This window comes from Zophobas morio, unplaced genomic scaffold (genome assembly GCF_036711695.1).
Source record: "Zophobas morio isolate AGI-343-1 ecotype UQ-CSIRO unplaced genomic scaffold, CSIRO_AGI_Zmor_V1 ptg000007l, whole genome shotgun sequence".
Taxonomy (NCBI): Eukaryota; Metazoa; Arthropoda; class Insecta; order Coleoptera; family Tenebrionidae; genus Zophobas; species Zophobas morio.
In genome coordinates, this window is record NW_026972112.1 from 2,477,397 (window position 1) to 2,621,575 (window position 144,179).

Consider the following 144,179-nt stretch of genomic DNA (forward strand, 5'->3'; position numbering starts at 1 on the left):
TCCAATAATCTCCCCTTTTCTAATATTGACTGCATTGGGAAACACGTTTGCCACACGTATGGGTATGTCACGGTCGGTTTTGACTAGGGTGCTCGCGATCAGGAGCTTGTGGGTCGAGTCACTTGCCGGCTGCACCATCCCCAAACTGTATCCGGGGTTTGTCTCTACTCTGGCGGGAACGATGACTTCTGCATTACCATCTACCTTCGTTGTCTGACAGACCACTAGTCTGACCGTTGCAGCTTCCACATTCGGACGTCCCAGCACAAATTCTTCGGCTCCAAAACGCAGAATTTTCTGTTCTGGATCGATCATTAAACCATACCGGCTGATTAGGTCCATTCCCAGAATGAAATCGTCAGCGATTTCCGCCACCAGAACTTCATGCCTTATTCGGAGTCGACCGAGCTCTACATTCACCACCGCTGTACCCAGAACCGGTGTTGTTTCTCCCGTGACCGTCTTCACATTCGTGGCGGTACATACTGATTTAATCTGACAATTTTGTAACCTGGATCTGCGTGTAAGGGACACTTCGGCTCCTGTGTCGATGATGATCTTCGATTCCCGTCCATTGATTTTTCCGCTGATTGTCGGACTATCGACGCTCCCCGCGATACTTCTAACCATTACAGTTGTTGGGGCTTCTCTTTTAGCAGCCAGTACGCGCCCCGAGGTACCGACTGCCTTTAGTTTTCCTGCTCCTGATGTAGACGAGGTCGCGGCTGCGATCTCCTCATCGGCCCTGGCGATCTAACACGGCAATCCCTCCTAACATGCCCTTGACGCCCACACCTGTAACATTCTAGGCGCCCTCCATGTTGTCTAGAACTGTCCGTCTTGATTTCGGCAATTATTTCGCGGGTGAATTTCTCAAAGTTCTCGCTCATTTTGTCGAGACTCTCTTGAATAGGGTTTACTTCGCCCTCAACCCCAATGCCTCGTATCTTAACATTGGAACGAGGTGAACTGTTGTATGCGGCGTCCACTTCTAACGCTCGAATCAGCGCCTCGGATGGTTTCTTGAACCCGGAGATTTGCAGGACTCTTCTTACCTCACTATCTCTTACGCCGTTTACGAAGGTTTCCGCTGCCAGTCTGTCTTGAAAGTCTTGCGGAGCTTCAGGATAGGCGAGGTGTACCAAACGTTTAACATCAGCCGCAAACTCCTGAAGAGATTCACTACTCTTCTGAATCCTAGATTTAAGCTGCGCTACGAAAACTTGCCGGAGGTGTTCATCTCCAAATCTCAATTCGAGGGCGGTCGTCAAGGCGGTATAGTCCCTCTGGTTCTCTTCTGATAATGTCTGTAGAATCTCCAGGGCCGCACCTCGTAGTGCTACTACCAAAGCGGTCGCTTTGTGTTGGTCATTCCAGCCATTCGACAAGGCCGCAACTTCAAATTGCTTCTTATAAGTAGTCCACGACGTCTGCCCATCGAAAATAGGGGGTTGAACTCTCACCGGACTGAATTCTGCAGGGGTCGCAATTGTAGGTCGTGGTGTTTGCAACCTTTCTTCGAGCTCCTTGATCTTGTTTTCCATTTCATTTCTCACCTCGTCCACTTCATTTCGCACGACTTGGAGGATTTCGCTTCGGCTGTTCAAAAGTGTAGTTTGCATAGCTTTTAAATTTTCTTCCATTATTCTTTGATTTTCTTCCATTATTCTGCGATCTTCTTTTCTATTTTCTTCCATTATTCTTCGATCTTCTTTTCTACTTTCTTCCATTATTCTTCGATTTTCGCTCAACATTTTCATCATTTTTGTCAGTTGTTCCTCCATGTTGGCTGTTTGCGCTCTTGTGGTAGTCGGCATAAAATTTTCTTCTAGAAACTTCTAGAGCCTTGACAGATATCAATTCTCGAAGCCAATGTCAGGTGATGAAAGTCTAATTCCGTTATTCCACTCTTACCGCGGGAGAGAATTTTCTCGAAAGTTCACTTTGTTCCGGTCTCCCCTAGTAGCACCAACCAAATTCGAATCCCGATTTATTTCACAATTAATCCCACTTCTGACACCAGTGTTACGATTGACGGACGAATAATAAATCGGGTGTTGGTAAAACTCAAAAAATTTATTTCTTCAGGTCGAATTACAACACTATCTATTGCGACGAATATGTACAGAAATTATTCCGGCGCTCTCGACTGTCTTCACTGGATGAATGCCTCCATTACCTACGGTCGCCTCTATTTAAACCCATAGTCTCTGATCGAGATCCTTCACGAACATCCATCGCGACTCCGCTTCGAGACTCCCCTGGACGCCGCTTCGAGACGCTCCAGACCTGTCTTTATGCGCCCGCCTCTCGGCCGTCGACAACAGCGATGATTCACCCACGTACGTCCAGAAGGCTCTCGACCGCCATAGGCGTCGTACTGGGGCGGCGTAAGGGTGTATTTCGTAACAATATGCTACTTCTGATTTACACAAAATTCACTAAATAAACAAACTTTATTAAAATATCTATTGTTTATTTATAAATTACAAGTATTTTGATACAATGCAGTAAAACTTAACTGTTACAATTTAAATTAGTTAATAAACGCATAATTGTTTAAAAGGGTCCATACAGCTGTAAACAAATACATAAAAATAAAGAAACTATCTGGTAAGGAATATGTATATGTTCATGTAATTTGAAAAAACTAAACACCACAAAACTTATTCACTTAACATTTTTTTTATAGCCGAAATATAGGGATTGTCAAGATGGGGCACACAGTCTAATGGTTTCTTGCCATTAGCATCTACAATATCTCTGTCACTTTTTTTACTTAACAGTAATTCTACAATATACCTATGCCCTTTCTGACACGCAATGTGTAATGGTGTTTTGCCTTCATTATCCCGAACATTGACATCCGGACCTTGGTTTACTAAAAATTCAGCAATTTTAAAATTTCCTGTATTACAAGTATAATGTAGAGGCGTACGACCTAGAGAGTCTTGAACATTTAATTTAACTTTTTTTTCAACCAGCAGCTTAATAATATTATAATTATCAATTTGACAAGCATAGTGGATAGGTCTCTTTTTTTCATTATCTGAAGCATTTAGATCTGCACTTTTAGAAACCAACGCCCTAAGTCTTCTAATATCTCCCACTTCGCACGCGTAATGCACTGGCATTCGACCAAGAGCATCTTTACCGTCTACTTTGATAACGTCAAGCAAATTCTGAATCTCCTCGGGTGTTTTGTCTTTAAATATCGCATGTACAGACCCAACAGATTCCGCAGCATTATTTAGACGCGAAAACAAATAGTAATGGGCTTTTAAGTCTTCCTTGTTCGTTTTTTTTTTATGTGAAATCACGTTACTTAATAGTGCATCTGCGTATTTCTTCTTTTTCACAAGTTGTTCCAAACAATTAAACGAACGGTATTTTATTATTAAGGATACGAGAGCTTTTGAATCGATACTTTTATGAATATTTTTTAACCAATCGATATTTTCATTGCAAGCAAAGATGAACGCGTAATCGAATTTTATTACATAAAACAGAATTGTAACCAAGTGTTCTTTGTAAAAAGAATGCCCGCTACTATTATACATTGGTATCAGAAAGGGTAATAGAAGCATTAAGTTTTTTACACAAATGTGCAATGAACCTTGGATAGTTTTGAAACGGTTTAGAATCTTTTGGTAATTTAAGGTATCTCCGGTATCTGTTGATTCGGTAATGTTGTCTTGTGAAATACTCAATGACTTTAAAAGTGGATATTTTTTGCTCCAAGCACACGACAACCGTAATTCTTCAGAAAGATTTTGAGCGGTCGTAGAACCACACTGTGGCAAAAGTTTATAACTTTTATAAAGTATTGCTAAACAACTACCTTTTTTCTCGAATAACAACAAATCTAGGAAAAGCCTGATATTATTGTATTTCTCTTTGCAAATAAAATTCTGATCACGACTTCTTCTAGGGTCATTCTTATAGAGATAGACGGCTGCAAAATATTCACCGTATGAGTTGTGAATAAATTCCGGTTCAAGATCACTGTTCACCTTATTTATCAGACCTACAGGATCCCTATCGTTCTTAATCTGCTCTAAAAATTGAGTATCTTTACTGCGAGAAGAGCAGAAAATTATACTACAAACGTTTTCAGGTTTTTGATCGATGTAGAAATCAAATGCTGCTTTTGCGTAACTATCAATTCTAGACTGCTTTTCAGTGCCGTATATTTTCCTATTTTCGTCTATGTCTAAATCTATATTACGTTTTTCAGTATAATAGATTTTATACTTTTGGTCAACAAAAGTATCGTATAACTTTACGATCGTGATTATTTCATTGTTTTGATTAAGAAACGACTTTACGTCTGGTTTCGAAAGCAGGAACTCCGTCAGAAGGAATATCTGCAAGGGAACTCCTAACAGGTTGTTGTCTAAAAAAGGTACACAAAGTTTAACTTGTTCGAATGCTATTGCCGCTTCTTCGTCCGAAAAACTCAACCTCTCCTGTATATATTCCCGCTGTTGTTCTTCGTTGAACGCTTCTATTTCGATGGAGAACGTTTTCAGTTTTTCTTCTAGTTCATCTTTCAGGTTTTTCCTGGACGTAAGCCACTGTTTGAACCCACTCTTAGCGATTTTTTCTATAACTTTCAAAATTGCTGCGAAATTTGCATCCGATACTTCGTCTAGGCCATCCCAAATGATGCGCATCTTCTTCTTCTGGATAAATTTTCGGAAAATCTTTTCTTCCGACGAATCCTTGTACGAACCGGACACCGTGGCCATTAGAAACTGTTCGATATTTTCTTCCATTTTTGAATAGCGGGGAGCATGTTGTCTGGCATTTATTATAAGGGTCAATACTGACGAACAACTGCCGATTTTTAAGCTTGTTGCCAGTGTGCTTTTACCCATTCCTGCGTTAGCACACACCACGTTTATATCGTTTTCGATTTTACCAAATAATTTTGATTCATGTTTAGAATATTCATACAGATGATCTACTCTGAAACTGGAGAGTTCACTCACATGTTTTTGACTTCTTATCCACTCCAAACATGATTCATTTTGATCAATTTCGAGATATCTAAACTGATGACAGTTCGCTTTGGTTGTGGTACGAGCATATTTCTCAAACTCCTCGTAGTCCGGTTCTGAGTCCACGATATCCATTACATTAGTCTTGGAAGTATTGTTACCAAAAGTTATTTCTCCATTGTCGCCTTTGTTAACATTTTTCAGTTTTTTGATAAATTTTTCCTTGTCCTTTACGTCGTGAATTATAATTAAATTGTCTTCAACGTTTTGTAGAAAGGCAGTGCTGACGGTAACTTTCGCTAAAGTCCTGGAAATGTGGCAAGATGGTAATTCATCTGCTTCTTTCCCAATTTGTGTCGGACCATTGATCATTTCGACGAGTCTGTCTGTAGTAATCAAGTCGGTTATCTCGCTATCGACATTTACCAATTTCCTTAAAGTAGTCTCTGCTTGACCTTCTAGTGAGTACGTAAACGTGTCCAAAATTCTATTATATAGTGTTGTTTTCTCTGCTAAGTCAGACAGTTTTTCAAGCAGGACACCCTTCGGCATAGCCCTTTTTGAATCTTCTGTTCTTGCAGAACGCAAAACCACAATATTCTTGATTTCCAATAAACTTGCCACTTTATAAACTTCTGCGCATTCGTCTACAAGTAAAGGAGATTTACCCATAAGCCAGAAGATTTTGTTTTTGTGTGCATCATTGATTTCTGCTGTGTCATCTAAAGGGCTCACAAGAGTACTCAGATATTTAAATCCTTTGTCGTTAAGTTTATCTTTTGCAGGTTTAGTCCAGAGATCTGCAACTTTTTTACCACAATCTTGGCTTACTATTGTTATTTTAAACCCGGAAACGGCCTCTTTAAATGCTTGTCCATTATTGTTAACTGAATTATTGTCGGACAATGGCATTGTCTTCATATAAGGCGACAAAACAGTAAGGGCAATATGTTTCACAAATGTCTTGTCTAACGTGTTTTTGGGCCCCTCAATCATACTCCATCTAATTATCACGTTCTTAAACTCGTTAAACGCAGATTCTTGGGCGTCAAAACTGTCTTGAAACAATTTTAGTGTTATCGCTTCAAGAGCACTAACGTTGGCTTGGTTAGTGTATAAATGAAAGTTTTTGAAGAAGTCGGAGGATGGATTTGTCGGTGTACAGACGTACGAATAATTGTTTGATTGAGCTGAAGTATTTAGCAATTTATTTATAAAGTCGTCTTGCTTCATTTCAGCTTGAACAGTTACTGTTTCTTTGTCGATGTCCAGCTGTTTTACGTTTACATTTAAAGAACGGGTAGTCAATAAAATCGCCTTAAAATGACCGATTTTTTTAGCGGTCTCGATGTAGTTTTCACGATATTTATACATGTTAAAGTCTTTCCGGTTAGGACTAGACAAATCTGCAACGTTTATGGCGTTTTTTTTATTTTTTTTCTCGTTCGAATGTTTCAGTTGCACTGCCAACGTTTGAGCTTCTTTGCCGACGTATTTTACGTGAATCACTACGTCATCAAAAACTCCATAATTTTCGTCATTGGATGATACGTAAAAATATTCTACACTTTCATCCATAACTAAATTCAAAAGTACATATGCTACGTAAAGATGTTCGTAGTCTTTACCTTTGTCGGTCGTGCCTTCTCGTTTGCTAAATTCCTGAAAATAAAAAGAGAAATATCAGAGAGTGCTGCTTCCTTGGGTAATTACTGCAACGTAACACTTTGAAATTTAGATGTGTAGGAAAAAAACTCAAAGCAGATTCGTACACCACGAGTATAGGAATATATTATTGTAAAAATTTAAATCATTTTAAAATAGAATTCTTTGAGATGACGTCATCAAATTTTGGTTCATGATATTCTTAATATAAATACAAAATTTGACAACAATCGGTCGAGTAGTTTCGGGGATTATCTCTATAATATAAATCAATATAGACGGACAGACGGACAGACAGACGACAAACCGACGGAAACGGGAGACCATTTTTATCGTACTCTAGGGGTCATGAACGTCGAGAAAACATGAAACTGGCAAGTCGTGCGATGGATTCGATAGCTAACGCTCGGACGTTTGTATTATCTTTTGGTTTCATCTTTTAAATCTTACACATTTACAAATTTTATTATTAAATTATTTTAATTATAAATATAATCTGTAGCTTCAGTACCGATATAAAGATATTTCCTGCAATAGAAAGTACTAAAAGCAATCTTCTTACTCACTACTTCAACTATACGTGAAAAGTACTTGATTTTTGAAGTACTTTTGTTGAAAACCATAAATTAAAAAAAAAAAGTATAAATGTAAATGCGCCAATTTTACCGTCTACATGTTGTACTGATGCTACTGATTTAAAATAGATGAACAAAATTTTCTTTATTTTAAAAATAAACGACAATAAAAAATAAAAAAAAACGTACCGCAAAAGGGTTATTGATGTGTGAGCTCATGTTGGATCCAGTTTTTTTTGTTCGTCTGCAAAAAATAAACAAGTGTGTTAACATAAATAGAAAATATAATAAAAACATAACTTGAATAAAACATAAAGAAGCATAAATTTAACTTAAGTAATTCCTAGCACTTACAGTACTAAGTAGCACTTCACGTTGCTAACGATAGTTAATTTTAATTATATTTAATTATGCCTTCAGCTACTTTTAATCAACTTAGTTAATTTATTTTGTATCAATGCTTACCACAAAGATGTTGTTTTCAAATCTACAGATTATTTCACTGTGGTTTACTTCTTGGATGTTCTACAATTTATAACGCATACTTGAACAAGTGCTCGTACTAATTATTGTACTAGATGTTGATATCGATTTGGTGGGTCGTTGCAACCTCCCGCGTCTTATATACACGTAACGTGACTGATAAGCCCATTCTTGTAATTAAAGATAAGTCCACATAATACATACTTATTTTTCAATGATATCTTAATATCGCAGTTTTTTATTTAAAGTGTTTTGATTATTTAACAGTATATTAAAAAAGATATTTAATCGGGTCCATTATTATTATCGATGAGTTCAAGTTTTTTTTTCTGTTGAGAAGATAGTGGTGACCGAATTTGAATCAAATTTTTGCGCTGAATTTAATTAACCCCGGCGCGAAATCGCATTTGAATAACTCGAATTTGAGAAAAAAATTCAATCAAAAAAATCGGTAAAAATAGGCGTTGGGCATGTCACAGTTGTCCCCAATACGCTCAGCAAATTCTTGCGGCCTTTTAATCGGAAACATTTTTTAATCGACGCCAACACATGCTGCAAATTTGTTTTATTGTTTGTAAATTCACCGATAAGGTTAGGATTTTTAATCGTTAACTGGTGCGAACATAATTTAACAGACATTTGCTATGAGTTTTCATGAAATTCACTTAGTCAGGACTAGTTTTTTTTTGTCTAATTATAAATAAGTTTCTGGGTGCATATACTTAAGTGTTACATTATAACTCATTTTAATTCTTGACGCAAGATTGCTAATAGTTCATTTACGGTAGTGAAATTAACAAAATTCATACCGTGAACTGGCGGGCGGTTAAAATAATTTCTTCCTTTAGGCAGTTATCATCGGTATTATTTCCTTGCAACGTTAAAGAGTGATTACATCACCGATACATTTTAATTTCAGTAATTTTCTTTGTTGTTTAATTTAAATTGAACGTAAACTTTCATGCTCTGCAGTTTCTAACCTCGCGTAATATTTTATTTTCATAAGTTTATTTCACACCAGATCTTTTGCTTTTATAAATCTTTGCTAAGTTTTTTGTAAATATTTTGTTGATTAAAAGTTCATAAGATTGTATGGCGAATTTAATTGTTCTTTATTGCTCTTTTGAAACTTTAACACTTATTCAGTCGTCGTTAATATCAGAGTCATAGAAATTGAACATGTAAAATGGAATTGAGGTTAAATAACACCGAAACACGTAGCAGAAGCGGAGGGCGCGGTTCCTAGTGAAGCTAGCGGGATTTATCGCGCCATCTGTACAAGGGATGCAGGCTCTGTATAGATGTCAGGGCAACGGTTTGGACGGTGTGACGCTGTCAGCTTATTTATAGCCGTGAGTTCCAACCACTAGTTTTCAACCGTAACGGCCTGGATAGCACGGCATGTTCGTCATGGAGGTGTGCTGTGCGGTAGGGCGATAGATAGAATCACCGTCGCGGGGGAGAACAGCTCCAACCGGGAGCCCCAAACTCCGCTTGTGCTAGAACGCCCCTATAGATATTTTTGTTGTGCTGTTGTTGACTGCCATAATTTTAAATTTGCCGCCACACACCTGTAATAATTTGTGTATTTGCATCCAGTTACAGTTTTTTTTTGAGCTGAAAAACGATTCCGATTCCAGGCAGCCCGAGGGGCACGTCACAAGTTACCCTCGCACGCAGCTTTTTTTTGTCAGTGGAGGAATAAATAATTTTGTGTCCTCCATAAATTTTGTGTTTTATTTAGCGGTACTTTTCCAACTTTGGAGTCCACCACTTGCATCTGAACGCATCCCACCATTTTTCAAAAACAGAACGTATGCTATGAAAGATGCTGTCGAATGATGGCACACCGAGCTCTGATAAATGTCAGGTCAGGTCAGGATATAAATTAAAAAGAATAAGATTTCTGTTCTCATTCTTCCCACTTCGTTCTGGAATTGAGGCGAAATATAAATTTACATTACAGATTTTCTCATCATAGGTAAAAAATACGGTGACAAATGTCAATTATCTGTCAAATTTGAATTATACCACATTGTGACGTCAGGAATACCAACCCACTAAATAATACCTTAATGTGATTGTGAAAAATACCTGTTTTAAAAATTGTAATGTTGAAATAACAACTTAATAATTTACTTAACAGAATCTAAAAGAGAAAAAAATGATGCAGGAAAAACCTTCGGAATTTTGAAAAACTAATTAAAAAAATAAATAGAAACAAATTTGTATAAACGTACTAAAAAAGTGGGTTTATATGACTTCTGACATGTTGCTGAAAGTATACAGCTTGTGTTACCGTTTAAATTATTGACTGAGATATATATTGCACACAACGCACGATTGAATATTACGTTGCATATCTACTTTCCCTGGCAAGCAAAAAATCAATACTTATACTTTATTATTATCAACGTGATTACTAAATAAGGAAACAACAGAAAAAAATAATTTTGTATTTATTGTTCATATTTATGCTCACCAATAAATCATATTAATATTAGAATTTTTTAAAACAGATTTTGATTTTTCATTTGCAGAAAATTTTACACTGAACTCGAGCAGAATTAAATCAATATGATAAATTCGTTATATTTAAGAAACAAATTTGTTTAAGATTTGTCCCAACCCTTTCCAATAAATATCTCCTTCACCGGCTCTTCGAACTGATGTACACACATTTCCAAAATTATCTTATCTTGTCTAACCATGAAACTGATAAAAACTAGTTACCAAAACTTTAATCTTCTCCGCTTTCCTAATTCCACAACTGACGACGCAAGATGATATTACAACTATTGCTAGTGTTCTACATCTTCACCACATGTACAACACCACAAGCAGTGACACCAGTAAGTCTCCCATTTCACCTAACTATAAATCTAAATGCCTCTCAGAATTGTGACCTTGCCCGCAGCTCATTCTCCTGCTCCGACGAACAAAAAAAGCATCTGTACGAAAAATGCTTCACCACGAAATTTTGCACAAAGAAAGACAACTTCAATCCACAAACTCTGCCACAATGTCCACGGGGCTTCGTAGACGCGAGCGATTTCTGTTACGCAATCACCAAAAAGTCGCCATTTCCGCCAAAATGTCCGTTCACAAACGTGCGGTCGATGAATTTCACGCACGTCGAGGATATCATCAAACGGGACAAAATCGGTGCTGTGTGGATGCCGGTTCAGAGAAACATCACCAACGGTCTTGGGTTTCTGCAATGGGTGGAACATACCCGAAGCTACAAAACAGAATTTAGAGGTCGCATTCGTTACGAAGGCGAACTTCAAGGAAAAGATTGTCTTGTGTACAATGCCTCCAGGGTGTTTGCTGTTTCCTGTAAGGAAGAACATGTGGGTTTATGCTTGTACGAAAAAGTACACAATGCCGGGAGTATTTTGTGCGGTGGTGAGACAAACTGTGTCGAAGTTACTCAACGAACTAACCCGAAATGTGTCTGCGCGCGAGAGTCGTTCTCCCTCGGGGAATATGAAGAGGCCGAGTTTCTGGATCCACAGGAAAATAATATCTATTCATTAATGGCACGAGATAGAAGTTGTGGTATCGGGATTAGAAAAACTGTCAATGGTACTTTTGCCTGGAACAACTCCATGAGAGACCTTGATTATAGTTTTTGGTCTCCTGAAGCTACTTTTGACGATGACAGTAACTACGTGGTGTCAACTGAAAATGGTTGGATTTTGTCAAAGGGATCAGTATCGTGCACTTTGACACAGAAAAACATAGAGAGATTGTCATCAAGTTTATACCTTAGTGTTTTTAAAGACAATATTTTACATTTGACAGTCGAGTTGCCAAGTGGCTTACAGACAGACGACAAACGTCAGGATCCTCTAGTTTTTTGTTTTACTGATACTGATCCTATAAGTTTGCCCTATCGATATCCACAGGTAAACATCATGTATAGAGGTGACACTTCTATCATATACCAGTTCGAGTCTTTTGGAAATGTACCTGGTCACCACTGGTGCGAAGTCTTTACGTATCCAGATTCAGAAACTCTCACCAGTAATGTAATTTTTGTGAACCCAAAGAGTACCAACTTTCCGGATCACTTTGTCGCCACATATTTACTAAACTATACCACAGAGATAAATCCTTTAAGTTCTGATATCACTAACTTGATGAAGTCATACGTACTTAGTAGCAATTGCTTATACCAGATAATCAAAATTGTAAACTTGGATGAAACCAATAAAGTCGTTTCGATCAAGCTCCGTTACAGCTGCCCAAGTGATAGCTTACCCGATAGCATAAATATCCAGAGAATTAGTTTACAAAAGGTAGATTTCTGTCCAAGAGTGGTTGAAAACGACGTGATCTGGAATGAAACCAGAGCAGGAACTGTAGCCAGTCCTTCAGAACCTTGTTTCACTCAGGAAGGTTATGATTTACAACGACCGTGTGTTGACGATAGTTTCAATGGAGCCTATTGGGCTAAGGCAAAGTGCAACCTTCCCAAAAAGTCTTCAGTAACAAAGCAGTTGCTAGAAAAGGCCAGCGATCCAGATCAAGGTATATCAGAATTGCAAATTATATCACGAAGCTATGCACATTTCAAGGCTTACGATGTGCTCATTGTTGGAAAAACATTGCAAGAGTACAGTTTTAGTGAAACGTCAAATTGTGTTGATAAAATGTTCAAAATTATTGATATAGGAGACAACATATTGAATATTGAAAGTGATATTATAGTGGAGTCACAACAGAAAATGCATGCTGTGGATGTTTGGCTATACGTGATGAGTCATATTCAAAACATTTGTCGCACTGAAGATGTTTTTATGCAAATTACCAAAAATATTTTCTTCATTATTTGGAGAACTACAGCATGGTGTAGAACAAATAGTGGTGGTGAAGAAACGGTATTTTTGCAAAATATCACAGCTTTGAGTGACATATTAAACAGAAAAGAGATAGAAAGTGCCATTTGGATAAACACATCTTCCGATCCTACTCTTACGACTGAAAGAGCGTTGAAGTACTATCCAACGCAAGGTTTTTTTTTTGATAAGTCTGAGTTAGGAAATGTTAGTTACGTGTATGAATTAAATATTCTTGACACCTACATAGACGTGTCATCACTTGTCTACCAAACTCCAGTGTGGCTCATTCAACGGTTTGATAATGTTTACACGCGTAACAGAAAAGTGAAATGCGCCCTTTGGAACTATGGAAATGTGACCGCCAGAGTTGAAGGTTCGTGGTTGGTGGATGGTGACTTAAGTATAACCAAGACCCACTTTATCTGCAAATTTAGAACCGTGGGAAGCTACGCCATGATACTAGCACCTGAGGGTAACCCAGGAGACGATTTGAAGGAACTACCAGAGTCAAATAGCACATCTTCCGATATTCTTTCAAAACTTGCTCAAGTCACATCTACACCAAAGGGTAACCCAGGAGACGATTTGAAGGAACTACTAGAGTCAAATAGCTCATCTTCCGATATTCTTTCAAGACTTGCTCAAGTCACATCTACACCAAAGGGTAACCCAGGAGACGATTTGAAGGAACTACTAGAGTCAAATAGCACATCTTCCGATATTCTTTCAAGACTTGTTCAAGTCACATCTACACCAAAGGGTAACCCAGGAGACGATTTGAAGGAACTACTAGAGTCAAATAGCACATCTTCCGATATTCTTTCAAGACTTGCTCAAGTCACATCTACACCAAAGGGTAACCCAGGAGACGATTTGAAGGAACTACTAGAGTCAAATAGCACATCTTCCGATATTCTTTCAAGACTTACTCAAGTCACATCTACACCAAAGGGTAACCCAGGAGACGATTTGAAGGAACTACTAGAGTCAAATAGCACATCTTCCGATATTCTTTCAAGACTTGCTCAAGTCACATCTACACCAAAGGGATTTGTGTCTTCTGACGTGGTCCTCATTGGCCTAATCCTTCAGAAAATCCGCACCCACAAAGACATCAATTTGAACCTCCTCGGCGACACCATCAACAACTTGCAAAATTTCGACAAAACTGTTCTAGAAACGAGTCAAAAAGAACGTAGTGCAACTGATAGCATTTTATACAACATTGACACAATTCTACAGAATTATGAGTGTCAAAATGTGTGTCGAGTGACGAAAGACAAGTTCGTGACCGTGATCTACAACACACAGGATGCTGATTTTGGGGCCTTGGTGCTTCTGGATAACGGCGAAGTGGAAATTTTAACTGGTAAAGTAACACCTTCGGATCTAACCCGCTACAAAAATTTCGACAGTGCTGTTTTGCTAAGCCCCGAACTCAACTCTCAGTTGGAGGGCGACGCCAAAGTGATAGTTAGCATCTTCTACAACGACAGTTTGTTTATCGAAACGAAAAAGAGTTCCCATTATCGCGTTACGGGGAAGATCTACAGCGTCATTCTCCACGAAATCCTCGCCAACTATTCCGGACCTTTGTCAGTCATCCATAGAATGAAACCTACAACTCGGGAGAAGCAGTGCTCGTACTGGTTTTACAACCCACCTCGACACGTAGCAGGGTTTTGGAAAAAATACGCTACTGATGCACGGAATTCCCCTTGGGTCCAGTGCGACTTCTGGCACACTACGCATTTCGGGGTTTTGTTGCTGGTGGATTCGTATGAAGAAACGCCAGCGTTGGACTTCATCACCACAGCGTGCTGCCTTTTGTCTCTATTTGGTTACTTTTCCCTACTTTTGACCGCGTTTCTGTACAGAAGTTGGAGGACCAAAGGTGCGAACAAATTTTTGCTTAATTTTGCGGTCTCCGGCTTGGTTCAAATTTTGGTCTTCTATGTTTCCACACACGCGAATAAAAAGTACTTAAATAATCATACCTTCTGTGTGGCTAGTGGCGTAATTCTTCACTACTCCGTTCTAGTCCAGTTTTGCTGGATGTTTATTATTGCACATCTCCAGTATAAAAAACTAATTCTGAATAGTCATGAGCAAACGACACATTTTTTGTTAAAGATGAACTTAATGGCTTGGGGGCTTCCACTTATCGTGATCTTGAGTGTCTTGGCATCTGGTGACTTCTATGGTAACAATAAATTAGGGATTTGCTACCCTACTGGAACCGCTTTATATTTAGGGGTTTGGTGGCCCATTTCTATAGTTGTCGCTAATAATTTCGTCATCTACGTGTTCATTATCGATGCGATTCTTAACACAAAAGATAGTTTGAAGCGTCACGGACCTGACGATTCGTCTCGTCATCTAGTACGTATTGGGTCTCTTTTTTTCTTTCTGGGATTGACTTGGATTTTTGGCTTTTTGGGAGAATTGTCACACAGTAAGGTTTTTATTTATCTTTTTGATACTTTTGCAACGTTACAGGGATTTGTGTTATTTTTAATATATATCGCCTTTAGTAAGAGTGTCAAACAGTTGTATCTAAACAAAGTCAAAAAGACGAGAAAACGTCATGAGACCGACATTCGAATGTCGAATTAGATCTAATGGGTAGTTATTAGTTGTGATACTAATTTCTGAACTAATAAATTCATGTGCAGTTGTAATACTATGGCGTGTTTAATTTATTGACACACAGACACGCTTTCTACTTGTTGATTAATTTTATCGGGTATTGATTTTCCTAAACTACTCTAAACTTGGAAGCTTGACTCCAATAACAATCTTATCCACGCTGATAAGCGATAACCAAACATTTACAAACAAATTAGTGTCGTCGATATGTGTTCAGTAAGCGTAAAACTTACACTCTGTCTACAATTGTTTCACTTTGTATTAATATGTTTCTGTACTCAAGACAAGTGGGTACTATCTCAACCACCTTCGGTAAGTGTATTTCATGATCTAGGAATCGGGACCACCTCCTTAGAGAACTGTGTTTTTGTCAACAGCACAAGGTACTCGTGTTTTGACGAAAACCACAGTCACTTGTACCAATAATGTTTCGACACGCAATTCTATACTAAAGACAACAGTTTCGAACTGTCAACGCTGCCGCACTGTCCACAAGATTTTTCAGACGAAGGAAACTTCTGCCAGCTAGAAGAAGTAATTTGATACTTAACATTGATGTCGATGATTTCCGCTAAATCTTGTTCTTTCAAAGAATCTGACCAAAGATTTTGTACCTTGTTTAGGCTGTCTTGAGTTATGATTGTTACATGGAACTTTAAAACCGACTCTCTTCATCGAAGGTGACAAAACGAGAAGAGTTATTAAAGTTTTTATAAAACTTTTGTCCAACAAACCCTTCTTACCCTCAGTCAAACTCCATCTAATGATAAATACAAACTTCTCGGAAACAAATTCTTGGTTAGTGAAGCTTTTAGTAAATGTTTCTAGAACGTCATTTTCAATATCGTCAACTGCGGCTTGACTCGTATAGAATTGAAAATTGTCAAAAAAGTTGTCACAGTTACTGGTGGTAGTTGGCTTGAATCTGTAAGATATTCCATTACGTGAAGTGTTCAAGAGATAATTTGGGTTCGCTGTTGTAGCGTTCATTTCGAACTTGTTGTCGTCAATGCTTAATTGATGCTTCTTTTCCGTCTTAAACTGATTATTGGTGAGTAGAATCATCGTATCCGGGCAGTTTAGATTTTTTAAATTGTTATAGTAGTCTTTAAGGTACTAAACAATGCTGAAATTCCCTTTAGCAGCATTTAGATGCTGAGCACTTATTTTTTTTTACCGTCGCGTCGTTGTTGACATGTTTATGTTGAATGGTGTAGATTTCGGTTTCTTCTTTATCAGAATATTTGATTTCGATGACAACGTCGTCGAAAGCTCCATATTGACTATCGTTGGAAGACAGGTGAAAGTCGATGACATTGTCATCTTGAATCAGTTTTAGAAGCAGATTTACTAAGTAAAGATGTTCGTAATCTTTACCCTTATCGGTAGTACCGCTACGTTTTATGAATGTCTAAAATCAATATCTGTAGACAGATAACTTTCGAGTTATTTGATTCACTGTAGAATAAAGAGGAGAACTTGGCACAGAACTTGGAGTAGAATCTGTGTCGCTTTGGTACGTCATCTGGAGAACATATGAGAACATTATAGTGTTAGGTAAAATCTACTTACTGTTGTTGTGTTCTTGCTAGACTAACTATCATTTTAACACCACTTCACTGTGTTTGTTCTGAGCTAAAAGGTACGAATATAGGTGTACTGCATATATATTGTTAAGTTGAAACAAGATAAACGACATCAGTAAAGGATAGATAACGCTAACAGATTGTCGGTTCCTGATAAGAGATAACTTTAAGTAAATATGTAATTATAACGTAAATATAAAAACAATAATAAGGAACTACTTAAAAATGTTCTTCTCGAAAGAATGTCGATTGTTTGATTGATTTAATCTAAAGTATCGAGTCTATTTCAAGTTGTTTCTGGAATATAAAAACTTCCTTATTTTTGTTTATTTTTTATTATTAAAAGATTATAGACCATGTTACAATTACAAGCAATTGCTATATTGTGTTTTTTTTTTTGGTTTTCTAAGATTGACTCTCGTTAAGTTGTATAGTGATGTAGTATGTAGTAACATTTGCCAATATACAGAAAATGATGCCCTTATTAATATTAAAACACCCTGCGGCAGTAAATTCCCTATAAAAATGTTTTGAAGAGTTTAGCCCAGAAGACGATATATCTCTAGCACTTGTCTAAACTCTCGGTCAGTAAAATTTTTACATTGTTTTAGTAATTTCGCATTCAAGGATTCATATCGTTCCTTGAAACACTTAACCAAAGTATTCATGAACACAACCATCAAAAATCCCCGATAATAATCATCACCAAACCAAAAGGTTTCCAAAATTGACATTTCCAAAAACACTGAATCAGCATATAATTGAAATACGGTCCAAACTGCGACCACCACGTTTTTTATCCCGAAACGAAAGTCAGTTTTGGAAAATCGATTTTTGTTGGTCATGGATTTGCAGTTTCCTGTCAATAAGTCCAAAATTGGTGATCAACGTTGTCCATTTATTGATATCCCAAAAAGAGGATTTGAAAATCGCCACAACAGGACGAACTACTTGATTCAAAGTCCAAAATATGAACAGAATTTTGGAAATGTTTTCGAATATTTTTCTTTGAATGTGTTCATTAGTAGTCAGACTGAAAAGCCAAACGATTTTAACATGAATAAAGACAGATCTATATAACCTGAATAAATTTAGAAAGAAGGGTTTGATGAATTTGATATTTTTAATGGACAACTTATCGCGTCAGAGTGAAATTATTATTGAAGAACAACGTTTCCAGTTTTTCGATCAGCTAATGAAAGGTCAAATAGAAAGGTAAATATGAAGATTAATTTGTTGATTGGTTATAATTTGAAAAGTGGTGTAATTCGGAAAATGGGCTCCATAAAACACACGTGTATTTCTTTTAATTGGGGATACAACAAATTCGAAAACTCAGCAAAATCATAATTCTTCTAAATGCGTGTAGTTACAAATCGTATTTGTTATTTATTTTAGTAGCGAATCAAATTTGATAAAAGTGTATATATTTGCACTTCTGATATTAGATTTAGTTTACTTCTGCAAATATTATTATTGACGTTTATAGATCAAATAAAAAATCGTTATTTTATCTGTTTGACTAAGTTTCTGTTTCACGAAAATGTTGAGTTACCCCAAGCTTACAATAAATTGTCATTGTAAAGTAGAATTCCAGTGTAATAAATTTTCTAACCGCACTTCTGGTACTGATTTTCGTTTATTTGTATCATGGTAATGTAATACGTAGCCACATTTCCAACCAAAGAAAAAATAATCCCTTTATTGATATTGATAAAAAGAAATCCGGTTTGCGTGTGGTATCCGGCGCGCATATTGAGTTGCCTACCCGGAGGCGAGAGGAGGTAGTACGTGCGTGTTGTGTTGCCTATATCAACATCACAACCACAGCATAGATATCAATCAGTAGAGACGGCTCGCCGTTTTTCGTGACCCGTTTTCGTTGGTGGTCGTTCGCATTATGACCGAATGAGGGCGCCCAACTGACGTCTAAAATAAAGTCCCTAGATTACTAAAGTAACGCGAATAGGCGCCATTTTGGCTCAAATAAACAACCGCCAACTTTGAAAATAAGGACAATAATTGCTGGTATAATCAGTTATGACTACGAGAAATTACGAGTGTCTAACAATATGAATGTATTCTACGTGTTTTGGGTGCCTAAACTTTTATCTGAAAATAAAGTCAAGATTTCAAATTTTAATCATTCTATTTATACACTAACTAAAAACAATATTAAAAATTAATTGACCATGTCAACAAGGTTTCACCAGTGATGAGTTTCACATTGCAAGACTACGACTACTTTTATTGCTTTTATTTTTTGTCTCCAGAGACTTATTTTTTAAAGAAAAATGAAGCCTACACTTCAAAAAAAACGTTGTCATCTTGTGTATAATATTGTGACATAGTAATCTAGGGACTTTAGTCTAAAATATTTGAAATTTGGCAGTTTTGTTACAATATTTTTGCCAGTTTTGCTTGTTTAAGACTGCTTTTCCGGTAGAATTGTACAAATAGTATAAAAATGTAATTTTCACAATAAAAGGTAAAATCTTTGTCCGATGAATTTTCATACCGGATCCCTGTTGTGCGTCTTATTCTCTCCCTCGTGTTTGGAATTCTTGGAAAAGATAGTAAACATAACACATTTTTTAAACAAAGTAAAAATGTAATTTTCACAATAAAAGGTAAAATCTTTGTCCGATGAATTTTCATACCGGATCCCTGTTGTGCGTCTTATTCTCTCCCTCGTGTTTGGAATTCTTGGAAAAGATAGTAAACATAACACATTTTTTGTTTAAAAAGTCGTCGCAAACGAACAACAACGGTGGTTATGAATAACATAAAAACTGTAACAAATCATCGTGTTTATAAATTAAATATGGACTTTTCTTTTTTCTTATTGCGATTCACGATTATACGATTTGAGCAAACTAGACAGTTTGCAATAAATTGCGTACACGAATCAATTTTTGAAATTGTAAATGAAGTGATACTTTTTAAATTGGGTGGCGACATCTAGGAATAGTTTAGGCAACGACCATCCATGACGGCTTAAAATTCGGGTCAGAAAGAACAAAGGCGCCGACACGAGCTGTCTCTACTGATTGTTATCTATGCTGTGTCACAACCACAGTCACAACAACACCACAAGATCATTATCATTAATCATTATACGTACATAACATATATCACCTAGTGAAATATATATTTCCCCATATGTTTTTTCCAAAATGGCAAAATGACTTTTTCAAGTCAACAAAAATTTGCCACATGTTTGGAGTACAGAGAAAGCTTAAGCCATAAATTCTCTATCCTATCTTTGGGTGAAAATATGAATGTATGTGCTTGCAGTTATTGTTACAAAACCCCCATGCCATTTTAGTCGGATTGTATTGACAATGGTATGGGGGTAATCTAAGAATTTCATAACCACTATCCTTCAACGTCTCGCCTACCAAATAACGCTTGTGTGAATGTCCTAAAAGGTTTAATTAAAGCCCCCAATTATTTTTTCGAAAATTTTTGTTCAAATTAAATACTAACCAGCCAATTTTGAAAAAGTGTCTCGTCCATTTTTTTGTGATAATATATATCATTGTTTTTCGAATTTAATAAAAAGTTACAACCATCTACTTAAAACCCAAACTGACTTCCTGCTTGTAGAATTGTAAAATCTTGATTCTTCACTGTTAATTATGGTGGGATTACTTTTTAAATCTGATTCGTGCACCCAACGACGACGTGACACTGAACCGTTTTGGTAAATCCAAATTTCGTCGAGGTACACGAATGTTAAATGCTCCCAAAAATTTTGAAATTGGAGAATTTTGTCGGAAAAGTAATTTTTGCTGCAACAACATGTTTTTGTTCACATAAAATGGTGCGACCGATTACTTCCCTATATTTGTAACCCATCGACTTGAGAATTTTGTACAAGGTTGTTCGACCGTTTTTAAATTCCAAATGTTTTTGCGAATGAACGAATAGTTTGTCTGTTATAAAGTACTCATTTTTTTCGTTGTATGGCGAAATTAGCCGCTTTAGGTCTTTTCTAAATACATGATTTAAAAAAGGGTCAGTAGGTTTTCGCTTACCAAAAAATTAAGTTTTCAAATTTTCGTCTTTAGTGACGACAATTTTCTCTGCTGTTGCGCAACTGACCTACAAAAATTTTTTAACTAACAAATATTTAAAAACTTTAAAAGTCAGAGAAAATAATGGTCACTGTTCTCATCATTGACTCTTCACGTTTGCGTTGGGGACTATTTTTTTCATTTGCAGATAGCACTTTTTTATTGATTTTTTTTTTGTTGTAAGTTCAATTCTACGATCAAAATCATCTGCGTTTACTTAGTTCTTAAATGTATTTTGTATGGGTGAAACGTGCTAAATCGTCTCAGATTAACGAAAGGTGACAATTCGTTGCAGCTTGCAGCTTTGATGTTTTCAACAATTTCAACCATAAAAAATGTTAGTTTTAGTAGCTGGCATGACGATTTCAGGTGATTTGTGAACACAATGAAACGTTTAACCTCGCACTCAAATATTTTCTTTTGAAAAATTTTGGTAAAAAATAGAAGATTTTCATACCCAACACACTACTTTTTTATCGCCTAAAATTAGAGAAAAAGGGACTAATTGTGTCAGTTTTCAAATTTTAGCGTTTGCAATTTTGGTGCTGTGAAACAGAGTAGGTTGTTTTGGAGTTTTGGACACGTTCTGTCAAGTTTCGGATACACAATATGTAACGAAAACATTCCACTTCAAATTGGAAATAATGAAATTTCGCAGTAAAAGTTTGCGAACGTAAACTGTGGGTTTACTAATAACATCAAATGTCTTCTAATTATGTGGGGCAGTTTAAATTTTTCACATATTAGTTTTGTTTCTAAGTTTTTTTAGCAGATTCTATTCTACACATTAATTTACTTGTATGTTTTCCTTTTCCCGATGCGTTAAAACATCAAAGGCCTTCAAATGTCAAATGTTGATTATACTTAATAACCTCGTTATCAGGATTTAAAATGTTATCCGATTAAACCAAACAGCTAAAGTTAAGTTGTTAGCTGTTTTTCTATCGAGTGCTAAAATTTGGAGATTTATATTTAATTTATTGTACATCTTCAGTACTTATAACCCACATAATCCATTTTAAATTAATCACGTACAAAGTTGATAAGTGATGGATTTTATATATCTATTATTTCATAACGATTATGTCAGTTACTTCATTTTCTAGCGATAAATGAATTTTGAAAAATTTGTTATAAACTGTTTTCCATTCCACATTTATTCCTGTTAAAAGTATATATTTTTTTGAATAAAATTCGGTTGTAAAATGCAATTTTTCTTGTATTTTCATATTTTTCTATCGTTTGCTACATATTACAGATCTGTTCAAACTTTTCTCCTACCTTTTTCTGATTCTAACAATGTAATTTTTATTGCATTGATGTGCTAAGTTTCATCAAAATGTCTCTCTTTGTTTCTTCTCCGACAGTGGTATTAAAATTTTCAAACAGCGGGTAATTTTTACTACGTATTACACATTTCAAAGAAAATAAACAGCTATGGGTTTTGTAGTTTTAAAATTAAATTGCAAAATGTTGTTATAAAATTTCGATTTTGTTTCCAAAAATCTAGACATCTAGGGTAAAAACTCAACATGAATTCATGAACAACAAGTGTAGGAGTTTTGTAAATTTTGAAGATGTTGAATGAATGATCCCGTTGTTGCATGTTGGTAAGAATGGTCACCCATGATAGTCCTAACTACACACAAAATTTGACAACAATGAGGATTTATAGTTTCGGAGATTATCTGTCTAATAAAAATCGACAAAGACAGACGACAGACAGAACAAAGACACACCACAGACGACAGAGAGACGACAGGCAGACAACAGATAGACGACAAACAGGCGACGGAGAGATGACAGCCAGATGGAAACTACTTTTGCGTACTTTCGGGGGGAAAATATTAAAGTGTTACAATATTTCCTTAACTTGCGCCCAGAAAGTAAAAACTCTTAAAATATACAAACATGACGAAATGTGTCTAACATCAAAAAGACCCTTTCGTCATTTGAAAATGTTCATTTAGCTTATTTTAATAAAATCTTGTAGGAGTTACAGACGTTTATTTTTATACGCACATTATTCGAAGCGTTGTTTATCCGTTTAAAAGAATATAGAAATTGCAAAACCACCTGTTAATTCTTACAAAATCCTAAATACACAAACACTTAATAAATCATGTCATTAATTTAATCGATTATGTGATAAAATTCAAATTGGATTCTAACGCTCACAGCTTAACCGCACGTTACACTTGACTTCGAATTAAATATTTAATCCGCTTTGACTTATTTATTTAATCTAAATAACACCTAATCTGATGATCTCAAGGTTATTTTGAAATATTGTGAAGTTTTCTACTTCTTTACAATGTTCGATGAGGCATGTCACTATTTTTCGGTGTGTTTGTCTTTTCAAATCCATAGTTTTCTTATTTTGGTTGTTTTCATGTTTTAAAAAGTCTTTCTCAAGGCTACGAGATATTTTGAGTGTTGAGAGAGTCATTTAATAATGATTATTGACTGCAGTTTAATCAATTCAAACTGTTTTCAGCAAACAACACTTAAATCAACAAAATTTGAGCACGATAAGAAAATAATATTAATAATAACAATTCTAAACTTAATACAAGATACGACATCCTATTCTATTACACTCCGGAATGTCGATTATTTCTGGATCAGTAGGTAATATTTCATTCCCAACAGGTATTATTGTACCATTTCACAGGGAAAAATTAACAATACTGGTAATTATCAACCGGTGTAGTAATTACAAAAATAAATAAATAAATAAATAAATAAATAAATAAATAAATAAATAAATAAATGAATAAATAAATAAATAAATAAATAAATAAATATGTAATAAAATAATAATGTTCACGCTTGCTTTCGACCCAAAGCACATCGTATTTAATTTTTTTTTTTGTTTTCTAGATTGTCGTAACAATAACACAGTTTTTCCATAACTAACTTGATATCGTTCTTTTATAATCACTATGTATAATAAAATATTTATATAATAATGTTCATTGTACTTGTTCATATTTGGTAATTAATAAACATAAAGTAAGGGTACATAAATCAAACTAGCAAATTTTAGACACTTTTATTTTCACTTTTATTTTAAACTAAATCATAAAATTACTACAAACTTTATTAATTAACTAGTCATCTACTTATGATTAACTAATAAAATAAAATTGTATTGAAACAAAACACATTCTAACTCTCAACATTTTTGACTCACTCTAACCGCTAAGATTATTCAAATGTTACACTGCGATGAATACAAAAAGTCGCAGAAGAAACTTCATGACAAGAAGTGGTTTAAGGTGCACTAATGCGTAAATGACGTTTCTTTGTCGTTAAGTTTTGTCCGCGACTTTAAGTATTGGTGATTTTTATCAAGAAATTCGTCACCATATGCGAACGTATTTTTGTTATTAGAAAAAAAAAATACTCATATTTTTAAATATTAAACTACATGTTATTAAGATAAAATAGTAACTAGTAAAAAATATGATAAATATAACGCAAAATTACAAATCTATTAAAGCATTAGTAATAACTAGTAAGTATATGTAATAATATACTAGTTATTATGACCTTTCGAAAATTTGATATTAAAGCATACAACAACGTACTTCATTACCGAATTTTTCAAAGATCGTGTTAGGTCTCGACTAGCAAAATTTAAAAATAAAATAACACCTTGGAAAGTTACTAGGAAATCAAATAAATATACAAAAACCACGCTAAGCGATATTTCTGCAATAAAACCAAAAATCCAAGTAAGGCCAAGTAAGAAAAATAGCAGCGCAGTGCGCTTAACTCGATGCTCTGTGCGAATTGCATTATATACAAAGAAACAAGTTGTCAAATTAAATGTTAGAATGACAGAAATCGGCCACCAAACCCCATAGTAAAGAGCAGAATCGGCTGGATAACAAATTCCCGTTTTACTTTTAGCGTAGGAATCAAAGTTTATCACCAACACAATTACAACAATGAGCAAAGGAAGCGTCATTACAAATATAGTTGATTTTTTCATAAGTTGTTCGAAGTTGTATCGTTTTTTAAGTACACTGGCTCTGAATTGGAAAAAGGCTAATAAGAACGTCCAACAAAACTGAACCAAAACAGAATAGTGGACTAAAACCCCTGAAATAACACAAAGAGCATAGTTTTCGAAATATTTGTCAGTATTGTCTGCAATCAAAAATGCTACCATTTGAAACATACCGGACAAACTAAAATATAACAAAACCTTATTTTTTATTTGTTGTCGCCAATTTTCACAGACTAAAGCTGTGAGAATTATACCCATGAAACCAATTAAAGATAATGTGCAATTGACGTTCGTAATCCATTGAAGAGAAATCATTTCAGTTTCAGTATATCTATCTTTATCTGCTCCGAGTAAAACGGACCCAAAGTGCGTAGCATGCCAGAAATCACACTGAATTAAAGACGACGATGCCTTGGTTTCATTGTCTTTTTTCCAAAAACCCGGAATATTTTCGGGCACATTGTACTGCCAGTACACACATGCATTTTGATACATTGTTTGTGAATCCATTTTGTGAAATGTCGATATAGGCCCCGAAAAATTTCCCTCAATTTCAGGAAGAACAACGTCGAAAATAGTGCTGACTGTTTCGTAAATCACATTTTTATTTTCGTTGAAAAGAACGTCTTTCAAGTATATGTTAACTATAATTTTTGAGTTTTGACTCAGTTGATCTTTTAATTTTGGACTCAAAACTAGCGCACTGACTAAATTTTTGTATGTTAGCAACACAGATATGTCAACAGAACCGTTCAAAATTACGACTTCGTTATTGTCAAGAAGTACCAACCCGCTAAAATCGTCGCATTTATAAATCAACGATATAAAGTTGTCTTCAACGATTAAAACATCGCCCGTGTATTCTTGGTTTTCTATTATCACATCAGTGTAGTATAAGATTTCGTCAGTTGCCATTTGAAGTTTCTGACTTTCTACAAGGTTATCTCTTTCAATGTTTTGAATATAGTTAACAATTTGTGTTAACAATTCTAAATTAACTTTTTGATCACTCAATTTTTTAATAATTGCTGCGGTAAGAAAAACGTCTGTAGAGCTAAATTCGTTGTATCTAAAGACTACTTGGACAAGTCTTGAAATAATTTCAACAGAAGCGGCATCAGAGGTTAGTATGTCTATTAAACTTTGTGTTACAGTATCTGGAGATGTTAAAAGCAAAGCTAAACCTCCCCACCGCACAAATGAGCACGTAAAAGAAGATTTGTAGATTTCAAATTGACCTTCTACAGTCCACGCGCTAGACGAATCCCAAACTACACATTTTACATTTTGAGTAAATTGATCTTCCTTAAATTTGTAAAAAACCGTGTATTCACCCTCTGAAAATTCGGTTCCTTCAAACTGGTATATAGCATACGCGTATTCACTCAGCTCATGAGGAAAAAATCCTGCATTAAAAAAATTTGCAATTACCCTAGTTTCTTCTCCCATAGAATTCTCAGGTCCAACATAAATACCACTTTCAAAATTTTCAGTAGTTAATATTTCGTACAAGGATGTGCCTTCAGGAATTTCAATTACTTGCAGTTTATTTTCGATGTTTTGAACAACTACAGCATTTATATCATGATAATATTGGAACACGGCGAACATAATATTTGTTTCTAACACTATTCCATATACGTAAGACGAAAAAAGATATTTGAAAATTGTTTCCAACCAAATATCGGTGGCATGAAATTTTAACTGCGATTCCATTAAAATTTTGCTGTCAATCATTAAAATATTATCTACTACATTACCAAATACTTCAATACTAAATAAAATATGTTGTGGATTGTTAAAATATTCTGAGGTTAAATATACATCAAAGGGAACAAACTCCGTATAAGCATTTAAAATTTCAGGCAGCTGAGAAACAATTTCTTCTCCTGATAGACTTATTAATGATAATAACTTATCCGTTACTGAAGATTTTTCCGGTATCTCACATGTTTCTGTAAGCTCTGCCCAATAAGCACCCTTGATGGGGTCTTCAACACACAGTCTGCCTAAACGAAATCCGTCAATTTTAAAACAGTACTCTTCCGAATATGTTTCAAATCCAGCTGCTGTTTCTGGCCAAGTCAAACCGTTGTCCACAATTTCAGGACAATATTCAACAGCCAGTACACTAACGATTTTAAAATTTACATTATTCATATCGATAAGTGACCTCTGAATTTTTGATGGAGAACACTCAAAACCAACATTTATAGACAGATATTTTTTGTCTTCGTCGAAATCATTTATTTTTATCAGGCGGTAAGGGCAATGGGTGTCTAATAAGTGTTCTTTTAAGAGACCGATAATCTCAGGGTTAAGAGGATTTATACTTTCGTTATATTTCAGGCGGATAGTTCCTATAAATACATCGTTTTGGAAAGAGAGTACGTTGCTGCTTATTGCATTTGCTTCAAAATATGTGAAACCCTCACACCAGTAATTGCCAGACCCAGTATTGAGTCGTTGAAACTCATATACCGCCTGAGTATTATTTTGAGAAATCAGAGTTAAATTTATATAACGGTATAACAGGGTTGAAGAATCTGCATCCGTAAAGCAATAAATAGTGAAATTCGAATTTACTTTACTCGAAAAATAAATGTTTAAGACGAAGTTGAAATCCGTCTTGTAGGTCAGTGTCAAAATTACGGTTGGAAATTCTTCTGGTAAATTTCTTGCTACAAATGAACAGGAAAGTGGTTGTTCGCTCAAAAGCCATCCAGTGGGACTGGAAGCTATGTAAAACTTTGTATCTACAAATACTACTTCTGGGGACCAAAAACTATAATCTATTTCTTGTCCTGACCTAGTCCAAACTAATGTTCCATTTGAAAATTTCTCAAGACCAATCTCACAGGTCTCATTTGTTAAGATTTTATAGATGTTATTTTGATATGGCTCTAAAAATTCAGCTTTGTGACGTGTTGTGTTTGTAGATGTTTCAAGACATATACATCTGGACTTTGCATTTAATGTACTGGAAACACAGTTGTCAAAAGTTTCACATAACGTACCTTGCTTCCGGTGCAGTTTCGTGTAAGCACATACTCCTTGATAACTTTCAAGGCACGATACACCGATTATGTACGAACTATTGTGGTACACGAGACAATTTTTGTTCTTTATTCCACCTTCAAAGAAAAAGGGGTCTTCAAAAGCTGTCTTATACAACCGGCTGTGTTCCGTCCATTGTAAGAATCCAAGACCATTGGTCAAGTTTCGGTGAACTGGCATCCATACAGGTCCAAGATTTTTTTCAGCAATTACGTGCTTGTAAGAATCGAACGGTAAGGTGTTGTTGAATGGACAATTTGGAGGAAAAACTGATGTCTTGCTTAATGTGTAGCAAAATTGTTCAGCATCACTGAAACCTTTCGGACATTCTGGTAGTGATTTAAGTTCAAAATTGTTATTTTTTGCACAGAACTTTGTTTCAAAGCATTCATTGTATACGTTTTTCTTCCTATCGTCGATACACGAAAATGCACTGTAGTCGGTTCTGTTAACAACGTTACACATCTATGAACTTTTTAGTTGTGTTCTTAGCTTCTTTATAACTTACCGGTGATATCTGTAGCAGCGTGCTTTGATTCACGACAATGGCACATATTAAGACGTATTTGAGAACCATTTCAACAATGTGTGTTGCAAGAATACAAAAATAATTTTCTAAATACATTTGAGGACAATTTTATATATTGTAGAAGCTGTAAATAAATATTATTTTTATAGATTAGATTAGATTAATCATAATTAGAGAGCGGATTTATAAGCACAAAAAAATTAAGAATAAGCGCTTAAACAAGCACAACATTTTCAATAAAAAAGTTTTATTTTAAGCAAAAAAGCATTAAATAAGCATAACACTTTCATAAAAAAATTTTTTTAAGTAAAAAAGCATTAAAAACATAATATTACAAATTAAAGAACACTTCTTAGAACTTTGGATAAAATATTATTACAATAATCCTAGACTTTATATTTACACACGTACTTCAGTTTTCTTTAAAACAATTTATGATTGTAATAGGTTCCAAGTTGTCCACTGTAAAATTTTTTCGCCGATCATTTAAAATGTGTTTAAAATTGGAGAATGTGCGTTCAACATCCACACTCGTTGTTGGCGCAAATTTGAATTTTGCAACTAACGTTGAATCTAACTCCAAATTTTCCACCTTCTGGCCTTGTAAAACACGAGCAACGTCGGAAAGAACACCGAAACCTGCATTTTTATTTAACACTTCGTCAAGTTTTTGAGATACTCTAGTACCAATATCACCCCTTATTGCGTTTCCTTGTTGCTTAAGTTCTTTCACTAAGTTTATGGTATGTACCAACAACATGTTGGGTTTTTCTAACTTTTCTGTTACCTCACATACGAATTGATAATTGCTTCTTAGAAAAGCTAGATCTTGTCGCAAATCTTTGTTTTCCAAAATATTTATGCAATCTTTAATCGATTAAGAAGAATCTTCGCTAAACTCCGTAACTACTTCCTCAAATTCTTTGATATATTTGTCATAATAAAATGTGGCCTGTAACCATGTTCCCCACCTCGTTATAATCGGCTCTGGGGGCAATGGTATGTTTGGAAATTTTTCCTTAAAATGTTGCACTCTTAGTGGGGCTTTAACAAAAATCTTTTCACCATTTGCCACTAATTTATTAACAGTAGGAAACTGCAAACGTATTCCTTCAGCCACTCTGTTTAAACCGTGGGCAATGCAAGTAGAGTGAATTAAATTGGGGTACAATATTTTTAGATTATTCCCTGCTTTCAACATATAATGAGCTGCATCCGAGATCATCAATAAAATTTTATTCGCCGATACGGCATTTGCCAAAAATAGTGACGTAAGACTGTCATTTACAAATCTGGTAATCGTATTGCCATTTGTTTTATCTAACATTTTCAAACTTACTACATACCCTCGACTAGCGAAATTTTCATTTAAGATTCCAACAATTAAACTTGCCACGTATCTTCCACAACTATCGGTTGTTTCATCGACAGCGAACCATAAATAATTATCTCCAATGCGATGTTTAATTTCGTTGTAAACTTGCCGAAACACTGGGCCTACATAATTTTTTCGGAGAGTACTTTCAACCGGAATATGTCGATTGCATTATTTTTCAAGGAACTCTTGAAGAGGGCCTTTCTCCAATTTTTTTAAAGGTATATTGGACTGGATCATCATTTTACATAAATCGAAATTAAACTGAAACTACTCATCTTTTGTGGAAGTAGATGCAACAGATTCATGTGTGGTCTGCTGTTTAATTTTAGAAACTTCAAACATTTTCTTCCTTTCTACATGAAGAGTCGTTCTGACATGTTGCGTCACGTTATATTTTTTATCACTTTAAATCTAAAACAACGTACATATACAGGATTAACAAAGGAAAATATATAAAAATAAAAATTAGTGGGCTTACGGTTTTCACACAAGCTCTGCAGAATATTTTGTTGTTTTCTAAATTTAATTCTGGAAAATCCCTTATCCACTCATCCGGCGTCACATTTACTTTCGGCAATCTTTTAAAATATTAGTAACATTACCAAAAAAACTCAACATATAACAAGGGAGAACCACGTATAACACTGTACTACGACAGATGCGATAAACGGATGGTTGTGAAATAAACTGTTCATTTACTTAAAAGTTTCCATTAGAAAAATTTTAAGCTAGGTAGTTGGGTACAATAATCCTTTTTTCTAGAAAATCTTCAACGGTCTTGCCGCAAAATGCCGAAAAAGAACATCTGGTTAAAAGCTTTAATTCATTATCAACGGAAGTAAGGATTTAAAGTCATAAAATCTATGGAGTATTTTTCCAATCCTATAATAAAATTTTATTACCCAAACGACCGGAACCTATTCACAGAAAGGGTCTTGAGTAAGTGTACTTCAATGGTCAAGTCCAGGTAAAGTGCATACGATACGATACGGCTAACTAACAAGTATTTGTCATCCCGACAAGGCCGGCATTTCAACAAAATATGCATTAAAACTCATATTCGTCGAAAACAGTATTAAATAAGCATATAAGTTTTAATATGCATAAAATTGAAAAAAAAAAGCAAATAAGCATAAAAAAAATGTGTCAAATGACTCCAAATTGTATCATAGTTACAGATATAAAAAAGTTTTGAAGTGCTTACATTTTTCACAAAAAGCATTAAACCTAGAAATCCGCTCTCTAATCATAATCAACCAATTTGTTAGTGCGAAAAAAAAAATTGGTTTAAAGAGTTTAGACAGTACTTCCCTCGCTGTCGGAAACTTGACGACTGCATGCCTATTGTGTTTTTTTTTCTCATTACATTTTTGTAGTGGGAATTTAAAAAAAAATTGTGATGACGTCATCAACATTTTTGCAAGGACACGTATATCAGTTGGGATAGATGTAGTGTAATACTAAGAATAAAATTATTGTATTCCCAAATTTTCGGGAAAATGAATTGGGTCGTTTTGAATATTGATTTCTTATAATCAATAAAATAACGAAACAATTTACTCACGTATACGGCGCCGGTGTGTAATATCTAGAGAGCGGATTTCTGTCGGGCTAGGCAAGGCCAAACTCGGTACGGCTCGTACGGGATGCGAATTCATTGCGGTTGCGGACTGCACTTCGTTTATTTGAGATTAGAATCACGCTGTTTCGTTGCACTCTGCTGTTAATTCCCGTTCTCATTTACTTAGCCGTTTGATTAATAAATCGTTAATTATATTTACGGAATTAGTACCGATTAAATTCGGTGATTATCTATCACCCGGCGATCCAGCACGTCCCCCCCTATAATCGTGACGTAGCCCGACAGAAATCCGCTGTCTAGTAATATGAGGGGCAACTGAAAATCGTTTATGTATAAACATTCTTAATTTAAGATGACAAGCGTAACAGCATACGTGAGAGTCAAACAGAGAAACTGTAAACAAAACGACCATCGGTTTTATTGCTTCGACTTCCGCTTATTATATAAAACATTGGGTTTTATTTTAATTCTTGACGGTGAAATTCACAATTGGTTGATTATAAACATGTCTATTCCACATTCGCGGAACCAAGTGAGCGCATAAAACAAATGCAGGTCTGTAATGTTAAAGTCGATGTAAATAAGCGTGCTACCCTTATGTTTCAACCGAGTTTTTCCTTTAACAAATTTTGTGTCCACCAAATTGGGTTGGTTGGGGTGTAATACTAATAATAAGTGTTGCCTTTAATTTAATCAATAAAATAAATTGACTTCATTAACTTTTTTGAACCACCTCTTAAGAAAATCTAAAAAATATGAATGGAATGATAAATCACAAGTACAAACTCATCATATTTTTTGCATTTTAGATAGGATTTATTCAGCAAAATTTAAGGGTGACGTCATCAATTTTTTTAGGAGGGATGAACAAATACATTTTGAACAAAAGTTTACCATGCTTATAATAACTTTAAAATATTCCCAAGATTTCAAGGCATTCGGTTTTGTAATTCCTGATTAAGTCGATAAAATAAATTCACGCATTCATTAATTTTTTTGAGTCACCCTGCATATGCAAATCCAAAAATATGAATGGAATGATAAATCACAAGTACAGACTCATCATATTTTGTACATTTTAGATACGATTTATTCGGCAAACTTTTGAGCTGACGTCATCAGTTTTTTGTAGAAGATAACCAAATATATTTTGACTAAAAATTTATTATGCTCTTTATAACCTTAAAACATCTGCAAGATTTCAAAGCATTCGGTTTTGTAGTTCCTGATTAAACCAACAAAATAAATTTACGCATTCATTAATTTTTTTGAGTCACCCTGTATATGCAAATCGAAAAAATTTGAATGGAATGATAAATCACAAGAAGATACTCACCATATTTTGTACATTTTAGATAGGATTTATTCAGCAAAATTTTGTGGTGACGTCATAAATTTTTTAGGGGGGACGACCAAATACATTTTGATCAAAAATTTACCATGCTTATGATAATTTTAAAATATCTTCATGACTTCGAAGCGTTCGGTTTTGTAGTTCCTGAGTAAATCAGTAAAATAAATTTACGCTTTCATTTGTTTTTTTGAATCACCGTGTATATGCAAATCCAAAAAATATGAATGGAGTGATAGATCACAAGTACAGACTGATCATATTTTGTACATTTTAGATATGATTTATTCGGCAAATTTTCGAGCTGACGTCATCAAGTTTTTGGAGGGGATAAGCAAATATATTTTGACTAAACATTTATTATGCTCTTTATAACCTTAAAACATCTGCAAGATGTCAGAGCATTCCGTTTTGTAGTTCCTGATTAAATCAATAAAATATATTTACGCATTCATTAATTTTTTTGAGTCACTCTGTATATGCAAATCCAAAAAATATGAATGGAGTGATAAATGACAAGTACAGGCTCATCATATTTTGTACATTTTAGATATGATTTATTCGGCAAACTTTCGAGCTGACGTCATCAAGTTTTTGGAGGGGATAAGCAAATATATTTTGACTAAACATTTATTATGCCCTTTATGACCTTAAAACATCTGCAAGATTTCAAAGCATTCGGTTTTGTAGTTTCTGAGTAAATCAGTAAAATAAATTTACGCATTCATTAATTTTTTTGAGTCACCCTGTATATGCAAATCCAAAAAATATGAATGGAGTGATAGATCACAAGTACAAACTCATCATATTTTGTACCTTTTAGATATGATTTATTCCACAAACTTTTGAGCTGACGTCATCAAGTTTTTGGAGGGGATAAGCAAATATTTTTTGACTAAAGATTTATGATGCTCTTTATAGCCTTAAAACATCTGCAACATTTCAAAGCATTCTGGTTAGCAGATTAAAAATTAAATTTCAAAATGTTGTTTTATAATTTTGATTTTTTTTCCAAAAATCTGGACGTTTCGGGTGAAAAGTCGATTCGGAGTTGTAAACTACATGTGTAGGACTATGTTATTTTATACAATTGAAAACCCATTTACTATGTAGAATTTTGAAGTGACGTCATCGCATTAGTGGTGGGGATGATTAGACAAATTTTGGTTAGCGTTTCACCATCTACATGATATTCTTAATATAAGTACAAAATTTCACAACAATCGGTCGAGTACTTTCGGAGATTATCTGTCTAATAAAAATCCGGGACGGCAGACGGACAGACGGACAGACGGATAGACAGACGGAAATGGGAGACCTATTTCTTCGTCTTCTAGGGGTCATGAAAGATCGAGAAAACGTAAAAGTAGAGAGTCGGCCGACGGACTCGATTACAATACTTCCTTTGCTTACGCTCGGGAAGTAAAAATTCAATTTTTGTCTCCAAATTATGTATCAGTCAGAAACCAAAATAATTAAAAGGGATGCAGTAATTCGCTTTTCTATTTCAACTTGGAAAATCAAAATAAAATGTAGTGTTTTATTCATTAAGCGCAAGAGAATAAAAAAGTCTGGGCCGTCGGTATTGTGATTCGGTTATTGCAATTCGTAGAAAACAGATTTTAGTTCTATTTCACTCTCAAGTCTACAGCCTCGACTAGCGTTATAGGTATTTGTCTTAAATTACGAGTACCATGATAAATGATTTTTACTTGCTGCTTTGAAATGTTGCAGGTGTTTTAAGGCTATAAAGAGCATCATAAATCTTTAGTCAAAAAATATTTGCTTATCCCCTCCAAAAACTTGATGACGTCAGCTCAAAAGTTTGTGGAATAAATCATATCTAAAATGTACAAAATATGATGAGTCTGTACTTGTGATCTATCATTCCATTCATATTTTTTGGATTTGCATATACAGGGTGACTCAAAAAAATTAATGAATGCGTAAATATATTTTATTGATTTAATCAGGAACTACAAAACCGAATGCTCTGAAATCTTGCAGATGTTTTAAGGTCATAAAGGGCATAATAAATGTTTAATCAAATATATTTGCTTATCCCCTCCAAAAACTTGATGACGTCAGCTCGAAAGTTTGCCGAATAAATCATATCTAAAATGTACAAAATATGATGAGCCTGTACTTGTCATTTATCACTCCATTCATATTTTTTGGATTTGCGTATACAGAGTGACTCAAAAAAATTAATGAATGCGTAAATATATTTTATTGATTTAATCAGGAACTACAAAACGGAATGCTCTGACATCTTGCAGATGTTTTAAGGCTATAAAGAGCATAATAAATGTTTAGTCAAAATATATTTGCTTATCCCCTCCAAAAACTTGATGACGTCAGCTCGAAAATTTGCCGAATAAATCATATCTAAAATGTACAAAATATGATCAGTCTGTACTTGTGATCTATCACTCCATTCATATTTTTTGGATTTGCATATACAGGGTGATTCAAGAAAATAAATGAAAGCGTAAATTTATTTTACTGATTTACTCAGGAACTACAAAACCGAATGCTTCGAAATCTTGAAGATATTTTAAAATTATCATAAGCATGGTAAATTTTTGATCAAAACGTATTTGGTCGTCCCCCCTAAAAAATTTATGACGTCACCACAAAATTGTGCTGAATAAATCCTATCTAAAATGTACAAAATATGGTGAGTCTCCTCTTGTGATTTATCATTCCATTCAAATTTTTTCGATTTGCATATACAGGGTGACTCAAAAACATTAATGAATGCGTAAATTTATTTTATTGATTTAATCAGGAACTACAAAACCGAATGCTTTGAAATCTTGCAGATGTTTAAGGTTATAAAGAGCATAATAAATTTTTAGTCAAAATATATTTGGTTATCCTCTACAAAAAACTGATGACGTCAGCTCAAAAGTTTGCCGAATAAATCGTATCTAAAATGTACAAAATATGATGAGTCTGTACTTGTGATTTATCATTCCATTCATATTTTTGGAGTTGCATATGCAGGGTGACTCAAAAAAATTAATGAAGGCGTGAATTTATTTTATCGATTTAATCAGGAATTACAAAACCGAATGCTTTGAAATCTTGGGAATATTTTAAAGTTATTATAAGCATGGTAAACTTTTGTTCAAAATGTATTTGTTCATCCCTCCTAAAAAAATTGATGACGTCACCCTTAAATTTTGCTGAATAAATCCTATCTAAAATGCAAAGAATATGATGAGTTTGTACTTGTGATTTATCATTCCATTCATATTTTTACTTCCCGAGCGTAAGCAAAGGAAGTATTGTAATCGAGTCCGTCGGCCGACTCTCTACTTTTACGTTTTCTCGATCTTTCATGACCCCTAGAAGACGAAGAAATAGGTCTCCCATTTCCGTCTGACTGTCCGTCTGTCCGTCTGTCCGTCCGTCCGTCTGTCCGTCTGCCCCCGGATTTTTATTAGACAGATAATCTCCGAAAGTACTCGACCGATTGTTGTGAAATTTTGTACTTATATTAAGAATATCATGTAGATGGTAAAACGCTAACCAAAATTTGTCTAATCATCCCCACCACTAATGCGATGACGTCACTTCAAAATTGTACATAGTAAATGGGTTTTCAATTGTATAAAATAACATAGTCCTACACATGTAGTTTACAACTCCGAATCGACTTTTCACCCGAAACGTCCAGATTTTTGGAAAAAAAATCAAAATTATAAAACAACATTTTGAAATTTAATTTTTAATCTGCTAACCAGAATGCTTTGAAATGTTGCAGATGTTTTAAGGCTATAAAGAGCATCATAAATCTTTAGTCAAAAAATATTTGCTTACCCTCTCCAAAAACTTGATGACGTCAGCTCAAAATTTTGCTGAATAAATCCTATCTAAAATGTACAAAATATGGTGAGTTTCTTCTTGTAATTTGTCATTCCATTCAAATTTTTTCGATTTGCATATACAGGGTGACTCAAAAAAATTAATGAATGCGTAAATATATTTTATTGATTTAATCAGGAACTACAAAACCGAATGCTCTGAAATCTTGCAGATGTTTTAAGGTCATAAAGAGCATAATAAATGTTTAGTCAAAATATATTTGCTTATCCCCTCCAAAAACTTGATGACGTCAGCTCGAAAGTTTGCCGAATAAATCTTATCTAAACTGTACAAAATATGATGAGTCTGTACTTGTAATTTATCACTCCATTCATATTTTTTGGATTTGCATATACAGGGTGACTCAAAAAAATTAATGAATGCGTAAATTTATTTTTTTGATTTAATCATGAACTGCAAAACCGAATGCTTTGAAATCTTGCAGATGTTTTAAGGTTATAAAGAGCATAATAAATGTTTAGTCAAAATACATTTGCTTATCCCCTCCAAAAAATTGATGACGTCAGCTCGAAAGTTTGCCGAATAAATCATATCTAAAATGTACAAAATATGATGAGTCTGTACTTGTGATCTATCACTCCATTCATATTTTTTGGATTTGCATATACAGGGTGACTCAAAAAAATTAATGAATGCGTAAATTTATTTTACTGATTTACTCAGAAACAACAAAACCGAATTCTTTGAAATCCACTGCGAAAAAAAAAAACATAATAGGCATGCAGTCGTCACGTTTCCGACAGCGAGGGAAGTACTGTCGAAACTCTTTAGACCAATTTTTTAGATTTTCTTAAGAGGTGGTTCAAAAAAATTAATGAAGTCAATTTATTTTATTGATTAAATTAAAGGCAACACTTATTATTAGTATTACACCCCAACCAACCCAGTTTGGTAGACACAAAATTTGTTAAAGGAAAAACTCGGTTGAAACATAAGGGTAGCACGCTTATTTACATCGACTTTAACATTACAGACCTGCATTTGTTTTATGCGCTCACTTGGTTCCGCGAATGTGATATAGACATGTTTATAATCAACCAATTGTGAATTTCACCGTCAAGAATTAAAATAAAACCCAATGTTTTATATAATAAGCGGAAGTCGAAGCAATAAAACCGATGGTCGTTTTGTTTACAGTTTCTCTGTTTGACTCTCACGTATGCTGTTACGCCTGTCATCTTAAATTAAGAATGTTTATACATACACGATTTTCAGTTGCCTCTGATACGTATACGTGAGTAAATTGTTTCGTTATTTTATTGATTATTACAAATCAATATTCAAAACGACCCAATTCATTTTCCCGAAAATTTGAGAATATAATAATTTTATTCTTAGTATTACACTACATCTATCCCAACTGATATACGTGTGCTTGCAAAAATGTTGATGACGTCATCGCATTTTTTTTTTAAATTCCCACTACAAAAATGTAATGAGAAAAAAAACACAATAGGCATGCAGTCGTCAAGTTTCCGACAGCGAGGGAAGTACTGTCTAAACTCTTTAGACCAATTTTTTACTTCAGTTTTTAGTCGCACCTCCGTTATTACTTGCAGCAGACGCGATTAAATTTCGTTATTTTATTGATTATAAATCACTATTCAAGGCGACTCACTCCATTTTCCCGAAAATTTGAAAATTCAATACTTTTATTATTAGTATTACAACGCATCTATATCCAAAGTGATATATGCGTCCTTGCCAAAATGTGGATGGTATCAACACAAAATTTTGTAATAGAAAAACTCACTTATAACAGTTGTAACAAACGGTTAGCACGTTTCTTTATCTTTACTCGGACATTAGATATGTACATATTTTTATTTTATGTTGTAATGGTTGCCATAAAAAACAATAAAATTCGCAAAATCAAATGTTTAAATAAAAGAGCTAAATTTGACAAGCTGTACTTTATGGGCGAGGCAAGTTCTGTTGAAGTAAACTTCGACTAACTTTTTCTGTATGTGGTAGTGTTTGTCATCGTGTTGACAACTATCATTTCCATGTTAAGCTTAGTTTAAAGCTCATTATGTCGCAACACTCGATGTGATAAGCCGGTAGCAGCTTTCAAAATTCACTTGGGAAAGGATATACCGAAAAAAACAAATAATATTAAATATATGGATTATACAGATTATGTGAAGGCTACTTAGGGATTTTAAAGATAGTGTTCAAGTAGCTTATTATCAGTATCACTCGTGTTATGTAATGTTTGTCTTAATATATATTTCGGAGGTTATCTCAACAGTGTAAATCAATACCTATATAACACTTTGTGCGATTGTTATATTATTAAATATGTACAAAAATCTATTAATATGTTGCGTTTTGTTAAAAGAAATATTAGTACAGGGGACACCGGTAAGTTGTTTGTCTTTGAAGCTTAAACGACCTTTCGTAGGTTTGTGATTTTTTTGCTAGTACAACTGCCAATAATTGTCAAGGAAAAATTTCACCATCTGCACGAAAAATAGAAGATGTGAGTTTCTATCACACTGTAAGAGAAAAATCAAATTCTCCAACAATTTATCCCAAGAATTTCAAAAATTTTCTACTATCTTGCGAAAACAATGTTTTAAAGAAAAATATTGGATATGTATTGATGTTTAAGCCAGGTAAGGTAGTTGGCGGTTTTTTTTTTAATACCGGAATGTTATTGTCCTCCAAGGTCAAAATTCTTTTCTTCACGACAACTATGCACTCGTAGCAACTGTCCTTTGCGACGAGGGATTTTTGAAGATTTGTACTGACAGTCAATCACTTCACGGTGAAAATTTTAGTTATGGTTGGCAGAACATTTTACCAAATAATTTTACTGAATGTGTAATGTTGCACACAAAAAGGGAGTTTTTAATTTCTGATCAAAATAATGTCTACAAAACAAGTGAAATATATATGAATTTTCAGAAACAGTTTAAATATCCGTATTATGGCTTGATTTCTGAAGTTATGATAAAATCTACTCATTACTCGTCAGAAAGGAATTTTGAAGACACAATTTCTTGTTTAATGTTGATTCAAAACGGTCCCGATTTGACTAAACAACTGATTTGGTGTACAATTATCGAAAACGAAGAAGAATTAGATCCTAAGTTTGGTGAAGAGTACTGTCCTCGTGAGTATAAAAATAATTTAACGTGGCCAGAGACTCGAGGAGGTGAAGAAACTTATTCCGAGGAATACTGTTTTAAATCAGATGGTTCCCGTTTAAGAAGACGTTGCATTCAATGCTACCTCGACGCATGTTGGTCGAATATTACCGACAGTTGTGAAATACCAAAATATTCTGACAAAACTTGTTGTTTACTAACTTTGGAACAAAAAGTAGACGATGCTACATCTAATCCAACGCTACTGAAGAATATCCTTTCTGAATTATGGAATATGTCAGAAAACTATAGCGAGCTCAACGCGTTTGATATTTACTTAGTTGCAGACTTGATTTCTAAGCTTTGGAATGAAGACGTGGATAAATCGGCTGACATAATTAACAACATTTTAAATATAGACAACGATGTGTTGATGGAATCACAATCAAAAATGCGTGCAACAGATAAATGGTTAAATATTCTGTCTTCGGAATCGGGAAAATGCGAATTAGATGAAGAAAAGACAAATTTTGTTTTAATAGAATCCGCACGTGCACTAATTGTGGAAAAAATGGAAAATAAGTCAAAAATACGCAAAGTGGATGAGCCACTTTCGCTTAAGGAGATGCTAGAAGTAGAAAATTTGGAAAGCGCTGTTTGGATAAATTCGTCGTTAAGTACCGTATGTAACACAACTCGTTTTATATTTTATTGGAAACTAGGGTTGTTTTCTGATGAAGCAACGTTTTCATCAGAAAATAATATAATATTTGGGGTACAAATACAAAACGACACTGAAATTAATAGATCAGTGTGGCTTATTTACAGATTTAACAATGACACATATAACAAAAACGTGCAGTGTGCATCTTGGGATATGGATGAATCGACACGGGGTTCGTGGACTGTCAGTGGTGAATTTCAAATATCGAAGTTTAACTTTATTTGTAAATTCTGGGGATCTGGAAATTTTGTTATCAGGTTGAAGACAGAGAGTCCTTTATCAGTTGCTTTAGCAAATGTTCTTGCATCTGCTAGTAATTATTCTGAGCAACTAACAAGAGTTTTTCAATTATCTGCTAAGCCACAAGAATTTAGATCTCTCGATGTTTTTCTTACAAGTCAGATTTTCAAAAAAGTAAGTAATACAAATGACACTAATTTAGAAGTTACGAATGAAATAATAAATAATTTGCACAAAATTGACCAAGACGTATTACAACAAAGTGACTTGCAGGAGAATTCGACAAGTAGATTATTATATTATGTTGATGTTATTCTCCATAATCATGTGTCTAAAACCGACATTATTATTATATCTGAACACTTTATTACTTTAATGTTTAAAGTAAGAGAGAACTTCAGTGGTTTCGCGCTGTTGAATAATTACACAATAGAAACGCTAACAGACATCGTAAACGCAACAGAATTACTTAAACGTGAAAATCTACACAGTGCATTATTATTCTCTCCACAATTAAAAAATGAGTTAGCTGATAACGGAACTGTTATAGTGAAAATATTTTTTAATAATAAATTATTCATTGAGCAAACACCTACATCCTACACTCTTGTCAAAAACATTTACGACGTATTTCTTCCTACAACTTCCGACAAGTTCACCAGTCCTGTTTCAGTTTTTTATAAACTAAACTCTAGCAATTACAATCACGAGTGTTTGCAATGGTTCCAAAATACTTCACAAAATATAACAGGGAGCTGGAGAAGCAACGACAACAAAACAGTTTTTGCCTCTTTGCTTCAATGTGATTTCTGGTATAATTCATATTTTGGTTTTTATGAAGACAAGATGAGTGAAGTAGTTGTTGGCTTAGATTGGATTGTCAATGTCATTGGTTCAATATCTTTAGTAGCATCTCTTTGTATGTTTTTACCTGCAGCAATAGTTAAAGACTGGCCATCAGAAATTAATAATGTAGCATTTGTAACTTTTAATTGTTTTAGTATATTGCAGCTTGTGATGCTTTATATTTCGGTTAATGTCAGAACCTACGTCGCAGCATATCCCCTTTGTGTTTTTTCCGGAGCCGTTCTGCATTGCTGCGTTTTAATTCAATTCTTTTGGATTTTAGTAAATTTATTTTTATATTACAAAAAGACTGTAGGTAAAACGGACGTACCTGAATACTTTGCAAAAGCAACTAATTTATTCATTTTGATTGTCCCCGTAATTATAGTTGGATGCACTTTAGCCGCGAATGGTGATAATTATATTAACAACAAAGCCGGTATTTGTTTCCCCAAAGGTAATGTTGAATACTACACTTTATGGTGGCCCCTTTCGGTGTTTGCAATCTTTATTTTAATAATTGGCTTCTGTATTAAAGTGGAACTCGATGAAAAACGGGTGCAATTCGAAAACGAAAATAGGAATCATGTCGCTAGTGTAATGACAGAAGACCAACGGACAAATTTGAGCAATGAAATAAACGCCTATGAATATTTTATGATAAGGATGACAATATTATTTACTGCATTAAGTTTTACTTGGATCTTTGGGTTTTTAGTAAAAGTACAAAATAATGTAATTTTTGTGTATTTGTTTGTCGTTTTCTTAAATGTTGAAGGTATAATTTTATTTTTATTATATCTAGTGTTTTATAAAAGGGCCCTAGATGCTGTTTCTGATTATATACTTTGGTTGTGGAAAAATATACGATTAGGTAACTCTTCAAGTGGATAAAAAATTCTACAATTTTTACTAATTATGTGCTAGTATATTTTTTAGAGAAGAAAAACATGTTTAGAATGCGTTACAAGTTTTATTCGATTTGTTGTACAGGCAGTTTTCTATTTGTACATTGCACACTATTTTATAAAAAATATGTTTATAAATAAACACTTCTGTAACATTATTTATTATTATTTATCCTATTAAGAGTTAGATTGAGGAATGAAATAATCATTCAACCTTTTAAAAACTGTTCTGCGGAACTTCAGCGCCTCTGTTACACTAATTTTCGGACTTAAACATGTTCCAAGCAAAAATATTGGCTGTTTTCAAATAGCCAATCTTTTTTGTTCAGAGTGTTTGACAACTTATCGAGCCCTAACAAGGTACCTCACAGTCTTTTGGCAATAAACCAAAATTAAAATTTCTGGGCTTATAAAAATACTGTCAAGCATATGTTAGCTTTTATTTTCCAAAAATATTGCCAACTTTTGCAAAATACTGCGTTACCATATGGGAACACTAGGTCAATAGAAGAGTGTAGAAGTTTTTGATAGCTATTATAATAAAAATAATATTTATATAAATATAACATCAAACATGATACTAAATTGACTTCTTATGGCGTGTGAAACACTACATTGCAATCGATGCAAAGTCCCAAGTCATATTTTTGACACATTGTTCTAACACTTGCTGAACATCCTCCTCCAGCGCATCTTTTTCTTTTATTATTTATAGTTTTTGTGAGAAGATGGTTTCTCCCGTCGTACCTGACTGTATCAGACACCATATTGTAGGTCTTTCTGGTCCTTTTGGAGGTACCCCAAACATTTTTGTATAAGATAGGACAACTTCGCGCCTAAACTCCAAGCTCAAGTTGCGATATCTCTCGTATTTACATTGCGTTTCAATATCTCCAGTTATCCACGAATATACTTGTCTTTTACTTTTTGAGCTCTCAGATATTTTTGATTGGCTATTGTCAGATAAGGGAGAATTCAAATCATTTAAGGTTGGAATTCCACAATCTGCTGCGGCGAATATATTAAATTCTGATTTGTGGCCATGTGGAGCTGTGATAAGGAGATTCTACTCTTCTCAACGTAAGGTTAATAATATAACATCCAAGACTAACAATGTTACATCTGGTAATTCAAATTTTTCAATGGACAAGGAAAAATCAGCAGTAGTATGAGACTCGAAAAACTTAAGGTCTACTTCCAAAATGAACGTGGATTGAGGACTAAAATTAAAGATTGTTTCTTATCATGTGCTAATGGATAATTATGACGTCATTGTTTTTGTTGAAACTTGGCTTCATCCTGAAATTTGTGATGCGGAGATATTTGATGATAGATATGTGGTGTTTAGAAATGATTGTAGTGCACTTAACAGTAAAAAATGACATGGTGGTGGTGTCCTTATTGCTGTGAAAAAGTATATAACAGCCAGAATCCTTCCATTCCTTCCATTGAAGAATTGTGGGTCTTTCTTGAATGTGACCAGAAATCATTTATTTTCTGTGCAGTGTATCTTCCTCCGGATGCGTTGATTGATATGTATAATATTCATGTATATAGTTTTAATTATCTTTGTAGGAATTATTTGTCTGCAACGTTTTATCTCCTTGGTGATTATAACCTACCTTGTATCTCTTGGATTAAAGATGATGAAATTGTAGGTCTCACACCTATTAATGTTAGCACTGACAAGGAGACTATTATTTGTGACACCTTTTTTGCATGTGATTTGAGTCAATTTAATTATATTGTTAACAGTTCGGGTAATGTTTTGGATTTATGTTTTTCTAATTGTGAGCATTTAGATATTAGTGAATGTTTTGCTCTTGTAAAAGTGGATCCTTTTCATCACCCCTATTCGTTTGCTATTCATTTAGTTGATTATTACTGTACTGCTGAATTTTGTGACATTTCTTACAATTTTAAGAATTGCAATTATGAATTACTTAATAATTTTTTAATTTCTATTAGCTGGGATTTTATTAGTTTTAGTACTGATATTAATGATGTTGTGAATATCTTTTATAATTACATTTATTTAGCATGTGATATTTTTGTACCTACTAGGGTTAAGCGTTATGATAATTTTCCACATTGGTTTAATTCAGAATCGCGCAAGCTTGTCAAACGTAAAAAGGAGCTCCATCGTCGATATAAAATGAGTGGCAAATTAGAGGGTTATATTAATTTTTCCATTGTTAGGGACGAATGTAAGCATGCTATTAACTGTTCCTATAATAGTTATATTGATCGTACTGAATCCTTGATTTATACTGATTCCAAACAATTTTGGAAATTTATTAGTGATCATAATAGAAGTAATGAGATTCCTAATACTATGTATTTCAATAATGATGTATTTCAATAATGATGTATTTCAAGGTTGCAGTGATATTGTTAAGGTCTTTGCTTGTTATTTTTCTTCTGTGTATGATAATCCTAAGTTGCTCCCTACTTATAATTCTGATGGTCAGGTAATGTGTGAACTATTACAATTAAATTTGAATAAGGGAGCTGGTCCTGAAGGTATTCCTCCTTTATTTTTTAAGATGGGTGCTTTATCATTGGCTGAACCATTATGTCGCATTTTCTCTGTATCTATGAGTAGTGGAGTTTTTCCTGACATCTGGAAATTTGCTCATGTGGTGACTATTTTTAAATCTGGTTCTAAGCATTTTGTTCATAATTATAGACCTGTAAGTATATTGTCGGTTCCTGCCAAATTATTTGAAACTATTGTTTCTCAGCAATTACGTCATTCCTTTAAGAATATTATCATTGAGTCTCAACATGGCTTTTATGCTGGCAGATCTACGCAGACTAATCTTATTACATTTATTAGTGATATAATTGATGCTTTTGAAGATGGTTGTGATGTACATTGTGTGTACACAGACTTTCATAAGGCGTTTGACAAAGTTCACCATCAATTGCTTTTAGATAAATTGTATTTGTATGGCATTCGTGACCGTCTTTTGTCCTGGTTTAATAGCTATCTCACGAATCGTAGTCAAAGTGTATGTTTAAAGGGTGTAAAATCTTACAAGTATTCTGTTAAATCTGGGGTACCGCAGGGATCCATTCTTGGTCCTTTTCTTTTTAATATTTTCGTCAATGACATTACAATGAATTTTCTTTCTGAAAGTCTTTTTTATGCTGATGATTTAAAAATTTATCATTTTATTAAAACAACTGATGACATGAAGACTTTAGAACATGATCTTAAACTAGTTGAAAACTGGTGCTTCATGAATGACTTAAATCTGAATGTTTCGAAATGTGTAGCCATTTGTTTTAGTAAGAAAAGTTCCTCTATTAATGCTTCTTGTGTTAAATAATGAATTACTAAAAGATGAAAGTATAGTTAAAGATTTAGGTATTTATTTTGATTCGAAATTAACGTTTCATTGTCATTACGATTCACTTATAGCTAAAGCTAGAAAACTTATAGGTTGTATAAAAAGATGGTCTGTTGATTTTAAGTACATTAATGTTATAGTTGTTTTATATTTTTCGCTTGTAAGATCTGTCTTAGAGTATAATTGTATTATTTGGTCTCCTTTTTATATTACGCTAATTAATCGCATAGAATCTATTCAGATTCATTTTTTAAAATATTTAAAATTTAGATTAAGTATGTTATATAATTTACAGTTTGCTAGTGTTGAAATGGTTGCTGACTATCTTAATATTCCGTGTTTGAGTAATCGAAGGAAGTATTTAAAGCTCTGTTTTTTATTTAAATTGTTGAATAATATGGTTAGCTGCCCTACATTGTTAAGTAGAATAGGTTTTAATGTACATGTGTTTCATACACGTAAACCTGAAATGTTTTATATTCCTTTTCATTGTCGCAACTATTCGCTCCATTCTCCAATGAATAGTATTTTATCGTTGGCTAATAATGTAGGTTCTGAACTTAATTTTACAGGGTCCAAATTTATGAGTTTCAAACGTTACTGTAAGGCCCTTTGTATGGGTGTCTAATTATCATGTAATTATCATGTAATGCTTTTTTGGCGTGAATAAACATTAATATTATTATTATTATTATTATGGCACATTAGACCTTGTTGCGTCAACTTCGCCTTGAATTTTTTCAACATGAATTTCTTCCAGAGTAAGTACCCAGCCTTTGATTGTTCGACAAAACAATCTCTGCAGGTGTAGCTAGCTGACGTCCAGGTAAAATGATTTATATCGCCTTCGTCATCTTCGTCCCCAGAGTGTTCATCAGTGAAGATGTTACTCTCATCAATAAAAATGCTATCTACATCCAGATTAACTCCATAAGCAATACTCAGCGCTTCTTACAATGAAAAACCACGTCTAACAATGCAAAAATAGATTTACAGTAAAATGACTATAAAATAAAACTGAGAAGTCTAATGGCCTAGTGTTAGCAAACGGTAACATAAAAAACAAAGAGCAATGGCTGTAATGACCAAAAAAATATTTGTGGTAAATTAGGTCAGACGGACTTGTTTGAATCTCCTGTTTACGGAGACAATTATTATAGGCCATGATTTTGTTGATTATTACGGTTGATTCTACTTATTTCAAACGGATGTCCATTTTGTATGCTCACAAACTGATGAACAAATTTTGAACAAACGTAAGTCCAAACCGGCAAAATTTAGTGCAATTGCACTGTACCCAATCATTACAGTAAACTTTTTAGAATATCTGTGAGCGACATTTAGCGTGTATTCACGAGAATCAAGCCAATAACAATTTTTAAAGAACTCGCTGTTTGCGTTACCATATGATAACACAGGGATGAAATGGGTTAAGTTTTCTTTATCTCCAATCTCCAAAGTTTATCAGGAGAATAACTTTGAATAAATGTTTTTAGAAAGTGAACCATATAGGAAAAATTATACAGTCAGTTTTACAGTACTTGATTTCCAATGTGATAGTGGAGGTTGAATTTGCAATAAGTTTGATTAAAATTGCTCCAGTTGATACACAGAAACCACTTTCCGTAACAGGCTGTGAGTGCGTGCAATTTATATAATTAACTGTTTTCAAGATTTGTTTCTTCGCTTAAAATAATGTACGAAAAAAACCCATACGCCGCCCCGGTACGATGCCTATGGGTTTCTAGTACGTGCGGCGATGAAGAGTGACTCATCATCGGTGACGGCGGCCAGGCGATGTTCGCATAAAAACAAGTCTGGAGCGGGTTACCGGAAGTCTCGATTGCGGGGTTCAGAAAAACCTCGGAACGGCGTTCGCGATCCATCCATAGGAACGTATGGGTTTAAATAGAGGCCACCGGCGCGGACGATTATTATTTAGTCGAGTCGAGTCCAGCGAATGTTGAGAAATAAATTGTTGAGTTTACCCACGCCAGAATGGGAAGTCAGAACCCGAGCTGATTTCTTCATGTTGTCTGCATCTTTGTTGTTCAGAGTCTTTATCTGCAGACCGGATTGTAACAAACAACTGGAAAGTTATTAACAAGTGGTTCGCCGCGTCTGACATACTCAAAAGGTCATACCATGTTAAAGGGATTCTTAAATTATTTTACGCTAACTTTGAATAAATATATATTTGTCTTTTACAACATCTGATGTAATGATAGTGATTAAGTGCTCTTATTGTTTACATATAATTGTTTAAAAGCATAGGTTGTACATACAGCTGTAAAATGATATTTACAAACAAGAAATAAATATAAATTCACTGTACAATTAATAATAAAACTAAACGATAACAAAAAGCTAGTTTGTCTGACACAACAGTCAATGAGTAACTTATTCACTTAACATTTCTTTTATAGCCGAAATATATGAATCATTTTCAATATCAGGCACACAGTCTATTGGTTTTTTGTTATTATTGTCTGCTATATTTCTGTCACTTCCTTTACTTAACAGTAATTCTACAATATACCTATGCCCTTTCTGACACGCAAAATGTAATGGTGTTTTGCCTTCTTGATCTTTAACATCTACATTTGGACATGCATTTACTAACAATTCTGCAATTTTAAAATTTCCTTTATTGCATATATAGTGTAAAGGGGTACGACCTAGAGAATCCCAAACATCTAATGCAACTTCTTGTTCCACCAACAGCTTTACCATATTATAATTTTCAATTTCACAAGCATAGTGTATAGGTCTTTTATCTTGATTATCTGATGCATTTAGGTCGGCACTTTTAGAAACTAATGCTTTGAGTCTCCTAATGTCTCCCACTTCGCACGCGTAATGTACTTGCATTCGACCAAGATTGTCTTTGCCGTCAACTTTAATAACACTGAGTAATTTATGAAACTCTACCGAGCTTTTTCCTGAAAATATCGCATGTACGGACTGAACGGATTGGGCTTCACTGTGTAAACGCGAAAATAAATAATAAGATGCCCTTAAATCTGAAACTGTCGACTCTGACATTACATTATGGAGTAGTGTGTCTCCATATTTCTTCTGTTTAATAAGTACTTCCAAACAGTTAAATGAGCGGTATTTTGTTATTAAGGACACGAGGACTTTTGAATCGATACTTTGATGAATATTTTTTAACCAGTCGATATCTTTGTTGCAAGCAAAGACAAACGCGAAATCAAATTTTATTACATAAAACAGAATTGTAAGCAAGTGTTCTTTGTAAAAACAATGCGCGTTGCTATTATACATTGGTATCAGAAAGGGCAATAGAAGCATTAGGTTTTTAACACAGATGTGCAATGAATCTTTAATGTTTTCGAAACGCTTTAGAATCTTTTGGCAATTTAACGTATCTCCAGTATTTGTTAATCTAGCAATGTTGTCTTGCGAAATACTTGACGAAGTTATCAGCGGATATTTTTTGCTCCAAGCACACGATAACCGTAATTCTTCAGCGAGGTTCTGTGCTGTCATAGAACCACACCGTGGCAAAAGTTTATAATTTTTATAAAGAATTGCTACACAACTTCTTTTTTCTTCCTTTATAAATCCCGCCAATAACAACAAATCGAGAAAAAGTCTTATATTATTGTATTTGTCATTGCAAATAAAATTCTGATCACGACTTCTTTTAGGGTCATTCTTATGGAGATAAATGGCGGCAAAGTATTCACCGTATGAATTGTGAATAAATTCTGGTTCAAGATTACTGTCGACCTTATTTATAAGCCCTACAGGGTCTCCATCATTTCTAATTTTCTCTAAAAATTCAGTTTCATTACTTCGAGAAGAACAGAAAAAGATACTACACGTGTTTTTAGAATTTTTACCGATATAGAAATCAAATGCTGTCACTGCATAATTGTCGATTATAGACTGCTTTTCCGTGATGTATCTTTCTCTATTTTGGTCTATATTTAAATTTATGTTGCGCTTTTCGGTATAATAGATTCTACACTTTTCATCAACAAAATTTTCATATAAATCTACCACCGTAATTATTTCATTGTTCTGATTAAGAAACAACTTTACATCTGATTTCGAAAGTAGAAACTCCGTCAGAAGATATATTTGCAGTGGAACTCCCAAAAGGTTGTTGTCTAAAAACGGTACACAAAGTTTCACTTGTTCAAAAGCCACCGACGCGTCTGCCTCCGAAAGATTTAACCTCGTCTGAATGTATTCCCGCTGTTGTTCTTCGTTAAACTCTTGTATTTCGATGGAGAACGTTTTCAGAATTTCTTCTAGTTTGTCCTTCAAGTTTTTTCGAGACGTAACCCATTGTTTAATCCCACTCTTAGCAATTTCTTGCACAACTTCCAAGATTGCTGTAAGATTTTTATCCGATACTTCGTCTAGGCCATCCCAAATGATGCGTACCTTCTTCTTCTCGATAAATTTTTGGAATATCTTTTTTTCTGGTGAATCTTTATACAAGACGGACACCATGATTGTTAGAAATTCTTTGATATTTTGTCTCATTTCTGAATAATGGGCAGCATGTTCTCTGGCATTTATTATAAGTGTCCATACTGACGAACAACTGCCGATTTTTAAGCTCTTTGCTAGTGTGCTTTTTCCCATTCCTGCGTTAGCACACACTACGTTTATATCGTTTTCGACTTTACCACATAATGTTGATTCATGTTTGGAATAATCATACTGATGATCAACCCTGAAACTTGAGAGTTCATCCACGTGATTCTTACTTCTTATCCACTCTAAACATGAATCATTTTGACCATTTTCGAGATATCTAAACTGATGACAGTTTGCTTTGGTTGTGTTATGAGCATATTCCCTAAACTCCTCATAATCCAATTCTGAGTCCACGATATACATTACGTTACTCCTGGAGTTATTGTTATGAAAAGTTATTTTTGTGATTCCTTCATTATTGATTTCAACCTTTTTCAGTTTATTGATCATTGTTTCCTTGTCCTCGACGTCGTGAATTATAATTAAATTATCTTCTACGCTTTGTAGAAATCCAACGCCGACGATAACTTTGGATAAAGTCCTGGAGATGTGGCAAGATGGTAATTGATCTGCTTCTTTTCCAAATTGTGTTGGACCATCGATCATTTCAACGAGTCTGTCTGTAGTAATCAAGTCGGCTATCTTGTTATCCACACTTATCAATTTCCTTAAAGTGGTCTCTGCTTGCCCTTCTAATGAGTACGTAAACGTATCTAAAATTCTATCATAAAGTGTTGTTTCCTTCGCTAAGTCAGACAAATTTTCAAACACACTATTTGCCATATTATTTTTTGACTCTTCAGTTCTCGCAGAACACAAAATCAAGATGTTCTTGTTTTCCACTAAATTTTGTATCTTATAAAATTCCGCGCATTCGTCCACAACTAAAGGAGATTTGCCCATAAGCCAGAAGATTTTAGTTTTTTGCGCGTCATTAATTTCTGCAATATTATCTAAAGGGGTCAGAAGCGTACTAAGATATTTAAATTCTTCTTCGTTGATTTCCCCTTCTACAGATTTTGTCCAGAGATTCCTTACTTTCATCTCATAATTTTTGCTTAGTGTTGTTATTTTAAACTCGGAAACTGCATCTCTAAAGGCTTGTTCATTATTGTTAATTAAGCTATTGTCTGACAGTGCCAATGTCTTCACATAAGGCGACAACGCGGTAAGGGCAATAAGATTTTTCACAAATGTTTTGTCTAACGTGTTTTTGGACCCATCAATCATACTCCATCTAATTATCACGTTCTTAAACTCGTTAAACGCAGGTTCTTGGGCGTCAAAACTGTCTTGAAACAATTTTAGTGTTATCGCTTCAAGAGCACTAACGTTGGCTTGGTTAGTGTATAAATGAAAGTTTTTGAAGAAGTCGGAGGATGGATTTGTCGGTGTAAAGACGTACGAATAATTGTTTGCTTGACCTGAAGTATTTAGCAATTTATTTATAAAGTCGTCTTGCTTCATTTCAGCTTGAACAGTTACTGTTTCTTTGTCGATCTCCAGCTGTTTTACGTTTCCATTTAAAGAACGGTTAGTCAATAAAATCGCCTTAAAATGACCGATTTTTTTGACAGTCTCGATGTAGTCTGTATGATATTTGTACATGCTAAAGTATTTCCCTTTAGGACTAGACAAGTCTGCAACGTTTATGTCCTTTTTATTCTCGTTCGAATGTTTCAGTTGCACTGCCAACGTTTGAGCTTCTTTGCCGACGTATTTTACGTGAATCACTACGTCATCAAAAACTCCATAATTTTCGTCATTGGATGATACGTAAAAATATTCTACACTTTCATCCATAACTAAATTCAAAAGTACATATGCTACGTAAAGATGTTCGTAGTCTTTACCTTTATCGGTCGTGCCCTTTCGTTTGCTAAATTCCTGAAAATAAAAAGAGAGATATCAGAGAGTGCTGCTTCCTCGTTTCAATTACTCAACGTAACACTTTGAAATTTAGATGTTTAGGGAAATAACTCAAAGCAAATTCGTACACCACGAGTATAGGAATATATTATTGTAAAAACTTAAATCATTTTAAAATAGAATTCTTTGAGATGACGTCACCAAATTGTTGGTGGGAATGACTGGCCAAATTTTGGTTAGCATTTTACCATCTACATGATATTCCTACAATCCATTCAAAATTTGACAACAATCGGTCGTGTAGTTACGGAGATTATCTGTATAATATAAATCAGTACAGACGGACAGACGGACAAACAGACGACAGACCGACGGAAACGAGAGACCATTTTTATCGTGTTTTAGGGGTCATGAACGTCGAGAAAACATGAAACTGGCAAGCTACAGAATTTGATAAGTTTATTTATTTTAAGAGATTTTTATCAGCTCTGGAACATAATTTTGTTCTATTTATAATCACTTGAATGTTTGATCTTAAAATTATATCTTGATTAACGTTGGTATTATCTTTTTGTTTCATCTTTTAAATCTTATAGGGGAGACCTGTCCAAAACCGTATACCGGGGTAAAACCGTATAGTGGGCTTAGAACTGCTGGTTGTTTGAATTTGCCGCTCAAACTTCTGTCAATGAGATCTACCAATGAGAGCCATTTGTCTACAAAAACTTGTTAACGCTGCCAGGCTCGTTACAAAATTAAATAAATTTAAAATTTTGCGGGTGCTGTGATCTAATTATTAACTAAATAACCACTGCAAGTGTATACTGTTAACGGAATTCAATGTAAGTACGTAATTTACGATATCATTGTATGTGTTTCTACTATTATTTTCAGCGTTTGTCTTAACCGATTTTTTTTGTGTTTGTTGTGGTGAGCAAAATGTTCATTTGAGGGGTAAAATCGTACGAGCTTCTAAGTAATTCGCAGTCGAAAATTAAAAAACCAAAGTTGAATCTGTCAGAAACCAAGAGAAAAAATAAAGATAAAGTAGAAAGTAAAACTGGAGATAGTAAAGATCTTTGCCTGTACTGTCTTGAAAAATATGGTCAAAGTCGCATGGATGAAAGTTGGGTACAGTGTACTTCCTGTAATGGTTGGGCCCATGAAGGTTGTACAGGTTACGATTCCGATGATCTTGATGATTTTTTGTGCACTAAATGTTTGGTGTGAATGTTGGGGCAAAATCGTATATTGTGTACGGTTTTGGATAGTATACGGGGTAAAACCGTAATTAGAAGTGTTTTTGTTTTAACATTTTTATTTCGTAGATAAGTTACGTCTTTCGATTTTTGTTCTTACAATTATGTACCTGACAAGACTGGTCAATAAAAATGTTGATTTGACAATTTTATTGTGTATTATTACAGAGATATATACATTTCCGCTTAGCTATACGGTTTTGGACAGGTCTCCCCTACATTTACAAATTTGATTGTTAAATTATTTTAATTGTAAATAAGTATAATCTACAGCTTCAGTACCGATATAAAGATATTTTCTGCAACAGAAAGTACTAGAAGCAATCTTCTTACTCACTACTTTGACTACACATGAAAAGTAGGTACTTGATTTTTGAAGCACTTTTGTTAAGTACTTTGCACAAGTAAGAGTTTACTAAAGAAAAACCATAAATTAAAAAAAAGTATAAATGTAAATGCACTAATTTTACCGTCTACATGTACTGATGCTACTGATTTAAAATAGATGAACAAAATTTCCTTTATTTTAAAAATAAACGACAATAAAAAATAAAAAAAAAAACGTACCGCAAAAGGGTTATTGATGTGTGAGCTCATGTTGGATCCAGTTTTTTTTGTTCGTCTGCAAAAAATAAACAAGTGTGTTAACATAAATAGAAAATATAATAAAAACATAACTTGAATAAAAACATAAAGAAGCATATATTTAACTTAAGTAATTCCTAGCACTTACAGTACTAAGTAGTACCTACTTCACGTTGTTAACGATAGTTAATTTTAATTATATTTAATTATGCCTTCAGCTACTTTTAATCAACTTAGTTAATTTATTTTGTATCAATGCTTACCACAAAGATGTTGTTTTCAAATCTACAGATTATTTCACTGTGGTTTACTTCTTGGATGTTCTACAATTTATTACGCATACTTGAACAAGTGCTCGTACTAATTATTGTACTAAATGTTGATATCGATTTGGTGTGTCGTTGCAACCTCCTGCGTCTTATATACCCGTAACGTGACTGATAAGCCCATTTTTGTAATTAAAGATAAGTCCACATAATACACCTACTTATTTTTCAATCGCAATTTTTTATTTAAAGTGTTTTGATTATTTAACAGTATATTAAAAAAGATATTTAATCAGGTCCATTATTATTATCGATGAGTTCAAGTTTTTTTTCTGTTGAGGAGATAGTGGTGACCAAATTTGAATCAAATTTTTGCGCTGAATTTAATTAACACCGGCGCGAAATCGCATTTGAATAATTTGAATTTAAGATAAAAATTCAAAAAAAAAAATCGTTAAAAATAGGTTTTGGGCACGTCACAGTTGTCCCCAATACGCGCAGCAAATTCTTACGGCTTTTAATCGGAAACATATTTTAAACGACGCCTACACATGCTACAAATTTGTTTTATTGTTTGTAAATTCATCGATCAGGTTTTTAATCGTTAACTGGTTCTAACACAATTTAACAGACATTTGCTCCGAGTTTTCATGAAATTCACTTAGTCAGGACTAGTTTGATTTTGTTTGTCTAAATATAAATAAGTTTCGGGATGCATATACTTAAGTGTTAGATTATAACAGTTCTTAATTCGTCATCCACTAATAGTTCATTTACGGCAGTTAAATTAACAAAATTCGTTATACTGTGAACTGGCGGGGGGGTTAAAATAATTTCTTCCCTTAGTCATCGTTATCATCATTACATGACCGAGGCATTTCCTCGTAACGTTAAAGAATGATTACATCACCGAAGCATTTCCTCGCAACGCTAAAAATTACATCACCGAGACACTTTTTCCTCGCAACGTGACTGTATATGTTTGTGTTTATTTATTATGCGTTTTGTTGGGGTAACCAGTTCATATAGACTCTCCAAGTTAATTATTTTAAGTAATCGAACACTAGGATCAAGACATAATTTAACATAATGTAAAATCTCACAATTTTAACTTCCGTAATTTTCTTTGTTATATAATTTTAATTGAACGTAAGTTTCATGCTCCGCAGTTTTAACCTGACGTAATATTTTTATTTGCACAAATTTATTTCACACCAGATCTTTTGTCTTTATAAATCTTTGCTAGTTTTTGTTTTGTAAATATTTTGTTGACGAATGTTTCCATCTTATAAATTGTCTGATGGTCAATTTTAACCTCACATAAGAATGATTTTTTGCTTAAAATTACACAAGATTGTCTGGCGAATTTAAATGTTGTTCATTGCTCTTTTTAAAACCCTAACACTTGTTTAGTTGTCGTTAATATCAGAGTAATAGAAATTGAACACTTAAAATGGAATTGAGGTTAAATAACACCGAAACACGTAGCAGAAGCGGAGGGCGCGGTTCCGAGTGGAGCTAGCGGGATTTATCGCGCCATCTGCACAAGGGATGCAGACTCTATATAGATGTCAGGGGAACGGTCTGGACGATGTGACGCTGTCAGCTTATTTATAGTCGCGACTTCCAACCACTAGTTTGCGACCGTAACGGCCTGGATAGCACGGCCAAATTTTGAATTTTTAAATTTTTCGCGGGCCTTTCAAACTTTTTTCACATGTCAATTTAAGGCGGGAAGCTTGGATTATCACAGAGTTTATCTGACTTCTGACATATTGCTCAGAGTACATACTTATCTTAGCTTTTAAATTATTGATTGAGATATAAATTACACACATCATACAATTGAATTCTGTGTTGCATACCTATTTTCTCTAGTAAGGAAAAAAATCAATACTCGTACTTTATTATCAACGTAATTACTATAAATAAGATAACAACACCAAAAAAAAGTTAATTGTGTATTGATTGTCCATATTTATGTTCACCAAATGATATTAGTATTACACTTTCTAAAGTAGATATTAATTTTTTTGTACTTAACAAATATTTTTGTTTAAGATTTATTCGCAACCGTTTCCAATAAATATCTGCTTCACCTGTTCTTCGAACTGATGTACACACATTTCGAAAATTATCTTATCTTGTCTAACCATAAAACTGATAAAAACTAGTAACCAAAACTTTAATCTTCTCCGCTTTCCTAAATCCACAACTGACGACGCAAGATGATATTACAACTATTGCTAGTGTTCTACATCTTCACCACATGTACAACACCACAAGCAGTGACACCAGTAAGTCTCCCATTTCACCTAACTATAAATCTAAATGCCTCTCAGAATTGTGACCTTGCCCGCAGCTCATTCTCCTGCTCCGACGAACAAAAAAAGCATCTGTACGAAAAGTGCTTCACCACGAAATTTTGCACAAAGAAAGACAACTTCGATCGACAAACTCTGCCACAATGTCCGCGGGGTTTCGTAGATGCGAGCGATTTCTGTTACGCAATCACCAAAAAGTCGCCATTTCCGCCAAAATGTCCGTTCACAAACGTGCGGTCGATGAATTTCACGCACGTCGAGGATATCATCAAACGGGACAAAATCGGTGCTGTGTGGATGCCGGTTCAGAGAAACATCACCAACGGTCTTGGGTTTCTGCAATGGGTGGAACATACCAGAAGCTACAAAACAGAATTTAGAGGTCCCATTCGTTACGAAGGCGAACTTCAAGGAAAAGATTGTCTTGTGTACAATGCCTCCAGGATGTTTGCTGTTTCCTGTAAGGAAGAACATGCAGGTTTATGCTTGTACGAAAAAGTACACAATGCCGGGAGTATTTTGTGCGGTGGTGAGACAAACTGTGTCGAAGTTACTCAACGAACTAACCCGAAATGTGTCTGCGCGCGTGAGTCGTTCTCCCTCGGGGAATATGAAGAGGCCGAGTTTCTGGATCCACATGAAAATAATGTCTATTCATTAATAGCACGAGATAGAAGTTGTGGTATCGGGATTAGAAAAACTGTCAATGGTACTTTCGCCTGGAACAACTCCATGAGAGACATCGATTATAGTTTTTGGTCCCCTGAAGCTACTTTTGGCGATGACAGTAACTACGTGGTGTCAACTGGAAATGGTTGGATTTTGTCAAAGGGATCAGTATCGTGCACTTTGACTCAGAAAAACATAGAGAGATTGTCATCAAGTTTATACCTTAGTGTTTTCAAAGACAATATTTTACATTTGACAGTCGTGTTCCCGAGTGGCTTACAGACAGACGACGAACGTCAGGATCCTCTAGTTTTTTGTTTTACTGATACCGATCCTATAAGTTTGCCCTATCGATATCCACAGATAAACATCACGGATAGAGGTGACACTTCAATCATATACCAGTTCGAGTCTTTTGGAAATGTACCTGGTCGCTACTGGTGCGAAGCCTTTACGTATCCAGATTCAGAAACTCTCACCAGCAATGTAATTTTTGTGAACCCAAAGAATCCTAACTTTCCGGATCACTTTGTAGGCACATATTTACTAAACTATACCACAGAAATAAATCCTTTAAGTTCTGATATCACTAACTTGATGAAGTCATACGTACTTAGGAGCAATTGCTTATACCAGATAATCAAAATTGTAGACTTGGATGAAATCAATAAAGTCGTTTCGATCAAGCTCCGTTACAGCTGCCCAAGTGATAGCTTACCCGATAACTTAAATATCCAGAGAATTAGTTTACAAAAGGTAGATTTCTGTCCAAGAGTGGTTGAAAACGACGTGATCTGGAATGAAACCAGAGCAGGCACTGTAGCCAGTCCTTCAGAACCTTGTTTCACTCAGAAAGGTTATGATTTGCAACGACCGTGTGTTGAGGATAGTTTCAATGGAGCCTATTGGGCTAAGGCAAAGTGCAACGTCCCGAAGAAGTCTTCAGTAACAAAGCAGTTGCAGGAAGTATTACCAAACGCCAGCAATCCAGATCAAGGTATATCACAATTGGAAACTATATCACGAAATTATGCACAGTTCAAGGCTGTCGATGTGCTCATTGTTGGAGAAACATTGCAACAGTACAGTTTTACTCAAACGTCAAATTGTGTTGATAAAATGACCAAAATTATTGATATAGGAGACAACATATTGAACATTGAAAGTGATATTATAATGGAGTCACAACAGAAAATGCATGCTATGGATGTTTGGCTAAACGTGATGAGTAACATTCAAAACATTTGTCGCATTAAAGACGTTTTTAATCATATCACCAATAATATTTACTTCATGAGTTCGAGAACTACAGCATGGTGTAGAACAAGTCCTGGTGATAAAAGAAAAATATTTGTGCAACATATCACAGCTTTGAGTGACATATTAAACAGAAAAGAGATAGAAAGTGCCATTTGGATAAACACATCTTCCGATCCTACTCTTACGACTGAAAGAGCGTTGAAGTACTATCCAACGCAAGGTTTTTTTTTTGATAAGTCTGAGTTAGGAAATGTTAGTTACGTGTATGAATTAACTATTTTTGACACCTACATAGACGTGTCATCACTTGTCTACCAAACTCCAGTGTGGCTCATTCAACGGTTTGATATGGTTTACACACGTAACAGAAAAGTGAAATGCGCCCGTTGGAACTATGGAAATGTGGCCGACAGAGTTGAAGGTTCGTGGTTGGTGGATGGGGACTTAAATATAACCAAGACCCACTTTATCTGCAAATTTAGAACCGTGGGAACCTACGCCATGATATTAGCACCTGAGGGTAACCCAGGAGACGATTTGAAGGAACTACTAGAGTCAAATAGCACATCTTCCGAGATTCTTTCAAGACTGGCTCAAGTCACATCTACACCAAAGTCATTTGTGTCTTCTGACGTGGTCCTCATTGGTCTAATCCTTCAGAAAATCAGCACCCGCAACGACATCAATTTGGACCTCCTCAGCGAAACCATCAACAACTTGCAAAATTTCGACAAAACAGTTCTAGAAACAAGTCAAAAGGAGCGCAGTGCGACGGATAGCATTCTATACAACATTGACACAATTCTACAGAATTACGAGTGTCAAAATGTGTGTCGAGTGACGAAAGACAACTTCGTGACCGTGATCTACAACACACAGGATGCTGATTTTGGGGCCTTGGTGCTCCTGGATAACGGCGAAGTGGAAATTTTAACTGGTAAAGTAACACCTTCGGATCTAACCCGTTACAAAAATTTCGACAGCGCTATTTTGCTGAGTCCCGAACTCAAATCCCAGCTGGAGGGAGACGCGAAAGTGATAGTTAGCATCTTCCACAACGACAGTTTGTTTATCGAGACGAAAAAGAGGTCCCATTATCGCGTTACGGGGAAGATCTACAGCGTCATTCTCCCCGAAATCCTTGCCAACTATTCTGGACCTTTGTCAGTCATCCATAGAATGAAACCCACAACCCGGGAGAAGGAGTGCTCGTACTGGTTTTATAATCCACCTCGACACGTAGCAGGGTTTTGGAAAAACTACGCTACTGATGCACGGAATTCCCCTTGGGTCCAGTGCGACTTCTGGCACACTACGCATTTCGGGGTTTTGTTGCTGGAGGATTCGTATGAAGAAACCCCAGCGTTGGACTTCATCACCACAGCGTGCTGCTTTTTGTCTCTATTTGGTTACTTTTCCCTACTTTTGACCGCGTTTCTGTACAGAAGTTGGAGGACCAAAGGTGCGAACAAATTTTTGCTTAATTTTGCGCTCTCCGGCTTAGTTCAAATTTTGGTCTTCTATGTTTCCACACACGCGAATAAAAAGTACTTAAATAATCATACCTTCTGTGTGGCTAGTGGCGTAATTCTTCACTACTCCGTTCTAGTCCAGTTTTGCTGGATGTTTATTATTGCACACCTCCAGTATAAAAAACTAATTCTGAATAGTCATGACCAAACTACTCATTTTTTGTTAAAGATGAACTTAATGGCTTGGGGACTTCCACTTATCGTGATCTTGAGTGTCTTGACATCTGGTGACTTCTATGGTAACAATAAATTAGGGATTTGCTACCCTACTGGAACCGCTTTATATTTAGGGGTTTGGTGGCCCATTTCTATAGTTGTCGCTAATAATTTCGTCATCTACGTGTTCATCATCGATGCGATTCTTAACACAAAAGATAGTTTGAAGCGTCACGGACCTGACGATTCGTCTCGTCATCTAGTACGTATTGGGTCTCTTTTTTTCTTTCTGGGACTGACTTGGATTTTTGGGTTTTTGGGAGAACTGTCACACAGTAAGGTTTTTATTTATCTTTTTGATACTTTTGCAACGTTACAGGGATTTGTTTTATTTTTAATATATATCGCCTTTAGTAAGAATGTCAAACAGTTGTATCTAAACAAAGTCAAAAAGACGAGAAAACGTAATGAGACCGATATTCTAATGGGTAGTTATTAGTTGTGATACTAATTTGTAAAATAATAAATAGACAGACAAGTTTTCTACTTGTTGATTAATTTTATCAGTTATAGCTTAACCCCAATAATAATCTTATCCACGCTGATAAGCGATAACCAAACATTCGCAAACAAAAATAGTGTCGTCGATATGTGTTCAGTAAGCGTAAAACTTACACTCTTTCTACCATTGTTTCACTTTGTATTAATATGTTTCTGTACTCAAGACAAGTGGGTACTATCTCAACCAGCTTCGGTAAGTGTATTTCATCATCTAGGAATCGGTACCACCTCCTTACAGAACTGTGTTTTTGTCAACAGCACAAAGTACTCGTGTCTTGACGAAAACCACAGGCACTTGTACCAACAATGTTTCAACACGCAATTCTGTACCAAAGACAACAATTTCGATTTGTCAACGCTGCCGCACTGTCCAGACGATTTTTCAGACGAAGGAAACTTCTGCTACCAGTTGAGCAAAAAATCGTCATTTCCACCACAATGTCCATACACGAACGTCCTACCTTTTGACACTTACAAGTCTGTTCTTAGTAAACTTGAACCTGTATGGATGCCCATCGAAAGAAATTTGGGTTTTTTCCAATGGGTGGAACCTGGTAGTCGCTACAAGAAGGTTTTTGAAGACCCATACGTCTACGAAGGTGGAATCAGTGGTAAAAACTGTCTCGTCTACCACAACGACTCATACATAGTTGCTGTATCTTGCGAAGAACGACATCCAGGAGTCTGCGCCTACAAGAAACTCCAGGACGCGAAGAATCCTCTATGTGGTGATATTAATACTTGCATCCAAAGTAGTCTAGACTCTTTAGGAAACTGTACTTGTTTGAGTGATGATACTTTAAAACCTCCAAGTGAATTCGTGCAGCCGTACCAAAGCAACGTCTACCATTTGTTATTAGACCCCCTTACTTGTACAATGGGTCTTGAGAAAACCTCAAATGGTACTTTTATCTGGACCAATTCTCGCAAGACCATCGATTATACTTTCTGGTCTCGGGATGTGTTTTTTAACGATAGTACCTCATATGTTGGTTGTACTTCAAACGGATGGATTCTCATTTCAAAACCAACTTCGTGTTATCTTAATGAAAAAAAGGTAACCCCTTTATCGTTAAACATGAGTCTTCGTTTGGAAAATTATACACTCTATGTGAACGTTGCTTCTTCAGTTGAAACCGACCGTTCAGCTTTTTGTTTCACTGACGCCCATCCCATTTACCCTATCTCACCGATTATGTCTATAAATACGTCTTCAATTGGGTACCAGTTTCAAGTACTTTCGAACATTTCTGGCCACTACTGGTGTGAAAGCTTTAGTGATCTGACTCCAGAACCCATACGAAGCAACCGAGTTTTCTTCGAAGGGGGCGGAAATGACGAAATTGTAGCAAACTTAGTGCTGAAGTACCCAACAGGAGTAAATCCTCTGACTTCTATGGTTACCACAATGCTGAAAACGGCACTCCATTCCATAAATTGTCCTTATCGAATCTTGAAGATATTTGATTTTGACGAAGCAAAACAAGAGGTTTTAGTGCGAGTTCGTTGTAATTGTCCTGTGGACAATTTTTCTAGTTTAAATGATGGTGTAAATATAATCGACTTGAAACGAGTAGGAAATTGTCCGACTGTCATTGAAAATAGGATAACTTGGCCTGAAACACCGTCATCTTCCGAAACTTACCCTGAAGAGTTGTGTTTCACCGGTGACGGTTTTCGTCTCAAACGATTCTGCATCGAAGACAAAGAACATGGAGCTCGTTGGTCACCCATCACTCAAGACTGTCAAATTCCAAAAGGATCATCCATAACGCAAGAGTTGACACATCTTCGGGACGTTCTAAATGGGGAAATTCTGGCCAAAAATGCAACTGCACAACTATTTCAGCTTCTGGTCTCCGACATGAAAAACACAGCGCGGAACTATAGCCAATTTAGTGCCTTGGATGTGTTCCTAGTGGCAGACTTTATGCAAAAACTCTTGAATTACAGTGAAGCCAATCTAGGCAATATATGCGGTACTGTTTTTACAAATCTAGGTCTTGATGTCATTGACGACATTCTAGATATCGATAGCGAGATATTGTTGGAATCGCAGAAAAAAATGGGTGCCACTGACATCTTGCTAGATGTGATGCCAATAATTAGGTACAGATGTATGGTCTTTGGAAACATCACGCAGCGCAATTTTGCTTTCATGAAACCAGTGGTAGAATCTTCCGGAATAACTGTACAAAGAAATGGAGACAAGTTGCTTATAGGGCTACAATCGTCGGGTAAATCGCTTGCCAACTTTCTACATATCCAAAATTTGGAGAGTGCGCTTTGGACATCTTCTGTGGGCGACTACGACAAAGATATCGGTTTTAGTTTCTACAAACAGAGAGGTTTCTACTTTGACGATACCCCAGGAAACATTAGTCAGGTTTTTGGAGTCACGACGGACCGTCAAAAACAGATATATGTCCTTCAACGAGTCGATCAATTTTCACGAAAAAGCGACGTGAAGTGTGCGTATTGGGGGTCAGGGGGTGAACTGCAACTCACTCGAGGCTCTTGGATCTTTAATGGAACCTCCAATATAATAGAGACGTTTTTCCTTTGTGAGTTTCCCAAAGTTGGTAATTTTGCTATTATAACACCACACAACCCTGAACAGCCTGTGTTTTTTAACTTAACTGACCTTCTTGCCTCTACAGACACTCCTGACGAAATTCTAGTCAAGTTATGCCAACTTACGTATAGATATGACGAATTCGACGCGACAGACGTTTCCTTAACTGGGCAAATTTTGAAAAAAATTGACTATGGAGTGCACGATTTAGACACAACAAGCGAAATTTTGAGCAACTTGCAGAAAATCAGTAGAACTGCACTTAACCAAAGTCAGGAGAAGTTTCTAGCTACTGACTCCATTTTGTACTATAGTGACGTTATCTTCAAAAATTACAGCTGCAGCTCTCAGTGCTTGTTCAAAGCGGATAACTTCATCACTTTGATTTTCAACACCACGAACACCAACATCACTGGCTTGCAGTTTTTGTCAACAATAGCGTGGAAATACTGTCAGGTTGGATAAATGCTACAGACTTAGCGAATTACACGGATTTGGACAGTGCCTTAGTTTTAAGCTCTCAGTTAAAACAACAACTGCCAGAAAATACCCAAGTCGTTATTAGTGTGTTCAAAAATGATTCGTTCTTCAACGAGAGGAACAACGTCTTCGTACCACTCGGGAAAATCTACAGCGTTATTCTTCCCGAAATTCTGGACAACTATTCCGGACCTATATCACTTTATCACAAATTGAACAATCCAAACCAGGAAAAAGATTGTTCTTATTGGCTGTACAACGCCCCACAACATTTGCCTGGTCACTGGCAAAATTCGTCGCTTGCTAGAAACGTGTTGTCTTTGATTCAGTGCGACTTTTGGCACACCACTCACTTTGGAATTCTCATTCTAGGCAACGGTTACGAAGACTCAGCTGCTCTCACTTGGATCACAAACATCTGCTGTGCGTTGTCTTTCATCGGTTATTGTTTTGTTTTTCTCACCGCTTTTCTTGACAACAGTTGGAGGGCAAGCGAATCAAATAAATTGTTGCTTAGTTTTGTATCTTCCGGTGTGTTTCAACTTTTGACTTTTTACATGTCCATTGTACTAGGGAAACAACTGTCTAAAAGCGATTCTCTTTGTGTCTTAGCAGGTCTTATTCTTCACTACTCCGTTCTCGTTCAGTTCTGCTGGATGCTAATCATACCACATTTCCAATACAGGAAGCTCGTTTTTTACAGTAACAATAATATAACAAATGTGGTAATTAAAACGAACTTGTTTGCTTGGGGTGTTCCAGTGATAATAGTCACAATTGTGCTACTACAGCATGGCTATCACTACTCTAAGGAGAAAATCGGGTTTTGCTACCCTTCCGGACGAGCTCTTTATTTTGGGGTCTGGTGGCCCATTTCAGTCGTCATAGCGAATAATGTTGTCGTATACATCTTCATTATAGACGCTATTCTTAACACTCGGTCGGAGTTAAGAAGGCATGGACCAGATGACAGTGTTTACCATATACGTCGGATAGGGTCTTTGTTTTTCTTTTTTGGACTAACGTGGATTTTCGGGTTTCTCGCAGTCGAAGAAAGTGTGATCTTCATCTACTTGTTTGATACTTTGGCCACGTTGCAAGGGTTTGTTTTGTTTCTTTTGTACGTAGTTTGTGACAAAAGTGTTAAGGAAATGTACTGGAACAAATTTCAAAGAGCCAAGTACACCTCTAGTGGAATGCTAAGGTTGGTTTTTTCGTCCGATTCGAGGTACAGAAGACGGTCTCCCGAGCCCGAAAGTTCACCACTATTCATGAATTAATAAAGTGTTTTTTTATTTTTAACTTAGTGTTTATTTTGTCCCAAAGAAGCCGACAAGTTCTTATCGTGAGAGATTAAACTGTTTACGTGTTCGCACGATTTTTTGTATGTAGTATAGCACTCTGATCAAAATTGTTTACCATTCTTTAGTCCTTCGTTTTTTAGTTTTTTTCACTGATAAAATCTTTGAAGGAAGACCAGTAGTTTACTACGGGCAAAAGATAAATAATGATAAGGTAGTACCAACATTACACGTTGTGGTAGAAGTCGTTAAATTAGAAATGAATTTGTGCTGAGTCAAGAGGAAAAATAACATTTTCTGGTAAGCAAATACCCGCAAAAGGTATCACTGATACTACAAATAATGTTTTTTTTATCTTATCTACAACTTTGTTAAATAAGTTGTAGAAAATAATCTTATTAAGTACTCTGATCGACAAAATATTTTTCAATTTCAAGCTAGCATCACTTCCTCAACAGCACTAAAGGATAAAATGCTGCAGTATATCATAGTGTTTTACGCCATAATAAACTCTTGGACACTCTCCCAGAGTACCACTGAACAAGTAAGTTGCAATTATTTAAGTTGCGTCATTTAAATTTTAATTTCAGGTACCGGAAATACATTATCAAGACTGACCAGAAGGTCTTATTGACTCTGGTCGTCTATGTTACGTAGTAACCGCAAAATCTACATTCCCGCCAGAATGCCCATTCGAAAACGCCATGCCCTTCGAATATTCTAAACATATTGTCACAGAGAATAAAATCGGTCCTGTGTGGATGCCTGTGGAACGCGATGTTTCAAACCGTCTAGGGTTTCTACAATGGACCGAACCCGGTGCCAACTACAAGAAAACGTTTGAAGAAAACCATTTTTATGATGGACGTATTGAGGGTAAAAATTGTCTTGTGTATTACAACAGTTCGTATATGAAAGCTGTGTCGTGTATTGAAGTCCATGTAGGGATATGTTCGTATGAAAAAATACATCATTGGGATACTTACTCTAATAAATGTGATGAATATGAAGACTGCGTAGAATTGAACGTAGAGGAACCGAAGTGTATTTGTGCTGCGAGTACACTGAACATAGAAAATTATAGTACAGCAAAGTTCTTAGAAGTTTATGCAAATGTAGTACGCAATTTGTCGTCTGAGAAAGAATGTCGTGCAGAAATCGAGATACTAGGACAAAACCGTATTTTTGCTAAGACGGATTTACAAGTAAGAGTGGAACCTGTGACCGATATATTTTTATCAGGGACTTGTGAGGGAATTCAAAGAAAGTTTACTTACGACTTTACAGAAGAGACGATCAGGGTAAACTGGAATGGAGAAAATGCTCTTATCGTGAATGTCTTGAATGTTTATGGTTTTAACCAAATTTCAACAGTTTCTGCGATTTATTGCTTTACCGATGCCAACTCTACAAGTATGCTGTATCGGTATCCAAAGCTCGAAACGGTGTTAAGTGGCAGTGGCAACCAAACATACGAACTTCCACTCCTTGAATATCGGTCCGGACATTACTGGTGCGAAGCTGGCAGTCGAAGAAAGTGTGATCTTCATCTACTTGTTTGATACTTTGGCCACGTTGCAAGGGTTTGTCTTGTTTCTTTTGTATGTAGTTTGTGACAAAAGTGTTAAGGAAATGTATTGGAACAAATTTCAAAGAGCTAAGTACACCTCTAGTGGAATGCTAAGGTTGGTTTTTTCGTCCGATTCGAGGTACAGAAGACGGTCTCCCGAGCCCGAAAGTTCACCACTATTCATGAATTAATAAAGTGTTTTTTTATTTTTAACTTAGTGTTTATTTTGTCCCAAAGAAGCCGACAAGTTCTTATCGTGAGAGATTAAACTGTTTACGTGTTCGCACGATTTTTTGTATGTAGTATAGCACTCTGATCAAAATTGTTTACCATTCTTTAGTCCTTCGTTTTTTAGTTTTTTTCACTGATAAAATCTTTGAAGGAAGACCAGTAGTTTACTACGGGCAAAAGATAAATAATGATAAGGTAGTACCAACATTACACGTTGTGGTAGAAGTCGTTAAATTAGAAATGAATTTGTGCTGAGTCAAGAGGAAAAATAACATTTTCTGGTAAGCAAATACCCGCAAAAGGTATCACTGATACTACAAATAATGTTTTTTTTATCTTATCTACAACTTTGTTAAATAAGTTGTAGAAAATAATCTTATTAAGTACTCTGATCGACAAAATATTTTTCAATTTCAAGCTAGCATCACTTCCTCAACAGCACTAAAGGATAAAATGCTGCAGTATATCATAGTGTTTTACGCCATAATAAACTCTTGGACACTCTCCCAGAGTACCACTGAACAAGTAAGTTGCAATTATTTAAGTTGCGTCATTTAAATTTTAATTTCAGGTACCGGAAATACATTATCAAGACTGTCCAGAAGGTCTTATTGACTCTGGTCGTCTATGTTACGTAGTAACCGCAAAATCTACATTCCCGCCAGAATGCCCATTCGAAAACGCCATGCCCTTCGAATATTCTAAACATATTGTCACAGAGAATAAAATCGGTCCTGTGTGGATGCCTGTGGAACGCGATGTTTCAAACCGTCTAGGGTTTCTACAATGGACCGAACCCGGTGCCAACTACAAGAAAACGTTTGAAGAAAACCATTTTTATGATGGACGTATTGAGGGTAAAAATTGTCTTGTGTATTACAACAGTTCGTATATGAAAGCTGTGTCGTGTATTGAAGTCCATGTAGGGATATGTTCGTATGAAAAAATACATCATTGGGATACTTACTCTAATAAATGTGATGAATATGAAGACTGCGTAGAATTGAACGTAGAGGAACCGAAGTGTATTTGTGCTGCGAGTACACTGAACATAGAAAATTATAGTACAGCAAAGTTCTTAGAAGTTTATGCAAATGTAGTACGCAATTTGTCGTCTGAGAAAGAATGTCGTGCAGAAATCGAGATACTAGGACAAAACCGTATTTTTGCTAAGACGGATTTACAAGTAAGAGTGGAACCTGTGACCGATATATTTTTATCAGGGACTTGTGAGGGAATGCAAAGAAAGTTTACTTACGACTTTACAGAAGAGACGATCAGGGTAAAGTGGAATGGAGAAAATGCTCTTATCGTGAATGTCTTGAATGTTTATGGTTTTAACCAAATTTCAACAGTTTCTGCGATTTATTGCTTTACCGATGCCAACTCTACAAGTATGCTGTATCGGTATCCAAAGCTCGAAACGGTGTTAAGTGGCAGTGGCAACCAAACATACGAACTTCCACTCCTTGAATATCGGTCCGGACATTACTGGTGCGAAGCTTTTATTTACACCAGATCGAAGCCAATAAAAAGTGATGTGATATACGTCGAAAAAAATACGTTTCCTCAAAACTATCTTGCAACCTATCGTTTAGAATATCCGAAAGGAGTCAACCCCCTGAGCCCCAGTATTCTTAATGTACTTGCGAAATTTGTAAACGATCGTGTCTGGTGTTTGCACCAAATCGTAGAAATAGTTAAGTTAGACGAAAACAAACAGCAAATTTCATTCACTGTTCGTTTTAACTGTTTAGAAGAATTTTCGCCTGTTTATTTGAATTTTACTAATATTGAAACGATGAATATACGAGGTATAGACTTCTGTCCTACTATTGTTGAAGAGAATGTAGTGTGGAAAGAAGCAGAATGGGGAACTAAAATTTATTCAAAAGAAATGTGTTTCCGTAACACAAGTCGAATAAAAAAAATGTGCGATAGAGATGATTTTCGTGGAGCACACTGGACGACTTTTTACAGTTATTGTGACGTTGCAAAACTATCATCGGTATCAGACAAACTGCTGGAATATTCGATGAGCGAACAGTTCGACAAACTTAAAAATTTATTAAAAAATTTTACAGAACTGGGTCGTCATGATGTTAACATTATTGCAAATTATGTAAGGTATTATGATTTTCAACGCAATGAGATTTTGGACTTAGTGGATATTGTTTTAAATATTGATAGTAGCATACTAATGGTATCACAAACAGCAGAGTTCTGGATTAAAACAGTTCAGGAGTACGCTTTAGAGCGTGATTCTTCTAACGATCATATTAAAAGAAAAAATTTTGCTTTTTTGAGATCGTCGTACGGAGTATTTGTTCAAAAAGATGAAACCGAACTACAGATATACAAATTACGTTATCCCATAAAACCTGAGGATGTAACAGAATTAGAAAATGTACACAGTGCTATGTGGATAGAAACACAGGACAGCGAATTATTAAGGCAACTGTCATTTCTTTTTTTTAGAAGACAAGGTTTTTTTTTCGATACACGGCCTTTTGTAACCAAGAATGTTCTTAACGTGTTTGTAGTTCAACGTTTGGCGTTTTTTCCAGTATGGATTGCTCACAAAGCTGACCACGATACATATAACAAAATTATAAAGTGTGCCTCCTGGATTCATTTGGAAGCAGATAGTGGTGCATGGATTCTAGGTGGAGAACTTTTCAAGCTTAAATCTCATTTTTTTTGTCGGTTTCGAAATTATCATAAACTTGTTGATTTAGAGCCTGACTATACTAGCTTACTTCGTGAAGGTCGTGGTTTACATGAGGGTGGCGGACCTCGTGAAGGTCGTGACTTATTAATTCGCTCCTTTCGTTCAAACTATCAATATTTTGGCATAATAGGATTGCCTGCTGTTCAAGTAACAGACGCCTTGTTAGAGATATTTGCGTCGAAAAGTAGTTCCAAAGAAATTCTTGCAAGTCTGCTTCAACTAACATTCAGATACGACGAATTCCTTTCTTTCGATATTTTCCTCACCGGCAAAATTTTCAAAAATGTACATGATAATAGAAACGCTGATCTAAAAATCTTGGGTGAAATAATAAACAATTTACAAAAAATTGACAAGAAGGTATTGCAAGACAGCCAAAGAGAATACAACGCGACAGATATCATCCTCCACTACACTGATGCCATTCTCAAAGAGTCTCCATGCGAACAACAGTGTTTAGTCAAAACCGACAGCTTTATAACTCTGATTTACAACCGACAAGACGCTACATTTGGTGGTTTCGTGCTCCTGAACAATTCCGAAGTCGCCATTCGCACCGATACTGTAACTCCCTCGGAATTAAGCAAGTACAAAAATTTTGACAGTGCTGTAATACTAAGTCCCGAACTCAAAAACTCAACAAAGTTTGACGAAACCACGAAAGTGATTGTTAGTATTTTTTACAATGACGCTTTGTTTAACGAGAAAAGTTCGAAGATTTTTCCTTATAACGTCGTCGGTAAAATCTACAGCGTGATTCTTCCCGACGCACTAACAACTTATTCCGGGCCTTTGTCCATCGTCTATAAAACTGAGGACCCAAGTCAAGACCAAGAGTGCTCCTACTGGTCTTACGACACACTCCAGAAGCAAGCAGGTTTCTGGAAATACCACACTACTGGTAAAGCATTGTCTTCCTTGCTTCAGTGCGATTTCTGGCACACCACACATTTCGGGGTCCTCATTCTTGACAAAATGTATCAAGAAAAATCAGCTTTGAAGTTAACTACCGCAGCATGTTCTTCGTTGTCTCTAGCGGGTTACTTTTTCCTGTTTCTAACTGCCTGTTTTTGCAAAAGTTGGAGATCGAATAGTGCTAACAAACTTTTGCTGAATTTCGCTTTCTCCAGTCTGTTTCAAACATTAGTGTTTTATCTTTCGATCAACTTGCACAAGCAATATCTCACGAGTCGTTTCTTTTGCGTAGCTAGTGGTTTAGTTCTTCATTATTCGGTCCTCGTCCAGTTTTGTTGGATGTTTGTTATTGCGCACTTCCAATACAAGAAACTCATTTTGAACAACAATGATCAAACTCCACACTTATTGTTAAAAACGAATTTGATGACTTGGTGCCTCCCACTTGTCATTGTTATTAGTATCGTGGCTACATATGGTGATAACTATAACAATACTGTGGGTGGTATTTGTTACCCTTCGGGTACTGCATTGTATTTCGGTGTTTGGTGGCCCATTTCTTTAGTTATAGTTAATAATTTTTTTATATACATCTTTATAATTGACACAGTTCTTAACACAAAAGATCGTTTGAGAAGACACGGATCGGATGATACGTTTTACCATGTAATACGTCTTGCGTCTCTATTTTTCTTTTTTGGACTTACTTGGATTTTTGGATTTTTGGCAGAGGTATCTCACAGCGTAATTTTTGTCTATTTGTTTGATACCTTTGCGACATTGCAAGGATTTGTGTTATTTTTGATATACGTGGTATTTAATACTGATTTCAAAAAAATTTGGTTAAACACTTATAAAAGAAGTAGTAGACGCCATGAAGAGGACATCCTTATGCGTAGTCATTAATTAATGTCTTAAATGTAGCAGTTTTGATAAACATTTTTAATGAAATAATACTGTTGTTTTATTTAGTAACACATTTCGTTTATTGAATCATATTTTTACAAAAAACACCCCTTTTAGCTTGTTTGCTAATCAGGAACTCTATTACATGCTGATTCCCTTTTTTGTATGCACAATCCAAAGGTGTTCTTCCTTCCTTATCTTCAACATTAACTTCAGCTCCACGTTCAATCAACAACTCAACGACCGCATAACACCCCTTTCCACAAGCATAGTGTAAAGGTGTCCGACCATGAGCGTCTGGAACATCTACGGTCACACTCTTTTCCACCAATAACTTCACGGTATGAGAATCTCCACTTTCACAAGCATAGTGCAAGAGCATTCGACCATCAGCGTCAGGAGCATTCACTTGTACACATTTTTGAAGCAAAGCGTCGATATCAGTCCTTGCTTTTCCTTTGAAAGTTGAATAGATGGATGTAGTACTATTCGTAGCTTCAATCAACAGAGAAAAGTACTTGTACAGGTTGAAATCAGAAGTTTTGTGTGCAGCATTAAAGTTACGCAGTAACACTTCCGCGTAATTTTTCTTATCAATAAGTTCTTCTAAACATTTGTAGGAATTGAAAGAGACTATCAGAGAAATGAGTTTTTTTGGGTCGATTTTCTGGTGGATGTTGTGCAACCAGTCTATGTTTGCTGTGCAGGTGAAGATAAAGGCATAATCAAACTTGATTGCGTAATAAAGAACCGTGGGTAAATAGTCGTCTTCAAAACGTTGATAGACGTGATTGTAGAGAGGTATAAGAAATGGTAGTAACAGTAGTAAGTTTCGAATACAACTATGGAGTGACCGACTGAATTTGTCGTAGCATTTTGATATGGATTTGTAATTTAAATCGGATTCAGTTTCAGCATTCACGAGAATATTTTGTGCCACAATAAGTGGGTACTTCTTACTCCATGCACACGACAGTTCTAAAGTTTTGCGTTTAATTGTGTCATTTTGGTCCAAGTCTGCGTTTTCACATTGTGCCAGAAGCTTGTAACTTCTACATATTATAGCGATGTGACCTTTACAATTTTGCGACAGCATCAAGTCGAGAAAAAATCTGATGTTATTATATCTACTGTTCAAAACAAATTTCGCTTCTCGTGCTCTAGTGGGGTTATTATCAAAAAGGTACAAAGCGGCAAAATATTCACCGTATGAGTTGTGAGTAAACTCAGGTTTGTTGTCGTTGACTTTACTAACGAAACCCACGGGGTCCCCTCCAGTCTTGATATCTTCTAAAAAGTTGTAATTTGGAGACTGTGTACAACAGTTGAGATCGCCACTATATCTCAATTTTCTACTCAAATAGAAATCGAATGCAATTTGTTTATAACCCCCCACTTTTTCTTTCTTTTCATTTTCACATTTCTTTACATTTGTTTCCATGGTCAGGGCAAGTCCCATTTTTTCTTTATAAAAAATGTTGAATTTCTCATCCACGAAATACTCGTATAGAGTTAAAGGTGTGATGTTTTGTTCATCCAGCAAGCGAGAGTACTTTTCCAGGTCTTGACAAAACAGCTCTGTCAACATGTAAATCTGCAAGGGAATGCCCAAAATGTCGCTATTCAGAAAAAGGACGTTCATTTTAATCTTCTTGAAAATTGTTGGCAACTCTTCGTCTGAAACTGTCAAGCGTTTTTTGATATACGCTTGCTGCTCTTCTTCGTTAAACTCTTGCATTTCTTTGGCAAATATTTTCAGTCTGCGTTCTAAATAGTCCTTCAGGTTTTTCCGGGATGTTATCCACTGTTTGAACCCTTCCTTCGAAATCGCGCTCACCACCTTAAGAACAGTTTTGAGACTTTCGTCAGAAACTTCGTCCAGTCCGTCCCAAATTATGCGAACTTGTCTTTTCTCCATCAACAAATCAACAATTTTTTCATCAAAATCACCACGAACGTTCTTGGAGATGACATTTCTAAGAAACTTGAAGACGTTTTTGTCGTCTTTGACCTTTTTGTAGAGATTGGCGTGCATATTTGCATAGATTATTAGCGTCCACACTGACGAACAACTGTTGTTTTTAAGACTTTTGACTAAAGTACTTTTTCCCATTCCGGGATTTGCGCAGACGACGTTGATATCATTTTCGTTTTTTCCGAAGAGGTGTGATTCGTCTACTGTGTAATTGTATTTATGATCCATTCGAAACTTGTAAAAGTCTTCCACTTCTAAAGAGGTACTTCTTATCCACTCTAAACAGTCGTCATTTATGTATCTAAAATGATGGTATTTTTTCGTCGACGTGTTGTCAACAAGTTTGATGAATTCATCTTCTGTTATATCATTTTTGGTGACATAGATGATGTTACTGTCTGGTTTATTCTTAAATACTATCTCCCCGTTAGGAGTCACTTCTATGTTTTTAAAACGTTTCTTGAAACCGCCTTCGTCTTTTACTTCTGTAATGACGATGAAGTTGTCGACAGTTCTTTGCAAAAATTGTATATCGATTACTGTTTTTGACAACGTTCTAGAGATGAAGCAAGGTGGAAGGGTTTCTTTTTGTGTCCCTATTTCTAAAGGTTGTTGCAACATATCAACGAGTTTATCGGTGGTGATCATGTGGTGGATGTCGTCGTTTACTAAAGTTTTCAAAAGTGCCTCCTTTTGACCTTCTAGAGAGTAAGTGAAGGTATTTACGACTTTATTGTAAATTGCTTCTTCTGATTTGAGGTCAGCTAGATTTTGGAATAATGTGTTCGTGAAAGCAAGAGTATTTTTACCTTTCGTAGATTGTACAACGACGAAATTTTTTTCTTTTTCAAAATTTATCACGTTTTGAATGTCTTCGCTGTCGTCAATAACCAGTGGACACTTGTTTATTAACCAAATAAGCTTGTTCTTGTCCACATCTCCCAAACAATGTAAATCTTCCACAGACGCGATGCTAGAACTAGTAATTTGATACTTAACATTGATGTCTCTGATTTCCGCTAAATCTTGTTCTTTCAAAGAATCCGCCCAAAGATTTTGTACCTTATTTAGGCTGTCTTGAGTTATAGTTGTTACATGGAACTTTGAAACCGCCTCTCTAAATGTTTTCCCCTTTTCGCTAACAGTCGCATCGTCGGAAAATGACAAAGTCTTCATCGAGGGTGACGAAACGACAAGAGTTATGAAAGTTTTTATAAATTTTTTGTCCAACAAACTCTTCTTCCCCTCAGTTAAACTCCATCTAGTGATAAACTTTACAAACTGCTCGAAAACAAATTCTTGCTTGGAGAAGCTCTTAGTAAATGTTTCTAGAGCGTCAATTTCAATATCGTCAACTGCGGCTTGACTCGTATAGAATTGAAAATTGTCAAAAAAGTCGTCATAGTCACTGGTGGAAGTCAGCTTGAATTTATAAGATAGTCCATTACGTGAAGTGTTCAAGAGATAGTTTGGGTTCGTCGTTGTGGCGGTCATTTCGAACTTGTTGTCGTCAGTACTTAATTGAACCTTCTTTTCTGTCGTAAACTGACTATTGGTGAGTAGAATCATCGTAACCGGGCAATTCAGTTTCTTTAAATTGTTATAGTAGTCTTTAAGGTAGTGAACAACGCTGAAGTTTCCTTTAGCCGCATTTAGATGCTGAGCACTTATTTTCTTACCGTCGTTGTTGACATGTTTGAGTTGAATGGCGTAGATTTCGGTTTCTTTTTTAAAAGCATATTGGATTTCGATGACTACGTCGTCGAAAGCTCCGTATTGACTATCGTTGGAAGACAGGTGAAAGTCGATAACATTGTCATCTTGGACCAGTTTTAAAAGCAGGTTTACTATGTAAAGATGTTCGTAATCTTTACCCTTATCGGTAGTACCACTGCGTTTTATGAATGTCTAAAATCAATATCTGTAGACAGATTAGTTTCGAGGTATTTGACTTACTGTAGAATAAAGAGGAGAACTTGGCGCTGAACTTGGAGCAGAATCTGTGTCGCTTTGGTATGTCATCTGGAGAACATATGAGTATTTAAATTATAGTGTTGGGTAAAGTATACTTACTGTAATTGTGGTCTTGCTAGACTAACTATCATTTTAATTCCAGTTCAATGTGTTTGTTCTGAGCTAAAACGTACGAATGTAGGTGTGCAAGATAAACGATATCAGTGAAGGATAGATTGTCGGCTGGTCGGCTCCTGATAAGAGATAATTTTAAGGAAAGTAAATATGTAATTATAACCTAAATATAAAACCAATAATAAGGAACTACTTAAAAATGTTCTACTGGAAAAAATGTCGATTGTTTGTTTGATTTAATCTAAAGTATCGAGTCTATTTCAAGTTGTTTCTGAAACATAAAAACTTCCTTATTTTTGTTTATTTTTTTTTATTATTATTAAAATATTATAGACCATGTTACAATTTCAAGCAATTACTATGTTGTATAACTTTTTTTTGGTTTTCTAAGATTGACTCTCGTTAAGTTGTATGGTGATGATGTAGTATGTAGCAACATTTGCCAATATACAAAAAATCATGCTCTTGTTAATATTAAAATACCCTGCAGCAGTAAACTCCCTATAAAAATGTTTTGAAGAGTTGATAATTTTTGTCAAAATTTCGTCTTCTCTAGGTCCCTTTTGAAACTTCTCCTGAAGCGTATGACATAAATCAATAAATTTTCTAGCCTCCTGGGTAGCTGAATCGATCGGAAAAATAATCATAACAAAATTGAACTAAAAAAGACGTTATGATAATTATGAACGGAAAGAACACCTACTTACTGAGACAAAGACCATCAATAACACATTTGCGATTATGATCCGACAAACAAACTCTTTACTGGTACGAAGGATCATAATAAAAGTATAATTCAAGCATACAATTATTTGCAAACCAAAGTGGAACAAGATACTTATTATCTGATACCCAAAAATCTGACTAAACATGTCAACAGTCTCTCCCAAAGTTCGGAAAATATTTCCAGCATTTCTAATACCTTCGAGATCAAAATTTTCGCAGTTTTTTATTAATCTTTCATTCAAATCCTTGTATCTATCTTTAATGCTTCTCGCCAATGTCGTTATGAAAATAACCGTTAAAAACTCTTGATAGCAGTCCGAAAAAGGATTTAGCCACAGTCCCTCCCAAAGCCCAATTTTTTCCATACTTATAAATGCATACAGTAGATAAAAAACAAAACTAGCAAAAATAATATGCTGTAACAACAGCACAAAGTAAAAATTTTTCCAAATCCTTTCTCTCTGGCCTGTATTTTCCAATTTTACGTCGATGTATTTAAAATTCGTGATTAGAGTTTTCCACTTTTTGACGTCCCACACCGTAGATTTTAAAACCGTGACCAAGTTTCGTACCACCAGGATGAAAGTCCAGGAGATGTGGAGAAAATTCTCTGATACGTATTCATAGTTTCGTTTGAAGCCACGGTTGATAGCAAAAATCCAGAGACATTTGATGGTTAATAAAACACATGCGTACAATGTGGAGAATTTTAAAGAATAAAAGGAATTTTTGTCAAAATCGTACCACGGTGTTATTAGAAAGATGTTCAAGTATTGAAAAAAGGGTTTTATGAAACTGATATCTTTGACTGATAGACTGAAGTTCATGGTAGCTTCTGTTCTAATATCGCCGAATGTCCTATCAATCAACTAATGGAGGTGCCTACACACGAATACAAGGACAAATGTTTCCATTATTGGATTAGAAACTGTAACATTTGTGTTTAATTTTTTTATTTTTAAAATATTAGAGAACAATCTACAATATAAGCAATAGCTAGGTTGTGTAATTTTTGTTCGTTTTCTGACACTGACTCTCGTTAAGTTGTATGGTGATGATATAGTATGTAGCAACATTAGCCAATATACAAAAAATTAAGGCCCTATTAATATCAAAATACCCTGCTGCAGTAAACTCCCTATGAAAGTGTTTACAAGAGTTTATCACTTTTGTAAAAATTTCGTCTTCGCCTTTTTGAAACTTCTCCTGAAGTTTATGGCATAAGTCAATAAATTTTCGAGCTTCCTGGGTAGCTGAATCGATTGGAAATATAATCATAACAACATTGAACTAAAAAAATTTTAGTCATAATTATGAACGGAAAAACATCCTACTTACTGCGACAAAGATCATCAAGAACACTTGCCCGATTATCATCTTACACGTAAAATCTTTGTAGCTGCTATGAATCATAATAAAAATATAATTCAAACAAACAATTATTTGCAAACCAAAGTGGAACAAGATACTTATGATCTGATAACCAAAAATCTGACTAATCAGATCAACGGTCTCCCCCAAAATTCGAAAAATATTTCCAGCAAGTTTAATTTCTTTAAAATCCAAACGTCCGCAGTTTTTTATTAATGTTTCATTCAGATCTTTGTATCTAATTTTGACACTTTTCACCAGCTCACTTATCAAAATAACTAATAGAAACTCTTGATAGAAGTCACCCAAAGGACTTAGCCACAGTCCTTTCCACATCTCAATTTTTGTCATGCTTGAAAATGCGTTTAACTGGTATACAATAATCATAAAAAAAACAATGTTCTGTAAGAAAAAAACAAAATAGAAATTTTTCCAAAACGTTTCTTTGTGGCCCCCGTTTTTCAGTTTTATGTCGATGTATTTAAAGTTTGTGATTAGAGTTTTCCAATTATCGACATGCCACAATGTTGATTTTAAAACAGTCGCTAAGGTTCGTACCACAAGACTGAAGGTCCAAAAGATGAAGAGAAAATTCCATGAAACGAAATCATTTTCGTCTGCAAACCCAAGGTTCAAAGAAAAAATCCATATAAATTTAATAACGATTAAAAAACACGCATGCAATATGGAAAATTTTAACCAGTAAAATGAATTCTTATTAAAATCGTACCATGGCGTTATTAGAAAGATATTCAAGTACAGAAAAAAAGGTTTAATAAAATTGATATCTCTGACTGAAAGGCTGAAGTTCATGTTGGTTTCTGCTTTAACATCAGTGAATGTGCTATCAATCAACTAATGGACTACACAAAAGTACAAGGACAAATGTTTCAATTAGCCGATTAACAAAATAAATTTCCGATTACTATTTATTTTGACAATATACAGATTTAAGTGATGCTTGGTCAGAATTCCGAGGGATATTGACATTTCTGATACTGGCTTTCATTAAGTTGTATGGTAATGATGTAATACGTAGCGACATTTCCACCCAAAGCAAAAAGTATCCTTTTGTTAATGTTAAAAAATCCAGCGGCGGTGAATTCTCTTTGAAAATTTTTGCAACAAACTGTTAATTTTGACAGAGCATCCAATTCTTTAGACTCGTGAGGGAACTGTTCTTGAAGTTTGTAACACAAGTCCATAAATTTCTTAGCTTCTTGAGTAGCTTCGTCAATGGGTAAAATCACCATCAGGACATTGCACTAAAAATTTTTATTATCATTTTCAAAGTTATGTAAAATACGTACCGTTACAAATATCATTGAACATAAATTAGCCGCCAAGATTCCATACAACACATCTTTATTGACACTCGAAAGGGTCACATAGCTATAGTTCAAACAAGATATTATCTCTAAACCGAACCGAAACAGGACACATATTATTTGATAGCCAAAAATATGACTAAAGTCGTCGACGTTTTCGCCCAGAAGACGATATATCTCTTGCACTTGTCTAAAGTCTCGGTCAGTAAAATTTTTACATTGTTTTAGTAATTTCGCATTCAAATATTCATAGCGTTCCTTGAAACACTTGATCAAAGTATTTATGAACACAACCATCAAAAATTCCCGATAATAATCACCACCAAACCAAAAAGTTTCCAAAATTGGCATTCCCAAAAACAGTGAAAAAGCGTATAACTGAAATGCGAACCAAATGGCGACCACCACGTGCTTCATCCCCAAACGGAAGTAAAAGTTTTGGAAAATTGACTTTTGTTGGTCAACGATTTGCAATTTCGTGTCAATAAGTTCGAAATTGGTGATCAACGTTGTCCATTTATTGATATCCCAAAAAGTCGATTTTAAAATCGCCATTACAGGACGAACTACTTGATTCAAAATCCAAAATGTGTACAGAACTTTGAAAGTTGGAGTGTTTTGGAACATTTTTCTTTGGATGTTTTCATTCATCGTCAGACTGAAAAGCCAAGTGAATTTAACAAGGATTAAAACAGATCCATATAACTTGGATATATTTAGGTTGCGGAAGGAGAGTTTGTTGAAGTCGTACCAAGGTGCTATCAGAAAAATGTTCAAATATAAAAAAAGGGGTTTGATGAATTTGATATTTTTAATGGGTAACTTAGAATTCATTGTCGCGTCGAGGGTGAAATTATTATTGAAGAAAAACGTTACCAATTTTTCAATCAGCTAATGAAACGGCCAAATAGCAGGGTAAATATTAAGATTAATTTATTGATTGGTTATAATTTGATAAGTGGTGTAATACGGAAAATGGGCTATGTAAACCACACGTGTATTTATTTAAATTATGGATTAACAAATTCGAAAAGGTTTAATTTGTTATTTATTTTACTAGAAAATATAATTTGATAAAAGTAAGTGTATGTTGTTTGTAGATAAAATAAAAATCGTATCTGTTTTGAATTACCCCAAGCTTATAATTGTCATTCCACTGTACCAAATTTTCTAACCGCACTTCTGGTACTGATTTTCGTTTAGTTGTATCATGATAATGTAATACGTGGCCACATTTCCAACCAAAGAGAAAATAATTCCTTTATTGATAAAAAAAAATCCGGCAGCGTGAAAACTTCTTTGAAAATTGTGCGAACAGTTTATTAGTTTCGTTAAAGCTTCCCCTTCTTTGGAATTTTCATTTAATTGTGCTTGGATTTTGTAACACAGATCGATGAATTTCTTAGCTTCTTTGGTAGCAGAATCCATGGGAAATATCAACACTAATACATTCCACTAAAAATCCAAGTCATCATTTGAAAAATTTTTACAAAAACTTACAATCGCCAATAATAGAGCCAACAAATTAGCAGTCAACAGTTGATAGAACACTTTGTCTTCCGTAGTCAGAACAATGATAAACATATAATTCAAACCAGAAATGGTCTCTACGCAAAATTTCAGTAAAACACATATTATTTGGTGACCAAAAAGATCACTAAATGTGGACACAGTTTCTCCCAAAATTCGATATACTTCTCCCATATGTTTATAATCACGAACCGTAAATTGTTCATAATGCTGTAGTAATTTTGTGTTCAAATATTTGTATCTTCGTGTAAAACATTCAATCAAAACGTTTATTAATACGACTAATAAAAATTCCTGATACATGTCAGTCAGAGAGCCTACCCACAACCCCTTAAATAGCGAGATTTTTAAAAAACTTGAAAAGCTGTAACACGAAAATCCATAAAAAACGACAATAACCACATGTCTAATAAATAACCGAAAATAGAAATTTTTGAATATCGACGTTTCTCGATCAGGAATTTGTAGTCTCTTGTCAATGTTTTTGAAATTATCTATTAGTACATTCCACTTGGTCAGATTCCAAAAAGTGGATTTTGAAACAGTTATTACAGTACGCACTAACATAGTTAAAGTCCAAATAGAACTAGCAACTTTAAGTGACACAGCGTCAATACGAAAATGTTTTGTGAGGTCACTGTTTACCGTTACATCAAAAATCCAAAATATTTTAACCATTATTAAAATGCACCCATAAAATCTGGAAAAGTTTGTGTTTCGAAACGAATTTTTATCAAAATCATACCAAGGTGTGATCAAAAAAAGGTTTAAATAATAATATAAAGGTTTAATGGAGTTGAAATTTCCACTTGCTCGGTTAAAGTTCATGTTCGCTTTGCCACCTCGCAATCGACTGATGCGCAGTTCTCTATATTTACAACAGAAAAACGAAAATAAATAAGGTTCCAATTAATTGGTTAAGTGGCAAAAGGTGATTATAACAGTTTTTAATACATTACGTAATTGATCCTTGTAATTTTCAAATTCGGGTTTGCTTAGTTTTCATGTTTACATTAATATTTAATTTTATTTATTTAATTTATTCAGCTACTGTTTCTCCTCTTCAACATAAGCCTGGTTAGCCGTAGCCGAGACAGCTTGGAATTGTTCTGGGTACCCTAAAAGGTCCATGAGTTCGAATCCTACACCAGGCATTTTTTCACGCTGATACACACTTTTTCTCGTTGACGTAATAGATTGTCCGAGCGGTTTATGGCGCTAAATTTAAGCTCTAGTTCTTACGAAGAGCCTGGGTTCGAATCCTACTTAGCTATTTTTTTTTTCTTGGGTAAGCTCTCAACAAACAAGTTATACGACCAACAATACCCTTACCGTACTTAATTAATTTATTTTCCTTACTATGTGTCGTGTCGCTCCCAAGCTAAACAAGCAACAATTCTTATCGTATTTAGTTAATTTATTTCCTCCCGAACACCAGGTAAATTCACTTTTATTTGCGCACAGACTTGAGAAAGAGAGAGACCCATATTCAAACTTACCGCGCGCACCCCCAGCGCAACCATGTCACTTTTTTTTTAAATCCTGCTCACAAACTCAACGTGCACACACATTCAAATTTGGCGCACGCTACTTATAAATTTTGTTTGTTTATTTGCTGAATTTGTTTTTCAATGAAAAATTAAAAACAAATTTGAAAAGAATTGTATTCGCGTGAAATCTAGTGCAACAAGATAAAATTAGTTGATTCTCACGCCTAACAACCTACAATAGAAAGACAGTGGAAATTAAATAATTATTAAAGAAATGGCTATTCGGAATTCATAGCACAAAATAATAAGAGACTGGAAAAGGGAGGGGTGACAAATCAAAATAGCGTATATTTCCATCTTTTATTTTCGTGCATAAATTCTGGTAACTTTTTTGGTAAAAAGTCTTTTATGTCAGTATGGTGGCACTTCTGATTTAACTTGTTGCTTTGTCGTTCAAGTAACCAGTCACTAAATATCATATTTTGTAAGACCTAAATTCCCTAAAGTATAGCAAAAAAGGTGACAAAAGTGAGGGGGTAAGTTGTTTATTCTTAGTGTGGTACCAAGAACATCACTATGACGACACAGAACATTCCCTGTCAAAAACCTAATTAATAGTTGCTCTGGCTAAATTGTGCAGTAACAACTATATAAGTCACCACATTCCCCATAACCGCAAAAATGATACTTTTATCAATTACAAACAACCCTCCAGCGCTAAAATTCCTAAAACAATATTCGCACTATTTTGTCGTTTTCCTCCAGATCTTCACTTCAGTGGAATTTAATTCAAACTGATCTTCCATCCGATGACACACAACAAGGAAATTTCGAGCCTCTTTAGTCGTAGAATCCATTGCAAAAATCAACGAGACGAAAACATACTGAACAAAATAGGAAAAATATTGTACAGACTTCCACTTTAATAGATACCACGCCCAGAAAAAAAGTTTGCGCCACAGCAGTCAAAACATAGCAAAGAACCGGCTAAGATTCCTCCATACTGATACACAAAAGGGCAAAAGTGAAAGAGTTGATGATATGAAGAGCATCATAAATTATGATCAGAGGCAACTGATAACCACTGGGCGGAAAAATATCTTACGGATGCAATTCCCCAGTTGAAGCAAGGTGTGTTTTACGGCGAGTAGCGGGGACGCTTTGATCTGGTCCACAAGGTCGTAGCCAGTGCGTCGCTTGGAGTGTTTACAGCTTGTTAAAAAACTACTTCTATATTACTATATTACTTCAAATAAAAATACTCGATGCCCTTTTTAATTTTTCAAACACATGACCACAGATTTGTGATCTTGAAATGTTATATTATGTTGATATAGTCCAAAAGAAAAATATATTTGTAACCAAACTATCGCCGCGACAGCACTGGATCGAGCGTATGAAACACAATTCCGCGCGTTGCTGATAACCAAACAATTCATTAAACTCTTCTATCATGTCTTCAAAGAAGCCATAGCTTCGAGCTGGATTAGTGACCCGCATCTTCGACTTCTCGTCAAGAACTAGCTTCGGGTTTAAGTTTTCGTAGCCACTTTTGATAGTTTCTATCACGCTTTGGAAAAACCTTGTTAACATAAATTGGTAAAAAGAATCAACGGCGTGACCAAAACAAATACACTTCCATAGTGGTACCCAGAAAAATGCATGGTACATATAGATGCGTTACCCCATCACTATGAAAAATGTAATAAATGATATAGTAGGGTTTAAGCAATTGCAAGATTTGCGTTTATTTTTTTTTATTTTTAAAATGTTAGAGAACAAGCTATAAATATAAGCAATTGCTATGTTGTATAATTTTTGTTCGTTTTCTGACACTGACTCTCGTTAAGTTGTATAGTGATGATATAGTATGTAGCAACATTTGCCAATATACAAAAAATGATGCCCTTGTTAATACCAAAATAGCCTGCGGCAGTAAACTCCCTGCGAAAATGTTTAGAAGAGTTTATCACTTTTGTAAAAATTTCGTCTTCGCCCTTTTGAATCTTCTCCTGAAGTTTAAGGCATAAATCAATAAATTTTCGAGCTTCCTGGGTAGCTGAATCGATCGGAAATATAATCATAACAACATTGAACTAAAAAAAATTTAGTCATAATTATTTACTAAAAAACTTTCTACTTACTGTGACAAAGAACATCAAGAACACGTGTGCGGTTATCACCTGATTCGTAAAATCTTTGTAGCTACTATGAATCATAATAAAAATATAATTCAAACATACAATTACTTGCAAACCAAAGTGGAACAAGATACCTATTATCTGATAACCAAAAATCTGACTAATCAGATCAACGGTCTCTCCCAAAATTCGAAAAATATTTCCAGCATTTTTAATATTTTCAAAATCCAAACGTCCGCAGTTTTTTATCAATGTTTCATTGAGATCTTTGTATCTAATTTTGACACTTTTCACCAACTCACTTATTAAAATAACCGTTAGAAACTCTTGATAGAAGTCACCAAAAGGACTTAACCACAATCCTTTCCACATCCCAATTTTTGCCATACTTGAAAATGCGACTAGTTGATGAACAGCAAAAATAACAAAAACAGCATTCTGTAAGAAAAATACAAAGTAGAAATTTTTCCAAAACCTTTCTTTGTGGCCCCTGTTTTTCAGTTTTATGTCGACGTATTTAAAGTTCGTGATTAGAGTTTGCCAGTTATTGAGGTCGCATAATGTTGATTTTAGAACCGTGACTAAGGTTCGTACCACCAGGCTGAAAGTCCAAAAAATGAAGAGAAAATTCAATGAAACGAATTCAATTTCGTCTCCAAGCCTAGGGTTCAAGGAAAAAATCCATATACATTTAATAGCGACCACGAAGCATGCATACAATATGGAGAATTTTAACCAATAAAATGAATTTTTATTAAAATCGTAACACGGCGTTATTAGAAAAATGTTCAAGTACAAAAAAAAAAGGTTTGATGTAATTAATATCTCTGACTGAAAGGCTGAAGTTCATGTTAGCGTCTGCTCTAACATCAATTAATGTGCTATCAATCAACTAATGGATTACACAAAAATACGAGGACAAATGTTTCAATTAGCCGATTAACAAAATAAATTTCCGATTACTATTTATTTTAACAATATACAGATTTAAGTGTTGCTTGGTCAGAATTCCGAGGTATATTGACATTTCTGATACTGGCTTTCATTAAGTTGTATGGTAATGATGTAATACGTAGCGACATTTCCACCCAAAACAAAAAGTATCCTTTTGTTAATGTTAAAAAATCCAGCGGCGGTGAATTCTCTTTGAAAATTTTTGCAACAAAGTGTTAATTTTGACAGAGCATCCAATTCTTTAGACTCGTGAGGGAACTGTTCTTGAAGTTTGTAACACAAGTCCATAAATTTCTTAGCTTCTTGAGTAACTTCGTCAATGGGTAAAATCACCATCAGGACATTGCACTAAAAAATTTCATTATCATTTTCAAAGTTATGTAAAATACGCACCGTTACAAATATCATTGAACATAAATTAGCCGCCAAGATTCCATACAACACATCTTTATTGACACTCGAAAGGGTCACATAGCTATAGTTCAAACAAGATATTATCTCTAAGCCGAACCGGAACAGGACACATATTATTTGATAGCCAAATATATAACTAAAGTCGTCGACGTTTTCGCCCAGAAGACGATATATCTCTTGCACTTGTCTAAAGTCTCGGTCAGTAAAATTTTTACATTGTTTTAGTAATTTCGCATTCAAATATTCATATCGTTCCTTGAAACACTTGACCAAACTATTCATGAACACAACCATCAAAAATTCCCGATAATAGTCACCACCAAACCAAAAAGTTTCCAAAATTGACATTCCCAAAAACAATGAAAAAGCGTACAATTGAAATGCGATCCAAATGGCGACCACCACGTGCTTCATCCCCAAACGGAAGTAAAAGTTTTGGAAAATTGACTTTTGTTGGTCAACGATTTGCAATTTCGTGTCAATAAGTTCGAAATTGGTGATCAACGTTGTCCATTTATTGATATCCCAAAAAGTCGATTTTAAAATCGCCATTACAGGACGAACTACTTGATTCAAAATCCAAAATGTGTACAGAACTTTGAAAGTTGGAGTGTTTTGGAACATTTTTCTTTGGATGTGTTCATTGATCGTTAGACTGAAAAGCCAAGTGAATTTGACAAGGATTAAAACAAATCCATATAACTTGGATATATTTAGGTTGCGGAAGGAGAGTTTGTTGAAGTCGTACCAAGGTGCTATCAGAAATATGTTCAAATATAAAAAAAAGGGTTTGATGAATTTGATATTTTTAATGGGTAACTTAGAATTCATTGTCACGTCGAGGGTGAAATTATTATTGAAAAAAAACGTTACCAATTTTTCAATCAGCTAATGAAACGGCCAAATAGCAGGGTGAATATGAAGATTAATTTATTGATTAGTTACAATTTGATAAGTGGTGTAATACGGAAAAGGGGCTACGTAAGCCACACGTGTATTTATTTAAATTATGGATTAACAAACTCGAAAAGGTTTAATTTGTTATTTATTTTACTAGAAAATAAAGTTTGATAAAAGTATATGTTGTTGATAGACAAAATAAAAAATCGTTATCTTATCTGTTTTGAATTACCCCAGGCTTATAATTGTCATTCCACTGTACCAAATTTTCTAACCGCAGTTCTGGTACTGATTTTCGTTTAGTTGTATCATGATAATGTAATACGTAGCCACATTTCCAACCAAAGAAAAAATAATTCCTTTATTGATAAAAAAAAATCCGGCTGCATGAAAACTTCTTTGAAAATTGTGCGAACAATTTATTAGTTTCGTTAAAGCTTCCCCTTCTTTGGAATTTTCGTTTAATTGTGCTTGGATTTTGTAACACAGATCGATGAATTTCTTAGCTTCTTTGGTAGCAGAATCCATGGGAAATATCAACATTGAAACATTCCACTAAAAATAACAAGTTACACAGTTTTTACGAAATTTGAAAAAGCTTACAACTGCCAGTGTTATAGCCGACAAATTAGCAGTCAGCAGTCGATAGAACAATTCTTCGTCAACACTCAGAACAATGATAAACAAATAATTCAAACCAGAAATTGTCTCTACACAAAATTTCAGTAAAACGCATATTATCTGATGACCGAAAAGATCACTAAATACGTCAACACTCTCTCCCAAAATTCGGTACATTTCTCCCATATGTTTATAATCACGGACCGTAAATTGTTTATAATTCTTTAGTAATATCGCATTTAAATCCTCGTATTTTTGTTTAAAATAGTCAATCAAGGCTTTTAGTAACACAGCCAACAAAAATTCCTGATACGTGTCAGCGAGAGGGCTCACCCAGAACCCCTTAACCAGAGAAATTTTCAAAAAATTTGTAAACGTGTACAACTGGAGTCCACTAACAATGAAGGTAACCACATGTTGGACCAGCAACTGAAAATTGAAATTTTTGAATATCGACACTTTTCGATCCTGGTTTTCTAAATTCTTCTCAAGGTTTTTGAAATTAGTTATTAGAACATTCCACTTGGTCATATTCCAAAAAGTTGATTTTGAAATAGTTATTACAACACGCACTAACATCGTTAAGGTCCAAATCGAACTAGCAACTTTAAGCGAGACAGCGTCGATATGAAAATATTTTGTTAGCTCACTGTTTACCGTTATATCAAAAATCCAAAATAGTTTAAGCAGTATTAAAAAGCACCCATAAAATCTGGAAAAGTTTGTGATTCGAAACGAGTTTTTATCAAAATCATACCAAGGTGTGATCAAAAAAAAATTTAAATAATAGTAAAATGGTTTAATGGAGTTGAAATCTCCACCTGCTAGGTTAAAGTTCATTTTCACTTTTCAGGGGGTTTTCCACCAGGCAATCAACTAATGGGAAGTTGTTCTCTATATTTACACAGAAAAACGGAAATAAATAAGCTTACAATTAATTTGTTAAATGGTCAAAGGTGATTATAAAAGTGCTTAATGTATCACCTAATTGATACTTTAATTTCAATGACATCTAGTGACAATAGATAAAATTAGTCAATTCTGACGTTTAACAATCTGTAACATGTTTTAGAGAGAGGTGACAAATAAAATAAGCATATATGTTTCCAACATTTATTTTCGTGCATAAATTCTCTTAACTTTTTTGATAAAAATATCTTTATGTCAGTATGGTGGCACTTCTGATTTACCTTTTTGTATTGTCATTAAAGTAAACCAGTCACCAAATATTATATTTTATAAGACAAATTTCCTAAAGTATAACGAGAAAGGTGATAAAAGTAAGTATAGTAACTTCTTTATTCTTGGCGTGGTACTAAGAATATCACCATGACGACACAGAACATTTCCTGTCAAAACAACCTAATTATTAGTTGTTCTGGCTAAATTGTGTAGTAACAACTATATAAGTCAGGACATTCCCCATAACCGCATAAGCGCTAAAATTCCTAAAAAAATATTCGCAATATTTCGTCGTTCTCCTCAAGATCTTCACTTCGCTGGAATTGAATTCAAACTGATCTTGCATCCGATGACACACATCAAGGAATTTTCGAGCCTCTTTAGTCGTCGAATCCATTGCAAAAATCAACGAGACGAAGACATACTGAAACAAAAACAGGAACAAATTTGTACAGACTTCCCCTTTGATATATACCACGCCCAGAAAAAAAGGTAGCACCACAGCAGTCAAAACGCACCAAAGTACCGGCCGAAGTGCCTCCATATTGATACACAAAAGGGCAAAAGTGAAAGAGTTGATCATATGAAGAGCGTCAGAAATTATGATCAGAGCCAACTGATAACCGAACATGTCAAACATGTCATTAAACCCTTCCACCATCTCTCCTAAGAAGCAATATCTTCGAGCTAAATTTGTGACCACAATCTTCGACTTCGCGTCAAGAATTAGCTTCTGGTTTAAGTGTTCGTAGCCACTTTTGATAGTTTCTACGACGCTTTGCAAAAACCTTGTTAACATAAACTGGTAAAAGGAATCAGCAGTGTGGGCAAAAAAAATACATTTCCATAGTGGTACCCCGAAAAATGTGTGGTACACATAGACGCAGTACGCGATCACTGTGACAAATGTAAACTGAAGTAACCAAAACTTGAGCGGTTTTTCTGTGTGTGAGGTTTCTTCAATGGAGCGACATTTCTCTAGAAGGATTTTCCAGTTTTTGACGTCCGAGACGGTTTTGGCGACCGTTAGTACCATTATTGTGCAAAGAATCAGAGTGTTGAGTAAATGGATGAATGCTTGTGTGAATACCAATCTTCGTAAAAAGCGACCTTTCTGAAAAATGTCGTAAATCGTAGCGAGTGATAAACTAATTTTTGCTAAAATCAGACTGTATCCATAGAGTTTGCACAGGGTTGGTTTGTAGAATGAACCGTCTTTGAAGTCGTACCAAGGAGTGATAAGAAAAATATTGAAGTAGAGGAACTTGTAGTCGATGTTTTTCCATGACTTGCTCATTCTGAGAATGTCGTAGAATATTTTGTTTGGGTTAATTATGATAAAACCTTGTGATAGAGCTAGATATAGAAGTAGTTGGATTGATAGTTTCAAAGATTACAAATCTAGAATCAACATTAACTACAAAAACTGGAAGAGTTCTATTTTCAGTTTTGATTAAACTGTGTGGTTATTATCATATACGTTGCTACGTTGCTCATCACACCCGTGATGAGTGTTTTATCGATATAAAAGAGTCCACCGGCACTAAATTCTCGGAGAAACTGTTTCGAATAAGCTGCGGTTTCCTTAAGCAACTTAATTTCCTTAGCACTGGTGCTAAATCGGTCTTGAATCTGGTAACAGTTGTCCAGAAATCTTTGCGCTTCTTGAACTGTACCATCCATATTGACAATAATAGTGAAAAAATTATACTACAACAAAAAATTAGAAACAAAAAAAATATTCAAACAACATACTCACAAAAACTAGCATTAATAGTGACACCGTGGCAACCCACACGAAATGGAAAAACGAATTAACAAAGTCCCATTTCATACAAACCAGAAGAAAATTAAGAGCGTTGATAAACTGCAAACCACAATGAAAAATAACCAGAGCCAACTGGTACCCGAATATTGTATTAAAAATGTCGATGGTTTGTCCAAGCAGGCGGTAACTTTTAGCTAAGTTTCTAATTGTTTCTTCTACATACTTTTCCTGTGGGTCTATACGACTAAGTTTATAGTTCAAACTTTGGTAACCATTTTTCAAAATTTTGACCACTCCTTTCACAAAACTGACTAATAAATATTCGTAATAGAGACCCGTCATGTGACTTAAGAAGATACATTTCCATGCAGGTGTACCAAAATAAGCTGTCAGTACGAAAAACGGATACAGGGTGAGCAAACAAATCACGAACTGTTTGATCACGAAAGATGGCATCACTATTTTCAAATCAACTTTGTTTTTTTCGGGCAGTTGTTCATAGATGTGTTGACAATTTTTGAAGAGTAATTCCCAGTTGTTACGGTCCCATAGTGATTTTGCTGTATTGACAATGATTACTGAACATAGGGTAGCCGAACAAACGTTGTGAATAAATTTTTGGGAAGGTAAGATGGTTTGTAGGACTTCGTCGTAGCTGCTGGCATCCACAATCCCGATGCCAGTCAACACCACTTTCACTAGTGTTAAAAGTAAACCATAAAGCTTGCAGAGCTTCTGGTTGCTGAAGCAACGTTTGCTAAAATTGTACCATGGGGTGATAAGAAAAATTTTGAAATAGAAGCAAGAGATAAGCATATCGGGGTTTTGATCAGTATTTTAGACGAATAGAAAATGTACACATTACTTTAATCGCCGACCTAACAACAATGGAACATTTTAGTGGATATAATGTAAACGAATGGGTGAAAATAAACAAGCGGAAACTGAAGAAGTGACCTTATTAACCTAAACACATTTTCATCACAATTAATCTATCTAATCAACGTTGAATAATTTTTTTAAGAAGTCTTACACGTCACTCATATTAAACTGTGTTGTAACAACAATATAACTAACAACGTTCCCTAAAACACCAATAATAACCGCCTTGTTAATTTTGAAAAAACCGCCTGCAGAAAACTCTCGAAAAATCTGTTTCGAATAAATCGTGGCATTTTCGATAATCTTTGTTTGTTTCGCAGTGACACTAAAGCAATCTCCAAGTCGATAACACAAGTTCGGGAATTTCCGGGCTTCTTGGACTGTCGAATCCATGACAGTCACAATCGTGGAAAAAATGTACTACAACAACCAAAATAATTTTTTTTAACTAAAACATGAAAACTCACCAAACTGAGCAAACCAACTGCACAACAAGAAATCAGAACATACCGAAAATAATAACTACCTGACTCGAATTTTGCGTAAAGTATGGAAAAATTTATAACATCCACCATTTGCAAACCAGAATGGAACAATATTAACAGAATTTGATACCCAAACAATTTATTAAAAATATCAGTTGTTTGACCCAAAAGTCTGTATTTCTCAACTAGACGCTTTAGACAGTTTTCGGTGACAGTTTTTTGCGAAGTCAGAGTTTTGTTCAAACTTTTGTAGCCAGTTTTGAGTAGGTTGACCAAACGTTTTAAAAAATAAGCTAACAAAAATTCGTAGTATAAATCAGGTATGTCGGTCTGCCAGAGACAGTTTAACATAGTTGTGTCTAAAATAATCGACCGGGTGTAGAGTAGATAAATTACGAAAATACCAAAAATGGTGTGTGCCATAAAAAAGTGGCACTTGATTTTTGTCAGCGATGTTTTTTGGTCTTGTGAGAGGTTGTAAATGTGACGACAATTTCTGACTAAACTTTTCCAGTTGTCAGAATCGTAGAAAGTCCTGATTAGTATGAAGATTGTAGTTCCAGAAGTTATGGTAATGTTGAACTTGTGCAAGATTCTTTGAGAAAATGCTAATTTTTCTACCATGGTACGACCTGCCAGACCTTCACTCACCACAATAAGAGTAAATTTGAGACATATTAACAGGAAACCGTAAATTTTAGACAAGTGTGGTTTATACAAAGAATTTTTACTGAAGTCGTACCAAGGTGTAATTAGAAATATGTTGGTGTATAAAAATAAAAGGCGCACGTAACCGCTGCTTCTTGGAGAATTCATTATGCTAATGTTAGATTCTCGGATAATTATGACAACGTTAAAATTATTGACATAAAGTTCTACTTATTTGTTGTGTTGTTGTTTTTCATCAAAGTAATGGCTTCAAAAACATCCAAAAACAATTAAAAAAATCAGTTACATGTCACTCATATTATATTGTGTAGTAACAACAATATAACTAGCTACGTTGCCTAGAAAGCCAACAATCACTGACTTATTAATTTTAAAATATCCACCTAACATCAGCTAGCTCCTTTAAATTCATAGCTTATAAAAATCATATAGTGGGCTTTAAGAAACTGTAACATATGCGTTTAATTTTTTTTATTTTTAAAATATTAGAGAACAAGCTACAAATATAAGCAATTGCTATGTTGTATAGTTTTTGTTCGTTTTCTGGCACTGACTCTCGTTAAGTTGTATAGTGATGATATAGTATGTAGCAACATTTGCCAATATACAAAAAATGATGCCCTTGTTAATACCAAAATACCCCGCGGCAGTAAACTCCCTTTGAAAGTGTTTAGAAGAATTTATCACTTTTGTAAAAATTTCGTCTTCGCCCTTTTGAAAATTCTCCTGAAGTTTATGGCATAAATCAATAAATTTTCGAGCTTCCTGGGTAGCTGAATCGATCGGAAATATAATCATAACAACATTGAACTAAAAAATTTTTAGTCATAATTATGAACAAAAAAACATTCTACTTACTGCGACAAAGAACATCAAGAACACGTTCGCGGTTATCACCTGATTCGTAAAATCTTTGTAGCTACTATGAATCATAATAAAAATATAATTCAATCATACAATTACTTGCAAACCAAAGTGGAGCAAGATACCTATTATCTGATAACCAAAAATCTGACTAATCAGATCAACGGTCTCTCCCAAAATTCGAAAAATATTTCCAGCATTTTTAATATTTTCAAAATCCAAATGTTCGCAATTTTTCATTAAAGTTTCATTCAGATTTTCGTATCTAATTTTGACACTTTTCACCAACTCACTTATTAAAATAACCGTTAGAAACTCTTGATAGAAGTCACCAAAAGGACTTAGCCACAATCCCTTCCACACCCCAATTTTTGCCATACTTGAAAATGCGTCTAGTTGATGAACAGCAAAAATAACAAAAACGGCATTCTGTAAGAAAAACACAAAGTAGAAATTTTTCCAAAACGTTTCTTTGTGGCCTCTGTTTTTCAGTTTTATGTCGACGTATTTAAAGTTCGTGATTAGAGTTTTCCAGTTATTGAGGTCCCATAATGTTGATTTTAAAACCGTGACTAAGGTTCGTACCACCAGGCTGAAAGTCCAAAAAATGAAGAGAAAATTCAATGAAACGAATTCAATTTCGTCTCCAAGCCTAGGGTTCAAGGAAAAAAGCCATATACATTTAATAACGACCAAGAAGCATGCATACAATATGGAGAATTTTAACCAATAAAATGAATTTTTATTAAAATCGTAACACGGCGTTATTAGAAAAATGTTCAAATACAAAAAAAAAGGTTTGATGTAATTAATATCTCTGACTGAAAGGCTGAAGTTCATGTTAGCGTCTGCTTTAACATCAACGAATGTGCTATCAATCAACTAATGGACTACAAAAATACGAGGACAAATGTTTCAATTAGCCGATTAACAAAATAAATTTCCGATTACTATTTATTTTAACAATATACAGATTTAAGTGTTGCTTGGTCAGAATTCCGAGGTATATTGACATTTCTGATACTGGCTTTCATTAAGTTGTATGGTAATGATGTGATACGTAGCGACATTTCCACCCAAGGCAAAAAGTTTCCTTTTGTTAATGTTAAAAAATCCAGCGGCGGTGAATTCTCTTTGAAAATTTTTGCAACAAACTGTTAATTTTGACAGAGCATCCAATTCTTTAGACTCGTGAGGGAACTGTTCTTGAAGTTTGTAACACAAGTCCATAAATTTCTTAGCTTCTTGAGTAGCTTCGTCAATGGGTAAAATCACCATCAGGACATTGCACTAAAAAATTTCATTATCATTTTCAAAGTTATGTAAAATACGTACCGTTACAAATATCATTGAACATAAATTAGCCGCCAAGATTCCATACAACACATCTTTATTGACACTCGAAAGGGTCACATAGCTATAGTTCAAACAAGATATTATCTCTAAGCCGAACCGAAACAGGACACATATTATTTGATAGCCAAAAATGTGACTAAAGTCGTCGACGTTTTCGCCCAGAAGACGATATATCTCTTGCACTTGTCTAAAGTCTCGGTCAGTAAAATTTTTACATTGTTTTATAATTTCACATTCAAATATTCATATCGTTCCTTGAAACACTTGATCAAAGTATTCATGAACACAACCATCAAAAATTCTCGATAATAATCACCACCAAACCAAAAAGTTTCCAAAATTGGCATTCCCAAAAACAATGAAAAAGCGTATAATTGAAATGCGAACCAAATGGCGACCATCACGTGTTTCATCCCCAAACGGAAGTAAAAGCTTTGGAAAATTGATTTTTGTTGGTCAACGATTAGCAATTTCGTGTCAATAAGTTCGAAATTGGTGATCAACGTTGTCCATTTATTGATATCCCAAAAAGTCGATTTTAAAATCGCCATTACAGGACGAACTACTTGATTCAAAATCCAAAATGTGAACAAAACTTTGAAAGTTGGAGTGTTCTGGAACATATTTCTTTGGATGTGTTCATTGATCGTCAGACTGAAAAGCCAAGTTAATTTGACAAGGATTAAAACAGATCCATATAACTTGGATATATTTAGGTTGCGGAAGGAGAGTTTGTTGAAGTCGTACCAAGGTGCTATCAGAAAAATGTTCAAATATAAAAAAAAAGGGTTTGATGAATTTGATATTTTAATGGGTAACTTAGAATTCATTGTCGCGTCGAGGGTAAAAATACTATTGAAGAAAAACGTTACCAATTTTTTAATCAGCTAATGAAACGGCCAAATAGCAGGGTAAATATGAAGATTAATTTATTGATTAGTTACAATTTGATAAGTGGTGTAATACGGAAAAGGGGCTACGTAAACCACACGTGTATTTATTTAAATTATGGATTAACAAACTCGAAAAGGCTTAATTTGTTGTTTATTTTACTAGAAAATAAAATTTGGTAAAAATATATGTTGTTTATTGATAAAATAAAAATCGTTATCTTATCTGTTTTGAATTACCCCAAGCTTATAATTGTCATTCCACTGTACCAAATTTTCTAACCGCACTTCTGGTACTGATTTTCGTTTAGTTGTATCATGATAATGTAATACGTGGCCACATTTCCAACCAAAGAAAAAATAATTCCTTTACTGATAAAAAAAAATCCGGCTGCGTGAAAACTTCTTTGAAAATTGTGCGAACAATTGATTAGTTTCGTTAAAGCTTCCCCTTCTTTGGAATTTTCGTTTAATTGTGCTTGGATTTTGTAACACAGATCGATGAATTTCTTAGCTTCTTTGGTATCAGAATCCATGGGAAATATCAACATTGAAACATTCCACTAAAAATAACAAGTTACACATTTTTTACGAAATTTGAAAAAGCTTACAACTGCCAGTGTTATAGCCGACAAATTAGCAGTCAGCAGTCGATAGAACAATTCTTCGTCAACACTCAGAACAATGATAAACAAATAATTCAAACCAGAAATTGTCTCTACACAAAATTTCAGTAAAATGCATATTATCTGATGTCCGAAAAGATCACTAAATACATCTACACTTTCTCCCAAAATTCGGTACATTTCTCCAATGTGTTTATAATCGCGGACCGTAAATTGTTTATAATTCTTTAATAATGTTGCATTCAAATCCTCGTATTTTTGTTTAAAATTGTCAATGAAAGCTTTTAGTAACACAGCCAATAAAAATTCCTGATACGTGTCAGCGAGAGGGCTTGCCCAAAACCCCCTAACTAGAGAAATTTTCAAAAAATTTGAAAACGTGTACAACTGAAGTCCATTAATAATGACGATAACCACATGTTGAAGCAACAACTGAAAATTGAAATTTTTGAATATCGACACTTTTCGATCCTGGTTTTCTAGTTTCTTGTCAATGTTTTTGAAATTAGTTAACAGGACATTCCACTTTGTCATATTCCAAAAAGTTGATTTTGAAATAGTTATTACAACACGCACTAACATAGTTAAGGTCCAAATCGAACTAGCAACTTTAAGTGACACAGCGTCGATATGAAAATATTTTGTTAGCCCACTGTTTACCGTTATATCAAAAATCCAAAATATTTTAAGCAGTATTAAAAAGCATCCATAAAATCTGGAAACGTTTGTGTTTCGAAACGAGTTTTTATCAAAATCATACCAAGGTGTGATCAAAAAAATATTTAAATAATAGTAAAATAGTTTAATGGAGTTGAAATCTCCATCTGGTAGGTTAAAGTTCATTTTCACTTTTCAGGGGGTTTTCCACCAGGCAATCAACTAATGGGAAGTTGCTTTCTATATTTACACAGAAAAACGGAAATAAATAAGCTTACAATTAATTTGTTGAGTGGTCAAAGGTGATTATAAAAGTGCTTAATGGATCACCTAATTGATACTTTAATTTCAATGACATCTAGTGACAATAAATAAAATTAGTCGATTCTGACGTTTAGCAATCTGTAACAAGTTTTAGAGAGAGGTGACAAATAAAATAAGCATATATGTTTCCAACATTTATTTTCGTGCATAAATTCTATTAACTTTTTTGATAAAAATATCTTTATGTCAGAATGGTGGCACTTCTGATTTACCTTGTTGTATTGTCATTAAAGTAAACCAGTCACCAAATATTATATTTTTTAAGACAAATTTCCTAAAGTATAACGAGAAAGGTGATAAAAATAAGTATAGTAACTTCTTTATTCTTAGCGTGGTACTAAGAATATCACCATGACGACACAGAACATTTCATGTCAAAACAACCTAATTATTAGTTACTCTGGCTAAATTGTGTAGTAACAACTATAGGTATAAGTCAGCACATTCTCCATAACCGCAAAAATGATACTTTTATCAATCACAAAAAACCCTCCAGCGCTAAAATTCCTAAAAAAATATTCGCAATATTTCGTCGTTCTCCTCAAGATCTTCACTTCGGTGGAATTGAATTCAAATTGATCTTGCATCCGATGACACACATCAAGGAACTTTCGAGCCTCTTTAGTCGTAGAATCCATTGCAAAAATCAACGAGACGAAGACATACTGAAACAAAAACAGGAACAAATTTGTACAGACTTCCCCTTTGATATATATCACGCCCAGAAAAAAAGGTAGCACCACAGCAGTCAAAACACACCAAAGTACGGGCCGAAGTGCCTCCATATTGATACACAAAAGGGCAAAAGTGAAAGAGTTAATCATATGAAGAGCGTCATAAATTATGATCAGAGCCAACTGATAACCGAATATGTCATTAAACCCTTCTACCATCTCTCCTAAGAAGCAATATCTTCTAGTCTTCGACTTCGAGTCAAGAATTAGCTTCTGGTTTAAGTTTTCGTAGCCACTTTTGATAGTTTCTACCACGCTTTGCAAAAACCTTGTTAACATAAACTGGTAAAAGGAATCAGCAGCGTGGGCAAAAAAAATACATTTCCATAGTGGTACCCCGAAAAATGTGTGGTACACATAGATGCAGTACGTAATCACTGTGACAAATGTAAACTGAAGTAACCAAAACTTGAGCGGTTTTTCTGTGTGTGAGGTTCCTTCAATGGAGCCACATTTCTCTAGAAGGATTTTCCAGTTTTTGACGTCCGAGACGGTTTTGGCGACCGTTAGTACCACTATTGTGCAAAGAATCAGAGTGTTGAGTAAATGGATGAATGCTTGTGTGAATACGAATCTTCGTAACAAGCGATCTTTCTGAAAGATGTCGTAAATTGTAGCGAAGGATAAACTTATTTTTGCTAAAATCAGACTGTATCCATAGAGTTTGCACAGGGTTGGTTTGTGGAATGAACCGTCTTTGAAGTCGTACCAAGGAGTGATAAGAAAAATGTTGAAGTAGAAGAACTTGTAGTCGATATGTTTTTCCATGACTTGCTCATTCTGAGAATGGCGCTTTGTTGTGTCGTAGAATGTTTTGTTTGGGTTAATTATGATAAGACCTTGTGATAGAGCTAGATATAGAAGTAATTGGATCGATGGTTTCATAGATTACAAATCTAGAATCAACATTAACTACAAAAACTAGGAGAGCTGTGTTTTCAGTTTTGATTAAACTGTGTGGTTATTATCATATACGTTGCTACGTTGCCCATCACACCCGTGATCAGTGTTTTGTCAATATAAAACAGTCCACCGGCACTAAATTCTCGGAGAAACTGTTTCGAATAAGCTGCGGTTTCCTTAAGCAACTTAATTTCCTTACCACTGGTGCTAAATCGGTCTTGAATCTGGAAACAGTTGTCCAGAAATCTTTGCGCTTCTTGAACTGTACCATCCATATTGACAATAATAGTGAAAAAATTATACTACAACAAAAAATTAGAAACAAAAAAAATAATCAAACAACATACTCACAAAAACTAGCATTAATAGTGACACCGTGGCAACCCACACGAAATGGAAAAACGAATTAACAAAGTCCCATTTCATACAAACCAGAAGAAAATTAAGAGCGTTGATAAACTGCAAACCACAATGAAAAATAACCAGAGCTAACTGGTACCCGAATATTGTATTAAAAATGTCGATGGTTTGTCCAAGCAGGCGGTAACTTTTAGCTAAGTTTCTAATTGTTTCTTCTACATACTTTGCCTGTGGGTCTATACGACTAAGTTTATAGTTCAAACTTTGGTAACCATTTTTCAAAATTTTGACCACTCCTTTCACAAAACTGACTAATAAATATTCGTAATAGAGACCCGTCATGTGACTTAAGAAGATGCATTTCCATGCAGGTGTACCAAAATAAGCTGTCAGTACGAAAAACGGGTACAGGGTGAGCAAACAAATCACGAACTGTTTGATCACGAAAGATGGCATCACTATTTTCAAATCAACTTTGTTTTTTTCGGGCAGTTGTTCATAGATGTGTTGACAATTCTTGAAGAGTAATTCCCAGTTGTTAAGGTCCCATAGTGATCTTGCTGTATTGATAATGTTTACCGAACATAGGGTAGCTGAACAAACGTTGTGAATAAATTTTTGGGAAGGTAAGATGGTTTGTAGGACTTCGTCGTAGCTGCTCGCATCCACAATCCCGATGCCTGTCAACACCACTTTCACTAGTGTTAACAGTAGACCATAAAGCTTACAAAGCTTCTGGTTGCTGAAGGAACGTTTGCTAAAATTGTACCATGGGGTGATAAGAAAAATTTTGAAATAGAAGCAGGAGATAAGCATATTGGGGTTTTGATCAGTAGTTTAGACGAATAGAAAATGTACACATTACTTTAATTACCGATTCAACAATAATGGAACTTCTAGTGGATATAATGTAAACGAATGGGTGAAAATAAACAAGTGTTTTATTAACCTAATTAATCTATTATTGATCCATAATTCATGATGTTTCTGATCGACGTTGAATAAATTATTCGAGAATGATCTAGTTAAAGAAAATATATTTTTCATATATAGGGTACAGTGTTACACGTCACTCATATTAAACTGTGTAGTAACAACAATATAACTACCTACGTTGCCTAGAAAGCCAACAATCACTGACTTATTAATCTTAAAATAACCACCAGCAGAAAACTCCCGGAAAAATTGTTTGGAATAAGATAGGACACTCCCAATAATTTTCATTTCGTCAGAATTGACACTTAAATGGTCTTCTAGTTGACGACACACGTCGTGGAATTTTCGGGCTTCTTGTACAGTCGAATCCATCACAATTACAACGGTGAATGTATTATACTACAACGACACACCAATGGTTGAAAACAAAACCAAAAATACTCACCAAAACCAGTAGAATCAACAAAACAGAAGCCATTAAGACGTAATAAAAATAAAAATTTCCAAATTCTAGCTTGACGTAAAGGAACGAAAAATTCAAAGCATTCACCGTGTGTAAACCCGAGTGAAATATTATCAATAGTAGCTGAGGTCCAAACAAGTTACTGACAATTTCAATCGTCTGTCCCAAAAGTCGATACTTCTGCGCACAATTTTTCATCGATTTTTCACAAATTCCCAATTGTTCTTGACACGTTACTGCTTTGTTTAAATTTTCATACGCAGTTTTAAGTACTTTGACGATATATTTGACAAAATAAATCAACAAAAATTCGTAATATAAGTCAGTGATGTCACTCAACCAAAGGCAATCTAGTAAACTCGTTCCTGAGTGGGTAGACCACGTAATTACTAAATAAGTTCCTAACAAAGCAAACGCAATTTGTGTGGCAAAAAATTCAAAGTAAAACTTGTCTTTTGGAATTTTCTTATTTAGTGAAACGTCGTTAATATTTTTGACAAGCATTTGCCAGTTGTCAAAATCGTAGAACGTTTTTGCTATAATAAAAATGGTTATTGTAGATGTTAAAATAATGGTGATATTGTTAACGATTTTTTGGGAAAACACAAGCTTTTCTACTACTTTGTCGCCTTCGAGGTCGTGAAATAGTGTGAGAACGGTTGCGACTATTTTAAAAAGAATCAAGACACAGCCGTAGAGTTTAAGTAAGTGTTGCTTGTAAAAAGAATCATTTTTAAAGTTGTACCATGGTGTTATAAGGAAAATGTTAAGGTAAACAAACAAGAAACGAAAGCAACTGCCATCACCTTTAAGGATCATCGTAATAAGTATTAAAAACACCCACACCAATCTCTATTTAATACAACTATTGATTTTATTGATTAAATTGAAAGTAAACACATTATCTCTGATGATGAATACATCTAATTCTAATTTGTAAATACGATGTTACACATCACTCATGTTAAACTGTGTACTAATAACAATATAAGCAACTACGTTTCCCAAAAGACCCATAATCACTGACTTATTAATCTTAAAATAACCACCAGCAGAAAACTCCCGGAAAAACTGCTTCGAATAAGTCAGCGCGTTTCCGATTATCTTCATCTCTTCAGAATTAACACCAAAATGGTCTTCGAGTTGGCGACACACATCGTGGAATTTGCGAGCTTCTTGTACAGTCGAATCCATTGCAATTACCACAGTAAATATATTGTACTAAAATCCATCAATTTTTTTTTTTTTGGAACGCGAAACACAAAATACTCACCCAAAGCATTAAAACCAGAAGAGCAGAAGACACTAACAAGTAATAAAAATAAAAATTGTCGAATTCTAGCTGGACGTAAAGGATGTCAAAATTTAGAGTATTGACGGTATGCAAACCCGTGTGAAAAATTATCAACATTATTTGAAACCCAAACAATTTATTAACAACGTCAATCGTCTGACCTAGAAGACGGTAATTCTGTGCCCAATTTTTTATCAATTTTTCATTAAGCGTTAATTTTTCTTCAGAAATCACACTCTTATTTAAATTTTCGTAGGCACATTTTAATATTTTGACGATATATTTGACGAAATATATCAACAAAAATTCGTAATATAAATCAGTGATGTCGCTCAAAATAAAGCAGGTGATTATAGTCCTTTTGGAATGAACGGACCATACAAATAAAAAATAACCCCCTAATAAAATGAATACAAATTGTTTAATCCAAAAGTCAAGCAAAAACTGTTTCTTGTCAGAAGACGTTTGACAATTTTTTAGAAGAACCTGCCAGCTGTCAAAATTCCAGAATGTTTTCATTATGATAATTATGGTTATTGTGGATGTCACGACACAAGTAAGATTAAGACTAATGAATTGAGAAAACACAAATTTTTTCAATAATTGGGTTCCACTAAGATTTTGATACAACGTCACGACTGTAGAGACGACTTTAACAATAATCAAGACACAGGCATAAACTTTTGATAAACGTGGTCTATAAAGACAATTTTTTGTAAAATGATACCACGGCGTTATGTGAAATAAGTTAAGATAAATAAATAAAAAACGAATACAGCCATCATCAGCTTCTGAAACCATTGTTGCGTTGTTCAAACCATCCACACAACTATAATTTCTAAAGAAAGATAAATATGGGAAAATTTTGTTAATTACTTATATTGAAAGTAAACATTATTATTGTTGATTATTATCGATTAAAATAATAACAAAATGCTTCTAATTTGTAAGTACGATAACTAAGGCTCGGATAATATGCAAATTGCATATTTTTGCATATTATGCATATTTAACTATTTTTTTTGCATTTATTGCATATTTTAATGTTGCATTTTTCGTGCAATTGGCGAAAATCTTAATTTTAATGCAATTTTAATACAGTTTGTTATTGGCAGTATGCAGGTAAATAAGTACCCAGCTTTTCTAAATAAGTCTACACATATTAAGAAATAATGGTAAAATGTTGGCCCGCCCACCCGTCCTATCTAAATTGTGATGACTTTTTTTATTCGTTGTGAACCAAGGGGGCGGAGCCTAATTGCAAAATCCATATTTCCTTCCAAATTTACCATTTTAAACGTGTTTTACGTTTCTAAGAATAAAATAACTCATTACAATTGAGATGGAGTGGGTGGGCGGGGTTTATATTTTGCCTTTTTGGTTAATATACATAGAATTCTTTGAATAACACGATACTCAAAAACATGTTTTTAATTTCTTGTAAAGAAATAATTATTTTGCAGTTAAGCTCCGACCCCTTGATTCACGGTGAATAAAAAAAATTATCACAATTGAAATAGGGCGGGTGGGCGGGCTTACATTTTCCTTTTTGTTTTAATATGTGTAGACTCTTTTCACAACATGAAACTTAAAATATCTTTAAAATGGAAAATTTGTATCAATTGCAAAATCCATATTTCCTTACAAAAATGTACCATTTCAATCATGTTTTAAGTTTTTTGCTGTAAAAATATGGCCATGTATATTAAAAAAAAGGTAAATATAAGCCCCGCCCACCCGCCCTATCTCAATTCCGATGATCTTTTTATTCGTCGTAAGCCGAGGGGTGGAGTTTAATTGTAAAATCCTTATTTTTCTACGATAAATTACCGTGAGAAATATGTTCATAAGTAATCGTCTTATACAAAGAACCAAAGAACCAAAAAAGAAACCCCACCCATCTGTCTCGATCTCAATCGGGAAGAATTTTTCATTCGTTATTAGATCGAGGGGTGGGACTTATTTGTACTATTTGTCTACAAGAATTTACCATTTTAAACATATGTTAAGTTTTTTCTTCGGAAAAGACGACTACGTATATTAAGAATAAGGGCAAAATATAAGCCCCGCCCACCCGCCCTATCTCAATTCTGATGATCTTTTTTATTCATCGTAAGCCGAAGGGTGAAATTAAATTGCAAAATCTTTATTATTTCTCTACAAGAAATTATCATGTAAGAAATTTTTGAGAATCGTCTTATTTAAAGAATATTATGTATTTTAAAAAAAAAATTTCATTCGTTGGCAGATCTAGGGGCGGAGCCTAATTGCAAAATCCATATTTCCTTACAAAAATTTAATTTATCATTTTAAACGTGTTTTAAATTTATGAGAATAAAATACATCATCACAATTGAGATAGGGTGGGTGGGCGGGGTTTATATTTTGCCTTTTTTTCTTAATATACACAGTATTCTTTGAACAACACGATACTCAAAAACAAATTTGTAATTTCTTGCAAAGAAGTAAGTATTTTGCAGTTAAGCTCCGCCCTCTTGATTCACGGTGAATAAAAAAAATCATTACAATTGAGATAGGGCGGGTGGGCGGGCATACATTTTGCCTTTTTGTTTTAATATGTGTAGACTTTTTTTTCACAACATGAAACTAAAATATCTTTAAAATGGAAAATTTGTATCAATTGCAAAAATCCATATTTCCTTACAAAAATGTACCATTTCAATCATGTTTTAAGTTTTTTGCTGTAAAAAGATGGCTATGTATATTTAAAAAAAAAACGGGAAAATATAAGCCCCGCCCACCCGCCCTATCTCAATTCTGATGATTTTTTTATTCGTTGTAAGCCGAGGGGCGGAGCTTAATTGTAAAATCCTTATTTTTCTACGATAAATTACCGTGAGAAATATGTTCATAAATAATCGTCTCATACAAAGAACCAAAGAACCAAAAAAGAAACCCCACCCATCTGTCTCGATCTCAATCGTGAAGAATTTTTCATTCGTTACTATATCGAGGGGCGGAACTTATTTGTCCTATTTGTCTACAAGAATTGACCATTTTACACATGTGTTAAGTTTCTTGTTCGGAAAAGACGACTACGTATATTAAGAAAAAGGGCAAAATATAAGCCCCGCCCACCCGCCCTATCTCAATTCTGATGATCTTTTTTATTCATCGTAAGCCGAAGGGTGAAATTAAATTGCAAAATCTTTATTATTTCTCTACAAGAAATTACAATAGTAAGACATTTTTGAGGATCGTCTTATTTAAGAATACTATGTATATTAAGAAAAAATTTTCATTCGTTAGCAGATCTAGGGGCAGAGCCTAATTGCAAAATCCATATTTCCTTACAAAAATTTAATTTACCATTTTAAACGTGTTCTAAGTTTATAAGAATAAAATACATCATCACAATTGAGATAGGGCGAGTGGGCGGGGCTTATATTTTGCCTCTTTTTCTTAATATACACAGTATTCTTTGAACAACAGGATACTCAAAAACATGTTTGTAATGTCTTGTAAAGAAGTAAGTATTTTGCAGTTAAGCTCCGCCCTCTTGATTCACGGCGAATATTAAAAAATCATTACAATTGAGATAGGGCGGGTGGGCGGGCTTACATTTTGCCTTTTTGTTTTAATATATGTAGACTTCTTTCCACAACATGAAACTTAAAATATCTTTAAAATGGAAAAATTGTATCAATTGCAAAATCCATATTTCCTTACAAAAATGTACCATTTCAATCATGTTTTAAGTTTTTTGTTGTAAAAAGATGGCTATGTATATTAAAAAAAAAGGGGGAAATATAAGCCCCGCCCACCCGCCCTATCTCTATTCTGGTGATTTTTTTTTATTCGTCGTAAGCCGAGGGGCGGGGCTTAATTGTAAAATCCTTATTTTTCTACGATAACTTACCGTGAGAAATATGTTCATAAGTAATCGTCTTATACAAAGAAAACATAGACCCGATTTATAGAAAGCGATGTTAAAGTTAATTCGCGATTAACTTTTAACTGAGGTCCGTTGCCAGGCAACGCACATATTTTAACCAATCACGGGCTCATATTCCACATTTTAATTCTGTGTTAAACTAATCGAGGATTAAATATTTAACTCGCTGTTCTATAAACCGGCCCTAAATATTTTAATTAAAAAGAAAACCAAAAGGGAAGCCCTATCTCAATTCTGATGATTGTTTTTATTCATCGTAGGCCGAGGGGCGGAATTTAATTGCAAAATCTTTATTATTTCTTTACAAGAAATTACCAAGTAAGAAATTTTTGAGGATCGTGTTATCTGCCCTAATCTAAAGAGTAATGAAGTGTTCATTGGTTGGCAGATCTAGGAGTGGAGCAAAATATAAGCCCCGCCCACCCGCCCTCTCTCCATTGTGATGATTTTTTTATTCGTCGTGAACCAAGGAGGCGGAACTTATTTGCAAAATCGTTATTTCTCTACAAGAGAAGCTTTCATTTGTAAATGTGTAGTTTAAGTCCAAATATGCATTATATAAGTTATAAGTGCTGTAAGAAATGATAAATAAAAATTAATGTGTAACAAAAAAGTATTTTTTCTTGCATAGTTTAACATTTTTTTGCATATAATACCAAATTTCTCTGCATATATGTAATTCTGAGCTTTAATCATCAAATTATTTGGAATTTCGAAATTAAATAAAATTCAAAAACAACTTTACACATCACTCATATTAAACTGTGTAGTAATAACAATATAAGCAACTACGTTGCCTAGAACACCAATAATCACCGACTTATTAATCTTAAAATAACCACCAGCGGAAAACTCCCGGAAAAACTCCTTCGAATAAATCAGTGTGTTTCCGATAATCTTCATTTCCTTAGAATCAACAGTAAAATGGTCTTCCAGTTGACGACACACCACGTGGAATTGGCGAGCTTCTTGCACAGTCGAATCCATCACGGTTACCACAGAACACATGTTATACTAAAATCGGGCAAAATTTTTGGAAACGAAACACAAAATACTCACCCAAAGCAGCAAAACCAGAAGAATAGAAGACACTAACTGGTAGTAAAAATAAAAATTTTCAGACTCTAGCTGAATGTACAGGATGTCAAAATTTACAGTATTCACGGTATGCAAACCCGTGTGAAAAATTATCAACAATATCTGAAAACCAAACAACTTATTGACAGTATCGATCGTCTCTCCTAGAAGCCTATAATTCTGCGCATAGCTTTTCATCAGTTCTTCACAAAGCCCCAAATTTTCTTGAAAAAGCACTCTCTTGTTTAAATTCTCGTACGCGCTTTTTAGTACTTTGAGAACATATTTAACAAAATCAACAAACAAAAATTCGTAATATAAATCGGTCATGTTGCTCAAAACAAAGCAAGTTAATAAGGTCGTTTTTGACTGAATAGACCACACAAATAAAAAGTAACCCCCTAATAAAAGAAATACAACTTGTTTAAGGAAAAATTCCAGCAAGAATTTTTTCTTTTCAACACTTTCTTTGACGTTGTTAACACGTTGGCAGTTTTTAAAAAGGGTTTGCCAAGTGTCATAATACCAAAATGTTTTCATTATAATAATTATGGTTATTGTGGATGTTAAGACATTAGTGAGGTTAAGACTAAAGTGTTGGGAAAACACAAATTTTTGCAGTAATTGGGGTCCATGGACATCCCGATATGAGGTAATAGCTGTAGTGACTACTTTAAAACAAACCAAGACACAAGCATAAACTTTAGACAAACATGGTTTATATGGAGAATCGTTTGTAAAGTTATACCATGGTGTTATGTGAAATATATTAAGATAAATGAATAAAAAACGAATGCAACCATCTTCAGCTTTTAGAACCATCGTTATCGTTGGGTATTTAAACCATACTATAACCACACTATAATTTATAAAGAAAAATTGACGTGGAACAATTTTATTAATTATATTGAAAGTAAACATTGTTGTAGTTGATTATAGTTACCATTAAAATAATAAATAGATCAGTTACATATCATTCATGTTAAACTGGGTCGTAACCACCATATAACTAGCCACATTCCCCAGAAGACTAATAATCACTGACTTATCAATAACAAAAAAACCACCAGCTGAAAACTCCTTAAAAAATTGCTTTGAATCCTTCGACAGTTTGGCAGCAATTTTCAGTCCTTCGGAATTAATTTTGAAATTAGCTTCAGTTTGAAAACACAGATCTTGAAACTTTCGAGCTTCTTCAACAGTCGAGTCCATCAAAACTACTATTGTAACGAAATTGTACTAAAATGATAATTATCAATATTGTCTTCAACAAAATTGACGATATCTACCCAAACTAGCACCACCAACCAAAGACTGCCGATTATAACGTGATGAAGAAAAGGAGACAAATTTTGAAATTTCATACAAATGATACAAAAATTCAACGAGTTGATCGTGTGGAGTCCAGAATGGAAAATTATCATGATTAACTGATTACCAAACATGGTGTTAAAAAGCTCGATCGTCTCTCCCAGTAGTCGATAATTCTGTGATACTTTTCGTACCAAATCTTCTGTAATGTTTATTTTTACGCTAACCAAAGTAGCGTTCAAGCTTCTATAACCATTACGGATTATTCCAACAACAAATTTTAAAAAATAAACCAGTAAAAATTCGTAGTATAAAGGAGTTCGGTCACTCATGAAAACACTGTGCCACAACTGGAACCCAAAACAAACATACCAACCATAAAATGAGTACATGGTGAAGACACCAAACAAAATTTGTTTAATGAAAAAATCAGACTGAAGATTTTCAAGTGATAGTTTCTTTCCAGTTTGAAGCTTGTCGTGTATGTACTGACAACTCTTGAATAATAGTTTCCATTTATCGAAATCTTTCAAAGATTTAATGATTGTGGATACCATAATTGCGAACATCATTACTTGAGTAAAGTTGTGAATTACTCTTTGAGTTAGCAATAGTTTTGCCATGAAACCATCACTGTTTAAGTCTTCGTAGAAAGAAAAACCAGCACCAACCATTTTTATCAATATTAAACAGCAACCGTACGTTTTGCATAACCATGGTTTGTAAAATGAGTTATGGGTGAAGCTGTACCAAGGAACGATGAGGAAAAAGTTGAGGTAGAAAGAGAGAAAACGGATGGAATTGTCTGCTTTCCGTGGTAATTCCATCTAGGCAAGTTCGAGAATGATAATAAAACGAGTAATCGATAAACAAATTTATTTAAAAGCTGCTATTCATATATGTGGTTAATGAGTATTAAGTTCAAAATAATGTTGTTGTGGGTGACTTTTTAACATAATTAGTTTAAATTAGTCCTGAACTTGTGGTTTATGAAGCCATGTTGAATTTTTAACCAGAATTTTTCGATTTTCGGCTTTTAGATTTCTCGATTTTTCAACTTTCGATTTCTCAAGTTTTAATTTTCGATTGCTCAATTTTCCGATGTTTCAATTTAACGATTTTTCAATTTGATTTTCTCATTTCTTGACCTTTGATTGTTTCGATTTTTTAGTTTTTCAATTTTTCGATTTTTCAATTTTTCAATTTTTTTAAATTTTCAGTTTTGCTTTGATTTTTTAATTCTTGGAAATTTCAGTTTTGGGTTGTTTCAGTTTATTTATTATTCCATTTTTCTATTTTACAATTTCTCAGTTTTTCAATTTTTCTCTGCAATTTTATGGTTTTTAAATATTTAGTTTTTCCACGTTTTCAAATTTGACTTTTATAAACTCGTAGTTTTTCTATTTTTCATTTCTTCAATTCTTCAATTTTAGTTTTTTAGGTTTATTATTCAATTTTTCAATTTTTTAAGGTTTTGATTTTTCGACTTCACTTTTTTGACTTTTCAATTTCTCAGTTTTTAGATATTTTAATTTGGAAATTTTCAAGTTTTTCCATTCTTCAGTTTTTCTTTCATTTTTCAATTTTTCGAAATTTCAGTTTTGGGATTTTTCAGATTTTACAATTACTCAGTTTTCCAATTTCACAATTCGACTTTTAAATTTTCAAAGTTTCAATTTTCCAATTTTTAAATATTTCAATTTTTCAATTTTTGACTTTATTAAATTCTCAACTTTTCGATTTTTCAATTAATCGATATTTTGGTTTTCCCATTTCTTGACTTGCGACTGTTTCGACTGTCCAGTTCTTCACTTTCGATTTTACGGGTTTTTGATTTTTCAATTTTTCGATTTTTTTAAGGTTTCGATTTTTCGGCTTCACTTTTTTTATTTTTCGATTTCTAAATTTTTCAGTTTTTATGAATTCTCCAGTTTTTGGATATTTCAGTTTTGGGATTTTTCAGTTCTTCCGTTCTGTTTTTCTTTAATTTTTCAGTTTTTCGATATTTCACTGTTAAGATTTTTTCGATATACTTTTCGATTTTTGACTTCTGGATATTTCGATACGTCGATTTTTAACTTTTTTGATTTTTCAATTTTTCGATTTTTCGAATTTTCAAATGTTTCGATTTCTTATTCTTTCGATTTTTCGACTTTCCGGTTTTCGATTTCCTGTTTTTCAAGTTTTCGATTTTTCAATTTTTCAAATTGGACTTTTACAAACTCCCAATTTTTCGATTTTTCAATTAATCGATGTTTTGATTTTCTCATTACTTGACTTTCGAGTGTTGGATTTTCCTCTTTCATTTCCTCAATTTTTCGAGTTTTTTATTTTTCAATTTTTTTTAAAGTTCCAATTTTTCTACCTCACTTTGTTGTTTTTTCGATTTCTCAATTTTTCAATTTTTTAGATTCTCAGTTTTTGGATATTTCAGTTTTGAGATTATTCAGTTTTTTCATTCTTCAGTTTTTCTTCAATTTTTCAATTTTTCGATAGTTCACTTGTGGGATTTTTTGATATACTTTTCGATTTTTGACTTCTGGATTTTTCGATGTGTCGATTTTGCAACTTTTTTTATTTTTCAATTTCTCGATTTTGAAATTTTAGATTTTTCAATTTTTTGATTTTTTAATTTTTCGATTTTTCGAATTTTTCAAATGTTTCGATTTCTTATTCTTTCGATTTTTCGACTTTCCGGTTTTAGTATTCATGTTTTTCAAGTTTTCGTTTTTTCAAATTTTCGATTTTTCAATTTCTCAAATTGGATTTTTACAAACTCCCAATTTTTCGATTTTTCAATTAATCGATGTTTTGATTTTACAATTTCTTGACTTTCGAGTGTTGGATTTTCCTCTACTTCATTTCTTCAATTTTTCGAGTTTTTGATTTTTCAATGTCAATTTTTTTTAAATTCCAATTTTTCTACTTCACTTTGTTGATTTTTTGATTTCTCAATTTTTAAATTTTTTAGATTCTCAGTTTTTGGATATTTCAGTTTTGACATTTTACGGGTTTTTGATTTTCAATTTTTCGATTTTTTTAAGGTTTCGATTTTTCGGCTTCACTTTTTTTATTTTTCGATTTCTAAATTTTTCAGTTTTTCGATATTTCACTGTTAGGATTTTCTCGAGATACTTTTCGATTTTTAACTTCGGGATTTTTCGATACGTCGGTTTTGTAACTGTTGATTTTTCAATTTTTCGATTTTAAAATTTTAGATTTTTGATTTTTTTGATATTTCAATTTTTCGATTTTCCAGTTTTAGATTTCCTGTTTTTCAAGTTTTCAATTTTTCAAATTTTCGATTTTTCAATTTTTCAATTTTTCAAATTTTCGATTTTTCAATTTTTCAAATTGGATTTTTACAAGCTCCCAATTTTTCGATTTTTCAATTAATCGATGTTTCGATTTTCCCATTTCTTGACTTTCGAGTGTTGGATTTTCCTCTTCTTCATTTCTTCATTTTTCGATTTTTTTGATTTTTCAATTTTTCAATTTTTTTTAAAGTTCCAATTTTTCGACTTTACTTTGTTGGTTTTTCGATTACTCAATTTTTCAATTTTTTAGATTCTCAGTTTTTGGATATTTCAGTTTTGAGATTTTTCAGTTTTTCCATTCTTCAGTTTTTCTTCAATTTTTCAATTTTTCGATATTTCACTTCTGGTATTTTTTGATACACTTTTCGATTTTTGACTTCTGGATTTTCCGATGTGTCGCTTTTTTAACTTTTTTTTATTTCTCAATTTTTCGATTTTAAAATTTTAGATTTTTCAATTTTTTGATATTTTACACTTTCGATTTTTAAAATTTTGGATTTTTCGATTTCTCGATTCTTCATTTCAATTTTTCAAATTTTCGAATTTTGCAAATGTTTCGATTTCTCATTCTTTCGATTTTTCGGTTTTACGGTTTTAGATTTCCTGTTTTTCAATTTTTCATTTTTTCAAATTTTGGGTTTTTCAATTTTTTAAATTTGACTTTTACAAACTCTCAATTTTTCGATTTTTCAATTAATTTTTTTTTCCCCATTTCCTGACTTTCGAGTGTTTCGATTTTCCTGTTCTTCAATTCTTCGACTTCAGTTTTTCACTTTTTTTTTATTTTTCGATTCCTCAAATTTTCAGTTTGTGGATATTTCAGTTTTGGCATTTTTTCAGATTTTCATTCTTCAGTTTTTCTTTCATTTTTCAGTTTTTTGATATTTTAGTTTTGGAATTTTTCAATATTTCGATTCTATTTCTGAATCTTACGATTTCTCGACTCCCCGATTTTAGATTTTCTCTTTTCCAATTCTTCGTTTTTTCAAATTTTCGATCTTTCAATTTTTCAAATTTGGCTTTTACAAACTCCCAATTAATCGATGTTTTGATTTTCCCATTTCTTGACTTTCGAAAGTTTCGATTTTCCTGTTCGTCAATTCTTCAAATAAAAAAAAAATTCTTCAATTTTTCGAGTTTTTGATTTTTTTAACGTACCAATTTTTCGACTTCACTTTTTTGATTTTTCGATTTCTCAATTTTTCAATTTTTTAGATTCTCAGTTTTTGGATATTTCAGTTTTGAGATTTTTCAATTCCTCAACTTTTCGATTTTTGACTTCTAGATTTTTCAATGTGTTGATTTTTCTACTTTTTCAATTTTTTCGATTTCTAAATTTCAGATTTTTCAATTATTTTGTAATTTAATTTTTCAATTTTTAAAATTTTTGATTTTTCGATTTCTCGATTTTTCATTTCAGTTCTTCCATATTTCAATTTTTCAAGTTTTCGAATTTTTCAAATGTTTCGATTTCTTAATCTTTCGATTACTCAACTTGCCGATTTTAGTTTTTCTCTTTATCAATTCTTAGTTTTTTCAAATTTTCGATTTATTAATTTTTCAAATTTGACTTTTCCAAACACCCAATTTTTCGATTTTTAAATGAATCGATGTTTTGATTTTCCAATTTCTTGAGCCTTGAGTATTTTGATTCTCCTATTCTGCAATTCCTCTATTTTGCGAGATTTTGATCTTTCCATTTTTCGATTTTTCGACTTGACTTTTTCGATACTTTAGTTTTGGGATTTTTCAATATTTCGATTCTTCAACTTTTCGATTTTTGACTTCTGGATTTTTCGAAGTGTCGATTTTTTTACTTTTTCGATTTTCCAGTTTTCCGATTTTTAAATTTAGATTTTTCGATTTCTTGATTTTTCATTTCAGTTATTCGATATTTCAATTTTTCAAGTTTTCGAATTTTTCAAATGTTTCGATTTCTGAATCTTTCGATTTCTCGACTCCCCGATTTTAGAATTTCTCTTTTCCAATTCTTCGTTTTTTCAAATTTCCGATTTTTCAATCTTTCAAATTTGACTTCTACAAACTTCCAATTAATCAATGTTTTGATTTTCCCATTTCTTGACTTTCGAGCGTTTCGATTTTCCTGTTCTTCAATTCTTCAATTTTTCTAGGCTATGATCTTTCAATTTTTCTATTTTTTTTAAGGTTTCGATTTTTCGACTTCACTTCTTTGATTTTTCGGTTTTTGAATTTTTAAATTTTTTAGATTCTCTGTTTTTGGAAATTTCAGTTTCGGGATTTTTCAGTTTTTCGATTCTTCAGTTTTTCTTCATTTTTTAAATGCATATATATATATATATATTTTTTTTTTTTTTCAATGCTTCGATTTTCAGATTTATCGAGATTTGGATGTTTCGATATTTTGATTGTCCAGTTTCTCGATTTATCAGTTTTTCAATTTTTTATTTTGGCCTATTTCTGTTTCTCAATTTTTCGCCTTTTTGACTTTTCAATTCCTCGATCTTTTGATTTTTCAATTTGCCAGATTTTCAATGTTTTAATTTTCAATTTTTAGATTTTTTAAATTTTGGAGTTTCGATTTCTCAGTTTTTCGTTTTTCGGATTTTGAATTTTAGATTTTTGAATTTTTCATTTTCTCGATTTTTTTGATGTTTCGATTTTTCGATTTTTCAAATTTTCGATTATTTTAATTTTTCATTTTTTTTTCTCAATGTCAATACAATACCTGTCCTACAATGTATCGAAAATAACCACAAAATTTGTCACTAAAAACATTTAAAAATTCATACAAAGTAGAACGCAATGTTTCCAAAACAAAAAATGACTACATTTTTTTAAAAAGATCAAATTCGAGTGAAACATGTGACATGTGATATTATATTTGTAAACAAAACCTTCTAAATATGTACAAAAATGTTCAATTATTCGTTATATAATCCAACCAAACAACTCGCTTGTGAACGATAGAGTCGATAATGGCCTGAGCGCGCTCTGGTCTGTAGATCAAACAAGTTCTCAGGCGATGTAACAATATTTTAATGCTATGTTTTTGTTACGTAATAAATATAGCATTGACGTTATATTAGTGTTATATAACCTGCTACACCTTTAATAATAATATTATAACACACAAGAAAGGTTAGTATTACACATCATTCATATTAAACTGCGTAGTGATAACGATATAAGCAGTTACGTTGCCCAGAAGACCAATAATCACCGACTTATTAATCTTGAAATAACCCCCGGCGGAAAACTCCCTGAAAAACTGTTTCGAATAAGTCGACGTTTTGTCGATAATCTTCGCCTCTTCAGAGTTGACACTAAAATGGTCTTCGAGTTTTCGACACAGATCATGGAATTTGCGAGCTTCGTCTACCGTAGAATCCATCACTATTATCACACTAAATACATTGTACTACAACAATCATTATTTTTTTTAACATAACACAACACAAAATACTCACCAAAAGGATCAGAATCAATATAACCGAAGACATTAAAACGTGATAAAAATGCGAGTCTGTGAATTCTAATTTCGTGTAAAGAATGTCAAAGTTCAAAGAATTCACCGTATGCAAACCGGAGTGAAAAATGATCAACATTATCTGAAAACCAAACAACCGATTGACAATGTCGATCGTCTGACCTAGAAGTCGATAATTCTGTGCGTGGTTTTTCATAGAGTCCTCCGTCAACCCCAATTTTTCTTGGAAAATCACCCTCTTGTTTAAATTTGTATACCCAGCTTTCAGCGTTTTGAGTATGTATTTGACGAAATAAATCAACAAAAATTCGTAATATAAGTCAGTAATGTCGGTCAAGAAAAAACCCGTTAGTGTGGTCATTCTTAAACGAGAAGACCACACGAACACTAAGTAACCCCCTAACAAAATAAACACAGTTTGTTCTGTCAAGAATTCAATTAGGAACTTTTTCGTTTCAACAGACGGTCTCCTATTGACATAATGACAATTTTTAAGCAGAATTTGCCAGCTGCCAAAATTCCAGAACGTTTTCGTTATGATAATTGTGGTTATTATAGATGTGACGACAGTAGTGAGGTTATGACCAATTTTTTGGGAAAAGACAAATTTTTCTAAATATTGGCTACCATGAAAGTCGCGATATACGGTAACGACTGTGCAGGCTGTTTTCAAAAGTACCAAAACACACCCATAAACTTTAGACAAATGGGGTCTATACAGCGATTCGTCTTTAAAGTTGTACCATGGAGTTATCAGAAATATGTTAAGATAAATATACAAAAAACAAATATCACCACCATTGGGTTTTAGAGTCATCCTTGGTGTTCAACACGAAAATAACTACATTTTCTGAAAAAACATAGACGTTTTATTGATCAACTTGAAAGTAAACATTATAGTTGATTATACCATTAAAATAATTTACACACCACTCATATTAAACTGTGTACTAATAATAATATAAGTAGCTACGTTTCCCAGAAGACTTATAATCACTGACTTATTAATTGCAAAATAACCACCAGCCGAAAACTCCCGGAAAAACTGCTTCGAATAAGACAGCGCGTTTCCAATAATCTTCATCTCTTCAGAATTAACACTATAGTGATCTGCGAGTTGATGACACAGGTCGTGGAATTTACGGGCTTCTTCTACCGTTGAATCCATCACTATTATAACACTAAATGTGTTATACTACAACAATTCTATAATTTTTTTGACAACAAAATATCAATACTCACTAAAAGCAGTAGAATCAGAACAACAGAAGACATCAAAACGTGATCAGAATTAAACTTTCCAAACTCTGATTTCTTGTAAAGATTGACGAAATTTAAAGAATTCACTACATGCAAACCCGAGTGAAATATTATCAACAGTAGTTGAAAACCAAACAACTTATTGACAACGTCGATGGTCTGTCCTAGAAGTCGATAATTTTGTAAACAGATTTTCATCGAAGTTTCAGACAGTCCCAATTTTTCTTGAAAGATCACCCTCTTGTTCAAACTCTCGTAACCAGTTTTAAGCGTTTTGACGATATATTTGACGAAATAGATCAACAGAAACTCGTAAGTTAAATCAGTGATGTCTGTCAAGAAAAAGCATATTAGTAAACTCGTTTTTGAAATGACGGACCACGCGAATAGTAAATAACTCCCCAAGAAAATGAACACAGAATGCTCGAGGAAAAATTCCAACAAAAATGTTTTCTTATTTCGAACGACGTCAACGCGTTGACAATTTTTAATAAGAATTTTCCAGGTGTCAAAACGCCAAAATGTTGTCGTTATGATGGTTATGGTTATTATAGATGTTACGACTGTAGTCAAATTGTGACCAAATTTTTGCGACAACACAAACTTGTCTAGTAGTCGGGCATGGTGTTGGTCTAGATATACCGTAAAGATTGTAAAGCCCGCTCTAAAAAGGACCAAGACACATCCATAAATTTTAGACACATGTGGTTTACACCGAGTGTTTTTGGTAAAGTCATACCACGGAGTTATAAGAAATATGTTAAGATAAATAAACAAAAAACGAAAGTGGTTAGTTTTTAGAACCATCTATGTGGTATTCACAGAATGAACTGAACACTGACACGGGAAACTTTATTTACTAAATTGTCAGTAAACAACATTATCGTTGATTATAACATTAAATAAAGTACACACTATTTTTTGTAACTAGATAAGATCGTCTAAAGTAGTGTTACAGATCATCCATGTTAAACTGCACCGTAACCACCATGTAACCAGCCACGTGTACCAAAACACTAATAACAACTGACTTATTAATAACGAAAAAACCACCAGCTGAAAACTCCTTCAAAAACTGCTTCGACAATTTCGACAGTTTGGCAGCAATTTTGGCTTCCTCGGAATTAACGTTGAACTTGTCTTCAGTTTGAAAACACAAATCTTGGAACTTTCGGGCTTCTGCGACAGTCGAATCCATCAAAATTACTAGTGTGACGAAATTGTACTAAAATGATAATTATCAATTTCGTCGTCAACACGATTGACGATATTTACCAAAACTAGTACCACTAGACAAAGGCAACCAATGACAACGTGGTAAAAAAACGGAAACGAATGTTGAAGTTTTGTATATAAAAGACAAACGTTCAAAGAGTTGATGGTGTGCAGTCCAGAGTGAAAAATTATCAAAATCAATTGATTGCCAAACATGCTATTAAAAAGTTCGATCGTCTGTGCAAGTAGTCGATAATTCTGGGATACTTTTGTAACCAAATCTTCTGTAAAGTTTATTTTTACGTCGACCAGAGTTGCGTTCAAGCTTCTATAACCATTACCAAGTAATTCGACAACACATTTCAAAAAATAAACCCACAAGAATTCGTAATATAGGGCATTTCTGTCACTGAGGAAGATGCTATGCCAAAACGTCGATCCATAGCAAACATGCCACCCATAAAGGGAGTACGTGGTGAAGATACCAAACAGGATTTGCTTAACAAAAAAATCAGTGTGAGGATTTATCATTGACAATTTCTTTTTGGTTTGGAGATTGTCGTTTATAGATTGACAATTCCCGAATAGGAGTTTCCATTTATCAAAATCTTTCATTGATGTAATCATTATGGATACCATGACTGCACACGTGGTGGTTTTAGTAAAATGGTGGATGATTCTTTGAGTCAACAAAAATTTTGCTGCTAGTCCATCGCTGGTTAAGTTTTTGTGGAAAGAAATACCAGTACAGACAACTCTTATCAAAATCAAACAACAACCATAGGTTTTGCATAACCATGGCTTGTAGAAGGAGTTATCAACGAAGTTGTACCAAGGGGTGATAACGTAAAGATTGAGATACAAGAACAGAAGACGGATAGAACTGTCAGTCGTTCGTGGTAGCTCCATCCCGACTAATCCATAATCAAATTTATTAAAAGCACTATTAATACAAGTCGTGGGTGAGTTGTGAAAACAGAAGCTTGATTAAGTTACGTGGTGTCATTTCCACACTCACTAACAACTAATATTAAACTGTGTGGTTACAATAATGTAAGTGATTACATTGCCCAAAAGAGTTACAATAACAGCCCTATTCATTCTGAAGAAACCAGCAGCAGAAAACTCCCGAAAAGAATATTTCGACAGTCTTTCCATTCTTCGCATTATCTTCATCTCCTCAGACTTGACAACAAATCTGTCTTCACTTTCGCGACAGACATCCAGAAATTTCTGACTCTGCTTAACCATCGAATCCATGGAAAGTATAAGTGATGAAGAGTTGTACTACAACATGGTGACAATCAACAAGACACAAAATCATTGGACACTACTTACAACAGATATTAAAATCAGCCCAACTGAAGAAACCACAACTGGGTAGAAAAAACTGTGGACCAAGTGTAACTTGATGGTCAGAAGAAGAAAGTTGAAAATGTTCACTATGTGCACACCTGCCAGAAACACGACTAGGAATAACTCATAACCGAATAAGTCGTTGAAAACGTCGATGGTTTGTCCTAAAAGTCTGTAGTTCTGGGTTAAGCTGCGCATGGAGTTTTCAGTCAGTTTTGATTTCAAATCAGTTATTAGTTTCTCGTGTAAACTTGTGTAGCCGGTTTTCATCGTTTCCACTATGGTTTTAAAAAAATGGATTAGCACGAATTCGTAAAATAGGTCGTTGTTGTGGCTGAGCCAAATGTATGCCCATAAGGGTACGCCGAAGCAAAACGACCAAGTATAAGTCAAGTAGCCCAAAAAAGCCAGAAATATCACTTGTTTTAGTAAAAACCCAAAACAGAAATTTCTAAAACTCGTCTTCTTTTTAGAATCGAGATTTTCGTTAATGTGCTGAAAATTTTGTAGCAAAGTTTTCCATTTATTGTGGTGACGAAACGAAGTCACTATTGTTAATATTGTTATTCCGGACGAAATGATGGTGGTTAGGTGGTGGATGAGTTTCTGAGATAGTAATAATTTTTCGAGAATTTTTGAATTTGTTAGATCGTTATATAGAGCGAAGCAAACTGAGGACAGTTTTATTAATATTAGGGAACAACCATACACTTTGAATACGTGTGGTTTACAGAAACAATTTTTACCAAAATCGTACCAAGGACTGATCAAAAATAAATTAAAATAGTGGAATAAGGAGCGGTTAAAATCACCCATTGTAAACTGTGTTGGTAATGAAGTTGTTTATCGTTTAATCAAGAAAAAGTGCCTAGTAATTCGTGGAACTGGGTCAATTAAGAATATAGATCGTCGTGTTATTACTAATGACTTTATTGTTTCACTGTTGCCACCTTATCAATTGAATTATTAAGTGATAGTTACATAATTTCGACTTGTCTAGACACTACAGTTACACACGTTCTCGTTGAAGACCAGCCGCTGATACTGACTTTGATCCACTTGAAAAACTATGATGAGGTACATAGCAACATTGGCCATCACGCTGAAAATCACAGTCTTATTTATAGTAATAAGTTCAGCGGCGTTAAACTCGATCATAAAATTTCTCGAGTAGTGAACCAATCGACTTAGAGCATCCATCTCCATTGAACCCTCTTGACAATGATCTTGAGTTTGGTACAACAAATCCACAAACTTTCGTGACTCTCGTAGAGTCGAATTAATCGGGAGAACGATGTTCAAAAAGTTATACTAAAACAAAAATTGCACTAGTAATACAATTGTTACAAATTGCTACTCACCAACATCCATAGAAGCAAAAGCGATATAGCCAACACCAGTGGAAAGTGCATATCTTCGCTCGTGTAAAACCCAGGAGGGACAAAAGTGAAACTCAACGACGTTATCATCTCCAATCCGAAATGAAAAATAATCAAGACGATCTGGTACCCAAATATTTTATTAAACATAGCGACAGTCTCCCCAAGAATTCGATAATCGTGCACTATGCTTCGTAGATCTTGAACGAATTTACCCTTCTCTGGTATTTTCAAAAGTTTGGCATTCAGCGCTTTGTACCTAGTTTTCAAACACCCAAGCAACCCGTCCAGAAGCAACACTATCAAAAATTCGTAGAAGCTTTCTATAGCGCAGGTGGTGAAAAGCGTCTCTAGAAACGACATTTGCAAGAACGCGCTCCAACCATACAGTTCCACCAACGTAATAACAACGAACACTACCTGTTTAGTGTAGAAGAAAATGTAGAAGTTGCGCTCTGATTTCTTGTAGTTTGGCAAACTTGCGTCGATGTGTTGGAGATTTGTGAAAAATTTTCGCCAGTTTTCCGTGGAGTAGACGCAGGATTTTAACAAAGCCACCACCATGGTGCCACTCATTGCCACGTACGTCGCGTACCAAGTGAATTTTTGGCTTAGTGTTAAGCGTTCGTAGACTTTGTGGATGTTCTGTTGGGTTATGATGTAGCACATTCGTAGGCAGCTGATCAGGAGGAGCATTATAGCGTAGACTTTTTGGGTTTTGGGGCGAAGAAGGAGATTGCGGTCGAAGTCGTACCATGGTGTGATCAAAAAAAGGCTCAAGTATTGGTGAAGGTGCTTGATGAAGTTGATGTCTGTGACGGCAAGGTTAGAAGACATGTTTGTGGTAGCTTTGAGGGTTGGGTTGTGAGGGAGACAATGTCGAGGATTGTATAGTGTTACAGTGCAAAGAATCTATTAGAAAATTAATTGCGATCAATACTGGTGTTTGTTCTAGTGGCGGGTTATTACGTAAAAGAATAGAAATCGATGTTTGAGAGGATGAGTTGCACAAGAAAAATTATAAAAGTGGGTGTACAATTAATTAATTTGCGAGTAACGACCAATTTCATCTTCTAAATTGTGAAGCGTTAAAGCTGGTAACTAGTTGTTGATTCCTGGTGTCATTATTTAACTGAATTGCGATTATTACGTACGTAGCAACATTTCCCACTAAGCTAAAAATCACGGTTTTATTTAACCCGAAAAACTCGGCAGCGGTAAATCCTTTATGAAAATTCTTAGAGTAGTTGACCAATCTGGTCAAAAAGTCACACATGTCGGACTTTTCCATACGTCCTTCTTGCATTTTATACAGCAAATCGATAAATCTTCCGGCTTCTCGGTTTGTAGAACTAATTGGTAAAACGATTGTCAGAAAAGTGTACTGAAAAAAACAAACAAAAATGACTCAATTAAGTGAATTTAAATCTTACCACTATCCACACCAGCAACAAAAAATTAGATATCAAAAACTGGAAATGAGTATCTTCATCCATTTCTATGTCACCAGAAGCGAAAAGCAAATTTAAACAATGCACCATTTGCAGCCCACAATGAAAAATTATCAACACCAACTGATGCCCAAATAATTCATTAAAAATTTCTATCGTCTCCCCCAAAATCCGGTACGCCTTCACCAAACTTTGTAACTCGTCAAAAATTGCTGCCTTTTTTGAAACGTCCACAAGCCGCTCGTTCAGATCTTTGTATCGAACTTCAAAAGCTTGAACCAGCGCTGTCAAAAGCAACACTACGAGAAACTCATAGCACATTTCCATACATCCCGAGAATATGACCATTTTCCATACTGGCATTGCCCCAAAATTCGACCACACGTGGATCTGGTAGTAAACAACTGTGGCAAAGAGAACGTGTTTCAACAACAGTTTCCAATAAAAGTGTCTCGGGAAACTTTCGCGTTTTCCTTGGTTTTGTAATTTGGTGTCTAGAAAGCGAAACCCAGCGAACATTTCGGCCCACAGATTCGTGACCCAAATACCACTCTTGAAAATCGTTACGAACACTGTCAACGTGGTGTTTGCGTAAATGGTACCCAGAATGATTCTTTGCGTAAAGATGAGTTTTGCGTACGCTTGTCCTAATGCTCGGTCTACGAGCGAGTAGATCAAAGTCATTATTTTAAATAAGACCACAGTTATGGTGTAAACCACGCGAATGTTAGTTTTAACCAGCGATTTTTTGCTGAAGTCGTACCACGGGGTAATTAGGAAAATATTGAGGTACCAGAAAAAGGGTCTTAGAAAATTTATATCTTTGATGGATAGCTGAAAATCCATTATTTAGCTTTGGTCGAGCAATAACACACTAACCAGTAATGTTTACCGGCGGAAAAACGTTTTCCTATGCATACAAAACACAATTAGGGAAATTAGGGGTGCCACAACACAAGTGGGTGAGCTTTGAAAAATTAATACCAATTCATATTAATTGATCTAACTAATTTTAATTCAAATTATTTAACTGGATCGTTATTATCAAATACGTGGCAACATTTCCCACCACACTAAAAATCACGGTTTTATTCAACCCAAAAAATTCGGCAGCGGTAAATCCTTTATGAAAATTCTTAGAATAATTGACCAATCTGGTCAAAAAGTCACACATGTCAGACTTCTCCATATACCCTTCTTGCATTTTATACAGCAAATCAACAAATTTTCCAGCTTCTCGATTTGTAGAACTTACGGGTAGTACGATAGCGAGAAAAGTATACTGAAAAGAAAACAAGAATGACTGCATTAAGTAAAATGCACTCTTACCCCTATCCACACGAACAACCAAAAATTACACACTAAAAACTGGAAATGGACATCATCATTCGTTTCCGCTGCACCGAAAACAAAGACCAAATTTAAACACTGCACCATTTGAAGACCACAATGAAATATTATCAAGACCAATTGATACCCAAATAGTTCATTAAAAATGTCGACAGTCTCTCCCAGAATTCGGTAACTCTGCGCTAAACTCAGTAACTCTTGAAAAGTCGTACCGTTCCTTGACAATTTCATCAACCGTTCGTTCAGATCTTTGTAACGGACTTCGAAAGCTTGAACCAACGCTGTCAGAAGCAAGACTATGAGAAACTCGTAACACATTTCCATGAATCCTGTGAACATGATAATTTTCCAAGCTGGAGCTGATACAAAGTTTGACCATGAGTGAAGTTGGTGATGGGCCAGTATGCCAAACAAAACGTGTTTTAACACCAGTTTGCAATAGAAATTTCTGAAAAAATTTTCTCGTTTTCGTTGATTTTGCAGTTTTGTGTCTAGAAAGCAAAAATTAGAGAGCATTTCTTTCCACAGATTTCTGTTCCAAAAGCCACTTTTGAAAATCGTTACGATTACTGTCAACGTGATGTTGGCGTAAGTACTACCCAAGATGATTTTTTGGGTAAGAAAGAGTTTCCCGAGCACTTGTTCTAAAATTTCGTCTAGAAACGAATAAACGAGAAGTGTTATTTTCAACAAGACCAGAATTACAGTGTAAAATATACGCATGTTTGTTCTAACGAGTGATTTTTTGCTGAAGTCGTACCACGGAGTGATGAGAAATATATTGAGGTACCAGAAAAGCGGCCTCAGAAAATGTATGTCTTTGATGGACAACTGAAAATCCATTTTTATTTTTACTGGAGCAACGCACCAACTTCACCCACAATGTTTACTGACGGAAAAGCGCTTGACAATTAGGGAAATTAAGGGTGCAATAACACAATTCTAAGTAATTGAACAATTAATTTTAATTAGAAGGAAACGTTAGTTCTGGCCACCACTATTCAACTGTATTGTGATTATCAAATACGTAGCAACATTTCCCATTAGACTAAAAATCACGGCTTTATTCAACCCGAAAAACTCGGCGGCGGTAAATTCCTTGTGGAAATTCTTAGAATAATTAACCAATCTGATCAAAAAGTCACAAGTGTCGGACTTTTCCAAATATCCTTCTTGCATTTTATACAGCAGATCAATGAATTTTCTAGCTTCTCGATTCGTGGAACTAATCGGTAATACGATAGTCAGAAAAATGTACTAGAAAAGAAACAAAAATTACTGAATTGTGTGAACTATGAAACTTACCCCAATCCAAACCAACAAGTAAAAATTACACATCAAAAATTGCAAATGTGTGTCTTCGTCGATCTCCACTGCACCCATAACAAAAACCAAATTTAGACAGTGTACCATTTGAAGCCCACAGTGAAAAATTATCAACACCAACTGGTGCCCAAATATTTGATTAAAAAGTTCCACTGTCTCCCCCAGGATTCGATAAGCCTGCACCAGATTTAGTAACTCTGGAAAAGCGGTACCCTTTTTTGAAGTGATTACAATCTTCTCATTTAAATCTTTGTAGCGAGCTTCAAAATCTTGCACCAGTGCCGTCACAAGCGACACCAAAAGGAACTCATAATAGACTTCCATAAAACCAGTGAAAATAAAAACTTTCCACAATGGTATTTTCATAAAAATCGACCAGACGTAAAGCTCATAGAACCCACACATCAAAGACAAAACGTGCTTTAGAAACAATTTAAAGTAGAAGTTTCTCAAAAAAGTCTCCGTTTTGCCTTGATTTTTCAGTTTTCTGTCTACAAAGTGAAACCTGGCGAACATCTCCTTCCACAAATTGGTGTCCCAAATGCCAGTTTTGAAAATCGTCAAGATTAGTGTCAACGTAGTGTTTGTGTAAATACCGCCCAGAATGATTTTTTGGGTGTAGATGAGCTTTGCGTACACTTGACCCAAAGTTTCGTCTAGGAGCGAGTAAACGAGGATTGTGATTTTTGACAATATCAGAATCGTGATATAGAGAATTCGCATGTTTGGTTTAACTAGAGTTTTTTTGCGGAAGTCGTACCATGGTGTAATGAGAAAACAATCAAGGTACCAGAAGAACGGTCTTAAAAAGTGTATGTCTTTGACGGACAACTGGAAACTCATTTTTTGTGTCTAGTCCAACAATAGTGCTCTAACTTTGCCCACTTTGTTTACTAAGGTAAAAACGTTGACGCGTAGTCAATTAGGAAAATTATGGGGGCAATAACGCAAGTGCTTGAGCTTTCAAAAAATTAATATTAACTGAGCCACTTAATTTTAATTAAAGAAAAGTACACCCGAGCAAATTAACAAGCATTTTAACCATTGGTAGCCAACATTTGTTGGTAGTGACTCTGATCCACCTGAAAAGCTATAACGACATAGGTTGCCACGTTTGCTAAAAAACTGAAAACAACTGTTTTGTTGATCGTGAAATATTCACAAGCGGTAAATTCTGCCACAAAGCTCTTCGAATAATTAATTAGTCTGTTCAGTGCAGCCATTTCCTTAGATCCTTCGTCGAACTCGTCTTGAATTTGATACAACAAGCTTATAAATGCCTTGGATTCTTTACAAGTCGAATGCATGGGGAGAACGATGGTGAAAAAATTATACTAAAACAAAACAAAAATTTTCTACTATTTACTAAACTCATATAGTGTAACTCACCGAAAACCACAAAAAAGTGCAAAACTTTAAGACACCAATTAGAAAATAATTATGTACGTCCGTTGATACATAAGGAACAAAAATGAAAGTCAGACTGTTGACGCTTTCCACCCCAAAATGCCATAGTATCAATATGATCTCATAGCCAAATATTTTGTTAAATATTTCAACCGTTTGCCCCAAAATTCGATAATCATGACATACATTTTTCAAGTGACTAATGTTGTTTCTACAAGTTTTCACAACTTTTTTGTTTAATTCAACGTATCTGATTTTCAAACTTTGAACCAAACTGTGCATCAACACGATGATCAGAAACTCGATGTAGCACTCAAAATTTCCTATAAAGAGAAAAAGCAGCACGAATGGTAGTTGAAAAAAATTGTACCAGACGTAGGTTTGTAGAGATGTAATCACCAGAAACAGCACGTGTTTTAAAAATATTGTTAAGTAGAATCGGTTGAATAGATTTTTTTCCACTTTCCCTTTATTTTTGAGTTTGATATATAACTGAGGTTTGTTAGTAATCTGTTCCATTCTTTCTGATCTATTAAGCAACTTTTCAAAATTGCCACAACTGATATTAATGTCATAAGTACGTGGAATGTGAACCATACAAACTTCTGGCTACGTAAAAATTGGTCATAGATTTTGTACACACTTTTATGGAGTATTATATAAATGAAGCGAACTGAGGTCAACAGAAGCAAAAAAAGTCCATAGAAGTTTTGTAGTTTTGGTTTATAGAAAGAGTTCCTGTTAAAGTCGTACCACGGTGTTACAAGAAAAATGTTTAAATAGATGTAGAAGTGCCTAATGAAGTTGATATCTCTTATTGAAAGTGGCTGCATAACGATTCTATAGAGGCAATCTACACAAAAACTTGTAGTTAAATACACAACAAAACGGATAGGTTCATTAAGGCGATTGTTATCCCTACCATACAAAATAAAATGTCAGCTTACATGCCGATCTCATAATATTGATTTTAATTTAACTACATTACTATAATGAAACGCGTAATCACATTGGCTGCGACACTACAATGATAATTTTATAACAGTATAAAACCAAAATAACTACACCCAGTTCCACTTCATTTTTTAATCTATTTATAAATTGAAGCTAATAATTAAATGCTATGTCATTACTCCTAATACAATAAATTTTAAACACTGACACTACAAACATTGTGACTATTAGTTATCACCTGTTGATAGTGACTTTGGTCCACTTGAAAAGTGATAACAACATACGTGGCCACATTTGCTAGAAAACTGAAAACAACGGTTTTGTTTATGGTAAAATATCCATAAGCCGTAAATTCTGCCATAAAACACTTGGAATAATTAACTAATCTGGTTAGAGCACCCATTTCTTCAGATCCTTCTTCGAACTCGTCTTGCATTTGATATAATAAACTTATAAATTCTTTAGATTCTTTACACGCCGAACTGATTGGTAGCACGATCGTTAAAAAGTTATACTAAAACGAAAAGATATTTTTCCATGACTAAACTGACGTCTAGAACTCACCGACAACCAAAAAAAAATACAAAGTTTTACCAGGCCACAATTAAAATAATTGTGTGCATCTGTAGATATATAAGGAACAAAAGCAAAAGTCAAACAACTAACCATCTCCACTCCAAAGTGCCATAATATCAGTATGATGTGGTACCCGAATAGTTTGTTAAATATGTCGACTGTTTGTCCCAAAATTCGAAAATCGTGGGTTAAACTCCTCAACTGACTAATTTTTTTGTTTCTAGAAATTTTCACAGCCCTTTTATTCAAATCAATGTATCTAATTTCCAAACTCTGCACCAAACTCTGTACCAAAACAATGATGAGATACTCGATGTAACCCTCAAAAGTCGCACTAAACAGAAGAAGCTGAACGATTGGAAACTGAAAAATGGTATACCAGACGGATGTTTCTAGAACGGTAATTGCCACAAAAAACACATGCTTTAAAAATAATGTAAAGTAAAATCGTTTGAGTGGGTTTTTTTCCACTTTTCCTTTGTTCTTTAGTTTGGTGTCAATGTATTGAAGATTTGTTAATAATAGTTTCCATTCTTTCTGATCTACGAAGCAAATTTTTAGAATTGCCACAAGTGATATTGATGTTATAAGCACGTAGAACGTAAACCATGCAAACTTCTGGCTACGTAAAAGTTGGTCATAGACTGTGTACACATTTTTCTCCAGTAGTATATAAAACACGCGAATTGTTGTCAATAGAAGCAAAAAAATTCCGTAAAAAGTTTGTAATTTGGGTTTGTAGAAAGCGTTCTTTTCAAAGTCGTACCACGGTGTTATGAGAAAAATGTTTAAGTAGATATAGAAGTGTCTAATAAAGTTGATATCTCGGATTGAAAGTGTCTCCATAGATGCAATCTACTCAAACTCTTCTAGTCAAATACACGAGACAGATGGGTTTATTAGTGCGACTGATATCATTACATTACACATTCAACTTGCTGTCTATTTATAAATATTGATTTTAAGTACATTACGATAATGAACTATACTACATTTTTTGCTGATAGATGACTGAGAACTAGGGAAACATTAATTTATAGATTGTTGCTTTCATTCAACTGCAGAACGACAATTAAATACGTCGCCATGTTTCCCACAATACTCAGAACAACCGTTTTATCGATATCAAAAAACCCAGCCACATTGAATTTCCGATGAAAATGTTTACAATAACTTATCAATTTACATAGAGCATCTGCCTCCACAGATTTGATGCTGAATTTTTCCTGAACTTTATAACACAAATCAAGAAATTTGTTGGCTTCTTGCTCCGTCGAATTAACAAGAATCACAACCGTCAATAAATTACCCTAAAATCGACAGGTGAAAAAAAAAGACGCCGAAAATTTCATTTCATTACCATAACTAAGATCAGCTGAGAAAAATTTGAAATCAACACTTGGTAGGAAAATGTGCCATCGGAAGTGGTAGCGTACACATAAGCAAAGTTTAGACAATGTAAAGTCTGCATTATGCATTGAAAAATCGTTAAAATTATTTGATAACCAAACAAGTGGTTAAAAATTTCTACGTTGTCTCCCAGAAGTCTGTAACACTTGGCTGCATTTTCAATTTCCCAAACCATTTGTGTTCGTCCATAGCTCGAAATTAGTTTCTGGTTCAATTTCATGTATCTCCTCTTAATGCAATCAATTAAAATATTTACCAAAAATATCAACAAATATTGTTGGTAGCACTCAAAAAGGGGACTTACAAAAAAACTATGTGAAATAGGAAAGTTTAAGGCTATGGCCCAACTAAAAGTAAAATATGCAAAAACAAGTAAAAACACGAACTGCTTGAAAAAGAAGCGCAACAAGAAGTTTTCCATTTCCACTTCTTGATTAACACCTAGCAACTTGGCGTCAAAGGCTTCAAAGTTTTTGAAAAAACGTTTCCACTTGTTTAGTTCCCAGAAAGATGATTTCAGTATTATTAAAACAGACAAAATCAGGAAATTAATGGCAGTAATGACGTAGATAAGTTTTTGAGTCAAAAAGAATTTTTTAAAACTTTCTTGCAAATACCCATACATTATTAAATTTGTAGTCCACAGTATTTTCAGAAGGAACAGAATTAAGGCATACGCTTTGTTTAAAACGGGTTTGTAAAAAGATCTGGTTTCGAAGTCGTACCAGGGTACCACTAGGAATAAGCCAAAAAATACGAAAACTTGTCGGATGTGCCTTATGTCATTAAATTTGTGCTTCGAAGTCATTATCGACCGAAATACTGATGGAAAAGACACACATTTCACAAAATTGTTTACTAATAGTAATCGTATTAATAAACCACTTACGATAAATAATCAACCTAATCAGATGAACTCAAGGCACTATCTTTATTTAAAAATGTAACAAAATAATTATTTTTCCGTTTGTAAATATTGGCTCTGGTTTAGCTGAATCACTATAATGAAATACGTGGTCACATACCCCAGAATGCACAAAATAACAGTTTTGTCTATGTTAAAAAACCCCGCTACGTTAAACTCCCTGCAAAAATGCTTGCAATAACTTATGATTTTCGTCAAAGCTTCTGCTTCCTTCGACGTCATCCCGTACTTCTCTTGAAGCTTGTAGCACACGTCTAGAAATTTCTTGGCTTCTTGATTAGCAGCGGTCACTGGGATTACCAACAACCAAAAATTGGACTACAAACAAGCAAAGACAATATTTGAGTTTTGACCTGTTTTTGACATACCAAAACTTGCAACAGGAGCAAGGAGTCAACTGCCAAAATGTGATAAAGCAGACTGCTTTTTTCAGGAGCGACCATAAAAACATAGGCGAAGTTTAGACAATGGAGACTTTCTACCCCACAATGGAATATTATGAGTATAATTTGGTAACCGAATATTTCGTTGTACAGATCCACGGTTTCTCCCAGAGTTCTGTAACAGTCAATCAAATTCTCTAATTCCAATACGATCCCTGGCTTTCTGTGGCAACGTTCTATTTTCTCTCGCATACTCTGGTACCTTCTTCTGACGCATCCGATGAACTCCGCTAGGTACATGACAGACAGATATTCGTAAAAGTAGTCAGAGACGGCGATCATGGGTAGACACTCTATTACACTTCTCCCCAAAGATTTGGTCCAAACGACGAAAGCGTAGACAAAAATTGCAAAAAATACCACCTGCTTCACAAAGTAGCGAAAATAGTACCACTTCAAGTGAATTTCTTGGCGATCTATAACCTGCAGTTTGGCATCAATATACAAGAACTTGTCAATTACAGCTTTCCACTTTGGAGGATCCAGAAACGAAGTTTTGACAATTGTCACCAAACTGAGTGCTACTAAGTTCATGGTACTGAAAAAAACGAGAAGTTTTTGTGACAAAAGCAAACTTTTCATGGTTGTGTGCACGGACTCGCTGAAGAAAAAATTTAAAAGCCAGGCCACTTTGAGTGAAATTAGAAAACAAGCATATAACTTGCGTAACGAAGGTTTGTAGAAAGTATTGCTGTTGAAGTCGTACCATGGTGTTATGAGAAAAATGTTTAGATAGCGATAGAAGTGGCGGATGTAAGCGATATCATTAGGTAATTTCTGGGGAGTCATAATGTCAACTGAAAAACAAGATGTTGTGCTTAATAAAAAATAAGTGATTGTTTTATTAGTATCGATGGAATGAAAGCACAAATTGAGCGGAACGGGAAACGATTATTTTAGTAATCAGGTTAAAAGGCAAATAAATCTTCTTGATCACTTGTTGTGTTTCACAAAACACTCCACATGGTTGTCCTGATTGTGATAACTTTGTAGAAATTAACAGCACTCAGATTATAAGTATGGAACAACCCAAAAGACCACTGGTATTAGTAGTAGTGCTTTAAATTTTTAATCAATAAATATAGCCTGCATTAATTTTACTTTGCACACGCTATTCTTATCAACTAAGATAAATGTACAATTATCAACTATCAATCACTTTAATGTGACACAAAAAAAAAGATCGTACAATCTACACTTCAGTTTTACCCAACCATATACCTAAACAGCTGATCAAGTAGCAGCTACCACGCACAATATCCAAAGACATAGAATAAAACTTCATCAGTTACAAAAAAATTACAGCTTCTGGTTTTCATTTAACTGAATTGATATAATCACGTAAGTAGCAACATTTCCCACTAGACTGAAAATTACACTTTTATTAAGATCAAAAAAATCGCAGGCACTAAATCCTCTTCTAAAATTTTTACAATACACAATAACTCTTTTCAAAACCTTCATCTCGGTCGAATTTTCCGAAAATTCATCCTGCAGTTTAAACAACAAATCCACGAATTTCCTAGACTCTTGTATCGTTGAGTTGATTTTCCATATTATTTCAAAAAAAATGTGCTACAAATCAACACTCAAGCACCTGCAGAAACTCCAAATCCACTCACCGTCACCCACAACAGAATCGAAATGTTGGCCATCAAGTTTTGGTGGTTCATCTCATACGTCACAAGTACCGTAAAATTGACACAATATACCATCTGAAGCCCACAATGAAAAATTATGAAAACCAACGGCCAGCCAAAAATCTTATTGAACACGTCCACAGTTTCTCCCAGGAGACGATAACTCCGGGCGAGGGTTTTCAGGTCTTGGACAAACCTCACTTTCTTTAAAATGAAGACGAGTTCGTTAATTTTTGCGTATCGGTTCTGGAAACTACAAATGATAACAAGCATAAGCTGCACCGACAAAAATTCAAAGTAGGCTTCCCAGATACCACCCAAGAAAATCATTTCCCAAATCGAGGATTCAATTAGGCTGGACCAAACAAAAATCTGGTAACCAAAACATAAAATGAGAGCGGCGTGTTTTACAAAAAGTTTCAAGTAAAAATTTTTGCTGCTGTGTTCCTTATTTCGTACCATTAAATCTACGTGGTGAAGAGTTGTCAACATGGTTATCCAGGAGTCTGTGTTCCAGAAAGAGGATTTGACGATAGTCAAAATAGTCAACGTTATGGTAGTGGAAAAATAAAAAGAGAAGAGGATTTTGTGAGCCAAAACGAGTTTTTCGTATGTGGGTGAAGTTCTCTCGTCCAGCATTAAATAAACGAGGCTTGATAATTTCAGTGATATTAAGACGGTGGCATAGAGTTTACACAGATTGGGTTTGACGATCACATCTCTCTTGAAGTCGTACCATGGTGTAATGAGAAAAGCGTTGAGATAGTAGAAGAAGGGTTTAATACAGAAGATATCTGTCATAGTACGCTGTTCACTTCAATGCTCAGTCTGACCTTACCATATGGAAATTGTATTGACAAAATCAATATCAATTATTTAACGAAAAGTGTGAGCGTACTCGAAATGTAAAATTAAGATACCGTTCCATTAATGAGAGTACAATGTAATGAAATTATTGTTACATTACTTAATAGATAAACACAATATAATTTCCTTGTTTACCACCATTATTAACATCAAAGTTTCACAACTCAACATGTCTTTCCAGGACACGTCTTCGGATTTAATCTTTTTCAAACAAGTATCATACTACTGGAACATTTTTGTTATTATGCCGTGGTACGATTTTAACACAAATACTTTCTACAAACCCAGACTGCGCAAAATATACGGTTGTTTCCTAATACTGATGAAAATCTTGTGGGTTACTAATTATATCACGGACGAATCCTTGCTCGAGATGTATAAAAATTTAGAACTGAAGCAGAAAATTCTTTACACACTTATATCCACGAATTTTACAGCGTTTTACATTTTAACAATAGCAAAAAATGCATTTTACGATTCAGATAAATGGGAGAAGTTAATCACAACCTTACAATACTTAGACAACAAACTGGAAAGAACAAAATTAAGAGAAGCAAACTTGCTGAAACTTTATTCTAATTATGTTTTCAAAAAGGTCTTTTTTCTTATATTGTATATATACTCGTTTTACACGTGGGTTAATACCATGAAAATACCTACAATAACAGTCTTATGTGTGTGTCCCATTATTGATTATTTTTTTCAATATTCGGTGATAATTCAAATGGCATTTTTAATCAATTGCATCAAACGCCGGTATCAAAATTTCAACAACACGGTAATTAGTTGTTTTGGAACAGCGCAGATAATTCAAAAACTTGAAAAGTCGATGAAGTACTATAGAATCTTAGGAGAAACTATTGAAACTTATTGTCACTTATTCAGTTATCAAATAATGATGACAATACTTCAGTTTGGAATACAAATTCTCCATTGTCTACAGCTCAATTTTGCTGCTGTCACCATTTCAACAAAAAATTACTTCTTTTATCACACACTGGCGTCCAATTTTGGTTTTCTGATTCTGACTTTGGTAAGTAAATTTGATAACGAGTTCACAAATCTGATTTTTGTAATATTGAAGGTTAGTTTCTGCTTCATTCTGATTCCCGTTAATTCCACGAACGAAGAGGCTAAGAAATGTTTGCATTTTTGTCACAGACTCCAAGAAGAATTCAGTCTGACATCTGCGGAGGGTGCAGCTTTAGGCCAGTTGATAGAGTACTGTAAATATTTTCGTAGACAGTTTAACGTGGCAGGATTTTTCAATTTTGATAAGACTCTCACTTTAAGCATTGTTGGAAACATGTCAACTTATTTTATAATTATAATACAACTGGACGAGTCAAAACCGAATAAAAAGTAGTCAAAGACAATTTTAATTCTGAATTTCGGGAGACTTGTGTGAGTAATAAAAAAATACAATTCTTCTAGACCAAATATTTTAATTTGATGCATCTAATACAAAAGTAACAGTAATTTGAAAATTTGTTGACCACAATCAATAGACAAAAACGGTGCTTCCAAAACAAGGTTTTCATCATTAGTACATTTAATTATTTGAAGACATTAACCCGTTTCGTTATAATCTACTTGAAACATTATGACAACACACGTCCCCACATTTGCCAAGACACTAAAAATAATGGCTCTGTTGATCCCGAAAAACTCAGCTGCGCCGAATTTTGGCCGGAAATTTTTCGAATAACTGATTAATCGATTGAGGGCGTCAATTTCCACAGATCTTTCTTCAAAGTAATCTTGCATTGTGTACAACAACCCAATGAATTTTCGGCTTTCTTTATGTGTTGCATGAACTGGTAACACGATGGTCAAAAAACTAAACTAAAATTTTTGTTACATAAAACAACTGTATTTTTTGCGCTTACCAGTGTCCAGAACCACGAAATAGAGCTTGAGAAACGGGCGTTGAAACTTTTATTTCTCTTTCCAACTAAAATAAGAAAATGGAAATAGAGTGTGTTAACCATCTCTAGTCCAAAATGGAATATCATTAGTACAATCGGCCAGCCAAATATGTCATTAAACAAATCAACACTCTCTCCCAAAAGTCGATAATCCTGAGCTAATGCACGTAATTTCTGAACAATTTTCGTGTCACGAGAAACCATCACAGCTCGTCGATTGAGGTCCTGGTATCTGCTTTGAAAACTTTTCACTAAAGCATTGATAAGTACAGTTAGGAAAAACTCGTAGTAAACTTCGAGTACGCAGGTGACGATAATGACGTGTAAAACTGGCAGTTGCATAAAGTCAACCCAGACGTACCCATCGAAACATATACCAGTAAAGAACACCAAGTGCTTAAGGAAAAAACTGAAATAGAAATTTTTCCAGAGATTTGTTTCCATTCCAACATTTTTTAAACTTCTGTCGATGCAGCGCAAGTTTTTAAACAAAATTTTCCACTTTTTGGTATCCACAAAGCAGGATTTGAAGATCACTACGCTTGTTATCAGTGCCAGAATTACATATATAGCACACCAAGTAAAGCTTTCACTTACTGATAGTTGTGCACTATTTACGAGTTTGTTTAAATTTGATATCAGGTAGGTTAATCGAAGGATAGTACCTGACAACAAGATCATTCCATAGGCTTTTTGAAGCTTCGGGTTGTACGAAACATTTCGATCAAAATCATACCAGGGCGTTATTAAAGGAAGATTTAAAAACAGAAACAAATATTTTATGAAATTTATATCTTTAATCGACAGTTTAAGGCTCATTGTTGAGAACAGTGCCTATTTCCGACTAAACTTACTTCTATTAATGAGGGGTATTGTCAAATAAAATGGCAATCAAACAAAGTGGTTCATATCACTCAATTATGTTATTAATATTATGACAAACTTTAATTCCGATTTTCGTTCACCTGAATGACTATGACCAAATACGTAGCCACGTTCCCCAAAACGCTAAAAATTATACCTCGGTCAAGCGAAAAATACCCAGCGGCGCTAAATTCCCTCATAAAGTTCTTCGAGTAACTCACTAGTCTTTTAAGGACTTCCATCTCTTCGGATTTATCAGCAAATTCTTCCTGCGTTTTATACAACAAGTCGATGAACTGTCTAGATTCTTGCATAGTTGAATTAATTACCAAAACCACACTCAGCAGCATGTACTAAAATCAAAACCTATGTTCTCGTATAAAAAACATTCTATATTTACCAATGTCCAGAACAAAAGTGAAAAACTTCCGAAAAGAAGCCGATAATTAATATCCTCTGCAAGCGTCGTCAGCTCAAGAATAAAATTCAAACAGTGAACAATTTGAAGTCCACTTTGCAAAACTATCAACACCAACTGGTAGCCAAATATTTTATTGTAAACTTCGACTGTGTCTCCAAGCAGTCGATATATTTTGGTTAAACCTACGACCTCTCGAGTAACAAACTTCTCTCTTCTGGTGATCCTCACAAGTTCTGTGTTAAGCTCTTCGTATCTAATTTTGAAAACTCGAGCCAAAGTTGTGATGAGAACCGTCATCACTGATGTAATGTACGTTTCAATAAAGTCACCGAATAAAAGAATTTTCCAGGGGTTGGTATCAACTACACTAATCCAATTAAAAGCCGTGTAGGCAATAATTAGAAACAAAACACACTGTGTTGCAAAAAATTGGCAGTAAAAATTTCTGAAGACACTCTGCTCCGTTTTTCCGGTATTTTGAAGCTTTGTGTCGATGTAGCGAAAATTTGTTATCAAGGTTTGCCATAACTTCACGTCCCAGAAGGAGCATTTCAGGATTGTTAATAAAATGAATACCAAAGAGCTTATATGCACACTAAGGAAGAGAATTTTTCGACTGAGTACAATATTTTGGTGGATTTGTGTGAAGTTTTCGTCCATTGTTGAATATACCGAAGTTCCCGTTTTTAGCAGTGCCAGAAATAGTCCATAGAGTTTGCAAAGGGTAGGTTTGGTGAGCGAATTGGAGTGAAAATCGTACCAAGGAGTAACCATAAAAAAACCCAAATACCAAAACAGCGGTGCCAAAAAGTTTATATCTTTTAGTGAAAGCTTGAAGTTCATTTTTACTTCAGGGTGGATAGCAATCCAATAAAACTTGGTTACTGTATATGATAAATGGAAGGTTATTATGCTCTTAAGGAAATTAAGGGTAGGCACAAAAAATGATAATAATCGATAATAATTTCAATACATCTTTTTTTTCTATATCAAATATTATAATTTGATGTTTCTATTACAACAATAACTCCTGACAACAAGGTCGTTCCCATAGACTTTTTGAAGCTTCGGGTTGTACGAAACATTTCAATTAAGATCGTACCAAGGTGTTATTAAAGGAAGATTTAAAAACAGAAACACATATTTTATGAAATTTATATCTTTAATCGACAATTTAAGGCTCATTGTTGAGAACAGTGTCTATTTCCGACTACACTTACTTCTATTAATGTCGAAATTGTCAAATAAAATGGCAATCAAACAAAATGGTTCATATCACTCAATTATGTTAATAACATTATGACAAACTTCATTCCGATTTTCGTTCAGCTGAATGGCTATGATCAAATACGTAGCCACGTTCCCCAAAACACTAAAAATGATACCTCGATCAAGCGAAAAATACCCGGCGGCACTAAATTCCCTCATAAAGTTCTTCGAGTAACTCACGAGTCTCTTGAGAACTTCCATATCTTCGGATTTATCAGCAAATTCTTCCTGTGCTTTATACAACAAGTTGATAAACTGCCTAGATTCTTGCATAGTTGAATTAATTACCAAAATCACACCCAGCAGCATGTACTAAAACCAAAACCTATATTCTCTTGTAAAAAGCATCACCCATGATTACCAATGTCCATAGCAAAACTGAAAAACTCCAGAAAAGTAACCGATAATTAACATCTTCTGCAAGCGTCGTCAGCTCAAGAATATAATTCAAACAATGAACCACCTGAAGTCCACTTTGCAAAACTATCAACACCAAGTGGTAGCCAAATATTTTATTATAAATTTCGACTGTGTCTCCAAGCAGGCGATATATTTTGCTTAAACTTACGACCTCTCGAGTATCAAACTTCTGTCTTCTGGTGGTCCTCACAAGTTCTATGTTAAGCTCTTCGTATCTAACTTTGAAAACTCGAGCCAAAGTTGTGATGAGAATCGTCATGAGTGATGTAATATACGTTTCAATAAAGCCACCAAATAAAAGGATTTTCCAAGGGTTGGTATCAACTAGGCTGATCCAATTAAAAGCCGTGTGGGCAATAATTAGAAACACAATACACTGTGTTGCAAAAAATTGGCAGTAAAAATTTTTGAAAACACTCTGCTCGGTTTTTCCGGTGTTTTGAAGCTTTGTGTCGATGTAGCGAAAATTTGTTATCATGGTTTGCCATAATTTTACGTCCCAGAATGAGCATTTCAGGATGGTTAATAAAATGAATACCAAAGAGCTTATATGCACACTAAGGAACAGAATTTTTCGACTGAGTACAATATTTTGGTGGATTTGAGTAAAGGTTTCGTCCGTTGTTGAATATACCGAAGTTCCCGTTCTTAGCAGTGCCAGAAATAGTCCATAGAGTTTGCACAGGGTACGTTTGGTGAGCAAATCGGAATGAAAATCGTACCAAGGAGCAACCATAAAAAAACCCAAATACCAAAACATCGGTGCCAAAAAGTTTATATCTTTCAGTGAAAGCTTGAAGTTCATTTTTACTTCAGGGTGCGTAGCAATCCAGTAAAACTTAGCTACTGTCTACCTAATAAATGCAAGGTTATGATGCTATTAAGGAAATTAAATATACGGACAAAAACTGATAATCGATAATATATTTTTTTTTTCTATATCAAATATTTCAATTTGAGGTATCTATTACATTATTACAACAATGACTACAACTGCAAAATTTGTTAATACTGAACACATACACATTAAACTAAGTATCATGGTTTGAAAATATTAACCAGCTTGGCTGTAATCTATTTGAAACATAATGAGAACATACGTCCCCACGTTTGCCAACACACTAAAAATAATCCCCCTGTTGATCCCGAAAAACTCAGCAGCACCGAATTTTGGCGCGAATTTTTTCGAATAACCGACGAATCTATTAAGAGCGTCAATTTCCGCAGATCTTTCTTCAAGGTAATCTTGCATTTTATACAACAACCCGATAAATTTTCTGCTTTCTTTGTGTGTTGCGTGAATTGGTAACACAATGGTCAGAAAACTAAACTAAAAAAAATCTTTACAAAAATCAAATATGTATTTTTGTTGCTTACCAGCGCCCACAACCACACACAGAAGTTTGCTAGTAGGCCATCTAAACTTTTGTTTCTCTTTCCAACTAAAATAAGGAAATTTAAATACAATGTGTTAACCATTTCCAGCCCAAAATGGAATATCAGTAGTACAATCGGCCAGCCGAATATGTCATTAAACAAATCAACACTCTCTCCTAAAATTCGATAATCTTGAACTAGTGCGCGTAATTTTTGAACAATTTTGGTTTCTCGAGAAACCATCACAGTTCTTCGATTGAGGTCCTGGTATCTACTTTTAAAACTTCGCACTAAAGCGTTAATAAGAACAGTTAGCAGAAACTCGTAATAAGTTTCAGTTGCACAGGTTACAATAATGGCATATAAAATTGAATTTTGGGTGAGGTTAGCCCAGACGTACTCCTCAAAACATACACCAATAAATAGTACTAACTGCTTCAGCAAAAAATTAAAATAGAAATTTTTCCAAATACTTGTTTCCAGTTTACCAACATTTTTGAAACTTCTGTCTATACAACGCAAGTTTCTGAATAAAATTTTCCACTTACTAATATCCAGAAAGCAGGATTTCAAGATCACTATGCATGTTATCAATGCCAGAATCACATATATACAAAACCAAGTAAACCGTTCACTTACTGATAGTTGTCCAGTATACGCGAGTTGGTTTAATTCAATTGTCAAATATGTGAATCGAAGGATGGTACTTGACAACAAGATCATTCCATAAGCTTTTTGGAACTTCGGGTGGTACGCAATATTTCGATCAAAATCATACCATGGCGTTATTAACGTAAAATTTAGAAACAAAAACAAATATTTTAGAAAATTTATGTCTTTAATCGACAATTTAAGACTCATTGTTGTTGACAACGATGTCGTACTTCCAACTAAACTAACTTAATTCTCGAAATATTGTCAAACAAAATAGCAATCAAACAAATTGCTCGTTCCAGACAATCATGTTATTACACATAAGAATAATCACAATAATTAATTTAATTTTTTGATCCTACTAAAATTTAGCCATTAAAATCTTTAATGGCTTACGGACATGAATTTGCCTGGCTGTAATCCACCTGGAACATGATCACAACGTACGTGCCCACGTTTGCCAACACGCTAAAAATGATCGCCCTGTTGATACTAAAAAACCCGGCACCACTGAACTTTGGCGCGAAATTTTTCGAATAACTAACTAATCTATTGAGAGCACCCATTTCCACGGATCCTTCCTCGAAGAAATCTTGCATTTTGTATAACAATCCGATAAATTTTCGGCTTTCTTTCTGTGTGGCGTGAATTGGTAACACAATGGTCAAAAAACTACCCTATAAAAAAATTTAAGTTAAAAAGACACGTGTCTGTGTCACTTACTAGCATCCACAGCCACAAAAAAAAGTTTGCTAAGTGACCATGCAAATCTGCAGTTCCCTTTCCGACTAAAATAAGAAAATTATAATACAATGTGTTGACCATTTCTAGTCCAAAATGCAATATCATCAACAACAGCGGCCAGCCGAATATTTCGTTAAACAAGTCGATAGTTTCTCCCAAAATTCGATAATCTTGAGCTAGTGAGCGTATTCTTTGAACTATTTTAGTTTCTCGGGATACCATCAAGGTTCTACGATTGAGGTCCTGGTATCTACTTTTAAAACTTCGCACTAAAGCGTTAATTAAAAGAACTAGCAGAAACTCGTAGTACATTTCACATGCGCAGGTAATAATAATGATTTGTAAAAGTGGGAATCGCATATGATCAGACCAAGTGTACTCCCCAAAACCTATACCAATCAAGAACAAGACTTGCTGAAGAAAAAAACTAAAGTAGAAACTTTTCGAAAAATTGGCTTCCACTTTTCCAACATTGTTTAAACTTCTGTCAACGCATCGCAAGTTTGTGAATAAAAGTTTCCACTTTCCCACATCCAGAAAGCAGGATTTGAAGATCACTGTGCATGTTATTAATACCAGAATTACACATATGCTATACCAAGTGAAGCTTTCACTCACTGATACACGTGCAATGTATATGAATCTGTGTAAATCTATTGTCACGTAAGTTAAACGAGCTATAGCAGCCAATAACAAGATTATTCCATACACTCTTTGAAGTTTCACACTGTACGAAACATTTCGATCAAAATCGTACCATGGTGTTATCAAAAAAAGATTCAAAAACAGGAACAAATACTTCATGAAATTTATATCTTTAATCGACAGTGTGAGAATCATTGTGTTAGGAGCACGTACGTCCGACTAAACTGACTTTCAATCTTCACAATCTATTAAAAAGTGGATGTTGTCAAATAAAATGACAATCAAACAAATTAGTTTAATCACATTATTGTGTTATTAATCTTAGTGGACATAGCAATAATCGCAATTATGTTTGTAACAATACAAATTAACAAACTCTTTATCAATTATTGACATCTGCTACACACCGAATTATCAAAAGCTTGCTTAAACTGGTATTAACAGAAGCGTGCATTGTTGGTTGCGTTCTAAATTTTTTAATCGAAGCTTCTCACAAATAATCATGTAGATTGACACACAATTTTTCATAATTAAGACATTGAATCACTTGCAAACCTTAATTTGCTTCGTTGTAATCTATTCGAAACATTATGACGACGTTCATTCCCGCGTTTACTAACACACTAAAAATGATAGCCGTGTTGATACTAAAAAACCCAGCTCCATTAAATTTCGGGGCAAAATTTTTCGAATAACTAACTAATCTCTCGAGAGCACCAATTTCCATTGATCCTTCTTCAAAATAATCTTGCATTTTATACAAAAACCCAATAAATTTTCTACTTTCTTTGTGAGTGTCATGAACTGGTACCACAATGGATAAAAAATTCCACTAAAAATGATTTGTTTCATAAACCAAACGATTATTGTTGTCGCTTATTACCAACATCCAAATCCATAAACCGAAATTTCCTAAACGACCAATTAAATCTGCCTTCCCTTTTCCAACCAAGACACGAAAATTGCAGTACAAAGTACTAACCATTTCCAGCTCAAAATGGAACATCATTAGTACAATCTGCCAGCCAAACATTTCGTTAAATACGTCAACTGTTTCTCCCAAAATTCGATAGTCTTGAGCTAGTGCGCTCCATTTTTGAACAGTTTTGGGTTCTTGTAAAACTGTCAAGACTCTACAGTTGATGTCTTGATATCTGCTTTTAAAACTCTGCACTAACGCATTGATAACAACAATTAGCAAAAACTCGCAGTAGGTTTCAAACACGCAGGTGGCAATACTGACTTCTTGAATTGACAGCTGCGTAAGATTACCCCATATGTATTGCCCAACACATACACCAGCAAAAAACACCAGTTGTTTTAGAAAAAAAATTAAATAGAAATTTTTCGAAAAATGTTTTTCCTCTTTGCCTGTATTGTTTAAACTTTTGTCGATGTAACGCAAATTCGTGAATATAATTTTCCACTTTTCCACATCCAGAAAACAGGATCTTAAGATCGCCAGGCATGTTATCAATGTTAGAGTTATATGTGAACAAAACCAAGTAAAACGTTCACTTATTGATAAATTTCTACGATATCTGAGATTTTTTAGACATGTTGTCAAGTAAGTCAATCGAAGAATAGCATCTGACAACAAGAGCATCCCGTACGCTTTTTGAAGCTTTGGTTTGTACGAAGAGTTGCTGTCAAAGTCGTACCATGGTGTTATTAAGGGAAGATTTAAGTATACGAACAAATACTTAATAAAATTTATATCTCTAATAGACAGTTTAAAGCCCATGGTTGTTAGAACCTCGTGCTTTCAACTAAATTTCACAATGTCGGATTGTCAAACAAAATAACACTCAAACAAATTAGTTCGTATCGCATTATTGTATTATTGATTTTAGTGCACTTAACAATTATCTCAATTATCTTTGTAACAACAGAAAACTTAAAATTTCAACATTGACATCTGAGACACCGCATTATCAAAAGCTTGGTTACACCGTTGACTGTGCCATTAAAAAGCGTGTATTGTTGGTTGCGTATATTCTGTATTATAATAATTGTATGCATTGCTAGATTATTTAGTAAATAAAATATCGACACTGAAACATCGTTACAAACATTAATTTACTTCGCTGTAATCTATTTGAAACATTATGATCACGTACATTCCCACATTTGCCAACACACTAAAAATGATCGCCCTATTGATACTAAAAAACCCAGCCCCATTAAATTTCGGGACAAAATTTTTCGAATAACTAATTAATCTGTTGAGAGCACCCATTTCCATAGATCCTTCCTCAAAATAATCTTGCATTTTATACAACAACCCAATAAATTTTCTGCTTTCTTTATGAGTGTCATGAATTGGTAGCACAATCGACAAAAAACTACACTAAAAACGATTTTTGTCATAAACCAAACGATTATTGTTGTCGCTTATTACCAACATCCAAATCCACAAACCGAAATTTCCTAAACGGCCAATTAAATTTGCGTTCCCTTTTCCAACCAAAACACGAAAATTGAAGTACAAAGTAGTAACCATTTCCAGCCCAAAATGGAACATCATTAGTACAATCTGCCAGCCGAACATTTTGTTAAACACATCAACTGTTTCTCCCAAAATTCGATAATCTTGAGCTAATGCGCGCCATTTTTGAACAGTTTTGGTTTCTTGAAAGACTATCAAGACTCTACGGTTGAGGTCCTGGTATCTGCTTTTAAAACTCTGCACTAAAGCGTTAATAACAATAATTAGGAAAAACTCGTAGTAACATTCAAACATGCAGGTGGGAATAATGACTTTTAGAATTGACAGCTGCATAAGATCAGCCCAGACGTACTGCCCAGCACATGTACCCACAAAAAACACCAGTTGCTTTAGGAAAAATGTGAAATAGAAGTTTTTCAAAAAATTTGTTTCCTCTTTGCCAACGTTTTTTAAACTTTTGTCGATGTAGCTCAAATTTGTGAAAATCACTTTCCAGTTTCTCGCATCCAGAAAACAGGATCTGAAAATCGCTAGACACGTCATCCATGTCAGAATTCCATATGTACAAAACCAAGTAAAGCTTTCGCTTATTGATAAATTTGAAACATATCGGAGATTTTTTACATCAAGTGTCAAGTAAGTCAGTCGAAGAAGAGCACCTGACAACAAAATCGTCCCATAAGCTTTTTGCAGCTTTGGTTTGTACGAAGAATTTCTGTCAAAGTCGTACCATGGTGTTACTAAAGAAAGATTTAAAAATAAGAACATATACTTAATGAAGGTTATATCTTTAATAGACCGTCTGAAGTTCATGTTTGTCAAGGACCACGTCGTGCTTTCAACTAATGTCGGTCATTGTCAAACAAAATATCAATCAAACAAATTGGTTCGAACCAAACAATTATGTTATTAAACTTATTACACACATAAATAAACACAATTGTACAACAATACGCTAATCAAAAATTTTCACACAAAATTTCTCATACTTTGGACATTTTTGAATATTCGCTTTCGTTCAACTGTATCGTTATAATAAAATACGTAGCTACATTTCCAACAACAGTGAAAATAAGTGTCTTATTAATACTAAAAAAACCTGCGGCACTAAAATCTGGAACGTATTGCTGGCTGATAGTTGCCCACTTAGACAAACTTTTCGCCTCACAACTCCCTTCTGAAACCTCTTCTTGCAACTTAGCACACAAATCTACAAATCGTTTGCCTTCTTGAGTCGTCGAATGTATCGGAATTATAA

The 144,179-nt window shown here is 34.4% G+C and overlaps 9 protein-coding genes across 10 annotated transcripts; 5 read left to right on the top strand and 4 right to left on the bottom strand.

Annotated features, from left to right (window-relative positions):
• Positions 1-2,572: 2,572 nt before the first annotated feature.
• On the bottom strand, positions 2,573-7,817 carry LOC135123980 (uncharacterized). Of its 2 annotated transcripts, XM_064048841.1 has the most exons (4): positions 7,709-7,817; positions 7,433-7,487; positions 2,803-6,665; positions 2,573-2,752 (listed from the first exon to the last, which is right to left on the bottom strand). In XM_064048841.1, exons 2-4 carry the CDS (start codon positions 7,460-7,462, stop codon positions 2,746-2,748), a joined length of 3,900 nt encoding a protein of 1,299 aa, XP_063904911.1. In that variant the 5' UTR covers positions 7,463-7,487; positions 7,709-7,817; the 3' UTR covers positions 2,573-2,745. The 2 variants fall into 2 exon arrangements, with proteins under 2 accessions (XP_063904911.1, XP_063904910.1); XM_064048840.1 differs by having other exon boundaries at positions 2,573-6,665.
• Positions 7,818-10,490: 2,673 nt separating this feature from the next.
• On the top strand, positions 10,491-15,259 carry LOC135124212 (uncharacterized). The gene is made up of 2 exons (XM_064049120.1): positions 10,491-10,578; positions 10,624-15,259. Exons 1-2 carry the CDS (start codon positions 10,510-10,512, stop codon positions 15,187-15,189), a joined length of 4,635 nt encoding a protein of 1,544 aa, XP_063905190.1. The 5' UTR covers positions 10,491-10,509; the 3' UTR covers positions 15,190-15,259.
• A 3,159-nt stretch (positions 15,260-18,418) lies between these two features.
• On the bottom strand, positions 18,419-28,547 carry LOC135124469 (uncharacterized). The gene is made up of 6 exons (XM_064049537.1): positions 28,471-28,547; positions 24,481-28,427; positions 20,463-20,602; positions 20,116-20,205; positions 18,669-18,737; positions 18,419-18,615 (listed from the first exon to the last, which is right to left on the bottom strand). Exons 1-6 carry the CDS (start codon positions 28,537-28,539, stop codon positions 18,419-18,421), a joined length of 4,512 nt encoding a protein of 1,503 aa, XP_063905607.1. The 5' UTR covers positions 28,540-28,547.
• A 19,597-nt stretch (positions 28,548-48,144) lies between these two features.
• Positions 48,145-54,469, bottom strand: LOC135123981 (uncharacterized). The gene is made up of 3 exons (XM_064048842.1): positions 54,357-54,469; positions 54,076-54,130; positions 48,145-52,267 (listed from the first exon to the last, which is right to left on the bottom strand). The coding sequence occupies exons 2-3, from the start codon at positions 54,103-54,105 to the stop codon at positions 48,263-48,265; spliced, it is 4,035 nt and encodes a 1,344-aa protein (XP_063904912.1). The 5' UTR covers positions 54,106-54,130; positions 54,357-54,469; the 3' UTR covers positions 48,145-48,262.
• A 2,095-nt stretch (positions 54,470-56,564) lies between these two features.
• Positions 56,565-60,846, top strand: LOC135124213 (uncharacterized). Its single transcript, XM_064049121.1, has 2 exons — positions 56,565-56,656; positions 56,702-60,846. Exons 1-2 carry the CDS (start codon positions 56,588-56,590, stop codon positions 60,797-60,799), a joined length of 4,167 nt encoding a protein of 1,388 aa, XP_063905191.1. The 5' UTR covers positions 56,565-56,587; the 3' UTR covers positions 60,800-60,846.
• A 45-nt stretch (positions 60,847-60,891) lies between these two features.
• LOC135124214 (uncharacterized) lies at positions 60,892-63,907 on the top strand. The gene is made up of 2 exons (XM_064049123.1): positions 60,892-61,054; positions 61,100-63,907. Exons 1-2 carry the CDS (start codon positions 60,950-60,952, stop codon positions 63,899-63,901), a joined length of 2,907 nt encoding a protein of 968 aa, XP_063905193.1. The 5' UTR covers positions 60,892-60,949; the 3' UTR covers positions 63,902-63,907.
• LOC135124215 (adhesion G-protein coupled receptor G2-like) lies at positions 63,907-65,218 on the top strand. The gene has a single exon (XM_064049124.1). It carries the CDS (start codon positions 64,474-64,476, stop codon positions 65,194-65,196), a length of 723 nt encoding a protein of 240 aa, XP_063905194.1. The 5' UTR covers positions 63,907-64,473; the 3' UTR covers positions 65,197-65,218.
• A 436-nt stretch (positions 65,219-65,654) lies between these two features.
• On the top strand, positions 65,655-71,570 carry LOC135124687 (uncharacterized). Its single transcript, XM_064049919.1, has 4 exons — positions 65,655-65,761; positions 65,808-67,299; positions 67,437-67,543; positions 67,590-71,570. Exons 3-4 carry the CDS (start codon positions 67,472-67,474, stop codon positions 71,568-71,570), a joined length of 4,053 nt encoding a protein of 1,350 aa, XP_063905989.1. The 5' UTR covers positions 65,655-65,761; positions 65,808-67,299; positions 67,437-67,471.
• A 53-nt stretch (positions 71,571-71,623) lies between these two features.
• Positions 71,624-75,710, bottom strand: LOC135124216 (uncharacterized). The gene is made up of 3 exons (XM_064049125.1): positions 75,619-75,710; positions 75,502-75,567; positions 71,624-75,453 (listed from the first exon to the last, which is right to left on the bottom strand). Exons 2-3 carry the CDS (start codon positions 75,565-75,567, stop codon positions 71,650-71,652), a joined length of 3,870 nt encoding a protein of 1,289 aa, XP_063905195.1. The 5' UTR covers positions 75,619-75,710; the 3' UTR covers positions 71,624-71,649.
• Positions 75,711-144,179: the final 68,469 nt, after the last annotated feature.

What these genes read in the sequence shown, in the direction of transcription:
- LOC135124469 (XM_064049537.1), bottom strand. Translation starts at nt 28,539, where the DNA reads ATGGTTCTCAAATACGTCTTAATATGTGCCATTGTCGTGAATCAAAGC. An exon ending in CGCTGCTACAGATATCACCG is followed by an intron (nt 28,428 to 28,470) that starts GTAAGTTATAAA and finishes AAAAGTTCATAG; the next exon opens with ATGTGTAACGTTGTTAACAG. An exon ending in TTGAAAAATTCGGTAATGAA is followed by an intron (nt 20,603 to 24,480) that starts GTACGTTGTTGT and finishes ATGTTGTTGCAG; the next exon opens with CAAAAATTACTTTTCCGACA.
- LOC135123980 (XM_064048840.1), bottom strand. Translation starts at nt 7,462, where the DNA reads ATGAGCTCACACATCAATAACCCTTTTGCG. An exon ending in ACATCAATAACCCTTTTGCG is followed by an intron (nt 6,666 to 7,432) that starts GTACGTTTTTTT and finishes TTTTATTTTCAG; the next exon opens with GAATTTAGCAAACGAGAAGG.
- LOC135124687 (XM_064049919.1), top strand. Translation starts at nt 67,472, where the DNA reads ATGCTGCAGTATATCATAGTGTTTTACGCCATAATAAACTCTTGGACA. An exon ending in CCCAGAGTACCACTGAACAA is followed by an intron (nt 67,544 to 67,589) that starts GTAAGTTGCAAT and finishes TTTTAATTTCAG; the next exon opens with GTACCGGAAATACATTATCA.
- LOC135124213 (XM_064049121.1), top strand. Translation starts at nt 56,588, where the DNA reads ATGATATTACAACTATTGCTAGTGTTCTACATCTTCACCACATGTACA. An exon ending in CACCACAAGCAGTGACACCA is followed by an intron (nt 56,657 to 56,701) that starts GTAAGTCTCCCA and finishes AATGCCTCTCAG; the next exon opens with AATTGTGACCTTGCCCGCAG.
- LOC135124214 (XM_064049123.1), top strand. Translation starts at nt 60,950, where the DNA reads ATGTGTTCAGTAAGCGTAAAACTTACACTCTTTCTACCATTGTTTCAC. An exon ending in TACTATCTCAACCAGCTTCG is followed by an intron (nt 61,055 to 61,099) that starts GTAAGTGTATTT and finishes ACCTCCTTACAG; the next exon opens with AACTGTGTTTTTGTCAACAG.
- LOC135124215 (XM_064049124.1), top strand. Translation starts at nt 64,474, where the DNA reads ATGTCCATTGTACTAGGGAAACAACTGTCTAAAAGCGATTCTCTTTGT.
- LOC135124212 (XM_064049120.1), top strand. Translation starts at nt 10,510, where the DNA reads ATGATATTACAACTATTGCTAGTGTTCTACATCTTCACCACATGTACA. An exon ending in CACCACAAGCAGTGACACCA is followed by an intron (nt 10,579 to 10,623) that starts GTAAGTCTCCCA and finishes AATGCCTCTCAG; the next exon opens with AATTGTGACCTTGCCCGCAG.
- LOC135124216 (XM_064049125.1), bottom strand. Translation starts at nt 75,567, where the DNA reads ATGACATACCAAAGCGACACAGATTCTGCTCCAAGTTCAGCGCCAAGT. An exon ending in GTTCTCCTCTTTATTCTACA is followed by an intron (nt 75,454 to 75,501) that starts GTAAGTCAAATA and finishes TATTGATTTTAG; the next exon opens with ACATTCATAAAACGCAGTGG.
- LOC135123981 (XM_064048842.1), bottom strand. Translation starts at nt 54,105, where the DNA reads ATGAGCTCACACATCAATAACCCTTTTGCG. An exon ending in ACATCAATAACCCTTTTGCG is followed by an intron (nt 52,268 to 54,075) that starts GTACGTTTTTTT and finishes TTTTATTTTCAG; the next exon opens with GAATTTAGCAAACGAAAGGG.